The sequence below is a fragment of the Magallana gigas genome, chromosome 3 (genome assembly GCF_963853765.1).
Source record: "Magallana gigas chromosome 3, xbMagGiga1.1, whole genome shotgun sequence".
In the NCBI taxonomy this organism is placed as follows: Eukaryota; Metazoa; Mollusca; class Bivalvia; order Ostreida; family Ostreidae; genus Magallana; species Magallana gigas.
The window spans coordinates 41,312,219-41,425,862 of NC_088855.1; the positions used below are offsets into that span (position 1 = coordinate 41,312,219).

General features: G+C 34.3%; 10 protein-coding genes across 17 annotated transcripts; 7 read left to right on the forward strand and 3 right to left on the reverse strand.

The window, feature by feature from the left end:
• The first annotated feature begins 16,697 nt into the window (after positions 1–16,697).
• On the forward strand, positions 16,698–20,438 carry LOC117691956 (uncharacterized protein K02A2.6). Its single transcript, XM_034478895.2, has one exon. The coding sequence runs from the start codon at positions 16,698–16,700 to the stop codon at positions 20,436–20,438; it is 3,741 nt and encodes a 1,246-aa protein (XP_034334786.2).
• A 3,713-nt stretch (positions 20,439–24,151) lies between these two features.
• On the forward strand, positions 24,152–29,828 carry LOC136273383 (uncharacterized). 4 transcript variants are annotated; one of them, XR_010711582.1, is made up of 8 exons: positions 24,152–24,461; positions 24,729–24,836; positions 25,460–25,487; positions 26,948–27,001; positions 28,030–28,096; positions 28,287–28,334; positions 29,040–29,084; positions 29,327–29,828. XR_010711582.1 is itself a non-coding variant. In XM_066077798.1 (8 exons), exons 1-8 carry the CDS (start codon positions 24,215–24,217, stop codon positions 29,794–29,796), a joined length of 1,137 nt encoding a protein of 378 aa, XP_065933870.1. In that variant the 5' UTR covers positions 24,156–24,214; the 3' UTR covers positions 29,797–29,828. The 4 variants fall into 4 exon arrangements, 3 of the variants coding, with proteins under 3 accessions (XP_065933872.1, XP_065933871.1, XP_065933870.1); XM_066077798.1 differs by having other exon boundaries at positions 24,156–24,461; positions 28,030–28,166; XM_066077800.1 differs by lacking the exon at positions 29,040–29,084.
• Positions 29,829–35,073: 5,245 nt separating this feature from the next.
• LOC117680777 (uncharacterized) lies at positions 35,074–38,830 on the forward strand. Its single transcript, XM_034443404.2, has 4 exons — positions 35,074–35,215; positions 35,418–35,465; positions 36,163–36,278; positions 38,609–38,830. Exons 1-4 carry the CDS (start codon positions 35,161–35,163, stop codon positions 38,723–38,725), a joined length of 336 nt encoding a protein of 111 aa, XP_034299295.2. The 5' UTR covers positions 35,074–35,160; the 3' UTR covers positions 38,726–38,830.
• Positions 38,831–39,612: 782 nt separating this feature from the next.
• On the forward strand, positions 39,613–42,347 carry LOC105338110 (uncharacterized). The gene is made up of 3 exons (XM_011443101.4): positions 39,613–39,720; positions 40,065–40,274; positions 40,429–42,347. The coding sequence occupies exons 2-3, from the start codon at positions 40,070–40,072 to the stop codon at positions 42,297–42,299; spliced, it is 2,076 nt and encodes a 691-aa protein (XP_011441403.2). The 5' UTR covers positions 39,613–39,720; positions 40,065–40,069; the 3' UTR covers positions 42,300–42,347.
• Positions 42,348–45,399: 3,052 nt separating this feature from the next.
• On the forward strand, positions 45,400–48,049 carry LOC105338111 (uncharacterized). The gene is made up of 3 exons (XM_011443102.4): positions 45,400–45,551; positions 45,802–45,999; positions 46,144–48,049. Exons 2-3 carry the CDS (start codon positions 45,810–45,812, stop codon positions 48,003–48,005), a joined length of 2,052 nt encoding a protein of 683 aa, XP_011441404.2. The 5' UTR covers positions 45,400–45,551; positions 45,802–45,809; the 3' UTR covers positions 48,006–48,049.
• Positions 48,050–50,483: 2,434 nt separating this feature from the next.
• On the forward strand, positions 50,484–53,674 carry LOC105338113 (hypothetical protein). Its single transcript, XM_011443103.4, has 3 exons — positions 50,484–50,934; positions 51,413–51,568; positions 53,210–53,674. The coding sequence occupies exons 1-3, from the start codon at positions 50,712–50,714 to the stop codon at positions 53,404–53,406; spliced, it is 576 nt and encodes a 191-aa protein (XP_011441405.1). The 5' UTR covers positions 50,484–50,711; the 3' UTR covers positions 53,407–53,674.
• Positions 53,675–68,455: 14,781 nt separating this feature from the next.
• LOC105338114 (coactosin-like protein) lies at positions 68,456–71,468 on the forward strand. Its single transcript, XM_034443411.2, has 4 exons — positions 68,456–68,642; positions 70,210–70,292; positions 70,863–71,020; positions 71,119–71,468. The coding sequence occupies exons 1-4, from the start codon at positions 68,569–68,571 to the stop codon at positions 71,224–71,226; spliced, it is 423 nt and encodes a 140-aa protein (XP_034299302.1). The 5' UTR covers positions 68,456–68,568; the 3' UTR covers positions 71,227–71,468.
• LOC105344542 (uncharacterized) lies at positions 71,135–77,979 on the reverse strand. 2 transcript variants are annotated; one of them, XM_034443406.2, is made up of 5 exons: positions 77,755–77,979; positions 74,425–75,696; positions 73,874–73,961; positions 73,269–73,484; positions 71,135–73,068 (listed from the first exon to the last, which is right to left on the reverse strand). In XM_034443406.2, the coding sequence occupies exons 2-5, from the start codon at positions 75,292–75,294 to the stop codon at positions 72,761–72,763; spliced, it is 1,482 nt and encodes a 493-aa protein (XP_034299297.2). In that variant the 5' UTR covers positions 75,295–75,696; positions 77,755–77,979; the 3' UTR covers positions 71,135–72,760. The 2 variants fall into 2 exon arrangements, with proteins under 2 accessions (XP_034299297.2, XP_065935882.1); XM_066079810.1 differs by lacking the exon at positions 77,755–77,979 and having other exon boundaries at positions 74,425–75,973.
• Positions 77,980–79,055: 1,076 nt separating this feature from the next.
• Positions 79,056–86,912, reverse strand: LOC105338115 (synaptotagmin-1). Of its 2 annotated transcripts, XM_034443408.2 has the most exons (7): positions 86,721–86,912; positions 86,348–86,415; positions 82,676–82,900; positions 82,047–82,195; positions 81,321–81,803; positions 79,959–80,076; positions 79,056–79,833 (listed from the first exon to the last, which is right to left on the reverse strand). In XM_034443408.2, the coding sequence occupies exons 3-7, from the start codon at positions 82,833–82,835 to the stop codon at positions 79,520–79,522; spliced, it is 1,224 nt and encodes a 407-aa protein (XP_034299299.2). In that variant the 5' UTR covers positions 82,836–82,900; positions 86,348–86,415; positions 86,721–86,912; the 3' UTR covers positions 79,056–79,519. The 2 variants fall into 2 exon arrangements, with proteins under 2 accessions (XP_034299299.2, XP_034299298.2); XM_034443407.2 differs by lacking the exon at positions 86,348–86,415 and having other exon boundaries at positions 86,721–86,911.
• An 8,278-nt stretch (positions 86,913–95,190) lies between these two features.
• Positions 95,191–106,682, reverse strand: LOC105338116 (uncharacterized). 3 transcript variants are annotated; one of them, XM_011443108.4, is made up of 4 exons: positions 106,523–106,682; positions 100,237–101,239; positions 97,902–98,091; positions 95,191–97,309 (listed from the first exon to the last, which is right to left on the reverse strand). In XM_011443108.4, the coding sequence occupies exons 2-4, from the start codon at positions 100,987–100,989 to the stop codon at positions 95,406–95,408; spliced, it is 2,847 nt and encodes a 948-aa protein (XP_011441410.3). In that variant the 5' UTR covers positions 100,990–101,239; positions 106,523–106,682; the 3' UTR covers positions 95,191–95,405. The 3 variants fall into 3 exon arrangements, with proteins under 3 accessions (XP_011441410.3, XP_011441411.3, XP_011441412.3); XM_011443109.4 differs by lacking the exon at positions 106,523–106,682 and adding an exon at positions 106,238–106,492; XM_011443110.4 differs by lacking the exon at positions 106,523–106,682 and adding an exon at positions 105,969–106,079.
• Between the last annotated feature and the right edge of the window lie 6,962 nt (positions 106,683–113,644).

The following is a 113,644-nucleotide window of genomic DNA, read 5'->3' on the forward strand; positions in this document are numbered from 1 at the left end:
GGCTTTTGTGTTTTTTGAGCAGCGCCATGTCATCCTGGGGAGGATAGAGGACCACACAAATTTGGTTTTTGGGATAATGTTTTACATTGAGACGGAATGTCATGTACCATGGGCAACAGCCGGTTAAGACGAGTTTTGCCACCACTATTGACTCCACAATGAATGACAACAATGTGAGGAGGACTTTGCAATTTAAGGCCTTGTAGGTACTTGAGTTTAGGGACAAGGTCCAAAAGTTTCATGCCACTGTACCCCTGCTACCATATGTTGGCATTTGGAATGGATAGGTTGGTTCATCTTATTCTTTGTGAGGCTGTTACTGTAGCTTGTTTGATAATGGAAGATCCCAAAATCCACACATTCAGTGGATCTGCAACCACTTGGATTAAATTGGTTTAGGAATGCTTAAATTTTGTTAAAAAATAACAGATACAAATAGCCAATTAAAATGAAGATCTAGATCTGAAGGGCGGGAACATGATAATTGATCGCCAACAGGCGGTGGTAAATTGAGTGAAGGGGAATGCTGAATATGCATTTCCTAATGTGAGACCTATAGGCTTGTGAATGCCACCGCCCAGAGGCTTGAATGGCTTGTTCTGATAGGCCCTGCTGTGCCAGCATGGTAGCTGGGGCGCCCCTATCCTGAATGAATGAGATTTGTAATACTTGCTGTTGATTCCCAAAACTTGAAGGGCTTTTGCCAGAACTGATGAGAACCGATAGCGGGTTAGTGGTACGCCGGAGTAGTGGGAAAACATGGGGCCTGTAACGTTTGGCCGGACTTGTAAATATTTGTTAATTATTTTGACCAAATAAAAGTGGGTGTCAGTGGCATTGATGCGCAAGAGGGTTCCTGTGCCTAGTCAATCGGTCTTGGAGTATTTAATAAGCAGATTGATAATAGAATGTTGAAGTGAAATATGCTGAACCTGGATAATTTTATCAGGCGAGTTACCCTTAGATAATCATAATTCCCCCTACTCTTAATAGTGCATAATATGCTAAGGTAAACGCAACAGAAAACAGTGAAGTTTCATATGTATCCCGGCATACCACAGGGAACTAATGAAGGATTTGATTCAAAATGTCTAGTGTCATGGGCATGCAAACATCCCAGTTGTTATTTTGCCTTTTCATGCCTTCTAATACTTTACCAAAAAGGAAATGTGTTGTTGTGTCACCATTCCCTAATAAATTACATTTAAATGCAATTGCAGATGTATAGTCCCTAGCAGTGGTTTGTATGCAGCCTTATATGGACAAGTGAGCTATGAACATTTGATGGTGATGGCCAAAGGATGGATGACTGTTGATTAAATCTAAACTGGTCGAAAGCTTGCAAACCCACAGCGTAAGCTTTGATAGTGTTACTGGCTAGTGATGGTATGAGAAGGCAGTTCATTTCATCTTCAAGAGCACGTTGTTGAAGGAGATTGGTAAGGGCTGGGGTACCTGGTCTGCTGCTGCTTCGAGTTTCCTGAATCTGTCCCAATGTTGACGAGATATTGCATCTGCTATTAAATATCATTCGATTGCCAGTAATATGCTGGGCTTTGAACTGAATGTTGTTTTTATAGTGACAAGCATGAGGGGCCTAATGAGAAACATTACTCTATCAGATGAGGATGATTGTTTGTTAATGATGTGTAGAAGAGCTATGTTGTCTAGATGTAAGATTATTTTTAGACGGGGTCACATGACCCCGTCTATTAGTTTACTGTCAGCCTTAGTCTCAAACAGGAAGGCACGCGTAGAACACATGAATTGAGTCTACGCGTAAGAAAATAGTGCAGAAACTTTTCATGCATTTCAGTAAATATATACTATAAAAACACGCATTAAATCGTATTAAGTCCTCTATGTATAAATTAAATTCTATAAAGAAAATAAACAAGTTGCTTTATGAATCAAAATATTCTTGCTCGGGTTCAATAGTTGTAGCGATTTGTGGAATGAGTTACGTAATTGAATGCACAACGCCGCCGACGATTCAGTTGGTGGACCAGCTCATTAATCAATAGAAAGGACTGAAGGTTGAATCGAAAGTAAAGTTCTCAAACGCAATGTGACATTTTTTAAAAGTTGTTATTTCTATTTTAACAATCTATCACCTGAAAAATAGCTAACTTCCTGCGCAAGTCGAGGTTAAAATCTGGACGGGTTATACACAGATGTCTTACATATTAAATGTTTCATTGGCTTCGAGTCTACTTGCGGTATGACTGCTGTTCATCTCTAAAGGAACATAGAAAATAAAAACAAGTCTAGATTTGCCTTCTCGTTCATTGACTCTTTAGTTAATTAAACTGAATTTAAATTTTGAACAACGCATTGTAAGAAGAATCTATAAAGATTATACATTTTGTGTGACCAATAGATCAAATAATATATACAATCTTATCGATTGAAGAACCAAGTTAAGAAAGGAGTCTTCTCGTTATCAAACATACTTCTTATAATAAGAAATTCATGAAATTTTGACACAGTCAAACAGATCATATATTACCAAATGATTCGATCAGTTAAATCAAGTTTGACCTTTTTGTTTTCGCATAAAGGTCAGGTCAAGGTCACTATCCTTTTTATTGAACGTAAAGGATGATAAAAATAAGAGTAACTCTTTGTAGTCCTGTTGACATTAAATTTGTTTAAGATTTAAAGATTCTGTTCTTCAATGAAATGATAGAATACATGTATCAAAACGTCTATCAGCTTGTACAACTAAATTGGAATAAATATTTATACTAAAATTGATATTGCTTAGTCCGCATTTCCTCGAATTTTCTTAAATTTTGGAGAAATTTTGATTATTTTTTTATGGTTCTAATAAGAAAATATTTCTGATTTTTATGTATAATGAAGACTTTATATAAAGATATAAATTGACAGAAAAGCAAATATATTGACCATTTGATAAGAGAGTAAAACTGATTTTAGTGATTTTTTTTCACAAAAATCAATGGGCCCATTAAAAATGTAATTTGATAGGCAAATCATATTTTAAAAACATATTCTGAAACCCAAGTATCATATCATTAGTTCACATTAGTAAAAAAATCAAACATTATTGTTATTGTTTTTAAAATGCTAAAACAGACTCATTAATCTGCAGAAATTCTAAATTGCGAAACATGTGATATTTTCTTACGCCAATATTACGCCAAAAATATAGTCCTTGTTAGATTCTAAACAATGATTACTTTTTCTATGCCAAGTTGTATGATAACAAAAAAAAGAAAAAGAAAATATAGTACTATTTTAATTTCATTTCATCTTGTTTTAATTAACAATTAATCAAATTTTTGTTTGACAAGTCGAAAATCAGAAGACGCATTCCTTAAATGTTAATGTTCATGTTGTCCGGCTTAGCTGGAATATATAATCTTTTTTTAATGTTATGAGACATAAGTTTACACTTTTTTCTATACTTTATAACGGACAAAACCAGTCATATTCATGATTAAAAAGAATTCTTCATCAATATCTTAATGTCTCTCATCAGAAACTCAGCTGATCTTTCTCCCATCGGTAAATATCTCGCACTGATATTAAATCTATGAGTTCAGAGATAATGCATGGTTGTTATGTTTTAAATTTTTAATTTACCGCCTGGTAGTACATGTAAATAAATAATACTTATCTCAATTTTAAGATGATTAAAAACTACAAGTTTTTATCGTAGTTTTAAAATCTGATTTACAAATCCTTTATTGTAGCTCTTCGAAAAATTTGAAACTAAATCGCTTTCAAAATTTCGTTCATTTTTTCCAAGACAAGCATGAAAATGTGCGCTTAATAGACGAGATGTATTGAAAGGACACAGATTCCTGAAATGACAATGTCCTACAACATTTGTTAATTTTGCTGTTAAAAGCGTTAATTTTGCATATATTAGACAATTTAAAATCAAATGATTCTGAATTAATAGCTAAAACTAACAATTTACAATTATCATACAATAATGATTGCTCTATCAATTGTCAGTAAACATATTACCGCCATGTGAATATTTTTCCTTGACATGAAACCAACTCTCCTTCCTTAGCACTAAGTAACTGATATGGACTTTTTCCTTATTTTTTTTTCTAACCAGTTCTTTAACTTACTTATCTCTGTACATTTATCAGTTAATGTCTTTATTATTCTGTTGATTTATTTTTAACGACATATACATATATATAACAGTCAATCAGGAAAGGTCTACCTCAAAATATGACGTGATTCATTCACTTTTGGTCTCCATTTTCTAGTTTTATCGATTTTAAAAGCAGTTGACTGAATTCGGAGTATGATTTTTCATGAAAGGAACGGTTGTATCGTAATTCGTGTTGATGATGCACGAGTTTACACAAATAGTAGTAATTGGCGAACAAATTTATTTTTACTTATTAATTTCATATGAATCGCTGCAAGAAAATCGTGACAGATAAGTCGGTCTATAAAATCAAAATTGCTACCGTGACGAACTTTTTTTTATTGTTATTAATAGTACTTGGAATAATCTTATTGTAAAAAGAAATATTTCTAACGTCAGGTACAATGTACCTGTGTTTGTTATTGGTATACAAATGTTAACTTTGTTCGGTAATTCAGCAGTTTGAGAGTTTTCGGAGTTTTCATAAACCTTGTATAACAGATACCGTCCTACTTGTGGATTTTCCCTTGGATCACAAAATTAAATAAATCTAATGATTTAAATTATCTACCAAAATATAGTTGTTTTGATTTTCCCGCTTAGTTGTAGTTTTTAAAATTTTTCCTTTGGGTCTTATTTTACATAAAATATCGTTGTGTCAATTTTCTACAATTATGAAAAACAGTCCCGACCCGGAATTAGTAGAATTTAGACAAAGTATCAGGCAATTGCAAAAAGCCGAATTTTAACATACTAGATTGAAACAACTAATTCAAACCATATTTTTGGGAACATATTCGAGGAAAACGTGGACAATTTCAAGACCCCGTCTTTCAGTACTCTTCATTCGGCAATACATCATAACTACCTAGATTATTAGCAAGAATTGGAGCGTTACTTTTTACTCTATATGGAATTGTACATAAAAGCTAAGTAATGACAGTCATGTAGTCTCAAACTTGAGAGAGAGAGGTCTGTAAAATAGTTTGGGTCCGTAATAATCCTTCAAAAAAAATTACAAGCATTAATAGTAAGTATATCATAACTATTTTGACCGAAAAAAGGGAGGAGCAAAGCCGGGAAATTAAAGTTTCTAAATTATATTAGTTGTGTAAATTTTATTAACCAAAATAAAATACCATATCCTACAAATATCGTCCGTTTTCTAGACTTGAGACTATTTGCATATATTTACATTAACATTTAACATAACATTTGACAAAGAGAATGTGAAAATTTGGAACCTACTTAAAAATTTGGTACCACCCTTTCCTCTAAATTTTAGATATAAAAAATACTATGCTCTGCTTTCTCTGATTTAGAATAAGAGGGCAAAAGTGGGCTTTTTAATCTAATATTCTTAATAGCAACTAAACAAATCTATTTAATTTTTTAACAAGAAAGTCTTTATAATACAATAGCAAAATTAAGAAGTAGTTTTTTACAGGCCAATGCTAACCGGGGGTACACGGAAGGCCTTATAACTTCAAATTCATAATAAAAATATGCTTTTTTAAAGCTCTGTATTATTTTCATACTCTTCAAAATTGCTTAAGTTTTTCTGAAAGGTAAGCTTCTAGTTTAAACTTAAGAAGTCTAAATTTGATTTTTAAGTGATGTTATCATTATATAAGTGGAAATGATTAAAAATAAATGACGTCGTACTGACGACGTCAAATACAAAAATATGGCAATTTTCGGTAAATTTATTAAAAATAAATATAAAATAGCAAAAAATCTAGCGAGAACACATAACAAATTTTTCACATTTTGTTTTAAATGAAGTCAACTTTGATAAATATGTATTTATCAAAGACAAGAAATGAACACCAAATGGCGTTTTTGGTCATGGCTTATTAATTGAAATTAGACATGCATTTTAACAACCGACCTGTCACCCTATTGGTGAGCAGGTACATTGTATATAGCTGTAAAATAAATCAATCAATAATCTCATCATCAATCAATTGTTCAATAAATAGATATGAATCAAGCACATCAGCAGTATGATTGTTCAATCAATCCATAAATAATCAATCAATCAAATTGTTTGATCAATCAATATAAATCAATAACATTAGCATTAGGATTATCGAATCAATCAATCCATAATCAATCAATATGAATCATCATTGTTAATATTGATGAACTGAGCAAAAAAAAAATTAATGGATCAAATAGTTCATAAAGAGCGCTTTGCTTAAAGCGGATTAATGGCTAGATTAGACAGACCCTGGGAGCAGTTGACCACCTATATTCCCAAGCTTTGAGCAGGCCTTGGGAAAGGTTGCCTACATCAAAGACCCTAGAAACTCTGTAGCAAATTCCGCCACACAAACAGCTTAGCTTAGCTAGGGTGTTTGTCCGCCATTTTACAGGGCGGACCTTAAATTATACGACACCGGGCAGAGGGATGGGGCAAGTTAAAGGGTAAGCCCTGACCAGAAATTGGGAATGGAGGGATACACGTGCAACTGGGAGCATTGCCTAGATATAGGTTTATATAATCAGAAAAACAATAAACGTTAGATCGACGTGCATTGAATGTGGAAAACAGAATTTATTTGTTGAGATATTAACTCATTGTTACCTAAATATGTTTAAAAATTGAATAATAGATAATTTAAAAAGTTGTCAAACTTTTATATCCATGAAGCCATAGAGGTTAAATGGATGCGTTATTAAGAAGACAATGTATAGCAAGTCAGCTGGATGACTATTGAATGTAAATGATTGGGTAATTTGTACAAGTTGGCCCAATCTCATACCAATTGTTATTCAGTCTATTCAAGCTCAAACTTAAGGCATAAACACCCTTTGTATTGTATAAAACACATGTTTAAGATAAGGGTCGATTGTATATATGCATAAACCCTGACGTGTAAATGCATCTATGGTAGGATTGGAGCTAGCAATGGTTAGTGCACCCATAATCTGGAATAAAGATTGATTCTTCGCTTTAGGTGGCTAACTACACCTTAAAATATTTTCTAAGATAAGCAAAATTAACATGATTATTATAGATATTATGATGGAAGAAGTATATAAGCAAAATAGGTTAAATAATGTGCAATTTGGATAAGCAAATTTATTTTCGAAAAATTGATTCCGTAGACAATAACAAAAATTCCAAGCAGATTCGAACTCATTATATGGAGTTCACAAGCCAAATACTTAAACCACTACACAACCAATCGGGTTTATATAATAATTTATATCGCCATGTTGCAACATAGTGTCTTGAAATGTATAAGTCTAGGTGAGTGATGTACCTTAACGTGTTGTCCCCAAACAAGTTGTATCATGGAATATTATTGAAATTGTATGCTACAATCAAGAAAACGCAAGCATGTAAAGCGTTCGAATACACTGATTTCAATATTGGTATGCAGTCACTATGCTAGAGTGCAATATCATAATTACTATCATTCAAAGTATTTGTATTAATGTGAATACTGCATGAATAAGTAAAGGACTACAACATCATATTGTCATGTCATTTGGACAATTGTTAAAGCAAAAACAGTTTATTTTAAATTCAATATGGATATTCTTGCTTTCGTCCATAGTATATGGATTTCTTGGATTATGGCAGCTCTATTCAATACCTTTCAAACGATAGAAACACGTGCCTTCAGCCCAACATAGTATTAAACATATAGTCGTTTCAATAGATTGACCACTTGAGAGGAATAAAGAAATTGGAGGATCATTTGGTAATGCAAGTTTTTACTGAATTGGGGACGTTTATGGGTCTTGTAAGGTATCTTATGAAACAGTTCCTATGTAGGAAAAATTCTCTCTGGCACAAATTCCGCCAAAGATTGGGGAAATTTGGCCGATCTGCGACTAGGCAAGGCAAATATCTCAAAAGTCAAGGAAAAAGTGATGGCAGATACAAGATTCGTGATACTGCAAAAACTGTTGACATAGCGATTCGCGAGTGCATTTTCTTTTAAATGCTATTTTTAGTACGAACCATTTTTGCCATATAGATACCGCATATATTGACAGATAACAAAAAATGGGTACGCGTACAAACCGCTCAGCAATTGCTATAGTATTTCCAAAATTGAATTAAGGACAATTTGCAAATATAAATGCGAAATAGGGTTCACTATTTTGATCTAGTAAGGAAATACACGCATGGCTTACTAAACACGGTAGAAGGCTTGTAATTGCCAAAAAGAACCAAATAAGCACAAAAATGTTCTTAGCCTTGCAAATTCCGGTGACGAAAGGCAAAACTGTAAAAGATTAATATAACGGATATGGTATACAATAAATATAAAATTAAAAATTATCAGCATAAACGACGGCCTGTGTCAGAAATTAGGCTTTACTTTATCTACTTTATGATGATGCTCCATAACATACAATTCAGGCACCCCCCCCCCCCCCCCTCACTTTTTCTCGCAGCAACTAATTTTTTTTAATTTACATATAAAAAATTGAATTATCAAGGAGTTGGCCCCCCACTTTTTTGGGGAGTATTTAAAAAATTTGTATTAAATCAGGAAATAAGGAGTGAAATTGAAGTTATAGATATACTCCCCCCCCCCCTCCCCCCCACGGATTAGGATTTTGAAGATTTTGAAAAAATCAAAATCCCCCCTCCCCCTTTTTTTATTTGCTTGTCAAGATGTTTTGGAAGAGTGTGCACCCCCCCCCCCCACTTTCAAAATCGATGCTATGTGCCTCCATTTGAGCTTGTGAAGCAGTTTTTGAAGTCGAAGAAGGTTACCGTCTCACTACACTCTCCAGATCTATACCATGACACTTTTCAGAAATGGATTCAGAGATTGAAATTATTTATCTCAGAAAATTAAAACAAACACCAACTGAAGGTTTGATATAATATCTTATTAAGATAAAGTGGCGATATTGTGGGTACAGCTGTAATTATTAAGTACAAATCAAATATCAAGTCAAATTACATCTCAAAATGGGCCATATAATGAGCATACCCAAAAACATATTTGCTGACACAATATTACAGCTACTCATACAAAAATATTCCCCTATCTCTAGTGTATACGCTTCTCAAGTATGGGGAAATGGAGTCATTATCAAAAACTGAGAACAAGAGCATATATGAGGGTGGGGGTTGGTGGGTAAAAATCATGGATCACTATTATAGCTTAAAATGCCTTTACTTCTCTCAATACTCATCATTAAAAAATTTGATATAAACAAAATTTGCCGTGTAATTACAAACTGGTTTTCTAACGTACTCCTGAACTTAAAGACCAAAGATCAAGTTCATTGAAAATTGGGACGAATTTAATAATTCAAATTCTATTATTTAAAGTTAACATGTCTTGGACATTCACAGCTTTTTATTCTTAGTACCCAAAATGTGCAAATTATTAACTAGTGATCTACTAGAATCATACTTCCATGCAAAAAAAATTATTTAGATCACCTTTAGAGGTACAATTTGATATTGTGCGATCTTTTCTCAGTAGTGGAAGAAATAAATTCAAAGAGTTTTTCAAAGTATCTTTTCTCTTAGACAAAGATGATGATGATGAAGAAGATTTGTCGTTCAATTCCTTAATCCTCGTGTCAATCTTAACCAGATCCAAGCTTTCTCTCTACAAAATGAGAAACAAAAAGCTTAGATAAACAATAACTTGGAAAGCAACTAGTGGCCATCTCAAAATTTAATTATCGGTAATAAAAATATTTTTAGAAAGAACTTATATTACTGCCTTATCTCATCTGGAATCCAGCTCTAAACTCTTGACTACATACTTTTGAACAAGAGGCCACCTAACAGGTTGATCAATGGTAAGACACAGGTGCATAGACTAACTCTTTGTTCCTTAAAAAAAGAGTACAGGATGTATGGGAGCACAGGGGCATAAACATATGCATTAACCACCACTGACAAATCCTGAGAAAATAAAACTACAACAGATGAATATGAGGTAGGATATGGGGTAAAATGTGATAGTGCTGTACCTCCTGAAGATTTCATCACATTAGAATCAATAGCCATGAGGTCCACTGTATAAGGTCCAAATTATCTTTTTAACATACTGCAATGAACCAATATTCAAACCTGCATCATTGTAACTAAGACTAAGTTTTTTTTTTGTTTTTTTGTTTGTTTGTTTTTTTTTTTTTCACACATTTATTCAATCATATATATGTAACAAAACAGAAGGTAGTGGGCCTGCGCAGAGGCTTAGTACAACATACATTTTGAAATTTTTTTGTATTACAATTTTGCACGAAAAAAAGGAGGAAAATATTCATTTACAAGTAAATTTCCGCACATGAAATGTTTCATGCTAAGTATGTCATTAATACAGCAAAGATAGAAGGAAAAAAAATAACCAGGTTGTTACATGAAAAATATATAGATATCAAACATATATTTAGATTTGTACATAAGTAATTAGCAGGTTTATGTAACAGTATATTTCTCTGTTAGATGCGTAGGGGGGATAACAGTATTAGTGTCCAGAAAATCCCCCTACCAGTTTTATAATCTAAAGGTCTGGTCACCTTTAGAGTTATATTTTTCACAATGGCATTCATTTACAAGTAAATTTTCAACTATAAGCATAATATTTCGATTTGTACATAGATATAGCTAATACATGTAACAGCAAAGTATTTTTCTGGTAGATATGTGTAGGGGAAATCAGTATAAGTGTCCAGAGACTCCCCCTACCAGTTTAATAATCTAAAGGCCAGGTCACCTTTAGACAAACATAATTTGAAATATAATTACAATTTTTCATTCAATCTATTAAGAATATCAAAATTAAACATAATGCTTTTTGCTGATTTCACTGTCATATAAAACTGTGTCAGTGCACTTTTCAAAAAACATAATAAACCATTATATGTTACAATGTCGTTCAAAACTCTACATTTCATTTTATATTTGTACATTTTATAAGCTACAAAAGATACAACATTATTAAAGATAAACGCGTTTTTGTTGCAATATGCTGGAAAACCAATAACAATAACTTTCCATGTAACATTTATATTTAAGATATCAGATACTTTCTTCCAAATGGGGTTAGATATACAACAATCAAAAATTAGATGTTTAATGTCTTCTTCTACATTACAGTTCAGACAGTTTTTGTCAAAATTTTCTTTCCATTTACTTACACATTTATTACAAGATAAAATATTGTGTATTAATTTGTAATTAAATTCTGATACATTTTTATCAAAAATCTTTTTCACTTTTTCTTGGTAGATATTACCCCACATTTGACGGTCATCAATACAAAAAAGTTTGGACCAAAAATTTTCCATTCTAGGCTCTTTTGAGTTTTTTTGTAATAAGATGTGGTAAAACAAATTAGATTTTTTTCCTTCGACATGTTCGAAATATCCATGAAAATTGAAAAACAACTTTGTACTTCTATTATGTGTTATATTCTGTAAGTTAATTTTAGCGGCATATTTCTTAAGGGCACTTTTTAGAGTTATATATTCACATAGGTAATTGTTTGTAGATATCAGACTCTCTTTGATTTCGTTTATTGGTTTGAATCCATTTGAATTGAATAAATCATTCACGTACTTAAAACCGCTTTTAATCCAATTTGGAAAAAAGACTGTTTTTCCTTTATACGTTATATTTCTATTGAACCATATATTCTGAAACTGGATATTCTCTCGATCAGTGTTTTTACATTCATTAAAAGCGCATATTACTTCCTTATAAAAATGTGGGAGGTATTTGATATTTAGGTCTTGTGCGTTTGTAATATTAGTGTTTAATAGATAATAAATATCTAAATTATATCTTTCTATACAAGCGTTCAAGAGTTGATTTAGATCATTGTTAGAATGAATAAGTTTTGAAACCCATGATGCTTTTAAAGCTTTGACCTTAGTTTCAAAATCGGTGATACCAATCCCTCCATCTGATATATGTCTTATTAGAGTTTTACGCTTTATTCTTTCTCTTTTCCCCCATAGAAACGAGAAAATAATTTTGTTTACTTGTTTAAATATAGTTTGATCAGGGTTTTCAAGTATTGTTGCGACATAAAGAAGCTTAGAATTATTAAAGAATTAATTATCTGACATTTTCCGAAGAGAGTTAGCTTTCTTGTTCGCCATGAGTCCAATATTTTTTCGAACTCTCTCAGCTTACATAGCCAGTTTTTTTCATTACACTCTATTTTATTATGTCCTATGTAAATACCTAGACATTTTACTGTATTTATGTTTATTTTGATATTTTTTATGGTTGTATCCTCCTTAAGAATGTTTCTAAGTTCTCCCAATACTATACATTCAGTTTTTGATAGATTTAATTTTGTTCCTGAAACATTTCCAAAATTTTCTATGATTTGGATTGCTTTTTCTAGAGAGGTTATGTCTCTTAAAGGAAAGGTGCTATCATCGGCATGTTGAATACATTTTATTTCTTTTTCCATATTTTCTAACCTAAAGCCTCGAATTGAATTTGAGCTATTAATTTTTTCATTTAGAATTTCCATTACAAATAAAAATAGTATTGCTGATACGGGACATCCTTGTCGTATTCCTCTGTGCATTTTACATTTTTTAGAAATCCAACCATTATTTTTGATATAGAAATTTGGATTGGTATACAAAATTTTTATCCATTTAATAAAGTTATTCCCAAAATTGAATTTTTCTAGTGATTTTATTAAAAAGTTCCATTCAACTGAATCGAACGCTTTTTGGAAGTCAGCAAATAAGAAAATTCCTTCTTTATTTGTATTTTCGCAATACTCGAAAATATCCAGAATAAGCCTAGCATTATTGCCAATATATCTTCCTTTTATATAACCCGATTGATTTTTACTTATTAACCTATCGATTAATTTTTGTAATCTTCTGGCAAATATAAAAGCAATTATTTTATAGTCACAATAAGTGAGACTTATTGGTCTGTAATTTTCTAACTTATCTAATTCCCCTTTTTTATGTATAAGTGAAAGAACTGAACATTTTTGTGTAGAAGTTAATTCTTCTTCGATATAAATTTGGGATATAGCTTCATATAGAAAATTCCGGATATTTTTCCAAAACATCTTATAAAATTCAACAGGCAAACCGTCTATTCCAGGTGACTTATTGTTTTTCATTCCATTTACAGCTTCTGCGCATTCTTGTAATGTTGGGAAATTTTCACAGTATTTTTTATCATTTTCTGACAACACAGCGGATGTACTAATTTGGGCAAGATATGATTCAATTTCATTTAGCGGTATATCTTTTGAGGAATAAAGATTTTCATAGAACTTACATAGTTCATTTAAAATATCGTTAGTCTTTACAAAGGTCGATCCTGCATTGCTAACTTTATTTATAACATTTTTTGATTGATGCTTATTTTCAAGTCTTAAGAAGTAGGATGAATTTTTTTCTCCCTCGTCAATCCATTTGGCCCTTGACCTTATTTGTGCTCCTTTTGATTTAATTTCATATAATGCGTCTAATTCATTTTCTAATTCTTTTTTCCGTATCATATTAATATTTAAATGATGTTGATGTTCTATTTGCTCTGATTCACTCTCGATAAATTGTATTTTCCGTTTCATATTTTTGCTTTTTTCTTTACAATAACTAATACTTAAATTTTTAACTTTAAGTTTGATCAATTCCCATTTAGTTTTTGGATTCATCTCTAGCTTAATATCATCTGGTAAATTCAATAAAAAATCGTTGATAATTTTACAATACTGTATATCAAAAAGGACAGACGTATTTAGCTTCCAATATCCCTTCACCCTGCTATTGGAGGAAATTTCGCATTTAAAAATTAAAGCAATGTGGTCGCTCATTCTTACATTTAAGACGGACGGCGGCCTACGTAAGTATATATTTTCCGGTTTATAGCAAAAAAGGTGCGTTAAAAAACATAGTCTATTCTGTTTTTTGCGGTGTCGCTACCATCACACCAAGTGAAACCATTTTTTTCTGGTTTAATTTTTGCCCAAAGATCGACAAAATCGAAATGTTTTTGTAAATTTTTAAAACTATTTAAACTCTTATCTTTATCTTTTAACAGAGAACAGTTGAAATCTCCTACAAGAATTACATTTTCATTATTAATAGAATACTTTGAAATCCATTTTGAAACCTTTTAAACAAAAATCAACCCGATCGTTCTCAGAATTAGGTGCATAAATATTGACAAGTGTAATAATTTTACTATCATGTTCTATATTCAATAGTATAATTCTGCCATCTGCAGATTTATGCTGGTTTAGTAATGTAAAGTGAAATTTGCTACTTATCAGAATTGAGACACCTTTACTGTGTGAAGAAGTAGAAAAACTATGAAAAGATGTACCTTTCCAGCCTGAATTAAAAATATATTCTTTTTCAGATATAAAATGTGTCTCTTGTAAAAATACGACATCACAATTAATATCATTAACCCAATTGTATAAAATTACTCTTTTTTATAATCTATTTTATAATAATAATAATATAGACTAAGTTAGGGTAAATGTGCCTCATTCAAATCTAACGGTATATATTGCAATTGCAAATCACAATTACAAGAGGTCGCCAACTGAAATATCTGTTTTGTTATGTTATTTAAAGATCCATCCAGCCCTTCTTGGTTGTTCCAAACGCTCAGAACAGATATACATGTATTATCTACAGTCAAGTCAACCTTTGAATTTCAAAGTACTTCTTCTATTGATTTAGAAACATGAAGGACTACCTCAGCTTCCTTCAGATAAATAGGTTTACTGTCGATTGTATTCCAAAAATCTCCAATTTAAAAAATTTTTCACCTGAAAACATACTACTGTCCCATACTTGTAGCCAAAAGCATCTGTTGAAATATTTACTTGCTTGTTACTTTCTGACCTCCATTTTGTGTAACCCTTCTAGGAGTCTAAGAAACGCCAATACCCCAACTCTCCCCGCAATTTACACCTGTGGCAGTACTTTTTGAATTTTTAACTCAACATGATCAATTGCATTATGACCTTCCCTGCAGTACAACTTGGCTCCTGGTATTGCAAGACCCATCGAAATACACTTGCCTGCAAAGTTCGAATAAAAACCTGCTTTTCTGCCATAAGTTACTCTCTTAACTCTCTAATCTTAAACTTTTGATTGTTCATAGTACCTGCGGTACCAGCCATGACATATGGCCGTCCTCATCGACGAGGCATCAGTTTTAAAATCACTCTAAAATCAACCCTCAAGTATTAATAATTCACTGCCAGACCCACTTGCCATATATTCACCCTTATCGACTATGCTCTCATTGGCAACAGACAGCTCTACTGTCTAAAATAAGAAAATATAGCCTTGCCGCTTCTCAGTACGTCTTCCTTTTTTGTACAGCTTTGAGAAAGTTGACGTCATCATTTTAGCTGTAACATATTATACATGTACTTGGGACATAGTGGTATATAGCTCAAATTCAAAGGTCATAGTTCAAACAACATACACGTTCAAAGTTAGGGTTTAATCCACAACAGTTCAACATGTAGAAAGGATAGACCCTGGGAAGTGCAAAGGTCAAAGTATGGAAATGTATACAAAAAAAATGCTGCTTTTATGCCAGTTTGCTTCATCGGTGTAAAAGATTGCTGGACAACTCGCTCCAAAGACAGCTCGCACCAAGACAACTCGCCACCAGTTCAAGAAAATTCATCCTCAAATTAAGACAACTCGCCCTTAGTCAAAACAACTCTCCCAAATAAAAATTTTTTTTTATACGTATTTAATATACAAATATTGTTACTATTCGCTGATCTTTGAAAATCAGAAGTCAAGTATTCAATTTCTAAATTTTATTATTAAATACATCGTAAACAAAACATGTTTTAAAATAAACATTATTGATATATACACTAACGAAACTATTGCCAATAAAAGTTCTCTGAAGCACTATCACTACTGAAATATATCACATTCACACATGGTCTTCGATCTTTTTCGGCAAGTTCTTTTTCTCACTGTCTGTTGTAAATCTGCCCACATTCCTTTAGAAGTTTGTCCACGCTGGAAGTTCCATCGCTCTAGCTGAGTTGGTTGATGCGGCACTGAAGTAGTCCTGTAGTCTTTCGTTGGTACAGTCATTTCATGCATATCTTTAACAATTCTTTGCTATGCTATGATATGCAATTTCAATGATATGTGTAGTGTTTGCGAATTTACCTCGGGATCGAGATTGCCATAATTGGGTTGTTGAACTTTCTAGATAAACATGTGTATTTGAATTCCCACGTGTTCTGGTGATTTATTCCTGTAATTACCAAGATATTACAGTGGCGACGAGGTGGAGCATTTTCGACTTATTTCGGATCAAGAGGACACTTGAATCATAAGCGAAATGACGAATATCGGAAAGCTTGGTGATTTTCAGGAGGGAAAGGAATCTTTCGTAAATTATGCGGAGAGGATGGAACAGTTTTTCGTCGCGAACGAGGTAAAAGATGAAAAAAAAGTGGCGGTGCTTTTATCAGTGATTGGACCCGCAACCTATGGAATTCTTTAGAACTTGTTACAGCCACAACTGCCGAAAAACACTTCGTTTGAGAACATTGTTGGTGCTTTGAAAAACTACTATATGCCTAAACCGTTAGTCATCTCTGAAAGATTTAAATTTAATAAAAGAAACCAGAAGGAAGGGGAAACGGTGAATGAGTACGTATGTGAACTGAATAAACTTTCGGCAGACTGTGAATTTGGTGACTTTCTTAAGGAGGCTCTGAGGGATCGGTTGGTTTGCGGACTCAAATCAGAGGCCATACAGAAGAAGTTGTTGTCCGAAGCGAAGTTAGATTTCGATGGAGCAGTCAGAATAGCCACAGCAATGGAAATTGCCGATAAGGATACTCAATCATTCGCAGGAAATACAGAGTCGGTTCACTTCATGAATTCGAAACCTGGACAGAGAGGAAAACCGACATCAGCAGGACCTAAGAAGCCAGGATATCGCGGTGGAGAGAAGCACTATTTGGATGCTGGTAAACACAGAAACTCTATTAAATGCTACAAATGTGGGAAACCTGGACACATAGCTAAACATTGTAAAGTCCAGGGAAAAGTTTATTTGAAACAAGATAAGACTACCCATTATGTACAGGACAGTGATGAGGAGGAGGATCTGTCAATTTATTCCGTACACAGCACAAGCGAGGTCGACAAAGACAAGAGCTACTCAATTGGACTAAGTATCAATGGGTCAATAGTGCAATTTCAGTTAGATACAGGAAGTGCTCGTACAATCATGAATGAACACACTTATCAGAAAATGCTTACCGGCTGTAAGCTAAAGAAATCGACAATCGTGCTAAGATCGTACACGAAGGAGATCATTCCCATTCTTGGTGAATGTAGTGTGACTGTTGTATATGGAGAGCAGCATCTGACCAATATGTCTGTGCTAGTCATAAAAGGGAGTCAGCCGTGCTTGCTGGGAAGAGACTGGTTATCAAAAATTCAGATTGACTGGAAGGAAATTTTCATGGTGACGAAGGACAGAATTGAACACTTGACAAAGGAGTATGCTGATCTGTTTGAGGAGAACCAAAATCCAATCAAGCATTTCAAAGCAAGCATAAAACTGAAGGAGGAATGTTCACCAATATTTTGCAAGGCAAGACCTGTGCCTTATGCTTTAATAGACAAAGTTGAAGGAGAGCTCAAGAAACTACAGGAGAAAGGAGTTATCTATCCAGTCAAACACAGTGAATGGGCTGCCCCCATTGTCGTTGTGCCAAAGGCGGACAAGTCCGTGCGTTTATGTGGAGATTACAAAGTGACTGTCAACCGAGTGATCAGTGAAGAGCAGTACCCTCTACCAAACACTGATGACATGTTTGCGTCCCTTGCAGGAGGTCAGAAGTTCACAAAACTGGACTTAAGACAGGCATACTCACAGGTGGAGCTGGAGAGTGACTCAGAGGAGTACCTTACAATAAACACGCATCATGGACTATTTCGCTACCGAAGACTTGCGTATGGAGTAAGCTCCGCTAGCGCCATATTTCAGGCAATCATGGACAAGATCCTGTCAGGACTACCACAAGTAGTGTGTCGAATTGATGACATTTTGATCACAGCCCCTGATGATGAAACCCATTTTAAGACTGTTAAGGAGGTATTTCATCGCTTGCGCCAGTACAACATGACACTGCGGCAGGACAAGTGCATCTTCATGGCGGATCAGGTCGTGTACATGGGATTCATGGTGGACAAACACGGGATACATCCCACAGATGAGAAGATTGCTGCAATTCGTGATGCTCCTAGACCAACAAATGTGAAAGAACTAAAGGCTTACCTGGGTTTGCTGAATTACTATGGTTCATTTCTGCAGAATCTGAGTACTGCATTGCATCCGTTACATCACCTGTTGAAAAAGGGAGAGCAGTGGAGGTGGACAGATGAATGTGAAAGCAGCTTTGAAGCAAGCAAGCAGATGATTACAAAGGGCAAGTTACTGGTATTCTACGACATGAAAAAACCCCTGCGGTTAGCTTGCGACTCATCAGCATATGGAGTGGGAGCTGTAGTCTCGCATTTGATGGAGGATGGCTCAGAGAGGCCGATCGCCTTTGCTTCTCGTACTTTAAGTTCCAGCGAGAGTAACTATGCTCAAGTGGAGAAAGAAGCATTGTCATTGATCTTTGGTGTGAAGAAATTCCACAAGTATCTGTACGGCAGAACTTTTACCCTCGTCACAGACCACAAACCATTGGTAACTATCTTTGGACCCAAAAATGGTATACCTACCTTAGCCGCAGCCAGGATGCAGAGATGGGCACTAATTCTCTCAGGATATCAATATCAGATTGTATATCGTCCATCTCAGGAACATGGAAATTGTGATTCACTATCCAGATTGCCAGTAGAGGGGAATCTCGGTACAGAAGAATATGAGGATGTCTACTGCACAGGGCTGGACAACACAGAGCTACCCATATGTAACACAGACATTGCTCGTGCAACAAAGGTGGATCCTCTTTTAGCCCGGGTATTTGAACTTACCTTGAACGGCTGGCCAAGTCAGGTTAACGATCCAGAACTTCAACCTTTCTTTGAGCGCAGGAGCAGTTTGAGTATAGAACAAGGGATTATCCTTTGGGGAATCCGAGTGGTAATTCCTATGGCACTGCGTAAACGAATCATGGAGGAGCTTCATGAAGAGCACCTTGGTATGTGCAGGATGAAGGCTCTTGCACGAGGATATGTATGGTGGCCAAACTTGGACAGAAACATTGAGGAGACAGTGCAGGCATGTCCGTCATGTATGTCCGTCAGGAACAGTCCCCAGTCTGCCTCATTACACCCATGGATTTGGGCAACCAGACCATTTCAACGCATCCATATTGATTATGCAGAGTATAAGGGACAATCTCTACTTATTGTCAATGACAGTTATTCAAAGTGGTTGGAAGTCATTCCAGTGAGATCAACCACCAGTGCTAACACGATTGACAAACTTCGGATGCTGTTTGCGTCAACCGGATTACCAGAGGAGATAGTGAGTGACAATGGACCACAGTTCACGTCCCATGAATTTCGTGACTTTACACGTCAAAATGGTATAAAACATACCCTCGTTCCACCGTACCACCCGCAGTCCAATGGATTTGCTGAGCGAGGAGTACAGATAGTGAAGAAGGCCCTGAAAAGCAAAGATGTTGAGGGACGACAACAATCGCTAGAGCATCGATTAGCGAACTTCCTATTAAAGTATAGAGTTACTCCCCACACAACTACTGGTGTGTCACCCTCTGAGCTATTTCTGAAGAGGCAACTTAGAACGCGTCTCACACTGGTGAAGCCTGACATCGGGAAGAGTGTTGAGAAAAGTCAGCAGCGGATGAAAGACTTTCATGATCGAGGCAAGGTGAAGGTCAGACAGTTTGAAGAAGGAGACCAAGTGCAAGTGAAGACTACAATTCAGCCTGGGAAATGGAAGTGGCTACCTGGAACAGTAAACAAAGTTTGTGGTCCACTTACTTACCTAGTCCAAGTCGGAAATCGCAAAAGATTTTGTCACCTTGACCACTTGCTAGCGTGCAATGCTAAACATCCACAAGCGTTGCCGCCCCTGAGCGACTTTTCCTTGAAGGAGCTGACAAGACCTACAGTGGATCTACCAGAGGAAGTGGATCTCCCGAATGCAGAACCTTCCAAGGAAGCAGGAAGTTCCCCACCATCTAGTCAAACGTCGAAGACACCGTCTACCACCAGTCGAGTGATGTCATTCAGGGCGGCGAACCAGTCAATGAGCATACCCTCACCACGGCCCGTGCGTGAACGCAAACCCGTCCGTAGGCTCATTGAGGAAATCTGACTTACTTTGTGACATTTGGACGTTTCTTATGTTGAAAGTTTTGTTTGTTAATCTTCGTGTTAAAGGTTAAATCAAATCTGTTATTTTGGTGTACTTGGATCATTTGTTTAAATTCAAGAAAGAATTTAAGATTTTAAAAGGGAGGAGTGTAGTGTTTGCGAATTTACCTCGGGATCGAGATTGCCATAATTGGGTTGTTGAACTTTCTAGATAAACATGTGTATTTGAATTCCCACGTGTTCTGGTGATTTATTCCTGTAATTACCAAGATATTACAATATGCTATGAGATTGCAATGCAATGCTATGATATTTGTATGCTATGCTATGAGAAATTGTAATGAAGGACTTAATGATATGTTGGTGAGCTCTCGTACTCTGTAGCTGGTGATCGTCCTCTTTAGTGCGTCGCATGCGAACATTTGGGGTGAGGTGTCTTCGGTTGTACTGGGGGCGACATGTCTTGGGGACGAGTTGTCCCTATTCCATGTAAAAGCATAACAACCGTACCATTTGCACACGACAACTCGGAAAGTTCAACATGTGTCAGTATGCTACATCAGCATGAAAAGCATCACAGATATACTTTCTAAGAACGTTGATACCCAAAACAACAGCTGAAATAGAAAAAAATTACTAGCCGAAAATTCCATTCTAAAGGGCAGGGTTGGATGGGTTAATTTTTAACTATGATATTTCATGAAATAAACACCTAAATTCAATCAACTGTATACACGAGTTGCTATTTTAAAAAGAAGCTATTCAAGGGGAAAAACTATAATTGTTAGGTTAACTGCGTAGGTAGAAAAAAATATTAACATGCAATAAATTGAGAATAACGCTGCACTCTCATCGATAAAAACCTCCAATTAGTATTTCAAACCACGGTAAATACTTTAAAGGAATGTGATGTTCATTTCAGTATTTCAAAGTCGAATGCTTTTGAGATACATGTATCATACAATGCACATTACATATCGAACAACCATGGTAACGCACTAATGAAATACATGTACATGCATATCGGGTGCATGTTCAATTATATCTTTAACACACGTCAGGATTAAACTTCAGTTAACTAAAAGGTAACTGAAAGTTCTAGAATGTTGACTGAATGGCACACCTTCACCGTTAAGGCGCCTTTTAGTTATCTTTCTGTAATTTTTCTGTTACTGAATGGAATACTGTGTCCTATGTTTCGCTTTTTGTCTTTTAGCTCTCTGACACTCATTTTATTCCATTATTAACAAGTGATTGTGTTATTATTTTTCTTAATGATCTCGTTCTTTAAATTAAATTTTATGGTTGAAGAAGTGATGTTTTGCTTTTTTGATACTTTGTTTATTCTTATATCACAATTAGCAAATATTATCCTCCCATTTAATGTACCGAATATTACTGCTAAAACAATTTACCCCGACTTCATCTAATGCTGATTTTAACACTTTCTATCATGTTATATAAATCTAAATTACGTTGTTTTATCAGAAAGATATTTTGATATAGTATAGTTCGCAATAGCCTACAGTACCGATCAGACCCAACCTAACACCAGAGTAAACCCCAACTAAACCCCGGGTTTACTTTCCGGATTTACTTTGGGTTTACTTTTTGAAAATTTGGGTCCACTCGGGGTTTACTTTTGGGTTTACTCGAGAATTGCTTTTGGAGTCAACTATACGCACACAAGTGTGAAGCAGACCTGTATTTTATCTTATCATCCTATTGCCTGTAATTCCTGCCCCTTGTATATTCCGAATACACATGTAGCGTCTGCTTTCAGGGTATTCTTCTGATCGGGGTTTACTCTCTGTGTCCACTCTGGGTTTACTCTGGGTCCACTCTAGTAAACCCAGAGTTAACCCAGAAAGTAAACCCAGGGTTTAGTTTGGGTTTACTTTCTGTTAGGTTGGGTCTGATCGGTACTGTACATGGAGTTTCATGTTTTTAGAATATGAATCCTTTCATTGATAAAACAAGTTTCTACATTATTATTTTTTTCAGATTTATTTACCACTACATCAAATACATGTGTATTTTCAAAACGATTAAATATCTTGCCATATTAAAAGTGCTTATCATATATATATATAAATTGTACGTTGCCAAATGACGGTTGTATTAATTATAGACATGTATGAATAATATACATTGCAGAATTTAATTTCGATCATTTTAGAGATATTATTATGGAAATAAGATGTACAAAGTCTGTTTAATAAATAAACCTCATATAACAGTATAACGCGTGATATTGCTCCTTAATTGCCATCGCTGTTTTTAGATATCACTATATTTCACAGGACGAATCTGCTAAATAAATAAAATAAGCTGAACAGTTTTACATATCTTGATGGTTAATATTCAAAAAAGTTATCTTGAAAGAAATATCTCTTAATTCCTTGTTAGATCCCGGAAGTAGAGTAAGAAAACAGAATGAAAGAGATAACTCATAGGAGGTGCATTGGTGGGTCTTGCAGTTTTCCAGAGAGTAACAAAGATTTTATACTGAAATAAACGTTTTTGAAAAATAAAAAATAAATTCTAAAATTAAGCAATTATTGTTGAAATTGGCCTGTTTTAAAATAGAAAGTAAAAAATAAAAACATAGCATAAATGACCACCTATCACATAATTTTAGCTAAATTCTTTGTTATTATAGTCCGGTATATTTTATTTCTAACGAATTAACGATTTAAAAATGGTGTTCCTAAAACTTGTATTAAAAAGGTGAGTTTCAACGGAACAATTTAATTTGTTGCTATTTCGTACAAAAGGCAAAGAAAACTGTATTAATTAAACTCATTGTAAACAGATAGGTACATAATCATTTGTGACGACAATAGACATTTCAGTAAGGTCCCTGTAATGCGTGTACTAGCAATATAAGTATATACTGCGATACCTGCCACAGATGATGTTTTTCAATTTTTTTGTTTGTTTTGATAGAGAAATTTAATATAAATTAGTAAGAGCCATACTTTACTGTCAAATCGCTCAATAGTAAGCTAAATTTGCATGCTTATTCAGTAAGTATCCTCAGTAAGTTGGGAAGATAAAAAAAAAAGGTTTTGAACTGAATAAATATTTAAAGAATAAAGAAAAAAAACAGTTAAAAAGTTTATTCAGATATTGCATATTGTCAAACCATTAAATTAGAAAATGGGAAATCACACACCTACTAACAGGGACCGGGGCACGGATGTTGTATCCGAATGTAATTAAAACGCAAAAATAAACCTCCAAAAAATTATGACTAAGGCAGAAAAAATAAAATTAAGATAACAACAAGGTACCAAAAAAAATAAAACTGTATTTATCGTTAACAATTTTGACCAAATTAAACACAAATTACGTTTTACAGACGGGTCAATTTTCTCCAAAAGTAATGAACGATTTTAGGTGGAAGCAAATCTAAGAATTTGAAAACTTAGAAATCTTATAATTCTTTCTGTCTGTCTGTCTGTCTCTCTCTGTGTCTGTCTGTCTGTCTGCATGTCTGTCTGTCTGTCTGTCTGTCTCTCTCTCTCTCTCTCTCAAATTTGTTGATGTTAGTTGATAACTAAGTAACACAAAGTTGACAATGATGCAATATATGTCTTATTCTTGTTGCGCTCGCCACAGCGGTAGCACCGTAAAACACATTCCTGTATTGTTCGGTGCAATAACGAAAGAAAAATCAATAATCGGCATTGAACAACAGTTATTCGTATGAATAATGTCTGAAACCTACTTTCGGTTTAGGACATTGGGATTTTCTTCAATCATGCATTTAAAATGAAGTTGGGCAATGACAGTCGCTGTGTACCGTTCTTGTTTTTCGTTATGTCCTTCGGATGCTGTTATGTTGGCGGTAACGTATTTGAAGAAGTACAGTCATGTCCAGTAAATGCAGAGGAATGGGAAAACCGAGGTCAAAAGAAGAATTGCCAGGAACCAATACCTTATTATATATGTGCCGCCATTGAGAACCGGCCAGGAAGGTTCGGAGAAATATGTACCCAGGCTGGACTATCGGAACCAGGTACAATCAATCAAATATTATGAGACTTGTAAAATGATATAGACGACATATAAAACATTTGTTGTAAAAATATCACTGTTTACGTAAATGTTTTTTCTTAAAAGGAAACATTAATATTTATATTTTTATCTTCATACTAGACAACATTCAAATTCATCGGCACGGCCATATTGCCTTTAGGTGTAGCACTATCATTATATCTTCTAAGATTTGTTGCTTATAAATGCCATACGTATAAAATAGTTTCATCCTTTTATATTTCTTTAGGATATTGTGTAATTTTGGATGAAACAACACACAATTTAAATTACATAATATGTAACGCATCATCTGGGTGTCCGCAGTCTCACTACCTTTCTAAAGAATCGTACAAATGTAAGTTTAAAAAATAATCATTTCTGATGTACAATTTGTATTGTAATTGCTATTTAATAATTTTTTTAAACTTTTGAGTGATAACAAAAGTCGTACACCATAAAGTCAAGATCTAGTACATGAAAGAAGCCTAAAGGTTTATAAAATATAGGATATAAATTCTTTGACTGATGCTTCATAACAATGGCTATGTTTGATAGGGTGTACTGGGTCTTAAAATTGTTGGTAAAAATAATGAAAAAAAAAAATAAATCTAGAATGCCTACAGTCTCTCAAATAAAGAAAAACTGGCATTAAGCAAGTCTCCCCCTTTAAAATGATAAATGATGTCAAATCGAAAATAGGTATCGATGTTACTTTTCTTATTATTTAATATAGAATGTCCAGAAACTGATTTTCTACATAATTCCTTTAATGTCGTGAAGTACGGGAAAAATATTTAACTTTTACATGTATCAACTGTGACCTCATAAACTTCCAGCATCATAAAGACATCCTGGAATCATTTACTAGATCTTGACCCTAAGTTTTTCTCTAATCATGATCGGTTGCTAAAATTTACAACTAACTAAATTTACCTAACATTTGATAAGTAACTTAAATATTATTCACTTTTATTGTAGACCCAGTATGCTATAATACATCATACAGGTAAGAATTCTGAATATAAATTAATATTTCTGGAATTTAGCAAGAATCACTATCTGTATTAATTTTTACTAAAAGAAATTAACAAATTTGCAATTGTCGATATATCCTAAAGGTCTAGCTAGATTACCAAAGTTATTCTCAATCATGTTTCTATCTCCGAAGATATACATGTGGTCTGGTAAAAATGATCAACAACTTAACCTTTTGATTTTGTAGCAACACATTTTCAGTGTTTCAGAACGGCAAAAAAAAATGTGGTGCATTAAGTGTTGGCTTCTTAAGGGAAAATTTCTTCAGGATACAATTTTTGAAATCTTTACATAAGATATGTTGTAGTTTTCAACCAAACTAATTACATCAACCTTGAATTTATTATGTCCAGACACCAAGTCATTTGTCTATGCCTGTGGAAGAGATCTATGACTTAATCAAAAAATAATGCAATTACTAGACTTCGTCACAATATAGATTTTACTACATGTACATTGGTTCGACTTTTGGGTAGCGTTTAAGTATTGCGATTTTCTCGTCGATGTTCTTGACAACTTTGTAATAAATAAAGAAGGTGAGCAAGAATGTACAGTTGTGTACAAGTAAGAGACATGACTTTCGAAAATTGAAAAAAGGAAAAAAAAATTTTTTTTTCATAAAATGAAAGTATACGGATGAACCAGAAACTCAGATTTAAGAAAGGATAAACAGATCAACATACCGATATAAGGCAAGTTAAAATTCGCAAGAGGGCATTAGAGTTCCACTCGTGAGACGAAAATTAGACCAATTGAATAATTGATATACTCATAGCTAAATTACTTCTCCAATTCTAGATAAATTCAGCCTTAAAACTGCAAAAATATTCCTGAGGAAGGTGAACTGCATTAACCATACACTCTAAAATATTTTTAAAAAGTACATTGTCATCTCTGGATCATCATTACATCTTTTTTTAAAAGGGACATTTTTTTAACGTTGAAATATGTCATATTTTCAAAGTTTAATTTTGGGGAGAGAAAACCCAGAAACAACAAACTCGTTTAAAAACAGCTGTAGATAAGTAGGATTTTTCATCAATTGCGTCATGTTGCAATATTTATATTCATAATTATTATGATAGTATATATATAGTGCCTGTTTAGGAGGGTAACTGTTGGAATTGACACCCCTCGAACACCATTGTCAACCGACGCGAAGCGGAGGTTAACAATGGTTTTCGAGGGGTGTCAATTTCAACAGTTACCCTCCCAAACAGGCACTATTTATTCTATTATACTGAATGTCTTATTTTTAAAGAAAATTTTACTGCTTTTACATAGAAAAGAAGTGAATTCTACGGCAAACCGTACGCGCATATTTTGTATTTTCGTTTTATACTTAATCGATATTCACATTCCTTGTAATTATTTGTACATTCATTAAACTTTTGCCACAGGGGAAATGTAAAAATTTTTTGATCAATTTAGAGAAACAACTACATCAATTTCGCTAACTGGAACTGAACAAGATGAACAAATTACGTAAGTATCAACGATAAAGTTAGACATGTGGTTTCGATCATTTATTCTTAAACATTTGTTAAATCAAATGTTTCTTAATCAAGCACACTGGACTAAGTAAACATTGAATCAATTTTCGGTGAAATTAAACTGATAATAGAACAAAAGTATTTAAAAAGATAACATAAAACACTGCTTTTACCATCGCAAAATTAATTTTCTTTCAGCAATTAATACAATTTAGCAACTTATAATCTGTCAAATGTTCTTTTTATTCATATTATTTTGTTTAGGCTCAGTTAAAATGATATATTGAAATTTTCAAAAGGGTTTATTCAGATTTAAAAAAAAAAAACTTTTCTTCCGGTTTAATTTTTTTTTAAAAACTGATTATCTTTTTATTTACGGAATTTATCCATGTGTTTAAAAAGGTTAAGTTTTCAAATAAAAACACATCAATCTACAAGTCTCCCTTATTTTTATTATAATTTAGATCATGCAATGCATACACGATTTTAACAAATCTATAGAATATATATCTCACTCTAATTGGTTGTTTTAGATATTTCATTAGTGTTCTTCTAAAATCTATAGACAGTACATACGTCAAATATATTACAACTAGTGTTCATCATTAAGTTTTAGCACATTAAAAAGAAAGAAAAAAATGTCTTCAATTTGCAGCAGATTTTTTCTTCTCCTTTCTCTCTATTATTCTGAGAGAAAAAACAACAAAAATTCTTTAACGGTAAGATAAAGCTAATTTTGGTTGATGAAACCATATTTCAAAATATGCGTCAGTTGTTGAAATAACATTCCTCCATCAGTCAAAAAGATATTAAATTGGTTTACTTGTGTTTGGGAATCAACAAAAACCCAGACAACCAAATAAAGGTCAACATTTGAATTCTTTACCGATAATCTTGTCTTGGTATCGAATTAAGTCTACTAATCAACTGAATGTATTTTAATCAATCTAGTTGTACAGAAGACTGTAAATCATGCTATGATAAATAATACTGGGTTCTTGTGAATATGTTTCTTTCCAGGACAAGAACTCTCGAAAAGACCAAACAAAAAGGATCTGTTCATGCACTCGCTATCTCTACGTTCATGGTATTCCTTTGTGTTTTATTTGTATTTCTTATGCCTTTGATGAAAAAAAGAATATCTAAACGAAAAAAAGGTAAGTAATAGAATAACATATGTAGCTTATAATAACTTTCTGTAATATTTTTTATTATTATTCTTTGATTTTAATGCTGAATGGTTAAATAATAAAAAGTACGAGTTTCTGTGTTTGAAGACTTAGAAAACAATGAAGCAGACGAGCCGCCACTACTAGTTAACACAGGTAGACAGTAGGCTTTTACAATACACAAACTCATAGGGACCTAAAGCGACATGGTCTCGATTTTCGACAAAAAATATTTTTCCGATATTAATTTATACAATGCTTCAGTAATGCATTTTTAAAGGCAACCAAAATTTGAGTGTCATTTGTTGAGTTATAACGAGTTATGTATAGAGCTTACAAGTTTTTGCTATGTAAACAATGCTTTTATTTATATTTTGAATGTTAAAGAAAAACTTCTAATCGTAAACCTAATTAATATGTTTAACTGCCTGCCTAACATATTCATTTTAAGTCTACAATTGGAATCTTTTTTATCATTTTAAGCAAAAATGAACAGTTCCTTACTTAAAATAATTGAAATTGTGACTGTTAATTTAAAACTTGACAAATGATAGCAGGTCTACAAAAGGATTTGTTTTTATTACTCCTTTCCATTTGGCTACAGAGTATTAAAGATTCGTTTCAAAATTTTGGGTTGGTTTTTACCAAAAATATATCTTTTTATTGTGGTAAAAACCTTATTTAATTTGCTATTATAAACTATCGAAAATATCTAACAATGCTTGCTAACATAATACATTAATGCATGTGTTATTATTTAAAATCTACATTGAACTTTTAACGTAAATTTTCATCAACTCCCTCGTAAAGGAATACTTATGTCACCTATAATTTACAATTCTTCTAAACTTTATTTTGAAGACTTGAAAAAAAATACCAAGGGATCGACTCATCAAGCGAAACAAGGTATGATAAAATCTAGCTAGATACATATATTAATGCTTGTAAAAATGCTTTAATCACATAAAAACTGTATAAAAATTTTACGATTCAAAGAAAAACATAATTCACATGGATTTTCTAATATGAATTATTAAACTTTTAGAATGATATTACAAATGATAGATCTGTTTAAAAAATTACGAATACTTTCAGCTTACCAATTCACGTTTTATTAAAGTATATAAAACATTTTTATTTTCTTTCAGACAATAAATTAGAGGCACTATATACACAAAAATTATCAACGTTAGGAAGATATATGAAATTTCAACTTGTAAAACTAAGTAGAGTTAAGAACCTTCGATTTTATATGGTCACGCACTCCGAATCGTTAAAGCTCCATGTTAAGGAAAACTTCGAAAGAATGATGAATTCAAGTTCAGTAGACTGGACCAAGTTTGATTTGGATACTGTATACACACTTCTGTCAAACTTTTGTGGCATAACACGTCCGGGTGCGGGCTGGGGCTACGAACCAACAGATGAAGACCTTTCTGTAGGGGCAGACATTGAAAGAATTAGAATCTTGGTGAACGAGTATTTGGATAGTAAAACGTTCAAAGTGGAAGAGGCTGACCAGATTATCGAAAGATGGAATTGGCTAAAAAAGGAAGTTGATTCACGTGATATTATCGATTTTGATCACGAGACAAAAATAAACTGCAAGTACTTTTGAAATTTTTAAAAATATCAATGTTCAAAAGAAAAACAAGCTGAAACATGAATAAAAATTAGAATGATCAAAATCATATCATAAATAATGTAATATCAATTTATTCAACAAATTTTTTATTGTAAAGTGAATAATCTTAAGATAAAATTTGCTTTATTGACTATCTGATAAAACATGCAGTTACGCTTTATAACATAAAGTTTACCTACCAATTTGTTGCATAAGTATTACAAACTATAGCTAGAGCAAATGTATCAAAGAATGGGTGTCATCGGCCCCTGTACGATGCACAGAAAAGTAAATTAAATTTATAAATAATTGTTTACAGATACAAAGCTAAATCCGAACAATGTCGTGAAGAATGGAACCGTTGTCACACGTGCCATTGCAAATATTCTAGAAAAACTTAAATCAAGGAAAATTGTAACATGTTGCGGAGCCATTGGTTGCGGAAAAACGACTGCATTGGAGTATATTGCTAGAAAGTACAGGGACGACGGATGGACGATACAATGGATCGAGGAATTAATGGACGAATCTCTTTTTAACAATGTTATCGAGAGCAACACGGACAAAAATTTTATCTGTTGTGACAATTTGTTTGGATCGTTCGGGTGTCAAGTGTTTTCTGATAAAATGCTTGATGCCTTTCACTATTTTATGCACTCAATCCATAAAAGTGAAAAAAATACCAAAGTGTTGCTCGGTATCCATGAGCACGTGATTGAAGAAATTTCCTCAAAACAGTCTCTTGTTTCGCAAGATTATAATACTTTTGTAGAAATGGATAGCCTTTCACAGTCGGAAGCAATTATAATTTATATATTGCAGCAAGAGGAATCTAATATCAAACAGGAAAATATTCCATTTGAAGATTTTTTGGAGTTAAATAGGAATAGATCTGCTAACGTAGGAGCACCTTTCCAGACTTTGATGATTTCAGCGGCCCCTGATGTCTTTGGCACAAGAGCATTTTGCAATCAACCGTTTCAGCTTCTGACAGAGCATTTTTCCGAACTTTTATATGACAATGAGGAAATGTTTTTTTCACTTTTGTATGTTATGTGTGTTGTGGTTTTCGATAAGAGAGAGGGTGAACTTAAAAGAGGCATAGTTAATGAAATTTATCCCCGTTTAGACAAAAACACCGTGGAATATTACCTACCAGAATTAGGCCCATACATACAGGATGATGGTAAGACCGTGGAAATAAAACATGAAGTGATCTCGATTGCCTTGTTTCATACATTCATGATGCAATCAAAAAAACCTTGGTCTATCTTTGCAGCGTGTAATATCCGAAGAATTTTGGGACTCATACGACCTGATGACCAACGCAATAAACTTCATCATTTTGCTGTTCCTTTGTCCAGAGAAACGCTTCATGAGGCAAAAGCTATAATAAAGACTAAAATTGTTCATAATGAAGTAGATATCAGAGGGCATCCTTTATTGGAGCATTTCTCTTAACACAAAACTCTCATCTTTCAACGAATCAAATAATTGGTATTGACTTTATAATCCAAACATTCAATCATTTTTCAACGAAGTCAAATATTAGAAATGCTTTATTTCAATAACTAAGTATGTCAAAAATAAATCAATTTAAATGTTATGATGAGATCCTATGATGTTCTATGATGAGAACAAACGTAATCAATAAAACATTAAAATATATTGAGACAGTTGACATCATGTAAACATTAAATACAATGTGTATGGAAACAAAGTAGCCCATTGATATTATTAAGGGAGTGTGATTAATATATTGATTTTAGAAAATAAATGGTTTGAGGAAAAATTTGGGTTTTTTTTCACTAGGATTGAACACACGCCGGCTTACAAGCTGTATATTATTACGAAGCTGTATTTTATTACGAAGCTGTATTTTATTACGAAGATGTTTATACTTAATATGATCGAGTTCTTGAAAACATTGTTCTTATGTTCGATTCGAGAACTCCAACATAAATGAATTATTTAAACCCGTAAAATTTAAATATTTGCTTATAAACACAAGTAGAATTGACATCACGTGGTGGGAAGAAAAGCATTGATCAAATATAAATACATTTACTTAGCATGATGTTAAATACATGTAAATCAAATCAAATAGATAACTGTGTTACCGTAAGCTTCATGTATGTTATATTTTCTGTGAATTGCGTATCTGCTAGCATTCTTCAGGTCACAAATTTAGGCATTGTTTCTAGACCAAATTGAATTATCATTTTGATCATTCTTTTGATTTAACATAAAGCAATTTAAAAATTAGTCAAGGTTTCATTAAGCAAGTTATCTAATTGTAATATTTTTAATACCAAATGTCACGAGTGGTGGTTAGTTTTATATTTATTGACATATGTATGTACATGTATAGAGTACAACCAAAGGAAAATTCTCAAATTTACATAGTAAGGAACAGTAAGGAAATGAGAGGACCTAAAAATTCTTCACATTTATTCAAATATTCCTCACATCTAAAAAAAACGTATTCAGGGGTTTTTTGTCCTCAGCTTTTTAGCGCAGTTGATGTTACATCATTTGTTCATTATGGAAAGCGCATTTAACATTTTACGCTCTCGATAGCAACGTCGGTTTTTGTTTGTAGAATGGTCTACCAACCTCGTCTACTCTCTTTTTAACATCTGCCGATCTTTTGTTTATTTTATAGTTAATTCATCGTTGAACTTTTTATTATTCTCTTACTATTTAAAAAAACGAAGATTCATCAGCTTCAGGGTATGTATCTGGTATCTTCATTCAATCCATTCAATTTCAACGTAGCTGGTAACGACAAAATGGTGTAAACTCCTGAATTGTTGAATGCAACACTCATCTGTATGTTTTCAATGAATGCCTAGTAATATAACCTAAAGAACAAGTTTCCTACATACTTATATGTAAACAACTAGTATTATAATTTCGGAAAAAATACTTCATATAGATTGGTTTTCTTTAAGTTTTACATTGAAGGATGTAGACAATGAAGTGGCATCTAAAGAGAAGAACTCGTCGGCAAATTAAGGAAATAGTGATCAGAAATGATTAAGAAAAATAATTATTTTATGTTTCAAAGTAATAGCTAAATAGACGTAGATGATATTTTTGATGAAATCTTAGCTAAGCTTTTTCTCAGCTTCAGTGTCAAGTTTGCATTTAGTCACAATAAATGAGTCTTATAAAGGGTACTAGATTTAAGATGTTCACCCACAGGTTGATTGAGTTAAATGAACAGAATTTCAAAAAAGAGATAAGAAAGTTACTGCCACCCTTTCTCTCCTAAACATTTTTCCATTAGACTTTATAGGAAAAAATAATGAAAGAGAGTGTCGCTTCCCTGGGTTGGATGGCACATGCATCCACACCACACCCTTCTCCTGATATTGGATTAATATAATAATTTTTGCTTGAAATACTTTGTGCGCAGAAATGTATATGAAATGTATATTGGGTATTATCCGCTTTTCCGACACCTTCGTCACAGTTAAAGATTTTTTTTCAAACTAAAATGTGATCCAAATAAACATAAAGTCCAATAAATGTGCAAGATTCAGACTTTTTCACATTCCCCTTAAAGAAAATGCTGGTGTACTGTGCCAGTTGTATTCCTGGTCTTCACGTGTTCTATGCAAATTCTTTTTATTCTTAACACATTGATGGACAGCATGATACTTTTTAGAACTTTTAAAACCTTAAGCTTAAGATGTAGATCAGTTCCATTTACTAAACGATATGTGAAGTGGAAGCTAAGGTCTTGACGATTACAAAGGTTTAAATTATTCTGGTTCAAATTCAGGATTTTTTGGACTTATTTTTCGCTGATTTATTAACTCTAACCAGGGACGTATATACGTCCCTGCTCTAACAGAAGAAAATAAATCCTGATAAGCATGGTTATGTTTGGTACAATATCTATAATATCTATAAAAAGAATGCAAGTTTTCGCCCGATTTACCGCACAAAAATTCAGGTCGAGCACTTCTATTTAGTACATGTAGTATAGATATTTTGAGACACATATCTACTGTAAATGAACTGTTTGTGTATGTGCCCAGTATATCCTAAACCACCTTCCGTAAGCAGTGCTGCATTAACAGTATGACAGTTTTATAGAATTAGTCTTGCATACTGTTGTTATAAATTTACAGGATCACCACCAAAAAATAAATCTTATTCTTTTCAGACACGTAGCATCGCCCCACCCACCCCCACCCCCCCCCCCCCCCCCCGCGTTTCTTTCCCCCGATATTATTTACATATTTTACACATTTGCGTGGATTTTTACAAGGTAAAGAATCAAAGAATCGAGTAAATGAATTCTTAAACAATGAGACAAAGACCCTGTAGAGAAAACAAAATACATGTATTTTATCTTTTAGTCTTGCAGTCTCTTTTATCTTTATTTTCAGAATTCTAGAACTCATTTTGGTAGACCAAATAAGGTGAAAGTCTACAAAAGAAAAAGTTACAATCTCTGTAAAAATAGTTATGGATTGAATTTTGCTTGTGATGCCTTCCTTGGATAATTTATTTAATACCAGAACGTTTACAAAAGATAACACAAGAAATATATAATGAAAAATGTAAAAACCTTTGAAGTCGAGTTACCTTTCTTCGCCGATCAAACTTTACTTGTAAATCAGTAAAAACTCGAATACGAGAAATAGCAATGTGATTTGCACTTGTTTGCAATTCTCGGTCATTTATGTGATACTGATAATCATTTGAACAATGAATTTCAATATTGTTAAGCAAATGACGCATGTTCTCTCTCAGGAACAAACATTGTAAATTGCAAACTGTTTTATTGCTTTATGATAAATATATAAAGGCTTTCCTTTTTGTATTATCATTATAACAGTAACATGTATTCTAAAGCTTTCAAATTTATAAAAATTTCTAAATCTGATACTATAGTACCTATAGCACACTAGTATTACGCATCTATCATCTATTCTAAGATACAAACGTTTAAAATAGACAAATCTTTTGTAGTGTAATTTCGGTTTTGGAGAATCATATTTTGAAGCAAAATTTTCAACAATCTATATCTATATTCGATTTCTGTAGGACCTTCGAGAATCTTTCGTTCGCTGTTTGATGCTGCCATAAATTCGTCTCTGCAAAAGATAACGAAAACTTGTAAACGAAATCTGTAAACAAAGGAGTTGTAATTTCTTCACGATGATTTCCCTTCTGTCACATTTGAAGCGAAACAACCCGGATATCTGACAAAAGTCAATACAAGAAAATTTACCAATCCCGTATATTTTAGAGTAAAATTTACTAATCCTGTAAATTTAAAGACGTGTGTCCTCGCTAGTAGGTCGTCGTTAATCGAGGAGGTCCGCCATCTTAGTAAAAATGAAAATCGTTATTATTGTTGTGTTGCTAACTTGTGTAGTGATCTCTATAAAGAGTAAGTATTATTAAAGATGTTCATAAATCTAAAACTTTTCAAATTTTATTTTTTTTTAAATGAACTTTTATTTCAATTTAAATTATCAAGCAAAATATATTTATCTAAAATAACAGTATTAAGCTTTTGGGGAAACTAAAGCTTAATATTTTAATATTAAAGTGTTAGTGTAATATTGATTTAAAGTGTTTAATTGCTTCAGGTTCCCCTATACAAACCACTCAGAATAATGATTCGTCAAGCCATGAAGGTAAGCGTTGTATTTTAGAACAAAATTACGCGATTTCCTAAAATAAACAATGGCAAATTACATAACCTTTCAAAAGGAACAAACTATTCATGTATACTAGCTAGTAAACAGCCCTATCTTTTAAAAGATTTTGAAGCATTACTCATAAAACGTGAGTGAAACCAACAAAATATAGAAAAAAAATATGGTCAATTTATGAAACCTGTACATGTATGTGAATAATTTTCATTTTTATCATCTTTTTTTTATTAACTTATTATTTATTTATTTATTTTGGTATTTTTAAACATTGTGTTTTGGGAGGAGTGAGTTTGTACTTTTATTTTGTTTTGCTGTTGCTTTGTCCATTTAAAAAAAACACCCAAAAACCCGTTAATTAGCGGTTGATGTCCCGACTATACTTCTGATTGTATCATACAGTTGTTGACAGGTGTCAGTTTGCGAGCCGGTCCGACAGATCAACTGTTGCTCGAGACACAGTCAACAACTGTTTTGTTATACCCCTCCCTAATCAAGAACACGTTTTCTCGGAATGTGACGTCACTAGTCAACAGTCTTTTTTAACAGTCGATTCTAACACATGTAACAGTTTCAGTCCAACAGTCAAAATGCTGGACTTTTTTTCGTATAGAAATATAATGGGGTATAACAATACTCTCTCTTGAATATTAAACTACTCTCTGTTCAATAATTGCAGTGCCGTCCATGCTGAAGACCTGTACCAGCACCCACCACTGTCACTGTGTACAGGGCGTGCCCATGTGTCACGACGGACACTGCCACTGTCTGTTCGCCGTACAACTCGGACATGACGTGAGTCAATTAGTTTTTACCAGCTTGAGAGCCAAAGTTTTTTATATGCACAGCAACTAATATGCGCATTTTGTTAACTTCAATTTTTCCGTAACTGATTTCTTAAAAAGAAAATTCACTTTTTACCTGCCTCCAAAATTAGTGTGAAACACACTTATGAAATCTTGGAAACAACGTTAATGTCCTCTTACCTTCAGCCCAATTTTCAAAATTATCATTATCATAAAGATTCTTCAGTCGTAATGCAATCGTTCTTGATATGAATTTGAATAAAAAGAAACTATTCTAATGTATAAAGAAGCTCAGCAAAAGTTATCCATATTAGTTGTATTAACGGAGAATAAGTAAAATGTTGCAAAATTTGCTAAAATTTCGCTACTTTCAGTTTGAATCCTCGCATATTAATCTTGTTTAGTCTATGCACTATATATATAGATAAATCAATGTAATAATTAATGTCATTAGCTGTAAGATTAAATACGGTTTTTTTTTTATCTTTGATAGAAACAAATAGTTCCTGGCTTGAAAGAGTTATCGAATATTGTCAATTATAACAAACCACACATGACAATTTTTTTTAAAACTGAATACAAATTCATTCTATCTCATTTGGGGTTTGTGAATGTGTATAACGTTAGCGTTGGTGAAGGCTTGAGGCAAGTGAAGTAACAACATATTGGTAAAACGTGTAAAAACTTCTATAATTAGGGCATGTAAAAATATTCTTACAGATTGAGCTAGATCTCTGGTGAAACAGTTTACTATATTTTATTTCTATTCTCAACTGATTTATAGTACTTTATATAGAAATACCAGTTTATTTAATTACGTTCTTAAGGGGGGAGGGGCGTGGAAGGGCCTGAAGGCCTGAAGAGGGACTGAAAGATAAATAAATTTTACTTGTTCGGATAAATAAGATGAATAGGAATTATGATTTGTTCGGACGAATAAGTTATTATCACAGAGAGAGAGAGAGAGAGAGAGAGAGAGAGAGAGAGAGAGAGAGTCATAGTCTCACATCTGCGCGAATCCAGAAAGGGGGGGGGGGGGTCTGAGAGATCATTTTACTTGCAAGTGGGGGGGGGGGGCGCACGGCGAAGCTCAATCAAGGCAACGCTGGCTTTTTCTTTAGTTACTACTAAAAGGTATTAAAAAAGAAGAAATGTGTGTTATGCTTGAACCAATACTATATATATTCCCACCCTTTACCGACATGCGAAATTGTGATACTAGTATATTTTGAGAATTGCGCTTCTGGCAGCAAAATATGCCAGATACTAATATCAGTGACTTTTTGTGTATATAGCAATTTATCATTCGAAGGAAAAACGACATTCCAGGAAAAGAGTGTCTTGGTCACAATCCCCCCCCCTCCCCCTTTATTCATCTGCATCATTCCCAGATCAGATTGTCTAAATTACTCGTCAAAAATGCTGTTTTCATGAAAATAACTTTTTCGTCCGGACAAATAACAAACTCTAATTCGTCCGAATTAATCTTAATTCTTTCGAGCAAATATAATTTATTCGTCCGAACAGCTCACTCGTCCAAACAAATCTTAATTATTACGAATGTCTTAATTCGTCGGAACAAATAACTAATTGGTTTGAACATATACAATGGGTTCGAACACAAGTTCTTGCAACTTACTAGGTTCTCACCCTAAAACAAGTTATTTGCAATTGTCATAAAACATGGTATATACGTACATATATATTGAGAAAAAAATGGAAAAGAACAAAATAGTATACTTATATAAATCTGCGAGAATTGATTATAAAGTTCTGCACAGCTGTGAAAATTCTAACATTAGTTTTACAATCTAGGTTGTCATTACCCCATAGTAAAGAATGCGAATCTATGATACCTAAATTTTGTATTTGGAATAGTTCATTAAATAAGGTATTCCTTGCATTAGAAAATAGTTTGCAAACAAATAAGAAATGATATACATTTTCCTTCTTTCCACATGTGCAATTTGGAGAATCAACAGTATTTCTTCTGTGTAAATCATAATTTAGTAAACAATTGTGTCTTAATTTTGTATGAATGATGTTAGCACTCTTTTACCATGAAGAAAATATTTAGGAACTTTTGAATCACTGCTATTATTAGAGATGCTTTTTTGAAATTGGCGGATGGACGTTGATTTTTTTTATATCCGAATTTAGTGAATTCCATTTGCCTATAGCATCTGGAAATAACTAATTCGTCCCAAAAATAAGGTTTATTTATTTTTCATCCGGAACTTCCACACCGCCGTGCGTTCTAAACCTTTTCTTATTTATTTATTTATTGGTTTTATTTATTTGTTTTTTTTTTATTTAAAGGGAAATTCAGACAATCAGCAGTCGACAGAAATCCCTCAAGAAACCATCACCAAAGAACCATATAACCAGACCATTGTAAAGGAACCAGATAACGGGTCGGAAGCAGGGATCATCTAAAAGGATAGGGAGTATTGAAGAAAACCTGTACAATGAACTCTTAAGAGATTTCCCCCTTCTCTATTTGTGAAATGAACTTGGTTACAATAAAGAACTTAAAAATATTGTTTGTTTTGAATCCTTTTTTGAATAACACTTACTCAAATGTAAGTGAAAAGAGAAATGATCATAGTTTGTTTTTTAGATAACGTTGTACCGTGCTCTTTCTATAAACAATGCGACATTATACAAGAATGAATACACATACCTGATTTTATGTGCATTTAATTTGAACTTATGTCAACATTTCTCGATAAAGAGTAGTTTTTTTTATTCATAACTTTACATAAAATTTAAATCTATACGATTTTATTTTTCATTTGGTAATATCATCTTATCATTCAACTCTGATTGTATTCTTAATTATTTTTAAAATTAAGAATGCGTATACTCCAATAATGGAAAACTAGCACTTGATTTTAAAAGATCTAAAGATTACTCACTATTGACGCTGAACAAATAGATTTCCACGAATTGCCATAGGTGTTACAAATATATGTCCCAAAAATTCGAATTTGTAAGTAATTTAAAAAACAAAACAGAGAATAAGCGACAAAAATCATAAATGAACATACGGTACCACTTTTGAGTACAGGCTTTTCTCGGATTTCAAATACATGTAGTCAGTTATAACAATGCACGGTTTCTCTTTGAATTAAAATTAACGTAAGACCAATGCAGTATATACATGTACTATACATAATATTATTACATTGTACATATCTAAACCGAAAACTGCTAACAGTGCAATACACCTAGGAGGCCAAAACACAATTGTTAACCTCTAGCCCGTGTCACTTTTAATCAAGGCAGATGTTTTGATATCGGCCGTTGTCTTTGGAGGACTTTTCTAGCAGATACATATGGCGGTCCTGGCTATATATACAGTCCGACCCGCCGATATGTATGAGCAGTTCGATAGATTCTTACCCTATCGAAGGCTACTTCAAACTCTGGTAAGAATAGTTTTGTTAAAGTCATTGTAATAAGTACTTAAAACGCAATTTAGAAATCACCTTTTTTTTTTACTTTTTAAAGTTTCAACATTACTACCTTAATGTTTTCGTTCTGGTAACGATAAGAGAATTGGTTTTTCCTGTGTCGGGTTGGCTCCAAATGTCAATAGATTTATATTTTTTAACATAATAAGTTTAAACATTACTTGACTGTATTCGTCTGTAGTAAGGAGGAGAGAATATGTTTGGGGTTTTTAGTGTCTTGTTTGCTCTAGAAAGTATTCAGACTTATATAGTTTACTTATATGTTAGGTATAAACATAACTTGAATGTATTTGTTGTAGTGAGGATGAGGGAATTGGTCTTTCTTTGCCTGGTCGGCTCTATCTTGGCCGCACACCACCATCACACAACTATACCCACCACCACCCTGGACCCAAACAGCGATGAGGCCAGGATGCTGAGGCTGGAAGGTGGAATTGAGAACCTGGCGAGACAGCTAATGATGCAACAACTGTTCGTAGAGGAACGAATCAGAAGCGATGGAGATTCTGGTATTGAATCATTAAAGAATAAATATATATATCATTTTTCGACCACTCGTCTTGCATTTTCACTTTTTGAAGTCAGAATAAAACAATTCACTGCAAATATTTCAATACATTTTCTATTTCATTTATTGGTTAACTTTATTTTATCTGCCCATAGGTATCAAACAGGTTCGATTGAATCATAAAGGCACCAGGACCTTTTTCTCGGACACACACAGCATGGGGTCCATCAACTCTATTCACGACCACTCTAACTACATCAACACAATTGGTATGGGAGAAGTGATTCCCGTCCTCAACGGCATCGAATTCAGAACCCGCCACAATGACTACAAGCTCCGCATGCCGCACCCGAACTCCACCACTTATCATGCCACTGTGGACATCCCTTTCCCCGAGGTTCCTCCATCAGTGAAAAGCCAACCTACCTTGGAAAAGCAGATTGAGGAGATGAAAAACTACTTCAAGGCGTGGAAATTTCAGAACCCATCTTTCCGCGATTATCGGCCATATTTCAAACCCGTTCTTTGCTATATGGAGGGGGCTTGGACCACAAACACGAAAACTCTAGACGAGCCATTCTCTAGTGACCGTCACTTCATTGATGCTGCAAGTTGGTTTGATTTACAGGAAAAAATTAGGTTTACCTCGTACACAGGAGGAAAACACAATCTGGAAAACTTTTCCTTCCTTCCGACCACAATTATCAATATGAGAAACGGAACCCCCGAGTATGCCCAGTGGAACTATAGAATTCTGTGCCATCCCATTAAAGGAGACCTACCTCTGAAAGCATTTGAGCCTGTTGACGATTTAGCCTCAAGACTGGCGCACAAATATAACCTTACCAAATTTTCCATGACACGATCTGCAAGATTCCATCTCGCAAGCGAATACCGGCACGCACATTTCTTGCCAGAAAAGGGATATGGTGTGTTCCAAGACAGAGTGTACACACACAGTATTATGGATACCATCATGAATCAAATTCCCGGAAAAGACAACTACCCGGCTAAGATATTCGATAAATCCTTAGGCTTAGAGATGCTTGACCCCTTTAGTTCCTCAGTAAACCCCCTAAACACCGGATACTACCACAGAAGGTACAAGTATGACGATAAAGGAGCGATGGGAACCAAAACAAACAACAGAGGGTTCGCCGACAAAAACCTGTGGGTGGCACAAACCACAAGCAACCACATTGCGCCTATCCACATGAACGACTGTCACAAGGTCAACAGGACTTACACTGAGTGTAAAGAAATCGAAGCTAGATACACGTATGCTATCCCACTTGAGATCATCTACATGACACCACTGAACTCCTGGAATCCCTACAATCTCCCATATTGGGACAGGAAACACGGTAGGTACACGCCAACTAAAGACCACAGAAACGGAGCCTTCAATGCAACTAATGCATACAATGGAACCAACTACGCCAACTATTACTGGACACCTACTGCCTTCTTTAGCGGAAAAGAACTGAATCACGATGCCGCAGATACCGTCAAAAACTCGGTCGGTGTCTTGGACAGTCACGGAAACGTCAGGAGAGTCAGCGCTTCCGGAATCAGAATTTTCCTTCCAAACATTCCTGGAGTCGGCGTCCTTCGTCAGAGATGGTCCGTTACACCAGTACATCGTGATGGTTCTAGTGTACAGAAAGAACTGGACGCCATGAAAGAGATGATCAACCATATTGGCGCGTTCTCCAACTTGTTCCAAGAGCCCCCTGCGGTGAGCGGATCAGCTGTACAACAAGCTCCAGACGCACACTTCAGAACAAGTCTAGCTACCAAGGATCCCCCAGGAAGACATTACCACGAGCTTTTCATCGAGGACTCTGACTACAAACTGGCACTAAGTGGACAGACCGTCACCGCAGAAACCACCATGGAGAGCTCGCACACACACATGGTCGAGGTGGCTTACGATTCTCACACGCATCAGTGGGTAATCAAGAAGTGTGACGATATGGCCCACTGCTGGGACGGCCACTCTGAAATCCTGACCAAAATCCAGTGATAAACTGTTAACTATGATCATTTTCACAATAAAATATATCTAATTTAATATTTGTGTTAGCTGATATTAATGCTTGCTACATATGTACTACAAGCGACAAAATTTTCTTACATAGTATAACATGAATGACGCTTTCTTGAAGTTGATGGTGTGCTTATACGTAATGGGGTGTATCCGTTTAACTTAAGTACACAAAACTAGCAGAAACTTTCGGATAGTTGCAAAAATACGTTAGACAAATAATAACCAATTCCCAGTTATAAACCGTAATAACCAACAAATTGTTTGCGATAAAATGTTGTGAATTTAACTGTGAAAATAAAGTGTATACATTTATTTAGAAAAATCGTCTATTCTTTTAACTTTAACTTTTAACTAAAATTACATTATACTGAGATGTTTCAGCTAGTCACAATGAATTTAAATTCTTAGCTTTATGTTCACTGTTGTTGATACTAGAATGAAAGTTTAGAAGAAAAAAAACCAGCTTCTACGGTGTTTTTGAAAGAAAATACAGAATGTAGATATATGTTTAATAATACAATAAACTTTTAATTTACTCACCTGTCAAACATTTTTTAAATAATTAGCTTTCACAATTTAGCAGTAGAAATGAGGTTAGGAAGAGGTGGGGGTACGAAATTTTGCGACATCATTGATCGAGTGTGAATGAATTAAAAAAAAAATTCATTACACAGATTAAGGAGAAGGAAAATCCCTTAAGCCAATAACTAGCCAATTACTAGTATAAAAAGAATATTTATATAAAATTACATAAAAACGCGATGGCTTCTTGTTTGTGAAATAAAAAAAGGGTAACAAGGCAACTACTATCATGATGATTTTTCATATTTTTACTTTTACCGGTGTTTTTGTCTGTGATAACATTACAAGCCAAATTTGTAACATGAAGTCCAGAGGATCATTACGACATGTACATATGAGTATTGTTGGGTGCGATCGGGATTTGAATAGCTAAATGAAAGGAAAATAATGTAAAATTTCAATAAAATGAATGTATAATTTATTAAGGACGTTTGATGAAATTATACTAATATAAGTAATTGGGAATCAATCTTTGAATATAACATTTTGTACGAGGTGATCAAATGATACGGTTGAACATGATCAAATCTATCCTGCAGCCCTTCGGGCTAACACATGTATATGATTCCTTATTCCTTAGATATTTCTATTTATGCCTTCAATTAAATACATGCGGTCATATGCGGCTATAATTGAGGTGTTTGGTTACAACAAATTAAATTATACAAAAATAATCTCAAGCAAATAGATAAGAAACAAAGAAACAAATATTTGATTATTCCACGAGACAGAAAGAGTTTCAAAAGTCGACGGATCATTTCTGTACTTTTTTGTTTTGATCCTAGTTTTTCTACTCCCCAGTTCGAAAACAAAAGATGTAAGCGCAGTTAATTTACACTTACATGTATATACTAGTAGATACATGTACAGCATATGTTCTGTCCATGGTCTATTAAGGAAACTTTCTGTCAAATCCGCAGGTTCCACGCGTTGTTATCGATCTAAATATGATATGAAATTATTAATAACAAAATTATTTATTAATATGTTAATCCAGTTTCACAAAATTCATTCGTTAGAATACAAGGACATTTAAAATTTAAATGAAAGCTAAGACGAGGTACATATACAGTGTTTTTCATGCTATTTGCCTTTGGAAGGGACAAAGCGAATATAATCCAATGCGTGAGAAACTATCAAAAAGCTATTCTATTCTTCACTGAAATCGAAATATCACATTTGTGTTGCTGTAGGGATCGACATCTTTGTGGCGGAAATAACAAATTTCACAAACACATGTAATAGGATTGGTATCAATACAAAATTTCAATGGATTGAGTTACATTTTTTCAAAAAGTTGATACATGCTTTTGTACAAAAATTTGGCCGATGTGCACGTAATTTCAAATGATTCAGCTATTTCAGGGTACATTCAAAATTAAAAATAATTTACAATTTATTTTTTTTCAAAATGATGGGGCAGGTTATTGTAATTACATGTAATATCAATGCAGCAATATCAAAATGCAATACTCACATTTTGATTCAGCAGATCTGCCAAGATGTATAAATCATTATTTTAAAATCAAAACAGAAGTACCCGTATTTCTGCAAATTAAATTAATCATTCTACATTGTACATGTACAAATCTGAGTCTTCACATAAAACTTAGCCGATTAAAAATAAACTAGACTTAATATTTGATTGGATTAAGAAAGCGTCTTTTAGTTTAAAATAATCTTTTGTTTCATATATATACACACACACTGTTCATGTATATTAATTTTGAGAAAAATATTCAAATTGATAGTAACTATAATTGCAAAAACATGAGTATATGATTGAAAATGAACATTCTGTCTGCGACTGGAGCATTCATATTGACGTTGTGGTATGAATAAACGTTATAGATGCTGAGCAATGTTTTGACGATATGTACATGAATGAATTGTAATAAATAATTTTGAAAATATATACATTATCCATATTCAAAAGTAGTAAAATTTTTAATAGCACGATTTTTTAATGTTTGTGTGGTTTCCATTTAATTTGGGGAGAGAGAGAGAGAGAGAGAAAGAGAGAGAGAGAGAGAGAGAGAGTTAGAGAGAGAGAGAGAGAGAGAGAGAGAGAGAGAGAGAGAGAGAGAGAGAGAGAGAGAGAGAGAGAGAGAGAGAGAGAGAGAGGCGTCATACTCATTGACAACACCCTAATACATTGGCATACAGGTGTAAATTAAAATATTTTATATTATAACTAAATCAAACCCATCCTTCCTTTGATATCTGAGAATGACACAAAAAAGTAAAAAGGCTTGCATCTCTACGTTCTTATTAAAATGTCGTCGTATAAATTAATTTGAGTGTCTTTCGTTCTTCAATTAAGGATGTCATAATACTTGGAATTACATCTTTGTATTCATCTCATTTATCTAAAAGCTACCATAAGTACTTTTACATGTACTATTATGCACTCCTTTTTTTTATTCGTTAGTGTACCTGTACTTATAATGTGTATTGCACTTTTCCAGCACTTTAGGTGCCGGAGCCCATGACGATTTCTTTGTTTTATCTTGGCAGGTGCCCGGTATCTGCTGCATATGGTCGATGTTTAGGGGGTCTCAGATAGGGGACCTCGGTATAAAGACTGATGGAAGATAGGAGTCCTGCAGCAGTACGGTGGATTCCTTCTATCGTAGGCTACGTAAGGTAGGATACCAAGCTCTTCATGTTTCCATTATTTGAGTTTAAGCTTATTCTCTTATAATGAAGTTTAATTAGTATTAGATAGAGAGTTCTTCGTCACATTCATATCTAATTTAATTCGTTTTCAAATTAATCAAGACTTAAGTTAAAGTAATCAACATCATATTTAAAATTGTGGTTCTAAGCTTCATCATAATTTTTTACACGATCTTCAAATCAACACTTTGTCTTACTGTAAAGGCTTCACTTGCAGTCTCGAAAATGAAGTACGCACTTCTGTGGATAAGTTCCCTTGCTCTGGCGTACTGTGCTACGCATGCGCCAAGTACAACGATGGATCCCACGGAGATGCGAATGAAATATCTAGAAAACAGTGTCGAAACCTTGGCCCGCCAGACGATGCTGCAACAACTCTTTGTAGATGAAAGAACTCGTTCCGACGGAGATTCGGGTAAGAGAGCATACGAAATTTAAATGTATTCAAATTGATTTGGTAACGGACAAAGCCTGTGTAAACCCTCTTTAACAAGTACAGTTTTACATTATACCCATCCCAATAGAAGCCCATGATTACATCTTCCTTTGGGTTTTGCAGGTATCAAACAGGTACGACTAACTCACAAAGGAACACGGTCGTTCCTTTCTGATACAGCTGGACAAGATGCTGTTAACGGCATACACGATCACAGTAACTATAAGTCCCTCGTTGGAATGGGTGAGGTGGAGGCTGTCATGAACGGGGTAGAGTTCCGCACTAGACATAATGATTTCGAGTTGAGAATGCCAAGCAAAGCAAATCAGAACTACCACGCAACAGAGAAAATTCCTTTCCCAGCAGTCCCTCCGTCAGTTTTGAGTAAACATACAGTTGCAGAGCAGATTACAGAAATGCAGAACTACTTCAAGGCCTGGAAATACCAGGACCATCGTCTAAAGGACTACAGGCCGTACTTCAAAGCTGTACTGTGCTACATGGAGGCAGCGTGGACGAAGGATACCAAAACAGCCAAGGACGAGTTCCCTAATGACCGACATACCATGGTATCCGAAGACTGGTCCGACATTGAACAAAAGAATCGATTTTATGCCTATGCTGGTGGTAGAGATCTGTCTGAGAATTTGGTGTTCCTTCCGAGAACTATAATGAATGTTAAGAATGGAACTGTGGAGTACTCTCAGTGGAACTACAGAATCCTTTGCCATCCTCTTAATAAAGATGTCCCTTTGAAAGTCTTTGAACCAATAGATGATTTGGCTACCAGACTTTCCAAGAAATACGACATAAGACAGATTGCCAAAACCAAAGCCGCCAGGTTTAACCTAGCAACCTACGAGCGCCATGGGCACTACGATCCTGATCTCGGGTACGGATGGATTAACGACGTGGCATACAGCTCGTCTCTTCTTGATGATTACATGATGCAAATCCCAGGTAAAAACAACTACCCTGGCAACCTGATCGAGGATACGTTTGGGATGAAAATGTTCCACCCGACCATCAGAGGCAAGGTGCTGAACACCGGGTATTACCATCGACGATATAAATACGACAGGGCAGGAGCTATGGGTACCACTACAGCCAATAGAGGATACACTGATGCACATATGTGGGCGGCTCAGACCAACAGTGACCATATCTCAAACATAGAGATCACCGATTGTCAGAAAGTAAATAACAAGAGGGTTTGTAAACAGTACCATCCCAAGTACTCTTATGCCATTCCGCTAGAGATTATTTACATGACGCCACTATTGTCCTGGAATCCATATAACCTTAATTTCCACGGAGATGCAAGAGGTGATGCCTATGTGACGGCAGGGGGTCGTCATGGCGGATTTAATGCGTCCACCGCTTTTACCGGAATCAGCGAAAAGAACTTCTACATGACTCCAAAGGAATTCTTCGGAGAGATTGGGCATCCTGTTTACAAGGAAGCTGAAGAGAGCGCTGTCGGTGTTTTGGATCATCACCATAATGTTCAAAAGGTCTTGCCATCCGGAACACGCGTATTTCTACCAAGTATTCCTGGTGTGGGTCGCTTGCGCACAAGATATCCAATTGCACCGTTGTTCAGAGAGGGATCCAGTGTTTATAAAGAACTGGATGCATTGAAAGAACTCGTCAACTTTATCGACTCCCATTCGAATCTCTTGCAGGATCCTCCATCACTAGTTGGCAAGGTCCCCCAACTTCAACCCGATGCACACTTCCGAACGACGCTAGCCACCAAAGATCCACCTGGCAGACATTATCACGAACTCTTCATCGAACACGCTGACTACGAGCGCGCGTTGCGCCACGAGAAAATCACAGTGGAGACGACACAGGAGAGTTCCCACACTCACATGGTGGAGATTACATACGACTCCCACAGCCACCATTGGGTCATCACTCAGTGTGACGGGGAACAGCACTGCTGGGACGGACACTCCAACATGTTGACCAAAATTGACTAGATTTTATCAGAATAAAATATCAAATAAATGTGGTGTTACAACAATGCTTCTTTAAAGGGCGGGTGGTGAAAAAATATTATTTGAAATTAAATAAATCTTGTTATTTATTTAGTTAGAATAATTGCAATCAGTCAAAATTAGTATAAGGACACGCATTATAATGAAGAATATTTTCTTTAAATGAACATGCTTGACGATTGGACGATTGCTTTATTACTTTGAGCCAGACCTTACAGGTATAAATGAGCTGCACGTACCAGAAACTTGTAAGTGTTGTACAATGTTCCTAGAAATGTCAACGAATGATAAACAACATGCATATGTACACACGTAAATCGCGGCCAAAAACAATGAAACTAGTTTAGACAGCAACTTAAGTTTTACGAAAAGGGCTTATACCATGGGGTTAAAAAATTAACACATGGTATAAACAACATCATTTATTATTAACACCGCTGTTACGCTAATTAATTTCTAGGTGCGCTGAGTTCTATAAGAATAATAAGCCCAGGCTCTTTGAAGCATTGTTTTCTTTGCCATTGAAACAAACCCACACAAATAGATTTAGCTAATTGCAGATGAAGTTTACTGTCAGAAAATTAGCATGTATAGTCGGTATATATCAACAGTTCTGTTTTAACTTTAAGCTCGGATAAACCGGTACAAATGTATTTCTTTTTTAAAAATTTAAAACATTTATTTACGCAATGCAGTTCAAGACGCAACGAACTTAGCACGAGGACATAAACTTCCCAAGATCACATCATAAATATCTAATAGCAGAGATCTATATCGCACTATACCTACATTGTATAGACCCCCATTGATCATGCGTAATAGGGATTTTGTGATTCATTTAAGGATGTCTCACGCTCTCTTAAAGAGGTTGATGAATGAAAATGCATAAAAGCAGGTTTGAAATATCGGTTGACAAAATCTCCAAAGCATATACTCATCTGGGTATCAAACTACAATCTTTATTTCATTTGATTTAAAATATGTAAGAGGAAACAGTCGGTTTGAATTGACAATAGCTAGTGCTTTAGGTTGCTGATTCGTGAAATCTGCACATCTCTCTGTTTTCAGCAAAACAAAATGTAAGAATCACATTTGCCTAGTCATTCTCCATTCAAAAGTTTGCCGCATTTTTTTTTTCTTTCTTTTTTGCTTAGTGTGCAGTTTTATGGGATATATTGTTCAAGGTTAATCAATAAATCGCGTTTACAAACAGCTATGGGCCAGAGCGGAGTGGTGATGTGGGGAGAGGAAAATAAATAAAAAGATAAGAAGTAAGAAAAATGACTTCTTCTAACGGAACAACAAGTTTACCTGCTTCAAGACTGATTTCTACAATTGTTCAAAGTTTGAACGAGCATGGCTCTTTTTATCAATCGATTCAATGTTCAAATTAAGAAAAATATAGGTTTGAATACCTTTTAAGTTTAAAAGTTGCTGGAGTGAAGAGTAAGTAGGACTTATACGTATCTATGCGCCGTGCGTTGAAAAGGAAAACTTCTCAATTGAAGAGGATTTAATTAACGTTGCTTTGGGTAAAAGTTTGGCTTTCGATGATGGCCTGGCCTCTGGCTGATTGATTTACAAGGACTGGGGAATATGATGTATTTGTAAACATCAAACTTCACATTCTGACAGGAAAAATTGCATGCATATAATTCTAATCAAAATAAATTCATTCTCAAATTTTATTAACAGCAAAAAAAAGATAGAACAATGAAAGAGTGTTAAATCTTTATTCAATCTTATCGACAATCCTATCGAATTTTTGTAGTAATATCATATGAAATCTAACATTACTTCTTTGTACTCCGTTTTACGTTTTAATGATTGATTATTAACGCATATTTTTTATTATTTGAAAAAAGGGATTATGTTTCTTAACAAAGAATGAACTATTTCAAGAGATGGTTTGTAATTCACGAGCAGTCACGAATATGATTTTGTGGGGGAAGTCCCTTTTACTATACAACAATAACTAAACTGTGGTAAAAATAAAGGATTCTGAAATTAAACCAAAGCACGATTGCAAACAATGATCAGCTTTATAATCTGTAAATTGATATCAGCTTTATCATTCTGATTCTATCTTAAGGCCGATTAAGTAATCGAAATGAATATATACGATACTTTTATGAACCTTTCATTGTTTTCATATTCAGCGTAAGAATTTAATTTCAGTTTATTAAGTGCACCTTTTTATATTAATTCATGAATTACTTTTTTAAGTTTCACACACACATTTTCAATGTATTAACAAGAACCAATTATACGCTCTTTGAGCTTAACAATCATCCTTTCGTAGCACCGCGGATCTAGACATTATAACACTAATTTTCGTTAAAACAGTGAGATCCGCCTATGATTTTTTTTATTGGCAAGTTGCAGTATTTACGAAATACACATTTACACGTCGATTAAGTACAAGTATATATATAAACAAGAGCTGGGGATCTCCTCGTCGCATTGATTAACGTTGAACAGGTGAGGCACGGCGAGTTGAATCGCTCGCTTGACCTGGATTGACACAACACGCAGGTGAATCGCAACGGAAGCCATTTTTAGCCGAGGAACAAGCAAGCGTGCGGAGTGATAGTATGCATTCGCGGTGAAGCGTTTATTGGGAGATGGTGTAGCTTTTTTTCCTATACGTTTTTACTTGGATTTGACAGTCAGTGTAATCGGACAGGCATGTTTCCACAAGGAGTCAATATAGCGCTAGGACTTAGCTATATGCTATGTACACTACTACAGATTGTAGGGTTTGGGACCCCCGCTTGGGTAGTTAGTGATTACAATGGGGAGATTTTCGATTCATGTGGACTGTTATTCTGTGTGTCATGTCGAAATGGCAGTGGATGCGAGACAAAAACATACCTGCAAACTTACCAAGAATACAATACCGCGGACGGAGGTATGTGGAGTTATAAATAGATCTATGATATGATATGTTGAGGGGGGGGGGGGATAAGTTATTGTTGTTGTATGTGTCTGAACTTTTATTAACAACAGAATTTATTACTTGTAAAAATAAAAAAATAAATATATATGGTATACATGTAGATACATTAATCTTGTCAGTTACTTACAAATAAACCATGTAAAACAAATTTATATTCAAAATTGTATCCTAGTTGATATTTGCGATATGCATCGCTATATTTGCCCCCTTTCACAACGCATCTTAAAAACTTTTAATTGTAAGGAAGGTTATTTTTAAAAAAAAAAGAAATCTAGATTTTTTAAATTTTCAATTAATTTCGTTCGTACGTGTTTGATACAAAAAAGTGGGATATCATTTAAAAAAGGAATTTTTTTTTTTGAAAGCGGAAATTTATATATTTATCTTTTTCAACGAATTGTACAATGTCTTTTTTTTCCTCGTCCTGTAGAATTAGTGTTCGCTGACCAGGTCCGGGAAACTTTGATTGCCTCGTTATCTGTGGCCACTGCTATCATCGCCTCCATTCTACTGCTGGTCAACCTCTGTGTCAAACACCAGCGGCCAGTTCTCTCCCTTGTGGCCGTCCTTCTCACCTTTATTTCAGGTGAATATGATTTAACAATTTTTTTGTTTGTGTGAATGAAATTCATTTTCACTTTTTTTTTCTTAAAGTCTCTCTTTTAATTATACTAATTTATACAAGTTGTATATTGATTTGATTGCGTTTAAAAAGTTAAAGTCAAACTTACCAAATGTTTAGAGCTAGAAAAAAAATTAATGTAGTGTTATATAGTTCAATTATTAACTATGACGTTTGATATTTGATAAGGATTTAATACTAGGATTTTTCATAAATTCTCCTGCAAATTGAATGAAACTGATAAAAGACCACGGTCTGTGGTTTCGACGAAACGTAATCGGCAGTCAAATATTAATAAATATCAATCAAAACCTTCTCTTAGTTTAATCTATTACCATATCACCTAGAGATCTAAGGGACTGAAATGAAATATTAATGACTTTGGCAGGGATAACAGACATTTTTGGCAATTGCTTTGATTAGAGATAGAAGAAATCTCGCAAGCTGTGTGTGACATGTTTGTAAAGGGGTTCTGATTAATCCACGTGTAATTTGATGTATTTTAATTAAATTGGTCTGTGAAGACGAACTGTTTTCGTCGACTTTCACGTGGATTGTGGTCTGAAAAACGTCTAATTAAGAAAATCTTATATTTCATACAAAGACCGTATTATGGCGGTTTAAATCGTCAGAATCAAAAATGTTAATTTCAAACCTCATCTTACATTATATACATGTATACCTGATGTACATGCGTGTAAACTAGTTCATCATCAAAGCAGTATATATAAATCACACACGACGGCCAATTTGGATTAAGTTCACTCTAGTAAACAGTTACTCTGTACACGACACGAGATTAGTCATATGCGATTTATCAACATATTTTTCTGTATGTAAATTTTAATGAAAGCGTATAAAATGCTCTCCGTTCCAAAGCGCATTTTATTTTTTATTTTCTTTACAGTTTTAATTTCACCAAAAATGAAAAATAACCTGTAAGTTAAGGCGAACTTGTTTTCCCCGTTTTCAACAGGAAGAGTACACAAAATTCCACTCGTAAATAATCTATGATGACGTGAGTAGGGATTTAGCTGAACAAGCCTTAACTTAAAGCGATCTCTCATTTCTTCCGAAATTTGATATATGGACACAGGAAGCAATAAAAGACGGATTGTACCCACGTTTTTACCTTTTCTTGGTCGGGGGCTAGATATGAATCATATAGTTATATGGATGGATGGCATAATTTTTAAACGACGTTTCATTATTATTTATCTTAAAATCGATTCTTTTTAACAGCTTATCATAATTATTTCTTAAAACCGATTAAAGGTTCATACAACGTAAGAAAAACTCCCAGCCAATTGATGAAACGAAGGAAGTACTGTGATAAAGCCTTGTATGATATCTTTACACCACGCTCCCCTCCCAATCACCGTCAGTTCACCGCCGCTAGATTTTATCAAAACTTCAACGACTTAGTCACGTATTCTTAATGAATGTCTACGTGCAAAATATCAGTGAAATATGTTTTCAAAAAAGCGAAAAATTATCGTATGAAGAACCTCGCATAACCTTTTCGCCTCTAGATAGCTAAGTCGCATACCGCGCTGCCGTCTGAGTTGTGACGATGGTATTTCATTGTGTTCTGTTTGATTTCAGCATCCCTGATCTGGACGATCATTTCCTCGACCCTGATCCCCATTCTGAAGGAAGATACTAAGACTTACCGGTTCCCCTACGCCTTGTTCCTCTCCGCCCTTGGATCGTTCGGTGCCGTGTTTCTTGCCATCATTTACTTAGTTAGAGTGATCAAAGTCATGAGCGCCCTCTCGCCTTCCTACCAACCACTGAAATGAACACTTCAGACCCGTCCTTTTCGCTAAAATAAGAATGCAGCGAAAATTATCTGCCGAACTTCATGGAATCAGATAGCCTATATAAAGGGTTGATGGGGATTGAAAGGCAAAGAAACACAACGCACGGATTTTTTTTCTTTTCATTGCTATATAAATCCATTTGTTAACGCTTTTATAAATGTTTTATCCCCGTTATAGCGTTTAATGTTATAACTATGTTCTAAAAATCATATTAACTTGTACATATATTGTTTTTGTTTTATTATATTTGTTCAAAAACATGTATATAAAAATTACTGCAATCATATTTATATAAAACTGCCTGTGTGTGTATCAGCTGACATTAGCTTTCATCGTTTTATATTGTTGTTTGGCGAGTTTAAAGGCGATTAGCATAATGTATGTATGCTTTGAAATAGATCTTGTATATATCAACAGCTTTTTGTGACCGTGCCTAGCAAGATATTGCATAGGTGTTGTTTGTTCTGTGTAGATGTTAAATAACATATACAGGGTGATCTGATGTACAAAACGGCAAACGTAAAGAGGTAAATATTCTGCCACCCCCCCCCCTCTTTTTTATATGTAATATACCTGTGATATATTATCCCGTTTTCTTAAATTACGAATGTCATTTGTTCTTCTGTTTCTTCAAAAGACTTGTTGATAATTTTTCCGACGTTTATTACTGCGAAATAAATCTATTTTGTCATCGCTGTGTCTATATTTGTCCTTGGTCTTGTATATTTTATCGCCAAACAGGAGAGAGACAGAAAAAGCGCCAAAAGCGGTCTTGTAAAGTGGCGGCGTAACTGTTTGCCGATTAGAGTATTCTTAGCATTGTTCTGTCCATGGTTAACAACTCCAATGCCTGTCCATCAGGAGTGTACCTATACATTGGTCCAAGGACAGCCGGAAAAGCCCATCACCGTCACAACGGCTTGGAAAAAAGCTAGCGTGTCCGATGTGGAAATACCAGTATATATAATATTTTTGTTAAAAGAAAAAAATTAAATCAACTACATTTTCAATTGTTATTTATTCAACCAGTTGATTGCTTGCAAATTTTACATAACATAGAGAAATAATTTAAGCAATAAATTTTGATTGATCGTCTCTGCAACACTCTATTCGAAAAGGTAATCATTTTCTGTTTAATTGTTATTGAGCACACATATTTACTTGAACTTTACAAAGCCCGATCCGTAGCATATAATTACTACGTTAAAGTAAGATTCTTTTGGGAAAAGAAGAATTTTCATTGGAAGTTGTAAATCTTTTTAAAAAATTAATTTGAATTTATATGATGAAATATAACCATGTTCCCCTCTGTGTTGTACAGAACTGTAAGAATTACATTCACACTGTACTGGGTGTACTAGACTTGTCATCCATTGCCCTGTACAGTCAGAGGTCCCCGGTTTACACGACTCCTTGACGTTCACTTCCTTGGTAACCGTGGACTGACCCCCTCACTTACTCATGACAGAAAGGCACGCCGACAGGGGGACGGTCCCAAAATAGACTGCACTTTCAGCAAGAATAGAACATAAATTATTGCATCACCAAAAGCTTTTGTCACTTTTAACGTTAAATTATTATGTCATATTTTGACACTTGTTTTAATAAGAAATATGATTACAGACATGAAGGAGTTCCCTGTCTCTATCGGTACTCCATCCAAGCTTGAATTGATACAGTATTTCTGATCGATGTCATGATACTCTGTTGACATCAATTTTTGGGCATAAATGTACACAGTACATGTAAATAGGATCCTCATTTAATGCCCACCAAACATGTTACAGTGTTGGTTATTTCTTTTATTTTTACGTTGTTTTACAAAAAATTGTATTTAGGAATTTCAGATATTATTCAACAAAAAGATATATTCAAAGAGGATGAATTGAAAACCAGATAGCAACTCAATTACATGTACCTATCAATGAAATATCTTTATGACCTCGGCCTTCGGCAGCGATTAAAAAGTTATGGTTTAATGCGTAGCTATATCATAAAGCAACCTTTGCAATAATTTTTTCACCATTTTTCACAAAGATAAAAAAGCACTGACGTTGTTAGTTCTTTTGATTAATATTTGATGAAACAATCCTTCGTTGAGCTTCCTGTGCCGTGCTTTCACGAGATGAAAGATGACTGATCTTTAGTTCCGATAGGCCTACTCGTCAGAACCGATGAATTGCTTCCTCTCTGCTCTGTCACCTGTTCTTTCATGTCTATCATTCATGCACTATATGAATGGATGTATTTATTATAAAGCTTTTGTACAAAATTTCACCGGCTGTCTAGGCGATGTCTCCTTTCTGATCAATGAAGTCTACAGTTGTATTTTGTATTACATCAGCAAAAATTAAAAAAAAAAAAGATATAGAAAAATAAAAGGTATTTGGATTTTTTAAAAATGATAATGACTATCTCTGAAATTGTAAGGTAGATTTGATGGGTAATTTGATGATGATGGGTAATTTGATGATGATGATGATGATGATGATGATGATGATGATGATGATGATGATGATGATTTGATGATGATGGGTAATTTGATGACCATCCAGCCTCCTTAACATTCATCTGTTTTTTAATACTCATTTTAAATATTTTCATTGTATATCTACATTTGGCTAGTGGTACTAAAATATTTTCGAGTGTTAAATACATCATCACAATCGTCTTAATCAATTCAGTAAAGAAAATGACAGCTTTAGGGAACATTAAACAATTTACAAATAAATGAGAAAACTGCTGATACATGGATACCATTCTCAGGAGCATACGGTGCAAGTAAGTTAACCTCACAACGGAACGATAACCTAGTGCCTCAACAACCAACACCCGCCGCTTCTAGAATTTTGGAATAAAGAACATTGTTTCACGAAGTTTTGAGAAATTTTTCTGAAGAATCTTAACTGAGTCAAAAGGCGAGATATATCTCCTCAGTACAAGAACAGGTTAACAAAATGTTTTCATTAAATTTTTGGCAGACTTGAAGATGGATGCTCCTGAACCTCCTCCGCATAGAACTATTTCTAAAATGAAAGAAAGAAGAAGAAACCAATTAGGAGGGGAACCTAAGAAAACCATGAAAATTTTCTGTTATTATATGTGTAGCAATAGTTAAAGAGTAAGATCGACAGAAGTTGAAAACAATATACATGCATAATCATAAACAATTTTTACTATATTCTGTCCCAAGTTATTGCTTCCATCACTTTTTTGATGATTTTTAATAAAAATACACATGCCTGTGAAAGAAATGCAGTTGAAATCGATAAAAGGGAATATATCCAAAATAATTTCAACGAACAATTATCATTTTTCACTCATAAAAGCTCACAGGAACAAAAACAAATTTGTTACGGAGATTTATAATGGGAAATGTTTACATCTTTTCTCCATTCGGAAATACTCGGGATACCTCGCGTGATTTTATAGCTGATGCAATGCAAAGTTCCCGTTGACTTTCTATTTTTGGCTGTGTATTGAAACCTAAAGTGGTAGAGGGGGCGTTTCAAAACAGATAATCTAGACATTTTCATATTAGTGGATGAACGTAGTTTGAGCACAAAGGTACTTATGATTATCGGAATATCAAGCAAAAAGTGATGGAAGCAAAAACTCGGGACAGAGTATAGCTAAACTCAATCTGAAAATTTTTTATCTAATATATCAAGCATGCTGATCTTTTCTTTAATTATCAAACCCTGAACAAATTCAGTACAATGTGCTACAACAAAACACTATCTGGGTTTAAAATTTACAGTTAGTCCATGTCTAAATTAAAAACGGACAAACTATTTTATTTCAGGGAAGAGACCTGTGAAACCGTTGTCCGAGAATGGGACTGCAACGAGATGTTACCATCAAAGTTTGTTTCATTAAACCAATATCTATGAAATTATTGATTGATTGCTTCATCTATACTGCTATATTTTGATCCTTTCATTTTTCATTCATTTATTTCAATCTCAACACCATTGCACAATGGAACACAGAGATTATAATGATACAATATGTGGTATTTCTTACTAGTTAACAATGCATGCGTAAGCGAGAGTGAGTGAGAGAGAGAGAGAGAGAGAAAACATATACAACTCTGACTCGTGACGTTAATACCCTATCCCGTTTCTTGTGAAGAGCTGATTCGACGCCTTTTGTTAGACACGCTCCGATGTCTGTTTGGTGTTGGTCTGTCACGCCTGGGTGGGTCACTGTACTCTTCCTCAGTTTCCGGGTAGTATTGTATTGTTTATTACCAAGAACCATACGATTCATAGGTTTAACATATATACATAAGTGAACAAACATATGAAAACAATTTTTAAAAACAAAAACAAAAAAGAAAGACCATCACAATCTTGTATTAGACTGCGTGTGCACATAGCAGTCTGCAAAATTTACATGACAGAAGTAAACAGGATAATGAAGAGTATATTATCAAAACAAAAACTAATTATAATTTTATCGTAATTTTGAGCATTTATATAAGTATTTTCCCAAATTGCACAACTCTTTGATATTCTTTGTTGAAAGTAATTGAATAAGTTTAAAAACAGAAGGCTTTTCATAATAATATTTTTTTACATACAACTTTCTTATTTCCTTATAAAATGGACAGATTAAAATAAAATGAAACTCATCTTCAATCTGTGATAGTGAACATAGTTTACAAACTCTCTCATTTCTATGGATATTATAAAATCTGCCACGCTCAATCTCGAGTTGATGGGAGGATAAACGGTATTTACTTATAAATTGAACATATACAGTTGGTATTGGTTTTGTTAAATATTCTTGTACTTCAAAATTATAACATAAGTGCTTATACATTGTACATTTGGGAGAATTTTCAAAGTAGCCATGTCCTTCTTGTATAAACATGTCGGTCAACCTCTGCTTCACTTCATGTAGGAATACATGTTCATTAAATTGTTCTTTACAGTTCCATATATATCCAAAACCTAAATTGTTAATCAATTGTTTTATGTATGAGAGCCACCAATTAGAGGCTAACTGTGTTTCACATTCATTTACCATATCTTGGTATATATTGCTTAAAATACAATTATCACTATTCTTTAACTTTATCCAATATTTCAACATTCTATAATTTCTATCCAACTGCAGTGGTTTACGACCTAATTCAAAATACACCATCATTGATGTAACACTTTTCTTAACACACAATAACTTCTTACAAAAATCTAAATGTATACTTTCTAATTCACTTGCTGGGTGCTGTCCCCATAATTCACAACCATAATGTACTATGCTACCAATATATGTATCAAACAGTGACAATTTTGTATTAACATTCAATTGTAATGGCTTCATTTTGGACAATAAACAATACATCGCTTTTCTACTTTGTGATGCTAAAACGCTTTGCGTTTTATGAAAACTGCCATTAAAATTCAAAGTTATACCAAGATAATTGAAGTTTTCAACAATATCAATACATTCATTGTTATAATTCCAACAATGATTATTTTTTAACCTTCCACCTTTTCTAAATACAACAATTTTTGTTTTATCTACATTAACTTTTAACTTCCACTTGGATGTATATTGCTGTAAACAATCCAGCATATTTTGTAAACCTTGCTCTGTCTCTGAAAAAAGTACAGTGTCGTCTGCATACATAATTAAGAATAAAGCAATATCTCTAATTTCAACAGGTAGAAACATCTCCTTTATGAATTCAATTTCAAAATCATTTACGTACAAGGAAAATAAGAAAGGAGACAGAGACTCACCCTGCATCAAACCCTCGAGACAATCAAAAAACTCGGATATATGATTTTGATATTTTACACATGACTTTATGTTACTATACATAGACTTTATAATATTTAACATACGACAATCAACACCACTTCTTGCTAATTTAAAAAACATTAGATTTCTATCAATTTTGTCAAAAGCCTTTTGATAATCTACAAAACAGCAAAATAATTTTTTCCTCTTTGCAATACTTCGACTAATCAACCAATGTAAAATAAAAATTGCATCTGTTGTACTATGTCCAGCTCTAAAGCCAAATTGAGCATCAGTGATTACATTATATGCCTTGGACCAATTACATAATCTGTCGTTCAATAGAGATGTAAATATTTTAGATAAACAGCTTACAAGTGTGATACCTCTGTAGTTATTACAGTCCACAGAGTCTCCTTTTTTATAAATAGGAGTTATAATACTTTCCGACCATATTTGGGGAAAGATACCGGAAGAAAAAACAATATTAAATAAGTCAACTAAGTATGTAGTAAGATAGTCACCAAACGCAATAAAATATTCATTCAAAAGATTGTCCATTCCTGGAGACTTGTCCTTTTTCAAACGTTTTATGACGCGAGTTACCTCCTCTGTTGTTATTGGACCGTTAAGTTCGGGGTACGAAGAAGTGTCCGTTTCAGCGAATGTTTCCTGATCGGAGTAGGTGTTGTTTTCCGAGGAGGACAGCTCTTTAAAATGATCATGAAAATTTATAATAGTAGGGTTGACCATTAATGTAGAGAATATCTCTAACTAGGTTCACATGATCTCCTTTCTGTCTATGTTCTTTCATGATGGGATAGAGGCTTTTCCTTGCTTGTTCTATTTCTTCTGGGAATTGTCGATTTATTTGGAATCATGGTTTTCCTTTCAGTTTTTGGCGCTTTTGAGCACTTGATCCCAATTGCAACTTCTCGGACCTTTCCGGCAGGCTCGGAAATACACCTCGAATGTATTACCTACATGTAGGCGTCCATGACAACCCCCCTTTTTATAAAACTTGTTATAAATACAACACATTTTACGATTTGTTGAGATGTAAGCTAGACTTCATAAAAAGTAAATGACATACCCAAAAATATAACACAGAAGCGACTTATAAGGCTGTATAGCCGATACTTACTTTAATTGGAAGCGACTCCATTTTGTATAAAATTCTAACATCCGGTAATGTTAATACATTCGAGGCGTTTTTCCGAGCCTGCGCATGCAGGCCCGAGAAGTTGCGACTGCACATGATCCAAATCGCTCTGATATATTAATTTCGCAACGATTGGTCGAGCTCTTTTCTCGTTTTTCTTTCCGAATCTATGCACCCTGGTAAAGAAGATGGGTGGATAAGGCGCGTAAAATGCCCATACGCGGTCGGACAGGCTACTTAAAAATTAAAGTATCAATAAATGTGATGGGTTTTTTTTTAAATCATTCAAAACAATATATATTTCACGAATCATTGATTTTTAACCTGTAGGTATGTTCAATACTTGGAATATGTTGACTCAAACAGGCGTATACGAATCAAAACCTGCAAATACTGTCATTTTTTAGAACTTCAAGGCATTTTCTTTTATAGAGTGGGTCTTTGCTCCATATTTTTCTCATAATCTATTTAAGGTCTATAGGAAAACAAATCGATTTCAATCAACAAAAACGTGGAGAGATGGCCCACTATACATTAAAAATATCATTATGGCCTTATTTATACATAATATTTAAATAGCCCACTTTGTTGTGTCTGGAATGGCTCAGTGGTTAGAGTACCTGGCATAAGCTAACCTTATATATCTAGGGATTTTATGTTACATGTTCGATACCACCAAAATTTCCGACAATGTTTTTTTTCTTATTTTTTGTTAAATATATTAAAAACTGACTATAGTTAGAAATTTTGCGTTTGCAAAGTTGTATTATAATATATTTGAATAGATTTAATTGGGAAAAACAAATTCAAAATTGTATTTCACTACTAAACCGAATGCGCATTTGCGCCATCTTATTCCCCCATCTTCTTCAACTTGGTGATCAATATCAAGGTTTCTGGCCATGAAGTCACGGAGAACTTCTTCGGTGTTTTCATGATCATTCTCATAGATACCTGAGAAAATCAGGTTGTATTTCATAGATCTACACCTTAAATAAGTGATCTGGTCTGCGAGCTCTTCATTTTCCTCCATTAGCTTTTAATTTAAGTCTCTCTAAGGGATGTGCATCGCTCAGATTTGGATTCAATATCACCGAGTTTATTTCTGAAATCTTGAGTTTTTTCTTCCATGTCCGCCACCTGCTCTTTTACGCCATCAAACACATTACTCATGCCATTTAAATACTCACTGAATTCTCCACATGTTTTATTGACCGCGCATTTACTCTGTTTGTGATGCTTACCATTTGTTCGCATAATTTGTCGACTTTTTGTAGCGCATTATCAATTGTTTTATTTTTGGCATCCATTGTAGCACTCATTTCCTTGAGACGTTAATTGATAGTTTTCCCCATATTTTTCATCAGTACAAACAACTTTCAGGCACGTAGCATCGGGGGGGGGGGGCACTTTTTCTCGCAACGTCTAATTTTTTAAAATTTACATATAAAAAATTGATCCTGGAGTTGCCCCCCACCCCCCACTTTTTTTGGGAGTATGTAAAAAATTGATATAAAAATACTACCCCCCCCCCCCCTCTCACGGATTAGAGTTTTGAAGATTTTGGGGGAAATTCCTAATTTTTTTTTTTTGGCTTGTCAAGATATTTTTTGGATGAGTCTGGCCCACCCACTTTCAAAAACGATGCTACGTGCCTGACTTTTCCATGTTTATTTCACTTTCTATTTCTTGTTCTTCTTCGCCCCCATATAACAGTATAAAACAGTTCTACTTTCGCCTAGTAAACTCACAGTTTGTGTTTCAGATGACGTTTTGTACACTATCGTATAATTCGTTAGTGTTTATGTTTGTTTACGTTTATCACTTGCTTAGACTAAAAATAGCTTCACCTGAAGACACACCTGTAGAACCGGTTTATCCGAGCCTTTCGAACACTCACAATTTTGATATGTTTATATTTTGCTTTAATTGTATTAACTTTAAAAACAACTGCTAAACAACTGTTTTACTATCGATTCTACACTTTAGAATACCTTTTTTCCTTTGCTCTTCAATCCAAATTTAACATTTAAGGCGTTTTTTCTCTCTTGTTTTGCTGACCATCTCTTCACTTTCACGTATGCGTCTCTCAATCGCATGTTCCTTAACTCTTTTGATTCGATAATTATACAAGTATTTGAAACTTTATTGAGAAACAGTCAAAACTATTGTCCTGAGAAGACCAGGGTAACTTTTTTTCTATACCAAAAGGTTACTGCTGTGATATATATACGGGAAGACAACTTAACACATAGAGACATTACTATGTAGGTTTACTTAATGAACTGCAACAAAACACTATAATGTGACAGTATATAAATAGTGCCTGTTTGGGAGGGTAACAGTTGAAATTGACACCCCGAGAAAACCATTGTCAACCGACGCGAATGGAGGTTGACAATGGTTTTCGAGTGGTGTCAATTTCAACTGTTATCCTCCCAAACAGGCACTATTTATCTTATTATACTGAATGTCTTAATTTTATAGATGTTTTTACTGCTTTTATATAGAAATGACGTTAATTCCACGGCGAACCGTGCGCGCATAATTTACGCGCAAGTAACAATTCGTTGTGTTACCCGTTGCTAATTGTGTTGCTAACGCTGAGGGTAATAGAACGGATTATCAACAGCGTCTAAACCAATCAGATTTCAGTATTTAACATGAAAGTATAATAGGAAATATTTGTGAACGTTTTGTAAATCAACATATCCACTAATACCTGGATACGTGTACTACAGTTAAACATAAAGAGAAATTACCTTTAACGTACTTCTTTTGCAACTTTAAGTTAACACGAAGAGATATAATAGAGAAAAGCTGAATTTTTTTTTTTGACATTAGATTTTTCGCTTTACCATTCAAAAAATTATCTTCCAATTTCCTGCTATGATTAGGAAGTCTATAAAAGCCGGTCGGCATTTGAAATATTGATAATAATCAGAATAAAAAAGCAATCTTTCGACGATAAAAAAAAACCCATATTTACAATTCTCTTTTATTTATAAGTGCTAGTTACCAGTTTGAAGGAATGTCATGGTTTCTCTGGGAGATTGGTGTGAATAATCTCGCTGTGAAAAATGAAATGATGTATGTATGATTAATCATCATTGTTATAAACAAAACAGTCATAAGAATGATTTGAATTCAAGACATTTAAAGCTTTAACTTTCGGAATTTTTATTTTGTCGCATATACGTGATCATTTTTTTTAAACTTGGCCGTAAAATGTGAAAAGGGTTAAAGGTCATTGTTAAATAGATTAGAAATAAATTTCCTTACAGTGAAACTATGACAAATCAAATTGTTCCCTAAAGGAAAGACAAAAATAACATGATTTTGTGTCAGCAATATAAGAGAGATACTCAAAATGCTAGTAGCTTCTCTCACAAAGAAATCGACTTACCGAAATTTATAAAGTAATTTTGATAAGTTGAAAATGAAATTTTACAATATATAAATTTCAGCTTATATCAATGTATAAGGCAGCCCGCTGATAATCAACAGCTTTGGAGAGAAAAAAAACTCTGTCATATAAATATACTAGTAGTTGACCACATTAATGTACAAAATTTTTACACGGAATGCTATGATATATTCTAATAATACTGTAGATATTGAAATTCAACTTGGCATACAAATATCTAGCAATGTAGAGGTTGATGAATGTAGAAAATAAGCCACTGAATTACAGTCTTGACCCAATATTAGTTAACCCGGAGACATAATATGCCAATCTGTCCATAATTGCATGAGAGCTTCCACTGGTCAATGATTTGCACTCCCATTTCTACACTTTATAACTTGATGCATATATGATTTTGAAAGACAATTTATAAGTAGTAATTGTACATCAATTGAAACAAAAATCATTAATACATGTATGTTATAATAATGTATGCAAATGATACTGTACTTATAGCGAAGTCAGCCAAAAGCTTACAATATGTATTAAATGCACACCATAAATACAGAGAAGATTGAAAATTCCACTATCAATGTACAATAAATACTTGAAAATTCCACTATCAATGTACAATAAAAACTTGAAAATTTAAATATCAATATACAATGAAAACCCAAAAATTACAGTTTTAAGAAACGGAAAATGTTTTAATGATGGAGAAAAATGGGAATACAAAGGTAACAATATCAAAGTTGTGAACCAGTTTAATTGATCTTTTATCTACGCAGAAACACTGTGTAACACAAAGTAACAAACCACCGTCCCGTGTATATGGTAAAAATGAATGAGTTATTAAAAGTATGCTATGTTATGGTGCTGAGATATGGGGTTTTCTTAAAAGTTTTGAGGTAGAAAAAGTACACATTAATGCTTGTAATCTAATACATATACTTGATGCACGAAAAAAATCTTGTAATAGTGCAGTGTATTGTGAATTAGGTATAATTCTTTTAGAAATATTCAGGAAACAAAAAAATTATTGAATATTGGTGAAAATAAAAAAAAGAAAGAAAGAATCTATTATTTTAGATACAACATACAGTAGAATATACGATGCATTTATTAATAATTAGATTATATATTAAATATAATTATATACATGTATGATATATATGGATCGGAAAACTGCAAACTATATTATACTTGGTTGATTATTTTTGTTTGCAATCGCACTTAAGAAAACCAATACATGCTCAATAAAGAAAGTGATTACATATTTTAGACTGTCTTCACATGATTTAAAGATGACAATTTACCAAGACGTAATAGGATATGTAGTTTAGTTTATGTAGTCGTTAATAGATTGAAGATGAGTATCATTTAGTATTAATACGTACATTTTTTTAATTTAAGATGTAAGTTTATTAAATTATACTACTTCCGTAGATCAAGCGTATTAAAATTAATTCAACTGTTTTTTAGTGCAAACGAGAAAGAAATAACCAATTTATGGAAATATCTGTATTTTACAATTTAAATAAACTTAGATTCCAATATTTAAAGACTACTACTTAATATGTGTAGTTATTATGTCAATATGAAAAGAATATATATCTACTAGAATTAGTATAGTTACTATCTTTTGTCATTCTATGATGTATGTACTTATCATGTTTAGTTATAATTTATATGTAAACCTGTGAGACGGTTGTCCTACGGAAATAATGAACGCTAACAGAATACATTATGCATTAATTACGCAATGCAATGACGCTGAAATAACAGATTGACAAACTGGTGAGGACATTTTAAGAAAGTTTTGGAGGGGTAAGAGTGAAAATTCTTCTCTTTTTTTCCCTAGACGATGATTTAGAAATCTTATATCAAGTAAGAGTTATCGAACTTTGGGTAGTATAAACCTTGAATTATTAAAATGTAAACTGTATTGATTCCCTGTAGACAAATAGCTTTGTATATTAAGACACTGGAAAATACTCAAATTTAAAAGCTTAAATATACGGGTTTTTTCTTTTCTAATTCATACAAAGTTCATAGCTAAACAAATCATATTTAAGTATTTAGGGTAGATCTAATGTGTAATTAGTTGACCACCCAACCTCTAAAATGTTCAGCGCGTATCAATAATCTCACGACGAACGATGACTTGGGACTATTTCATAAAAATTAATACACGATTTAAAAATATATATTTTTTATTGTTCAAATTTTGCGGTTTTCTTTTCGTGCAGGAAAAAAAATTAAAGAGAAATAATTTAATCAAATCGGATTACCTTTCTTCATTCATTCATAATATGATCAATTGACTGATCTTTATTTGACTGAAACTTTTGTCAAATCATTAAAGATAAGCCACATTAGATACTTCAATGGGCTATAGTATGAACTTGAGTACATGTAAAAAGCACTAATCTGAGTTAGGACACGCTTTTTGTGCACTGCAGTTTCAGGTAAGCTACATCAAAATTTTATTAAAAAGATCGTTAATGTATCATTTCTGAAACATGATTTCGTTGTTTAAAGAAGTACATGTATATATGCTCTAAATTATTTTATAATAATAATAATATGGCGCTTTATCTTTAATAAAACTCTAAAGCGCTTTACAGAGTAAGTCAAAATTACATAACAAAACAGGACTAGTTTACAATATACCGCTAAAACAAACCACATTAAATGATTAAAATTAGGTAAGATCAGAGCTCCAACTCTAAAAATGTAGAAAACGTGACCGCAATCACTACATTTACGAGTAGCATGTATTTTTATGAGAAAGCGGAAGATCTTTTATTTTTGGAGCCCTGCAAGTAACACGCTGAAGAGATTAATATTTGGTGTGGATAAATGCATGGTAACAGTATCTAATATATCATGTTACGACACGATTTATCAATCATTTATTTATTCACACTATAAAATCTCAAACTCTACTGTAGAGTGTTTTTGGTTTTTTGTCGTTTTTTTTTTTTTTTTTGCAGCCAAAACAGAATTTCCACTTTCTCATCGTATAAAATGGTGAGGGGTAAAAATCCTTCTTTATACAAAGAAATCATGTTTAAGAAATGATACTCTAACGATCCAAAAAATAAAATGCTGCTGAAGCATTCCACCTTGAAGTGTAGGAATTTTCTACGGTACATCAACTTGTTGACAGTTGGCTGGACAGGATATTTCTTTGAGATTCTCTTGAAAGCCTAGGTTGTTGTTAAATCATCATTCAATTCATTGAATTGGGTACGTTAAATCCGGAAAAAGTTGGCTTTTATTTATTAAAACCGACTCTTTTTCCTCGTTTTAGATTCTTCTTCAACGGAATTATATAAATGGGATTTCCATAAATTCCTTTCTTTGTATAAAAAGTATAGATATAACGTTAATGCAAAAATAACAATTGCTCCAATGGGAAATTCGTAATAAATATGTATCTAAGGTATACTCTTTTACATATATTAAGACATTTTTACCATATTATGTCGTATAGAAATAGCACTGAACATAATTATGCAACATTGATACTATTTCTAATTATATGTAGATCTATTTTTAAATAAACTATAGAGTGTTTTTAGAATACTTAGGCAGCTCCCTCCCTATGTTATCTAACGTCATTGTTTTAATTAATTATTTTTTTTTTTTACTTTTCTAATGTTCATTTATATTCTCAGCAAAATTTTAAAGCATCTACTTTGAAGAGGTAATAATGGATACAAACACACCCTTTAATTTCATATAGTGTGGCTAAGTGGCTAATCCTTTTCGAGTCATAGTCAGACCGTGTAAAATATAAACCTTGAGTCACATCCTGAAGTCCTGCTTTTGACCTAATCCCTTCGTCCTTACATGCAAGTATATCTGTCAACCATCTTAAGTTGACTTAATTATACGTATGTGGAGAATTAAAAAGGAAGAATTGTATGTGAACGTATTAATCACTGAATATAATCAATTTTAATTGATAATAAACATACACATGTAATTTTTTCCCCATGATACACTAATAGAGATATGAATGGAATGTCCATTTATATGGAACAGAACGCACAAATATGACCATGCTTTTTAACTGTCTCTCCGATATATATGTACTTTATATGGCAAAGTCAAGAATATCAGGAAGGACATGAGGAACTAGCGAGGCAACTGGCAGAAGAGAATATAAAACAAACGCTGCAGATTCAATTTACAATCTGATTCAAATTTCAATCAATTTTATGATAAGGAAATATAAGAATGATAAATAAACATTCATTCTAACCTACCTTCCTTCTTCTGATTTAAACAGAACGATACATTATTGCTTACCGACCAGCTGAACAATTTACCTGTGGCCATTGCAGATCTTATCTCCAATGGAGAGAAATTAGGGTTAATTGCATACATTTAAGTGGTATATTGATGTAAAGTCTTTCGTTGCTGAAAAAAGTTATCGTTATTTCCCACAGGGTATTTTAGACAGGGGAAGCAGGAAAGGGGGTGGGGGGTAGTTATTATACAACACACTAACGTTAATGTGTCACTTTATGTGGGGTACCGTGATAATTATGTTTATATTGTCCTTCAGATCAACTTTGAATTGGTCAGACGACACCCCCAACAAATTGGGGGGTCATTAAGTGGAGTAATAAAAGCTTACGCGTAAGGGAAAACAGACAGTGACGACACAAATACACGTCCTTAACCATTGCGCATATACACAATGTGTGACAAGTGCGAGCGGAAGTAGGGTCCCCTCTCAGCTTAAATTCTTGTTCCTGAGTTACATGTAGATCGCATTCCACTCGCATCTAGAGAAAATCTCAACATGGTTGTCGTGAATAAAGAAGATATTCATCCCGTGTATGAAGAAGTACGAGACGACAACAATGATACCAACTGGTGAGTGTTTTTTGTTGCTATCCTTAGCAATAAAGTTATTTTCTGTCGCATAACCTTAGGGCGTGGTAAATCACGTATATGTCAAAAAATTGAGTAAATTCTAATATATATAATTTAACTGAGGTTTGACTTTTCTATGCTCTTGGAGTATTAATTTTTTTTTCCTTTTTGGTTTCAAACGACGGATTAATATCAGCAGTTAGCATTGCTTGTTGGTAATTAGTGGTTCAGAGTAAAAATAATTGTTCAAGAAATTTGTATCAGGTTTGCTTTTAACAACTTAAACCACCTAAACCATCGTATCTAAAGAATGAATACAAAAAATGAAGCTTATCATGGAAAACTTTGCGGAAGGATTTTTTTCCCGAAAGATATAACGCTGAAAATACTATAACCCTTAGTCAGCAAAACATATACTAAAAATTCAGTGAAGAATAGTTCCAGATTTAAATGAAGGTACGATAATGAATAAAGAAAATGGATCTAATTTGGTTGATCCGTAGATTTTATTTAGTTTGCACAAACATTTAAACGATTTCATCTGTTCGCGGAAATTCAAATATTACCTTTTAAGGTCATCTTTGGTGTTAAGAAAAGAAAGTTATGATAACTTTTTTTGAATCTTGCAATTCACAAAAAGTCATGATTTAGTAAAAAAAAAAAAGTATATGTAGTATATTGATGTATTGGTGTATTTGAAACAAGTAAATGAGAAAACAGTCTGTGGTAAATATCTCCTTATATAGACATTGCTGAACTTGCTTCCTGTACAATACACACTCAGGCAAACACTTGTCCGTTATACACCGGAGAATTGTCACACTTGACTTATCACAATGTTTAGGATGCCACGAGAGCGCGACAGGAAATACTCCCTCTTATTACGGTCAGCCGGGGAGTTTATTCGCTTCATCCGCAATAACTTCAGGGACATAAGCGGACTTTAAAGATTAAGGGTACTGTAACGTTACGTAAACTGTAGGATTAACATCACAAAGATCACAGTGATTCTAGCTGTATCATATTGTTTTAATATCATTTCCGCATTTTAAATACTATGATAATTGTGCTTTGGAGTGGAAGGGGGGGGGGGGGGTCTTCGTTTATATGTGCACATAACTTGATTACTGTGACATTTTGCAAGGAAATATGTAGACAGCTGTGCATAAAAAATCGATATGGGTGTCTCTCACGGAAAAAAGTACTTGAGACATAAATCTAAACCACATTTGAAATACTATTTCATGAAATATAAGCAACGTGGTAAAAAAAAAACCACACAACAGCCAGAAAAGGGGAACAATGTTTCGTCAGTCCTTCCAGCTTTTTTTTATGCTGAATGTGTAGAACGTGAAACAATATACATTTATTGCATACTTTTATTTATTTTTATTGGTAGCGTAACAATATTAAAAATTGGCATTGAAGAATGAATTTTTGTTCTGCATAATCAAAACAGTTAATTTGATCAAAGTATTATCCTACAGGTAAGTATTTGACATAGATCTATAGAAATGAAAAGGAAAACTGTCCTAAAACTAATCCGGAACGACTGAATTTATTGCAGGCTTGTCCTGAAGTATACGGATACGGAAATCACACTCGACTCACAGGGCACAGATTATGAAGAATTCAAATCCAAGTTTCAAGGTAAATCAATTGTTCCTGTCGTTTTACTTTGGTTGTTACACACACAAATGCTTTCTGAATTTCAGATATTCCTGCTTTAGCAATGGTTTGTAAGATTTAGAACTGTTTTTGGTTTATATTCTGCGATAACTTTCTTTATGGATGTATGTATTATGCCAAATATAGCCTTCCCAATTACATTTGCTATGTCTATGTCTTTATAAATATCGATTAGTATATATGAAGGTAGTTCCAGGACATTAGATTTTCAACCAAATTTAAACTGACACAGTCATGCATTTGTGTATGATCAGTTTTCAGGCAACCCTTGCATGTGTTTGTATCTTTTTTTAAAATTACACAATCATGAAAGGTTACGTTCTATATATTCAAATCAATTGGGGTTTTTTAATAACTTACATGTATATACACTTTACTAAGCACAGAGGGAAATAATTCACTCTACATTGAGTAAAGAGGGATTGAAATAATACATAATGGCGCTTTTATGCGCTTGGAGACGAAGTTTTATTGTCTTCGACGCAATGTTTCTATGTCTACATGTTATGATTTCTTTCCCCTTTTTTACAGACGATGAGCGCGCCTTTGGCTACGTTAGGCTAATAACGGGAGATGAAATGAGCAAACGTTCGAAATTCGCTTTAATCACTTGGATAGGCAAAAACGTGAAACCATTGCAAAAAGCTAGGGTATCAACCGACAAGGCATTCGTGAAAGATGTCTTAAGAGTAAGTTGGAATTTCTTTAAACTTCGTTTTAAAAGGTTGAATATGGAGGTGAGATCGATTAGGAGTATTTCCTCATTATCTTATTTTTTACGTCACAGGTTTTTGCGATCGAGGTTTCCGTCGATGACGTCTCAGATATTACTGAAAACAAAGTCCGTGAAGCTGTCATCAAAGCAGGTGGAGCGAACTACGGAACCGGAAACTAAGCGCCCCCTAGTGTCTAACAAATTTATTTAAATGAAAGTTCCGCTTTGTCAAGTTACAAAACAACGCAACTCAAAGAAGGCTTTTTTTACTTGACAACAGAATGGATGTATAGATTATATAGTTATATATACTTCTAATATGTATAAATGTGTTTTATCAAAAAGATTCACAATGCATACAACAAGAAATTGTAAGGACAATCTTTCTGTTTTTAACTAAAATATAATATTTTATATATGTACCTTCTTTGTTGTGTATTTTTTAAAAACACAGACAATAAACGAATGTTGAACTTCAACTTCCAAAATCAAAACGCTATTTTAGATAGAATTAAACCACTTAAACACACATAAAGTATAGTAAAAGTTTAACATAATGTGTGTGATATTCTTTTCCTGACGCATTAAGCCGGAGATAAATTGATTTTGAACTATAACTTCCTCATTCGAATTAATGAGCACTTCTTGGAAAAGTGCATTCTCATAAAAATATGCGGATGCACGAGTACTCTGTACCTACCTAAAATAGTGTTCCATCTCAAATAAAACATATTTTCTGACATGACCCAGTCAGTTTGTACTTTATTGTTACTGATTTTTAAACTTAAACATAACTAAGGTTAGTTTACAATATATCGGGAATCAAATACATTTAATTAGCTAAACGCAATACAATGACATAAACTTTACTCAACATTATCTTTAAGGGACCTGGACACGATTTGACAAAAAAATTTCAAATTTTATTTTTTCATTTTCAATGTTTATACTGAAAAATATAGAAGTTTTTAATGCTACATGTATGTTAAAATTTGAAAGTCAAATATCAAGTTATAAGCAAGATTCAGAGTTCACAATTCTTTGTTTTGTAAACAAAGCTCGAATATTGCTATTTTTTACATATGTGTTGTATTGCTGTAAGTTTCAATCAAATGTATCTTTCTTTTGTTGATACTAGAATTTATGAAGATATTGAGTTAGTTTACATTGTTTTTTTACATGTCATTCTGTCTAAGAAATGGTACTAATTTTCGACATTACATTTTTTGTAAACAACTACTCGAGCTTTGTTTACATAACATTACGTCTGTATGTCGCTTGTAACTTAACTTTAACATTCAATATTTTGGTCAATCGTTTAAAATTCACCAGTAAACCATTTTATACATAAAAAATAAAACTAAAACTCTTGATCTTTAATTGTGTCCAAGTCCCTTTAAGAAATTGATTTAAGATGTTTTACCTTCATGTAATTGATGTACATGTATGTCTCATCTGATATAAAAATAATGTAGCTATCTTTACGGGTCCTATTCAGAGAATCAAACCAAAGTGCTTATTAAAAACCTGTTCATCGTATATGCTCTTAAAAGTACATATTATATAAAAGCAGTAATCAACAGTAAATCATGAGTATATCTGAATAAACAACTCAATAAAAAACCACCTAGATGTTTATATATAGAAATAAAATATGCAATACCATTCAATTAAACACATTGGGAAAACTTTTTAAAATACCAACGGACTGAAACTAGTTTGGTTTTATCAGTTTTGCTGCAGATTTCAAAAGATTAATATACAACGGCAAGTCAAACAGAACGATCCCACCGAACACACACGTCATACAGACTACGCCTACTGTCCCTCCCACAGCCCGGGCGGACGGGCGGGGGTCCGGGGCGCTGATCTTGCCCCGTTTTATAGAAGATAAAGTAGTTTTGTCCACTTGCAGTTCATTTTTCCTCTCGTAGATTTCATCAAGGAGCTTCTTTGTGATGTTTTGTGGACCAGCCTTCGTGCAGCCACACATACACCCAGTCACACCTACGCCAGTCGCACCTGAAAATAAAAAAAATAAAAATTAGGTAAATTTATGCCAATCAATGTATTTGTCCGATCCCGAGCAATGTTCGATAACTCTAAGATTATCCGGAATTTTTTAATTCGTACTATAAATCTGTCTTTTATATTATAAACAAATTCAATTCAACTTTGATGGATCTATAGTGGTAGCATATGTTGTTGATGTGGTTGATTACTAGTTAATGATGTGGTTGCTTTGCTAGTTGATGTCGTGGTTGCTTTGCTAGTTGATGTCGTGGTTGCTTCGCTAGTTGATGTCATGGTTGCTTCGCTAGTTGATGTCGTGGTTGCTTCGCTAGTTGATGTTGTGGTTGCTTCGCTAGTTGGTGTTGTGGTTGCTTCGCTAGTTGATGTTGTGGTTGAGATGGTATTTAAGGTTGAGTTGTTTGCAGCTGTTAACGGAAAGGCGAAAGTGTGCATTGCAATACATACAATCAATACGTATGTTGCACGTGGCAATTGCATATTTTGTTTGAAAAGAACTCAAATTCATACAAATAAAAATAATTTAGAGAATACTTTAATATTGCTCCTCCATGCTATCCGATATAGTATAAAGTATTGATTCAAAACAAAGACTACTTACTTAATATTAGCAATGACCAAATGCTGTTCTGAAGCGAATGCTTACACAGTGTTAGGGGGCCAAAATGGACATTACGTGTTGTAAAATTTTTGATAAGGAAAGAACCAAAAACGAGTTTATTTAAATGACGTGGTTAGAATACTTTCAAAACTTTATTTTGTGAGGTACAAATTTGAAACAAGATAACGAACTCACTATTATTTTTTGTCGCCGGAGCATTGCAAACGTAGGCTGTGTCCTCGATACAACTTTCGTTGCTGGATAAAGCTATGCTGGCACATGTCTGCAGTTAATATGAACACAAGTAATCATATAACTAATGATGTTTTACTGGTATATTGAACCTATGTAAACAAAACCAGGGCACGAGCCTTGTTTACATGGCGAAGAATTGTGAACCATGTATCTTGTATCGTGTGATTTTTTATACTAGTGGCAAAGCTGCCTTACTAATGTATCTTAAAAGGTATAAGGTACAATTTATTTCCAACAAATTTTGAATTCGCATAATATGCCTATTAAGTCAAATTTAAAAAAGGGCCAAAAACAAAACTTTTTAAGAGCTGGCAACCCATGTGATGTACATATACTAGAATATCTGAAGAGCCTCTGCGGAGGTTTTGTCTCGAACTTGAATGTATGGTGTAAATAGATATATCTTTTTTTAAATTATGTATAAAGTACATGTATACTAGGTTCGAAGAAAACATTCTACATTTTAACCTTTTTGAAATGTTCCAACTTACTGGGGCAATAAAATTCATATCGTTTCCAACAATTTCCTCCTTCCCAGACTCAAAAATCAATCTACCATTAAAAACACCGCATGTGTTTTCGATCAAAAAGCAGCCCAGGGGACTGTGGAAAAAGGGCGACAGAAGGAAGCATAGCTCGGAACCGTTGTTATAGCTGAAACATTCAGAGAAGTACTGCCCAATTTCCAATGGAAGGCCATCAACTAGGAAATCATTGGTGCAGTTACTTCTTACAATTAAATTATATCGGACCATTCCATTGAAATCGACACACAGAGTGGTTTTTGATATTGCCTGTTCGCGAGGAGTTTCGTATCTGCAGGTAGAGACATCACTTCCGGTGGACACAACAAGGGGGTGATTGGAATCAATGGTAATTAATAAGTTCATCTGTACAGTATCTATTATAGTGTCCCCCGCCTCAAGCTCGATGTTTTCACAAACACCATTAATATTTATCATTATTAAGGAGTGGTCTTGTGACGCAGTGATAATAATTTCGCTCTCTTCCATACTGTAGAAATAAAAATGTCTGCCTAGGCGGCCTATGTCGACGACGTGTTCAGTGTGATGGAAAACGTCGGGTGGATTTTGCGATTGCAAAGCGGCTGATGAACTGTCGTAATCACAACCGGAAAACACGGAGACCGGATGACTGGCCGTGATCATCGTCCCGGTCAGGTCCCGGAAACTCACCAGCTGGAGAACGCCGTATTGGTCTAGATCCACCCGAATAGTCTGTCCGCCATAGTAAACTTGGGAGTTAAATATCAGTATGCGGTGTTGTGTGGTTTCCAGCAAGGACGACCTCAACATCTGTGTTATTATTGCCTGACACGACCTGCACTTGTTTATACACATACGTCTGGTTTCCACAAGGTGTTATTACGTAGTACTGATTTCCGAGCTCTTCATAAGGAAAAACTAGATTGAAATCCGTCATCAATGGTGCTGCGTTAACCATTCGAACTTTTAAGGGAATCGTTGAAAAAAGTTCGAATCCTTTTTGAGTTCGCTGAGAGGATTTATTCATTCCATATTCGATCGGTACATCTATATATTCTGATCCTTTTGGTCCGATGGTCCATTGGTCTCCGCTGATTGAGGTTTTAAGACTGTGGTCCGCATTTACCGTAGCTGATTCTGTTGTATTATGGTTGTAAAGTAAAATGCGAAACTTTTCATCCGTCAAAGAGTTGTACCGGACGCTAGCTAAGATAAAGCGAGTTCCCACATTTGCAATATCTTTCTGTATCATGGAGTCTGAAAAAAAGATTATTTGAAATAAGGACAGCTTATTTTTCACAAAAATTCTGTGGGAATAAATATTGCACCAATTTTTTTTGCTGTGTTTTAGTATTGGTTAGTTTTTATTTATTCAACATTATAATTGGCTGGGTCACTTGGTGCCATGCGAAGCGAACCTTTTGAAGCAACTAGACAATATGTACTCTTAGTTTAAATTATGTTTTAGCCCATCCAATTTATTTCGAGGTATTATTATGTTCTGTATATTTGTTGATGATTGTTAATAAATGACCGTTACACACACTGATTTGTTGCGTGACTATTTTATACGTTTATTAGCAAATATTTACATAAACCAAGTATTATTCCCTCTATTTCTTAAGGAAACTTATAATTCACAGCTCTATAGAAACAGCCAGACTGAAATCTTCACGTTCCGTTTATCGATTGGTAAAAATCTACAGCGGCTGCAACTGACAAGAAACTGACCGGACTGAAATTGACACACCCTTTAAATTGATTGGTCGAAACCTACAGCGACCTAAGAAAAATCACGGACTGCACGAAATAAACATGATGATGTTAGACTTGGCTGTTTCTTTAACCTAACGTACTTATGTACATTTATAGTAATTTAGTGAATTTAACTTACTTTTTTTAATCGAATTATTAATTATACTCTGTCCCGGCTTCCACCACTTTTTGCTTGATATTTCGATAATCATAGATACCTTTGTGCTCAAACTACTTTCATCCACTTATATGAAAAATGTCCAGATTATCTGTTTTGAAACGCCCCCTATACCGCTTCAGGTTTCAATACACAGCCAAAAATAGAAAATCTATGGGGATTTTGCATTGTATCAGCCATTAATAAGCCCGGATGATAACGTTGAAAAATTGCACTAGGTTTCCCGCGTACTTCCGGATGGAGAAATGATGTATTTAAAACATTTCCCATTTTAAATCTACGTAAGAAAATTTGTTTTCATTCCTGTGAACTTCGATGACTGAAAAATGATAATTGTGTAATGAAGATATTTTGGATATATTCCCTTTTATCGATTTCAACCGTCTTTCTTTCACAGGTATGTGTATTTTTATTAAAAATTATCAAAACGTGATAGAAGCAATTACTTAAGACAGACTATAGTTAAAAGCAAGATGTTAATATAAAAAATAAAATGCTTTTTTTGATGATTCATATCGGTTATGAAGGTAGCAATCATTGCAGAAAAAATTACACAACCCGCTAACGCGGGTTATATATTATTTCTGCAAGGTCGCTACCTTCATATCCAAGATGAATCTTCAAAGAAAGCATTTTATTGTTTGAAAAACAAGCTGCAAATAGCCAGAATTTGGTTTTTTCTATTTATTGATAAAAATGTGGGGATATAAAAAAAATTAGTACCACATTGAATTTTTCAGGCAATTGACTTCTAATATATTCTTATATTGCCCCAGACAAACTCTTAAACGCGACTTGCGAAAATGAAGAATGTTAAATTCGCATCGAGATGGAGAGTCGCCATTTTTAGGTATAAACAAATTGCACCACTTCACTTTACGTGACTGGTGATGATTTTTAAAATAATAGATTTACATCTACTAAGCATGATTCCCTTTGTTTCTAACGGAAGCTTAAATAGTTCAAAGCTCTTTAGAAACTGACAGAACTGAAATCCACACGCTCCTTTTATTGAGTTGTCAAACCTACAGTGACCTATGAAAAATCACGGACTTCAAATTCTCAAAGGTGACGATTTGGCTGTTTCTTTTAGCTAACGTATTGATATACATTAACAGCAATTTAGTTAATTTAACTTACTTTTAACAATCAATGTATTAATTTGTTGAAATAAAGTAAAAGAAAGATGTAGAATAAACAGTAAATTGCTTTCTTTGATGGTTCAATCAGTTACTGAAGGTAGCAAGCATTGCAGAAAAAAATTTACATATCAAGTTAATGCGGGTTATGTAATTTTTCGGCAATGTCGCCACCTTCATATCCCACATGAATCACCAAAGAAATCATTTTATTGTTTAAACAAAATGGTTAGTTAAACTTACCGATTAGGTCTAAAATAATCAGAATCGAAATGATTAACTTGGAATTGTGCATTGTGTCACGACTGGTGATCTCTCGTTTAATAGTAATTCAAAGAACTGAACGAGCGTTTTTATTATTAACAGTTTCGATGCTACCAAAATATTTTCACAGCATTGTGAAGTAATTCATTAGCTTATTATCCAACAGTTCTGGCCGGAGATTCGATGCATTCATTTTGCAATAAACGATTTTAGATTGAATAGGAAAAATAGAATACATGTACGCTTGTTGGAATTCATCAAATTAAATTGTATGACTCTATTTAAATACGTACAAATAGTTTATTTTCCAGTGATGGTATTTTCCAGAATGTTGAGGCCCAAGGTCCAATTCTGTCCTCATATTGAACTCAACACGCTTTACCTTTTTTGTTCGCGAAAAGGATAAATAAAAATATACACAGAACATTGACAGTTTTACTAAATCAATTTTGTTCCGAATCCTGTAGAGATGTTTCAGCTTGGTACATAAATTATATTAGTCATTGATTACCAGTGGCCACCGGGCAAATTAGATACAAATCGGTTCTGCATTGACCCAAACCCTATCTAATCAGAATTTGAACTGTTTTAACAAGGCCTTGGACTTTCAGTGGGACATTACTATCAATGTTTGCGTCAAAACAAGTTAAAAATGACACTGGTTTCGAGTGAAATATACACCAACTGCGTAGTCTTAGCTCAAAAGCAAGACAAATCATGTTGATTTCAAGAGCAATGGCTGAGTGGCCTACTATGAAATAGACAGGCCTGCGTCACATTGCTGTTTGACACCAACTACCAAAAGTCCAAGCTCTTGTTAAAATGGTTCTAGGATGATGGGCGTGACTGAGAAATGTATTCTGTCCGATATTTTCATTTCTTTCATTCTTTTATGTCGGTTTGTCGAAGGACCCGCCATTAAAATAAAATTTCCAGTTATAATACATAGAAGTTTGTTTTCCTTCTTGATAATTCCGGACACAAAGTTGGTGAAACACTCTCGGACAGTTCTCCGGCTCTCGATCCCGATCGGTGTTCTAGTCTGACTTATCAATGTAAAGAGACAAAGAGTGATGGATCAGGGTTTACAAACACTGGCATAGAACAAATATCATATCAACGATAAAAATTGACTTTACTAAAAGAACCAAAGTTGAAAACGACGAAACCTTATTCCGTCTGCAATATGATGTCACAGTAACAATATCTTAATCTGTTTATGCAATTAACAAGAAGTAAACGACAAGATTATTATATACTAAATAAAAAGCCACTAAATATGAAAGATAACGATTTTTATTGATTTGGCAATGAAATATGAAAGTATGAAAAAGGTTCTCACAAATGGAGAAACTTGAATGGATCACCTGGCTGAAATGTGTGTGGATGACTCACCGATGTACAACGTATATTCGATATTTTTCCCCCATTGGTATAATGCAAAACTAACACTGTAACTTCAACAATTCCGAAATTGTTGATGTTAAAACCCCACACTATAACCTTACATAGAGACCTTAGGAATAACAACAAGAGATGAAGTACTATATCACAAATCCTTGAATCCATGTCGAACTTTAGTAGGTAATTTGTCACAAATTCGTGTATCCAAAATCTGATATTTTTGAATCCGTTAGTACGATTTTGTCACCAATCCTTTAATAGTGCGTAGAACTATTGATACATGTAATTAGTATTTTGGACGGACCATGCAGAAGGACCATGCATGACGGTATGTCAGACTTCACTGCTCTGTAAGTTTGTGCACCATTAGAACTTGGTTCCTAGGGGACCTAATCATTTCCGCCCAATGTTCCTGTGCTTGACCTCCAAATGGTAATCCAATATAGATCCTTCCCAACAGTTTGTGTTCAGATTTTTCAGTGTTTGACGAACAAATTGCACTTATGGCAACATACACGTTAGCTAGTTCACTCTGTGGAACGTCGAATGCAAAAGTCTCATCAAATTCTGGATTAGCTTCCTCTGATTTTGTTCCTGTTTTAGTTTTCTTCAGAGGTTTCCCGTCATGCATTAGCACAACTTTGATATGGGTATCTAAAATATATGATAGAAGTTTTTATTGAACATTACTACCTTTAAAAGAGCAGCGATTATAAATGCAATTCAGACAGCAAATAGTAGATCAAGAAACATGCGGCAAAAAGAACTGTATTACTTGCCTAAAATATTTTGCAATCTGTTCTGCGTTTTGTAGATTTTCATTTTGACAACATTGATATAAAGTTTTTCTGCCGTGGGGAGATAATTCAATCCAATAGTTACCTCCCCTGCTTCCTCCTACAAAATGAGTTAAAACATGATATTAGTTTTGCATTCATGTACAACAACATTTTTTGATTGATGTGTAGTTGCCCAGGCTTCTGACCACATGAATATGAAAGATATGAGTTTTGCATACATGTACACTAACGACATCGATTTTGATTTGTATAGGTACATGTGTAAATGGCTTCGTCTCTGATCAGTGGTACAACAGTCTTCTCACAGAGTCTTTTCATAATGTTAAAAAGTTATTGTTACAAACGTCAGATAGCCTTCGTAATCAATTACATGTACATGTACGTCACCACGAGCAATGTAATAAACGTCGTCTTGAGAATAGTTATTAAACAGCATTAAAATTGTAGTTTGAGGTACAAAATGATTATGTTTTAATGATTTACTGTCTGTTTGTCCTGCACTGACGTTGTTGAAAAAAAAATTAATCAGTATTTGACATATTTTACGAGAAAATGTGATTACAGTTTTAACGTTTGCACTAAAATAGCACCAAGAACCGAGTCTGGGTTATATCCGGGACATTGTTTTACACCTACAGCTGTCGCGCTGCAAACGAGACTTTGTTTGTTCTATCGACCATTGTGGTACAAAAATCACAGTCGTGCGTCGCCTTTTCGTACTTCTAGTATTGTGTTATTAAAGGGCTTTTATAAACTATACATCATTTACAATTGCGTACATCGCACGTAACTAAACATCATTTTAAACACCATAGGTATATGGTGTACTAAATATGTCTTCGCTTCATTTTATTTAAGAATATGCCATAAAAGTAAGTTGGACAAAACTAAAAAAGAAAAATAATTTAAATGCTTTTTGTATTTTATACCTATAAAAACTTATGGTTCAAAAGTGTACATTTTAACACGTGCAGCACTGATCGGTTTCAATTTTTTTAGCTTACAGTACATGTAAGATATTAATGAGAATAACAACTAGATGTAACAGTCCATTGGGGGATGTCAAAAAAGTAGAAATGTAACTTACTGTTAGTAAAATATCAATTTTACAATCAATGAGTACCAATAACGAGCTACATTGCGGTTATGATATTACATTTGATTTGTTTTGCAGAAAGAGAAACACTCTCGATACCAACACAAATTTCAAAAGCATGCAGCATATTTAAATCGGTTTAAGAAAAAAAAACGGTGTGCACCACTGTGACTTTAAATATTAAGTTTTTAATATGTCGGTTAAATGTATATTCTTAACTTTTGGAAAGGTAAGAATGAACGCACCTCGATTGGTTCCTTTAACTTCTCCTGAAGCACCTTTTCTTCGAAATCTTCCAGACGAAGTCTTTTAAGTTTAACACGACACTCTCCTAGCACCACCTTCCTTGAATATTTGTCCAAATCACAGAGTTCAAGTTTAATGCTGACGTGCTTTACGCTGGCTGGAGCTATGGCTGACCGGAATGTCTCGTTGAACAACAGAACGTCTTTGAATTTCTGGATTCGTGTCTTGAACTCTGTTTCGATACTGTCAACAGCACCGGAGAACATTTGACGCTGAGATTTATACAGTCTGATGCGTACATACGGGGATATGATGGAAGAAGCGTCGTCGACTTTTAAGTCGGTAATTTCCAAGATCTTTATGACTAAATTGCCGTCAAATTTGTCGTATTTAAGAGAAAAATGCAGGGTGCCATCGGGAAGAGACGAGGTCGAGGTCCCGGAGCCAATAGAGCCATTTGCCACGTGGTTGGGAGACACGATCTGTGGATGCAAGTCACTGAGTTATCATAAGGAATGGAAGACATTTATCAAAACATGTATGAATTTAACATCGTTCAATAGAATAAAGATTTAAACATCAAACTTTGTTAGTCTGACTGTTTGATTTATTGTTTTACAATATCAAAATTCTTGTAAGCTAGTTCATGTATCATACATATTGTGTTACGCCAATTTGATTTAAACATGCAATGTTTATTGCATCTAAAAACGAGATTAACTTACTCGTCTACGGTCAAGGGCACTCTTTGCGCTTGCGTCGGATAGTTCGGAAGACTCCTCTTCTTTTAGAGAACCCAGACGAGACCGAACAGTGTGTCTAGGTTCCATCATCATCATATCAGTTGATCCATATTTCATCAATGGTTTATTGTCTGAAATGTTTTCAAAAGAAGTGTTAAGGCACTTTGCTTAGATACAGAAGAAAACCGCATAATGTAAACAACCTATGAAATATTCGCGATATTGGTAGGCAACCTCACCTCGCGAATGTTTATCGCCAGGGATTTGAGTTCTTTTCTGTTTGAAATAATTTCAATTGTTACTTGATTCTACTTATTGGTGTACCTTTAAAGTTCTCATCTGATCGTTCCATAAAAATGATGAGTATATATATAATTCTTGCTTTGAGGTTATTTTTTAACATTCTCACATCACATATATTTGATATAACTTCATCATAAACAAAGAAAGGATTTTTATAGACAATGCCTATTATGATGTCCGTTTATGTGAGTCATAATAGAATAGCATTTCAATTAAATAAAAAAATTTTAAAAAGTGTCACTTTGTCACCATTAGAAATATATAAAATTTAAAGTTCTATCCAGCCTTGATATATTTAAGCCACTAACCATGTGGGGTCTTGTCCCGGAATGGACAGTACTGGAAGAGGCAGCAATAGGGAGAGAGGACACACATGAGGGTAACAATGACCAGGACCATCACCAGCGCCACCCCGGCCAGGATCAGCAGCTTGTCCCACACATCCAGGCTGATCAACTCCTCCGCCATCTTGTCAATTCAAGGGTTCGAGCCGGTGTAGTCTTGATTCTTGCATGGTGGCATGTCGGCAGTATCTGTAAATGTTAAACATATCGATATAACCCAATGAAATTTAATAATGATAATAACACTGTAAAAGGACATGTAAAAATTATAGAATTGTAAATCAATCCTATTTATTTCCTGCGTATATCACATCTGCTTTGATTAATTCATATATATATATATAATTCACAGAAATCGACGTACGTCTTGGCGACATTTACTCGTGTTACAATTTAGCAGAGTAATGAAAGATCGCCCACATTAAGGCTGACGAACTAAAACGCAGGTATAATGAACAACTCATCTGTACGTAAGCCGTGTTTGATTAAACACTGGAAATGAAGAGACAAAAAAAAGATAAGAACTCTCCACATTGATTAGCTAATCTTTTCGTATGCAATGAAAATACGACGGAATTTCTCCTATTAGTGCATGCACACTAAAACGAAGAAACAGAAAAAAAATTCTAAGAAAACATTAAACAATAGATTTACGTGTACCCGAAACTTTTATGATATATGTGTATGCATCTGGAGCTTTTCTCTTTCCCTCTCTTTCTCTCCCCCTCTTCTCTCTTCCTCCCACCTCTTCTCTCTCTCTCTTTCTCTCCCCTCTCTTCTCTTTCTCTCTCTCTTCTCTCTTTTTCTCTCCCCCTCTTTTCTCTCCCTCTCTCTCTTTTATTTATGACCTTTGCATTACAGTTATAAAAGACCAAGTTTGTTCGCACCAACGAGCAGCTTAATATAGCTATTAGCTACATATGATTGACCTGAATAATACTTGGTACAGGACTGTTTGACCCACTGATACGTAGGTAAATGTTTGATCAATATACGGGGAATGTCTTCAGGCTCCGTTGGTTTCTATACCATGGTCGGATCATACTCAAATAGGCATCATAATTAATTCTTACCTTTGTGTATTTATTTCATTTAAATTATAGTTTACTCTTTCGAATTTGCTTTAACATTAACTAACTTACAAGAGCATAGATTAGTTTCCAGCTCAAACTTGAATACAATTATATGAAAATCAATCATAGCATCGCACTTTGTGAATGCATTTAAAACATCGGTATGAAGATAATGACATCATGATCTGCATGATCTGAAAATGTTCGCACCATTAAGCCAATTTGGAATAAACGTCCACATTCATTGTGCAATAAACATAATCTGTGGATAATTTTCATTCTGATATCCTAAAATGTCACTGAATGACAATTTTGGAATATTAGGAAATAATTTTCTCAGCTAGCATAAAATAATTGTATGAAAATAATTACTGGTTCATTTTTTTTGTGGGTCATTTGTTCTAACATGTGTCACCCACACCAGGACGTGGTCCAAAACGGCCGTAACAGTTGTAAAACTTATTCGTGTGTGGATTAAAATTGGAATGATAGATTTACAGCTATAAACGATCTGGAAAATAGTGTTGAACATATAGATTAAAGTTTGCACCAGGGGCACTTTCATATTAATGAATAGATGTCTCGAACATATGTCGCCCGTTGCTCTAGATGACCAAGTCCTATATTCATAAGAGGACTGGGCGCTGTGACAAACCCAGTGGAAAGCAGTGATTTTCTTTAAGAAGTTATGTTTTAACAGATTTTGACCATAAACCTTTTTTTAAAACTGCAATGATGTTTCTACAATGTAACAGATGTGTTAATAGCAGTATTTAAGCTCTTGCAATCCAGTTATTAATGTTGCAGCTTTGCACATTTCGAAAATTTCTTATTGACAATGATAACACCTACATGTATCATACTTAAAAAAAATTCATCTTACTCTTTCAGATCGTTTTGCTTCCTATTTATTTTTATAACCATCATTTAAAAAAAAAACAACAACATCAAAACCTCATATTTTGCAAAGGATTTTTTCTACAAACTCAAATAAATAAACAAATTGTTTCCCTTCACATACAAAAAATACCGAAACATTTCTGCTTATTAAATGATTTAATAAATAAACCTTGATTTTATATCTTCAGTTTTTTGTTCTCTTTTGATTCCAATGGGTCATGGTATAAATAAATAAAAATCTGTAATGTTTTGTACAAATTAATGCTTTCATTTCGATTTAATTTATTGTCTTTTCTTTTCTTCATATCTTAATCCTTCATTTTTTTTCCATGTAATCATAACATATATTCAACTCCAACCCATGTAGTCCTGTTTCTGTCCTTAAGGATTTATGGTGTAAAATATTCTTTATTAAATTTTACCCCAACCACTATTCTTGCCGCTAGATAGGCTAATGATATGACTTAACTTGAAAACTCTGTATTCTAGTTTCGATAAATTGCTTTTTAAATGTTGAATCAATGTATATTTTTGAATAAGTTTTTAGTTTTAAAAAAACTAAGTTTTTTTTTGCTTGCTGTAATATCAGTTTTACAAGTTACACCTATTGCCTCAAATTTCTTCATATAGAATAATATCTATGTAAAAAAATTGATAACCTTACCCTCAATTCAAATTACACGTACTGCTTCCATTTTTTTTTCATATAAAATAATCCTATGTAAAATTGATACCCCTACCCTGTTTTGAAATTGTGGTGAACCCCAAACGGTATCATAAGAATAAATCAGAAATCTTCTCATACTAGCCTCCCTTCGTTTAGATCAATTTTGCCCTTTTAACTAATATTTTTTGGAGGCATTTGCTTTCACAAAGCATCGTTTTATCGCTTTAAAAGTTTGGGTGTAAAGAGGTTGAGGGAGGGGGCTGACCTATCCCAAATCATCTTTGTAGTCTCAGAAAAGAAAGAGAGAGAAAAAATAAGATTTATTCGCCTACTAAACCTTAGATTTTTTAATCTGAGAATAAAATAGGGGTATAAATAAGTATAAATATTCTCGATTTTATACTTCTTCTTTTTTAATATCAGAAGTAACTTAAAGATTGATTGCAAAGAGTGGAGAGGGGCAGGCATGTCTCTTTTATGTTCGTATATTAATATATTAACAGTTTTGCAAAGCCTTGCTTTTCAAATCACAAATATTCCTCATAATCTTACATATATACATAAACAATTTTATACATTAATATCTGATACTGTTTACAGATTTCGATGTGTGCAACAGTGTAAAAGTCCCGGATATTGATCCCCGAACGGTTGGTGACCGGTGTGTGAAATGCACAGCTACTATACAGAATGTTATTAACTGAGTAAAGATATACAAGATATAAACGATCTCAAGATGTAAAGGCATTTTATAGAAAGGTGGATATTTATCCTAAATCAAAACAAAAGCCCCTGTAAAGGTTCAGCAAACACTGAAAAAATATAAGGTGGAGTGAAAGCCCAATTAAGATATTTGATATATTTTGCACGCAATCACTTGCATTTTTCCCCGTAAATACAAGATTTTACACAGTTTCAGCCATCTATATATGACATACAAGCTAATAGGGATGTATATACACAAGCTATAATAGAAACGTTTAAACATTTACATACCTAAACAAATCCCATGACCACATCGATGATACATTTACAGTTTATTCCACGTTGAGAATGTTTGAACACTTTAACGATTAAGAAATAGCCATTAATCAGAGCATAACAAAAATAACAGTCTACGTTTAAAGATCCTTCCCTGCTTTTTGTCCCACACCTTTCTTACAAGTACATATCTACCCTTCCTTCAATGAACTGAAACACCACTGTGACAGTGCTTACCTGTGTTAAAGAGTTGTTCAGTGAACGGGGGGGGGGGGGGGGGGGGGGGTAGGTGGCTAAGTACGGGTACCACGCAAAGTCTGACTGTTTCTTATCTCGAATTCATTTAAAAGTATATATAAATGCTCCAACAACTCTTATTGCAACTTACCTCCAATAATCATTCCATCCTTCTGAATGGCAATCGTTTCCGGGATCCGTCTTTTACACGTCAACGAACCACCTTAAAGTTTCTTTTGAACTTGATCTATGAAAACATTTCCCATTGGCTGCACGGTAGGCAATGCTCTGTGTATGTAGACGGAGAGAGATCCGGGAATGCTGGAGTCGTTATCTGGGGGCCTCTGTCGTGAGTCATTGGTAACAGCTGGTCTCTTTCCACAGCTACACTGTCATACAAATACACTGAAGTAGATAAAGAGGTATATATCGGTGTCAGGATAAATAATATCTCAATCAACTAAAAACAAATAACATGTAAATTATGATTGTAAAGTTTATTTGATGAAAAGAAGACGAAAATATAAAGAGTTATTGCCATTGGTAAATATTCTTGGCCGATGATATCAAAGACTGAATTGTTTGTAATATATATACTTAACCTAGTAAATGCAAATCTCTAGCAATATATGTTTTAGGCAGTGTAATAACTATTAATTGCGTTTATATTAATGTGCACATATGACTGCCTTTAATTGCACAACTTGCACATCTTGTAACTAAAACTGAATCGTTATTGTCTATGTGATGAACATTTCTTTATTAATTTGATATGATTTTTACTTTTGTTCATTGATATCCATTCACCATTAAATTGACAAGCTGGTATTGCATTAAATTCCGCTGCTTATAAAATTTGTTAAGACAAAGTACATTCAAAGCAATCATATACTAGTATAAGGAAAATATTTCCGTAAATCAATGTAAGAGTTTCTAACAGTCTGGGCAAGTTCTGTTCTGATAAAAAACGACTTTTATCTCAGGTGTGATTTTTCTCTATCTCATCAACATGTTACAATTATGAACAATTAACTCTAATCGTCGCGCTCTGAATCCATGATACCGTTCATAATTAAAATTAACAAAAATCAAAGTACTGTATGGACTGATATGCTTAAAGCAAAATGCTTATAACATCCTACCAAAAATTCACAAAAATAAAGTTGAATGTCTGAGTTGTCTTTTCACATATATTTTATGATTTATTTTATTCTATACTTCGTCCCAAGTTATTGCTTCCATCACTTTTTGATTCTTTTTAATAAAAATACACATTACTGGGAAAGAAATGCAGTTGAAATCGATGAATGAGGAAATATCCAAGGTATCATCATTGACACATTATCATTTTTTTTCATAAAAGATCACAGGAAGGTAAACAATTTCTTACGGAGATTTATAATTGGAAAAGTTTACACCAATTCACCATTCGGAACTAACTCAGAATACTTCGCACAATTTTTCAACGTTATCATCCTGGCTATTTCATGACTCATACAATGCGAAATCCCCATAGACTTTCTATTTTGGGTTGTGTATTGAAGCCTGAAGAGGTAGAGGGGCCGTTTCAAACAGATAATCTGGACATTCATATTAATGGATGAACGTAGTTTGAGCACAAAGGTAATAATGATTATCAATTTATCAAGAGAAAAGAGGTGGAGGCAAAAACAAGGAACAGAGTATAGCTGACTCTGAGGGAAATTTTATCCAAGTGATTTAGTAGTTTATTTGATGACACATACACCGCCTCCTCATGTGCGTTCGTGGATATGTGGTCGTTGGCTCTATTTGTCTGATTTTCATTTGTTAAATCATGAAAGACACAGTGGTAGAGCATTAACATTTATGATACATACATTAGAGTTTTTTTGGGAGTACTCCACTTCCATGTCAACCGAGTTTTATCAAGTCAATACCCGCCTCTGTGAAGAATACCGTACATTTACGTGGACAACTGCATGTACCATGTAGTTTATTACTTCGAGGAATATGTCTCATTATGGCATCGGCACTCAACCCCCGTTTGTTTTTCTTCAAAATCAAGTTTGTGGTGGGAGTTCTTGTGATTATGAATATTTGTTTTTAAAGTGTTAACAAAACTAAGGGTTGTTTTTGATTCACAAAGTAGTTCAAGATCTGTGTAACTTCTCTTTCCGAAGTTATCCACCTATACCTGTTTCCTATTCAGTGTCGCCCTTTCCTGTAGAACTTTTTTTTTAAAGAATGGCGGATGGATATATGACTGTCCTCGCGAAAACAATAAGCATTTGATTTGTATTTCATCAAGCTGTAAACAGCAAGAAACAAGAAATGCTATATATTTGAAATAGTATGCACAGTATCCAGCTATCTTTTAGCTTGGCACTCTTATCAATGCCTGTCGCATTGCTCGCCTGTCGGTTCTGATCGTCATTGGATGGTCTCCAACATTCACTAGATGTTTCGACCTTGGACCACGACATCCCCCAGTTGGTGGGTCAGCAGTGATGTCCAATTTACTACTCAATAGATCCCGACTTCAAGCACAAATCATCGCTACTGTACCCTATAAATTGAATCAAATCCAACTAATAATCGAGGGAGTATTTTTATATTTTATATTTGCCGCTTTAAAAATCAAGAAATGAAATAGGCTACACTATATCACATTGTAATTAAGTAAGTAAGTTTGTAATTGTTTACGTAAGTGTCACGTGCCAAATATATTACAAGTAAAATTTCATATAGATACAATACATAAAATATTAGCACCCTGCCTTAAAAGACAAATGACACTAAAAAGTTATGCCCCTTGGATTAAAAGTATACGTATACATAAAGCAATATTATAAAATATCTGCATGTTTCCTTCTTTTGTAAATTAAAACAGGTATTTTGGCTAAAATATGTTGTACATTTGAGTTATTCATTTAAAAGTATAACTTATCATTTTCAATAGATTTAAAAATTTCAAAGTTTACCTCAATGTTTTTGGACTGTGCAAAAGTAATCATATTGATGAGATTAAACTTGACTCACTTATTTTTGAAACACAATGCCTAATTACAGTGTAAGGAAGTAAATAGCGAAATTGAAATTCAAAAAGCTCAATGTTTGAAGGAAAGGATGAGACAATTATATGTAGAAAACCTTTAATTTGATTCCCTTGCAAATTATAGGGGGCGATTTTTGATGTTTAGATGATTCATTCTTTTTCTAAAACCTTCACTTATCAGCCAACAGTATAATCCCGGATGAATTTTAATCTCGTGTATCTCTCTCAAAATTGTGTTGTTACATTGTAAGCTTTCAAATTAAAATGGACATTAGCATGTTTGATTTTGCGAATGTGGTGTCAGTATGGATTTAGTAGAGTAAGACAATGTGATTTAATCCATTAGAGTTATCGCGCTTTACTTGCAAGAAAAATTATCTTGTTTGTTAACAACATGCTTAATACCGTTCATGAAAGTATGAACCATCTTCACAATGCTATAACAATTTGAGCAGAGAGAGAGAGAGAGAGAGAGAGAGAGAGAGAGAGAGAGAGAGAGAGAGCGCTGATGTTATATGTTTTCGCGATGATCTAACTTTCGCTTTTTTGTGATCTGTTATATATCGCAAATAATTGAATATGCAGAAATTATATCCTGTATCATTTTCTATAAGTTACTTTTTAAATTGTAAAAAATGACTGACGCAAATTAAAAATGTGATATATTTTCCCCATTTTCGCAACTTTTGTGACACGGGAAAAAACCGGATATATGGTACACTTTTGGCTATTCGTCGATGTAATGAATCTTGAAGTGTGCCATACAATCGGTAAAGGGGTGAAGGTTAACGAATTTTTTTCGTTTATTAATAGTGATCTCACTGTACCTCATAGTGTAAGACGAACAAAGAGACTTGCAATTTTAATAGTACAACGTGTAAATTTACCTTTTTCACTTGATCCCTCACAGAAAGTGATAGCACCCCTCCTCTTTAAACTCGGTGAAAAAAGACTGTTTGTTTCATATCCCTCATTAGTATGTGCAGCTAGGGATCATGTGGGTCTGTCAATCAGCAAAGAAATTAAAATGGTGTGGAACTTGCTCAACCATAAATTATCGTGCACCTATAAGCGTGATTGTGAGAGAGGGGACAATCGTATTAAAAACAATAGAAAAGAAATGGGTAAACATGTATTACATTTATCCGATCATTTAAAACAATAGGGAGGAAGGGACACCACCAAAGTATCAATGTGTTTGGAGTCAACTTCAAATAATACACGTGGCTGCTGTCCCAAAGGACAAGTACTCTTCGCAAAGCTCTCTCGCAAATCTTGAACGTTTGCGGTACCAGATCTAGAGACTAGGGCCATTTCGAGCCTCGATTTCCAAATTGAGATAAAAGTGATAGAACTAAATTTGTATTAAAAAATGAAAAAAAAATACATCATTTGTCATTTCTTTGGATTATGCATAATATATCATAAATCTGAGTCTAATTGAAAATTGCATGGTTTTGGCAAATATCCTTTATCTATTTTCTCAAATCATGTCCACTCGCGGGTTATAGTGTCTATATAGTGTAATGCTAAATGGCATCCTAATTAAGAAGTTACAGTATGTGTAGAGGCTTAAAATGCTCTTCCTTTGTATTAAACTCTTATAAGACTATTGTCCCCCTGTTCTGTTCTCTTAATCTATCAACTTATCGCTTAAAATATCAAATATCATTTAAAATATAACTGTAATATAACTGTAGAAATGACAAAATTAACAACCTGCGCACAACTACAGGTAGCAGACTACAGGTGACAGCCAGATTAATATTTAGCACCTGCGTCTCCTATGGGTCCATCATGAGGATACTTTCTGCGTCAGTACCTGTCTGTTACCTCAATTAACTTTACCTGTGACAAACACGGCGCTCCTTCTGAAGCCAACAGGGGCTGATCTATAGCCTACTTTAGAAAACTAACACGTGCATATGTACCTGTATGTGTTTTCAAGGCAAGATATTTCATATTTCTATAGCAAAATATGTATCTGATGTTACAATTGGGTAGTCCTATATTTAAATAAGTGAAAAACGGTGGTCTCATTATGGGTTCGGTCGTATTTTGATTAAGAATTGAATTTTGTGAATCTTTTGGTTATCGCACATTTTAAAAATCCTATATTAATATGATATTATTATTTTCAGTGCAAACTATTTTTGAAAATGTTTTAGTACGGACAATTAAGTATGAAAACTTAAACATTTTGCATTTATATCAATCTTTTTCCCTTTTCAAGTGTTATATAAGTTCATATAATATTTTCTAAGATACTTAAAATACTTATGTCAAAGAGTGAGTAAACAACACATGCGACAACTTATTGCTTTATAAACAGAAAATTATTTTGAAAACATGAAAAACATTTCCACTGAAGCTGAGATATACATGTTTAACGTTTTGCAGTAAAAAGATTTCCAGAACTGCAATTCCACGGGAAATTAAAATTAACGGACCAACCCGAATTTCCCGTGGAGCGACAGTTCTACCGCTAATAAATCGTGAGTGCAAAAATATAGTTAATGTAGGAGTTAAACTTTGCTTAATTAAACAGGACATTAACATTTACATTAATTAACTTATTTTCTCTTGCAATTATGACAGTTATAATTTAATTGTTAATAATTTCGACTAATGAAAAGTCTTCCAGCAATTCTAAGTGACAGACAAATGACGTTTACCAACCCCTGCATGTCATCTGAGGGGGTAGATTCTGCGTTAATTACCTGTTTGTTATCTTCATCAATTTCCGCACGGTCGCGCCAAATACCAATCCCACAGTGGAAAAAAAACTATCTCCAAATAGGTCCATATCTGATAAGAATACTCAATTTTGGGTTTCATTATTTGGCATCGCGTTTCATGAAGTGTCATTTTTAATGTAAGATAAATGAGTCATTCGGAATATTACCGATATCTTTTAAAAACCAAGATCTTAGTCTGTATATGGGGGTTCATTCTTTATTGCTGAGGACTCTTCCAACTCTATTCAGTACCAAAAGTGTCCATATTTTTTTAGTTTTCTGACAGGAGAGTTATACCTCTTTGTTATATCAAATCCGTTAATAAACATTTTACAAGACATTAAATTATTGTTGTGATCACTTTTCTTGTAATTGAAATTCTTTTAATGAACTTTAGTTCTGCAGGTGACCCAAAGTTCATCGCCCGAAGTACATTTTGGAAAATGAATATATAATCAACATTTGTTGGAACTTTTTTTTATATATACGAATTAAATAAAAGGAAAAGAAAATGTCTAATAAGAGGAAATTTCAAATGAACTTCAGCCAGTGTTGATATTTAGTTGTTCAAAAGAGCTGTACTTTTAATTGCAACATTTACAATGCTTGCTATCTAAGTTTTGTACATAATACTAATCTTTTACCAGAGTATTACATTAACCTATAAAGCCTTATGAATACCTATTAAATAATATCAATATTTCACTAATCTTTATAAAAAGTAAATTAAAGTACTCAAAATTAATACATTAACAACTAAAAAATACAGAAAAGTTGTCGAAAGTCTATGATTTTCGTTGTTTTCAATGTCGCCAAAAACTGATCAGTCTCAAAATTTTGAAATAAGGCATTTTTAAGAATATGAATGTAATTTCTCATATTAAATAAAATAAAATAAAACATCTTTAGAATTTTAAGAAATGTTATATTGATCGATTATGGTTTATTTGCCTTTTTGTGAAACGGTCTGTTGATCACACACAGGTAATGCAAGAGGCAGTTCAATATTACGTTTAGTTTAGTTTTGTTCACGCACTCGTTTAACTTCCTGCCCCCCCCCCCCCCCCCCCCCCCGAAATGCAGGAGAACACATTCATTAGATGTTAATGGACACCTCTGTCAATCATAAAAGCTTTTACAAAAAGTAATATAAATAGTTCATTTCATATGAATAAAAATGTAGTGATAAACACGAGACCCATCCCCAACATCGCTCATCTGAAAAAAAAGTACTCTCTTTTTCGAAATTTGTGGATAAGAAACACATCTTACGTTTTATAAAACTTGCAAAAAATCTCATATATTCCAAGATTTGACGATACGTAATACGATACCGGTATATAAAAAGAAGATAATTGAAACCTATTTTTGGAGCAGCATATCTTAAGTTCTAAAATGCATTAACTGACCAACGTTATTATCTTAAGCCTCAATGTATCAAAGGTAACGAAATTGAAAAATGAAAAATGAGATGAAGTGATAAGTATCGTACTAGGTTACTGTGACCAACTTTTAAATACTGTATGCATGTTTATGTTTGCCTCATGTTATTTTCTCGACTACAATTGCAAAGAGGATAACGCTGTCTCTGTACAATGTGTATTCAATGTTTTGAATTCGCCAAGTCTTTAGGGGGATATGGGGTGAATATTTCCTTGCATACAGTAAAGACATAAGCAGGCAAGATACACCAACTAACAAAGTTTGATGATCATAGACTTTGTCATATCATAACTAAAAATCTTATTATTAATAATTATAGATTAAATATTATACATGTACATGTAAATACATGTAATTATAATATACTGTTTTATTTTCGTCCCTTTCGCCTTCGTTGTAAGCGGGCGAATTTCAAATTGGGGAATTCTATGGTATTAAATTATCTCTCTTTAAACAAACCAATGTCTGGGCAAATTCAAGACGCGGGACGAAAACGTTTGAAAACGAAGAAAGGCGAAAATAAACTCTGTATACAGTATTAAAAGAAGGTGTGTTACCTAGATATAAGGATATGAAGACATGATGGTGCTATCTCAGATTGAAGCATTGTAGTTCTCTATATCTATGTTGAACTTTGAACACCTCCTACGGCCCAAGTATAGTCGGGGTAACAGTTTGACCAAATTAAGATCTACATAATCTAATGCTGCTTGCATAGTCATATCACAAATTGAAGCATTTTGTTCTTAACATTTTTAAATATTTTCACAATATATTTCTCTGTTGAACTTTTTACTCCTTCTGGGTCTCGGAGTGATGGTTTTAACAATTTTATTTTAGAATCTTCTATAGAAGCTTTGATGTAAAAATTGGCATTTCTGGTGCCGTGATTCTTGAGAAGAAGATTTAAATACACTCGTCCTATACTTATACTGTCTCGTTATTATCTGCCCTTTGAAATTGTTTTTGGAGATTTATTTTTATATATTTTAGCATCTCCTTCTCATAATAATGCTTTGTGCCAAATTTGGTGAAATTTAAACTTATGGTTATACAAAAGACGACAAAAACGTGAAAAGGTTACAGACGGACGGACTACGTACAAAACGTGATCAGAAGAACTTACTTAATCTTTCGGGTCAGGTGAACTAAATTGTATTGTTCACCGTCTTCCAAGGTCGAAGATAACTTGAATTCGTTTGTAATGTTTCTAACAATTCTTTCAACACTCCTTGCGATGTATATTTGGGTCTTTGTGACCACTTATAAACTCAATAAGAGTATTCTCCCTTTAAGGCAAAAAAATTGTTGCAAATGTAAATATGTTCATATAAAAGTCTTGTCAATCTATATACTCAGTAAGACAAAATATGTGTGTAAATAAATGCATAAAAAAGGGAAAAAACGAGACAAAATCATTTTAATGAACATGAACAATAAACATGATTATACAAGCACTGATGATTGTCGAGTGTAATTTTACCCTTTTAAGCAGAAGCGGACGGTCGAGGCATTAGCCATTAATGGTGACTAAACTGAGACAGCTATTTGTACCAAAAGGCGCGGTGTTATAAAATAGTGCATAGTCCTATATAATGAAAATTGTATGAAAACTTTCTTAGAAGTACACCGCCTCTATGTCTTGGTACGGTCGCCCGTCGTCCTGGACTTGCCGCTCGTTAGAGAAATCTGATTCAAATGAGAGATCCACCGAGGCTGAATTTTTCGCGCTGTTTGGCCACGGGGAAGGGCCAGAGATAGGCCTGCTATTCCCATTCTCTGAAAAGTCTGTATAGTTTTCTGAACAATCTTTTGATTTAGTGATCGGTAAGGAGTCTTGGTATTCACAGAATGGATCAGTAAGGCTTGCTGGCGATATCCTGGAGACAATGGCCTGTGTTTTAAACTCGTTGCCGTCCTCACTATGGTGAGTATCGAAGAAATCCCCCATGTCGGTACATTCTGAGACAGATTCCACATAAGCACCGTTAAAACTGCACAGGCTCTCCCTGCTGTTGTAGCTTGCATTTAAAGCTTCTTCAAAGCCCCGATCTGTATTCTCGTCAAATCTCGGAGATGGCGTTACATCCGTACTTTCTGATGAGGTAGTTAGTTGATTATTAAAGAACGCATACTCCACAGATTTCTCCCTATCTAAAAAGCTGGGTCTTTCCTCGGGAAGTTCTAGATTTATCCACGGGGATTTGAAATTTGGTGTGTGTGTCTTAGTTTTATTAAGATTCGATAAATATGAATAAGGTTTGGAAGAGAGTAGTTCGCTCGTAGTAAACCCATCGAGTTCAGTGTCAGATAATCTAAAGGTCGGGTTTGTGGCTGCATTTGACTGTTTGTTAACGTTAAAGCTCTCAAAATTATCATCTGTGTAGTTTGCCATGCACCCAGAATCATTCTCATCTGAAAGCTGTTCCTTGTCTTTTTGGCGATGAAAAGCTAGATCGTTTTGCCTCGAAGACATACTGTGTCTATGCTTATCAGGAGATATGTGCCCTCTTTCAATGTAAGTAACTGAAGGAATTTCAATTGGTTTACTAGGGCTCTGAATGTCTTCAGATCGCATTGAACTGCATTCAAGTACATTGTCAATATCGCTTTCACAATACTGACCCGCCACCCCTTCACTCTCACTTCGCTCACTCGATTGTCTAGGAACCATTCGTTCCTTTCCTGGTTGGATTTCATAAATATACGGAATAGTTATATTAGAAGATCTAAAAATAGTTCCACTTGCCGATCTGGAATGGCCAACGAAGTAGACATTACCACTTGACGACCGCGAGTGTGTCCGATAGAGACTTGAGGAGCTTCCAGAATTACTACGCAATCCCATCTTTGGTGGTTTCTTTCTTGGAATACTACCAAATGAACTAGAGAGGACGCCGATTGCATTTCCATTTCCATGATGATGCATTCTGGGGAGAGAGTTGGAATTATATCTGTTGAGATGTATCCGTCCGTCAGTCACTGTTTGGGGATTACCGGCAGAATTCGCGTGTTCGATGCTAGAACTTCGAGGTAAACTATCGGTGTTGAGACAGTCTGGGTGGTAATCGCTAGACACGTAATACATAGAGTGCACGCTTCCGGATTCCGTTTCTGACATCGCTCGCACCATCACAACTCCGGCGTTGGGACCCGTATTTAATCGCTTCGGCGAGCTATCGTTTAGAGTCTCGTTAATGAATATAGATGGGAGATGCTTTTTCTTCATCTGATCGCTTCGCGAACCCGACGAACCAGACCGTTGGAATTGCCTCGGACTTCGCGAGTCCAAGGATCCGCCGTTTCTGTACATATCCCCTCGGTTTGTTTGCTCAATGTTGACTTTGATTTTGTTTTGAATGTTGAAATTTTGTGGAGATCCTTCTCCTCTTTGGAATTTGGTCGAGTTTACTCTTGTACTTCCTGAGGATGACAAGTTGTTCGGGAGGTGAACAGGTCGTGGTAATGTGTGGACATCTTTGATTTTTCTTGTAAACGATTGAAGAGTACATGAGTCCGGATCTGAGGTGAAAATAAATGAAAAAATTGACAAATCATGCAGGTACATATTTATTTAATCATTAACCCATTTTAATAGCTAGTAGATGGTATATATGCGGCATTTATCCTTTTCCAGGGTTGTGCAAACCTGATCATTAATTAGGTTGTAACCCTAAGTTAATCTTTTGAAAATTATCTTTGGTCAGCTGTGGCAAAATCGATGAAAGTATTGAATGGATATAAGAACAGCTGGTCACATTGGTTAACAAATGAATTCGTTCCAAAAGAGTGAGTAAATAGTACGATCAGATGAGAGCCTTCATATATTAATTTATCTTTTTTTTCTTTACCCGATCAATAAACTTCCGTAATATTCTTTGTATTACCGATTGACTTTTTTGCTGTAAGGAATAATTAGTCAAACATGTTGAGTAATTGGATGAGGATGGAATTGAAAATGAATCTGGACTCTTGGTGTAAAACATTGATACATATATCGACAAATAACCTTGAGATTAAGGATTTTTTAACAAAGCAAAACGGCATGACGATTTCCTGTTGGTATAGAAAGAGTAACTGATATCTATTGTATAAGACAACAAATGAAGCTCACTTTCTTCGTTGTCATGGTTTCGACGTAAAATATGCACTTTGAAGATGTAACTAATCGCGTGCTTGTATCGTCTGCTTCCAAACCAGAGGAAGTAGGGTAAAACTAGAGCCTCCATCAGAGGTAACCACGTGACCAGCTCCTCCGACAAGGATCTGTCCGTCCCAATACTCATGTATAGAAACTCAATAACCTACAATGAAAAATAACTCAAATCATGTATAGAAACTCTATAACCTACAAAGGAAGATTGCTCAAATCATGTATAGAAACTCCATAACCTACAAAGGAAGATTGCTCAAATCATGTATAGAAACTCTATAACATACAAAGGTAGATTGCTCAAATAATGTATAGAAACTCTATAACCTACATAGTTAGAATATTTAAATCATGTATAGAAACTCAATAACATACAAAGGAAGATTGCTCAATTCATGTATAGAAACTCAATAACATACAAAGAAAGATTGCTCAAATCATGTATCGAAACTTTATAACCTACAAAAGGAAGATTGCTCAAATCATGTATAGAAACTCTATAACATACAAAGGAAGATTGCTCAAATCATGTATCGAAACTCTATAAAGTACAAAGGAAGAATGCTCAAATCATGTATTGAAACTTTATAACCTACAATGAAAAATTACTCAAATCATGTATAGAAACTCCATAACCTACAAAGGAAGATTGCTCAATTCATGTATAGAAACTCTATAACCTACATAGGAAGATTGCTCAAATCATGTATAGAAACTCTATAACATACAAAGGAAGATTGCTCAAATCATGTATAGAAACTCTTTAAAATACAAAGGAAGATTGCTCAAACATGTATAGAAACTCTAAAACATACAAAGGAAGATTGCTCAAATCATGAATAGAAACTCTATAACATACACAGAAAGATTGCATGAATAGAAACTCTGTAACATACAAAGGAAGATTGTATGAATAGAAACTCTATAACCTACAGAGGAAGATTGCTCAAATCATGTATAGAAACTCCATAACCTATAAAGGTAGATTGCTTAAATCATGTATAAAAACTCCATAACCTACATAGGAAGATTGCTCAAATCATGTATAGAAACTCTATAACATACACAGAAAGATTGCATGAATAGAAACTCTGTTACATACAAAGGAAGATTGCATGAATAGAAACTCAATAACATACAAAGGAAGATTGCTCAAATCATGTATAGAAACTCTATAACCTACAAAAGGAAGATTGCTTAACTTGAAATATTTTGGCAAAGTTGGAAGATTACTGAATTGGGCAGGTATAAGCAAGGAAGATTTTTGTTTCATGACATTTTGTATTATATTATCAATTTAAAGTGTCAACACAGTATTCTTGATAATTTGTGACACATACTTTTAATCGACACAGTAGAGTCTGCAAGAAATATATAATCAAAGTATTGAACAGCACCCACGCAATATGAAATCAACGCATCGTGATCATTAACAAAGTGTCAGTCGATTCGCTGTCACACCCGCGTGTCATCAGTCGTGTTACCCTGTCCTGTCATTAATCACAACGATTGCTATACATTGTACGTGTTTAGATGCATAACTAGTCTTCTAGACAAGGGTGTAAACATTTTGTTGATGGCTTGGTCCTTTAGAGCAGATGGTTTTGCTAGTTTGCTTTAATCCTAACACACGTTGATTTGGACCAGATCCTCTCTTGATTAATACAATTATGCTATCTAAAATTATATTAGGGATCCTTTTAGACCTGATACAGTTAGCGGGGAATTTTATGGAGACGAAACTTAATACTTTGGTAAAATTGTCCCCCTCTGCGAATTTGAACACCAAGAAGAGAGTCATATTATATCCCTCGAGGGGCGGGTTTGGGAGTACAGTACAATGGTTCATGGATAGAATCGTTATCTTCTATAGCATTAACAGAGATGTCTGCAGAAACCTGCTTTATTCAATAAGACATCGATAACAATGATTGCTTGAGAATGACATACGGTACAAATCGGATGCATTAAGAGCCTGGAAAGTAGAAAGATGGCCGGAGGGTGGATTCAGACAGAAATAAATGAGAATGGAACCTCCATTTTAGATTCATCGTAAGTGATGGGTCTCCACTGCTCTGCTTTAGTTGGCCTGACGCATTGGTTATATCTTAGCAATGAATTATTAACTCATCTTATTTAGCTTTAGTATTTTAATGCTATAAAATAATTATATTCCTTCTTCTGGACATCCATCTATGTACATCCTTTATCTCAATAGAAACAGATGGCCAAAATCATTATTTTGTCAGAGAGAGAGAGAGAGAGAGAGAGAGAGAGAGAGAGAGAGTATACTCACCACGTAGGGTAGATGGTTGGCAACAACACTGAAACATGTTACTATGGTCACCAGACGACAGAGGTCGGCAGCAAAGTTCAGTTGTCCGTACCGCTCGTGGACTGTGTAGTTTTCAGAGAGGCCATCATTCTTTCTCGGCAAGTAAAACCTCCCTGCACCATATTTGATAAAAGCAATTTTCTTTGCATAGTGAATGAGGGCAAGGGAATCAAATGAACACACCAGGGAAATGCAGATCATTGTTAAGACATACACAATCATGAATATAACGAAGCCCAGTCCGAGGTCTGAGAGGAGAAAAAGACAGTCTTTGTTGCTCTTAAACCTGTCTGGGACCGCCCCGATGATCGGTAAGAGTCCTATGATTGTACATACACCCCAGAATACGGGGGTCATTATTTTCACAAGTGTAGTCGTACTTATTTTGATTCGTCTTGATGAGGTTCGGAGTATTTTTGACCAATGGAATGACAACATCGCAAGACTTGAGACATGAACCAAACGTAAAGTCAGAGCAGACCACACAAAAAAGTGACATAGGTTCTCGTTCCATTCTGAATGAGTTATGTCCAGTAACGCTGGAACGAGAGGGACCACCAAGGCATTTAGCACCATGCAGACGAGAATTGAGATGAAAACAACATCTGTACCGTGGAATTGACGACGATAGTGACACACGAAAACAACAGTGAGTAAGTCTGTCAGTAAGGCCAAAGGTGCGAGGACGAGCCATGGCAAGGGACCTGCAATCATATTCCAGACCAGGGTCTGATGTGCCCTCTCACGCAATAATGGGCTTCAAGATCGATCCCAGAGCCACAAACCTCTGCTGGAATTAAAGAGTAGGCTAATTGCTGAATAAGTTCCCTCGGAGAGCCTGCAGTGTTGGAACGGGGATCAAAACAATCGAGCATGCTGGCATTTGTTGAGAAGAACCGGGTGTTGTCACGCTAAATCGCTTCATCGTTGAAGGCGAGGGCCTGTGCCAAAGGGCCGTCTTTTCCTGAAAGTAAATAATTATTGAATCTTAATTACACGAATGAACACTACGCAAAATCGGTGTTATTGATTGATCGGTGATGAGATGAGAATTCCTTGTAAAACTTGATGAAGGATAAGCCTATTACACGGGGGTTTCTTGTACAAAAAAGTCACCTTTTCCCCCTGTTAACATTGACGGAAATATAAAATTAAACCAAGGCATTACTTTCTATAATCTATATTTCAATTAAGTGTTAGTGGAGTGTCGTTATTTTTACCTTGCTTCAGGGCAGAAAGAAATGTTGTTAAGATATTATCATATAAAAGGTCTACAGTTCATTTTTTTTCGAGAATTCACAACCTACATGCATAACATATATTTGAAACCACTATTTAAAAATAAATGGTTCACTTCATGCATTAAGACCAAGAAGAAATCACGCAGTGAAGTTAGGACCATATTATGATTCGTTACGAGTTAAATCTTCATTACTAGACTGTGTGTTGAAAATCTTCTTTTACAATGTAATTGATCTTAGTAAATGGTGTTACAACCTACATATAACTATGTGGAAGATCATTTTTATGAAAACAACTTTCTTTATTTGAAAAAAAAAACCAGTTAAAGATGTATTACACAGTCTTCGTATTGATAACTAGTGAAAGACCAAATAAGTTTTCGATTTCTCAGAAAAGTCAATTCTGGATTCATTTTATCGATATTGTTCCACATTCCTAGATATCAAAGTCATTGTTGAGCAGAACAATTTCGATATCGCGGAGAAACGTGTATTGGTTCCATTTGGCTGTTTAATAGGGCGTGTCGAATTGTGGCCCAACAAATCGATGTTTGATGTGTGTAAACGTTATGGATGGACCAGTGACATTGTGCTGAAGTCATGATCAATGATAATCAACATCTTGTTTGTGCTGCACCCTTGTATATCTTGTCAATATCCAATAACACATTCAGGGGAGTCGCGGCTAAGCTAACATAGCATAAGAAATCTTTCAAGTATGGAATGTTGGAAACTACTTTCATTATCATCAGCAACTAGTTTTTATTGTTTAATCTCATTCTCTCGTGACATTTTTGACATGTTTTATGACGAAAATTACATCGTCAAATTAACTTTCAATGAATATAAAGAATATGTTGAATTAGTAAAACATCCCCTATCAAAATAGTCATTAGCTCATTTATGGTTCAATTCAGTATTGAGGAACTATTGTGCAAATATGGAATAAATATTTGACGTCTGAAAGAGTCCCTTAATAAAAAATCCTTTTTCAGTTGCAATTTGGTATTCCAAGACATTATTCTTTCCCTCTCCTTCGCTAACAAAGCAGCGGTTGATAATTTCATTAGCATTTTGATTTATTTCGTTGTGCGGATGGTCATTAATTTTCTCGCCCTTTCAATGACGCGCCGATGCCTCTCCAATCAAGGATTTCTTTGGTGTCTGTATACATATTGACACATCCTTATTACGGTGATAAATCGGCTTTATCCTGGAAAAGACTGTCCTTTCTCTCTCTCTATTTGGTATGCTGTGGAAAGCCCGAGTGGTCTGTAATGACCAGCGCATGTTCATTCGGAAACGCGTTTCCACCTGAGATGACTGAAATGGGAACGCAAGGGGATTGTAACAGGAACCCCGGACCCGGTAGCAAGCGGTGTGTGAATGGTGTATGATTGATACGTGCATGTGGGTGATACCTCTCATATTTCAAATATTTATGATAGATTGTCGGAAAAAAAGTATTTTCGATATTAGTAATATGAATGTATTTTTTTTAAAGTTTCGTTTTAGATGTAAGTATGGGATTTCTTTATTTAAAAAATCTACTTTTTTAAACACAAATAGTTTAAACTCAACAATGAAATCAAGCTAAGCATGAAATACACGGTTTAGTCACTATTTCCACAGAGCATATAATATTTCATGTGTATGCGGTGGTTTTTCCGAGCGTATGGTGTAAAAGTATACAGAATGAAATCGACCTTACAAGGAAAACATGAAGAATTGATCAGATCTATATCTTCCTGTATGGCGTCCTATTCCAATTTCATGTTCAGAACCGAGGAGCGTCAGTTTGATTACTTCGTTATTCATCGTGTACATATAACAGTGCAATGCGATAGATGGACAATCAAAAATTCATATGATTTCAAGGTTAATTGCCTAGGTACATTAGGTAACTCATTTGCTATATTTCACTATCGTCATGAAACTAATGACATGAACGAAATTGCGCGCTGACAATGAATGGTCAGTGCCATTTTATCTGTAAAGATCTAGCGACTTCAAAGTTTTATTAATAATACAAGGGTAACAAATGTATTTTTCATCAGCTGGGTTCATGCAACATGTATATTCGTGTATCTGCTCAATGTATTGGAAATTATGATAAAAACAAAATTCTGCGACCAATCTATTACGATGTTTGGTGCTGGGTTTTTGCATATGAGCTCCCTATCTTAATCAGCGTGTTAAAAAATTGCACTCTTACACTATAAATACAACAAGTCTTGTATTATTTTCTTTTGTCAAAAGAGAATAGTCTTGTAGCAACTTCCGCCATTTTTATATGTTTTACCTTGGCGGGAAGTGGTCAAAATTAGCTTTATTCATATTAAAAGTATTTAAGACACCATAAATGTTCGCATATGAATGTAAACTGTTGATAAAAATAAGGATATTTGAAGCAAGCGCAATTTGAAACTTTAGTTTCAGGTCGCGGTCATCGACGATGGGCCTCGGTCAACGATTGGCGGCGGTCAGCAGCATGCGATGACTGCGAGTTACGGGCCTTGTTGATTTTATAGTACAAGGATGAAATATTTTTATACATTAATTTTAATGGGGAGCGCTTAAGGTTTGTTGTAAAACGTCTTTCACTAACACTTGGACGAACCCGTTACTAAAATTAACCGCATACTAGTAACGTTTGAGGGGCACTACATAGGGGAAAATATAAAGAAATGCCGAACTCGATTCTTGCAGCATTTTAGTTCACGATGTGGAAATTACATATAATCTTCTAAACAAATCCACATTTCTTTATTCAAGTTTAAACAGTTATTTTTTAACAGGGAACCAGATTGAAGCGAATGACTAAGAGTGGAGTCTACTATCATTATGATTATAAAGGATATGTTTCGCCTTTCTCGTTATACGTCAATCCATGTATTGATTGGTTCGGAAAACGGAACATAAACAGGCAATATATCCTGGTTCAAATTTGATGGTCATGAGTTAGAAGCTAATAACACTGTCAAAGTAGTGTTATTATGTTTGAGGGGAATGGATAATTCGCCATACAGTTTATAAACATATTGATCGGTCTCAAATAAAACAATGTTGTAATCTTTAACAAAATGGAGAATCTTGGCATTGGCATTCATACATTGGATGACAACCTTCTCTTTTTCAAGAATCATGCGATGGGGTGGCTGAGAAAATTACGCGCATAAATAATTCAGATTTCATTAAGAGAGAGAGAGAGAGAGAGAGAGAGAGAGAGAGAGAGAGAGAGAGAGAGAGAGAGAGAGAGAGTTGATTTTTTGTTTAAATTTTGTAATACACGGAAAAGGATAGTATTTAACTCAATATTACACCCACTGGTGATCTAAATATATTTTCTAAATTCGTTTTAGATGTGTATGAACTATACTTTAACAGATGCCGGGTTCGCATTGTTGTCTGTGGGCCTATATAACATGAACCCAGTCACATGTTTTATAGAGCGACTTACATCCCAATACACCTCTCTCTGTGGCATTAACGCCCTCTGATAAACAATTTGGTGATGTTCAACAAACAAGAGAATCTATTAACAAGTGTTTTATTCGCATTAGGGTATAGCAATGACAAACTTGGCATTTGATATTAATATGTATAGCCTTGAGGATAACATAGATTTTAACCCGCTGACGTGTCGATTCACTTGAACAGTAGTACACATTTCATGGCTGTCTTATAACAATACATTTTTATGATTGATAAGGTATCGATAAAGTATGACGTTCATTGCAGAAGATCCAAAGTAAAAAAAAAAAAAGATTACTCAGAGGAGAATTTTTTACTTACGAATTTTAGTAAATAAATCTGAATTTTATATACTCTACAAATTGTATGACTTAGGCAGGGTGGGGATTCAAGCCCGATCTTCTTCCTGTATTACTATTGGTCAAACTTTTAGTCCATTATATAGATCACACTGACTACCACCACCTCTCTCTCCCTCGATATTTGACAAATGTATTTTTCTTCAAGGCCAAGAGAATTAAAGAATTTAAACATATTGCAGGAAAGCATGCGTATGTGTTGTTAATATCTTGAAATATATGGGTTGAACTGCGATTCAAGCCAGGCCAATGAACTACCTTATAATTACGATAAAAGGCTCGACGTAAATTGTCGAAATATATATCCATAGGTACACTATATTAAACGAAATATGAGGACGACAATGTTTTATTAATATAAATTATAGATCGAGCAATCCACGATGTTGATTGGCTTTGTACGTACGTAGATCAGTTATAATATTACAGGACAGAACAATTCATTAAGTTGATTGCCTGTCTTATTGGCCAGGTGATAAGCTCGGAGTGGCGGACCAGCATCAATAATTTAATCTCAATCGATGTATGAAGATTATCCCAGAATAACGCTACTACATCCCACTTGTTTATCGTTACTCATTACCTACAGTCAGGGCTAAAGACAAATAAAATGCTTTACCTGAGAAATCAGGTGTACATCGGGTAAATCTACTTGGGGTTGCCGTGGAGATATTATTCAGGATTTTCACAGCGAATAATAGACAAATAATATTGACAGGAAATAAATACAAGCAGATGTTGTTTGCTGTCTAATGTTCATAATACAGCTTGATGTTTTGAGAAAAAACCCTGGTAAATTCAATACATACGGAAACATGCTATGAGAGAGAGAGAGAGAGAGAGAGAGAGAGAGAGAGAGAGAGAGAGAGAGAGAGAGAGAGAGATTACCTGCATATTTTCATAATAATAATTATTCTCCTTCATTTAATAAACCCCTACACTTGAACCATTTCTTTGTTCATAACGTGACATTGTCTGGGGATGGACAGGTGCGTTCTAATCTCTAACACATAGTACAACAAACAATCGCTCGTTCAGTTTGATCGTCACAATACTCGCTTTTATACGATTAAAATCAAAGTTATCCAAGCATTTCGACATCGTTGCTTTAGGAACAGGTCATTTCTCCTATATTTATGCGTGTGGACGAGCACAGTGCCTAATTAAGCTTACCTGTACGGTAACTCATGGTCCTCGCCATTGCGGAGGGTGGTGTTCTCGATCTACACAGATGCGCATGTCATTTTTTCCACCGAAATCGATTTCTACATCAAACACTGTAACATGTGTTTAACAATAAGAACGAAATGGCGTTTTCTTCTATGAAATAACTAATAAATTTGAAAAAAAATGATAAAATAAATTCTCAGAATCTAAACGACTCCACGTTGTCAATTTTTTTTATTGATCTTACGTTACAGTTGATCAGGTGTGGGAACCCGAAACGCAATCCATCAACAGGATTTAAGGGTTAATATAAATATTCATTAAATGCTAACCTGAATTAAATTGTGGATTTCTGAGCCCATTGTAGCTTAAGAACATTGTGCCTCTACAAGACTTCACTAAAATTACGTTAAATGTCGAGTCATTACCTGTGTTTTCTTTCGCTGTGATTGAGAACTTTTAAATGTAATACCCAAGCCGGAAAATTTGAATGGTCCGTTTTTTCCTTTATTCTCTGGCATGCATTTGTTTGATTATTTCTTTGTTCAGAGGGAGATAAAAGTTGAATTTTGGCAATTAAAATATTATAATGAAATCGGATCCGAGATTGTAGGACACATGAGTTCGATGAGTGAAATCAGGGTTTTTGAAATGAAATTAAGCTCGGAAAATCATTTCCCTACACAGGAAAGATTATGAAGTGGTATTTATTGAATTCCAAACGACTACGCTATTTTTCCGCTATTTCCCGTTTAGTCCTTTAAAAGGGCGTGGTCATGATTTTGGTCAAATTTTATTTTTCTAATTTTAGTGTTTATAGTGATTTAGAAATGCATTTTTAACGATATCCCATTTGAGTATCAGTCGTAAAGCTATACGCAAGATGCAGATTCTTTGTCGTGTAAAACAAGGCTCGTGCCCTGTATTTGCAATTAATATAACTGTAAAAGTTCTTTTTCACACCGATTTCTCTCTGTTTTATTTCTTATAAATAAATAAATAAATAGTTCCTAGCGTTAATCACATTCATTTTGTGTCTAAGTCTGGAATTTTTTACTTCAACATTCAAAAAGATAACGAAGCTTTGTTTTACATAACAAAGAAATGTGAGCTCTGTATCTCGCTTATGACACGAAGACTGACACTCAAAATTAACCATTAGAAATGCCTTAGTGAAGCATTGTAAACATTAAATCGGAAAAATATTTTTTGACCAAAACTGTGACCCTTTAAAGGGACATGGTCACTATCTGAGCCGAAAATTTCAATTTCATTTTAAAAGTTTATAATCCTTCGTTAGGATATTTGTAGTGCTATTTAATTCCCACCAATATTCTTGTAAAAGTTTTGTTTCAAACATATTTCTTTTTTATTTGCTTGTTAGTTTTGAAAGCAAATAAACAGTACTTAGATCTATAGTAATTGTCAAGTTTGATTTTGTTTTTAATCTGATACTGTGATTTTGATTCAGAACTCAAAATGTAAACAAAAACATTGCCAAAGCTTTGTTTACTTAAAAAAAAATACGCGAGTTCTGTAACTAGGTTATAACTCAAAGACTGACATTTAAATTTTTGTTTGACCATTAGAAATACATTAAAAAAGCATTGTTAACAACAACAATAGCAACAAAAAAAGGGAAAAAAAATAATTTGAAAATCAGCCCAGAGCGCATAACTATGCCCCCTTAAAATCAATATGAATTTAAATTCAACCTCACAGTAGCATTTTATAGTCTTTATTGGATACAAAAAGACTGTGTGAAAAAAATGTCACAGTAGGTCTCAAGAAAACAATTCTGTGTAGACAATCGAATTTATATAAAAGCGTTTGGATCAGTATGCTTGCCAAAAAGTCTTCAAAGGTCATCCAGATAACAGATATTGCAATCATTGATCTACTCTTGTCCTTGGGCTATTGCAACTCCTTCATCAGATCTAACTTGGGGAGAGTGTTTGTGAAAACATTCATATGTAAGATTTCAATATGAAAAACTACAGGGGACATCTCCAACCCCTAAAATAACAAATTAAAAGTTCGGAGATTGATCATTAATACAATCCAAGCGCGGATCTGGGGGGGGGGGGGGTCATGGGGACCCAGACTCCCCCCCCCCCTTGCAAAATTAAAATTACTTAAATTTACATTATAAAACTACCAAAACTATGCCTCAGACCCCCATGTCAAAGTCAAATACTAGTAATCGTCGGAACCGCGCATGCAATATACCATTTCTTACATGTTGAGTTTTACAGTTACTGTTCCTAAATATTAGTAAATCTTCCTTAAAACATAAAGTCACGTAGATATTGAAACACCTGTTAAATGAAACATTGGTTAGAGCAAGGGGTTAACGTTTTCTGTCTATAGTAAACGCATATCATATTTTCGATATGCATGCGATTATTTAGGTAAAAACTCACTTTCCTTCCTTGTAATCTTTTAAAATTACTAAATGACTTAATGATTAGTCATGTATGATGTACGTGGATTTTTTCTTCCTTGAATTTTTTTTTATTTGCTCACGATCATTTTATTTCATTTTATTTTATTTTTTTGTACAGCTGGAAAGATTTTTGATTTATAAGACAAATGATGACTATTTTCCGTAGGGGTTACCAAAACATGTATTTTCCCCAACGAGCACCTACATTTGTAGACAGCTATTCATGTAGATTTTTGAATTTTAAATGCTATTACATTGTTTTCAGGCAAGAAAATATGAGACAATACTAATTATGTATAAGAAGGTTTCGATACTCAAACTTATATCAAAAGGGAATTAACTCCTCCGTAGTGTTATTTTAGTTTTAAAAAACTAAGGATCCATGTGATATTTAAAAAGGAAATAAGAAAAATTGACAGATTCGTAATCTTAAGTGATATAAGCCAATTTAATCGCTATATGTGTACATACCGTGTATCGGCACAAAGCAAAAATCAAAGTACGAAGAACTGACGGGAGTTGATTTTATCGATGGTTATTTATTTTAAAATCAATGATATGTTATTTTCCATGACAAGTACAGGTAGTTTCTAATCTGTATTTGAATTACGCACATAATATGAATTTTCGGACTTTTTCGGCACAAGAATGTTGATAAAACCCCATATGAATCTTGTTAAGTAATATTTAAAGATATAATAAATTCAATCAAACTATGTATCAGTGATAGAAATATTTCTGGAAAATTTATGGATCCAAGCAATATTGAACTCTTGTCTCGTTCAACCAAACGCTCGGCTATCGCCGTTAATCTCCGACAAGCAAGAAAGACTCTCTGCTTCTCGGATATTTATGGAGACAGCCGAGCGTCGAGTTAAACAAGACTATATTGAACTCTGCATGGCGTAAGAATACATACAACTACAAAAAGTATCTAAATTGTTCGTACCATTTAAAATCTGACTATTTTCAAGGTATATTTTAATATGTTTCCTTGAAAAACAATGCTTAAGCATACATTATTTCGGATTTATTAATTATTCTCAAGAACTAATTCTTGTCAGCCGCGGTGATTTGTGCTTTGGTCCAAACACTGTTTCACTTTCGGTTTGTCAGAGTAACTGCATAGGAGAGTTGATTAAAATCAACTCCCAAAAACGAATCATGATGCACTGGACCACGGTTTAACACTGAAAAGCCCATATGTCGTAATCAATATTGTTAAATCATCATTTGAAAATAATGTTCAAAGCATGCTATTAAACAGAGAGGAGTAACTCTCCTTTTGTGCATGTATACTAGCGGAAAAAAGAAACTGTGCATTATAAAATTTAGTATAATTTTTCTATATCTATTGTTTGTATTTATAAAATTTAAACAATCGATATTATTATACTTTCATGTTAAATACTGAAATCTGATTGATTTAGACGCAATTGGTAATCCGTTCTATTACCCTCAGCGTTAGCAACGCACTTGGCAACGGTAACAAAACGAATTGTTACATGCACGTATATTATGCGCGTACGATTCGCCGTTGAATTCACTTCATTTTTATATAAAAGCAGTAAAATTTTCTTTAAAATTAAGACATTCAGTATAATAAAATAAGTAGTGCGTGTTTGGGATGGTAACTGTTGAAATTGACACCCCTCGAAAACCATTGTCAACCTCTGCTTCGCGTCGGTTGACAATGGTTGTCTCGGGTTGTCAATTTCAACAGTTACCCTCCCAAACAGGCACTATTTATATAATGGTAATGTTTTTGACAATATCGGATGGTAACCGTCCGGGTGCACGGACATTTTCATGGTTAGTGAGCACCTGGGCTGCGTCCAAGATCGTAGCTGCTAGCCTAGCCGTTAGGTCGTAGATATCTAGGTCTATTGAACGGACCGCTAGGTTAGCCGCTAGGTTTCAGATTTGAAGTTGGAAATATTCAACTAAAGACTTATTACATTGACATAATTTGTTAATTTCAAGCGGAAATATATATATGTTAAGATTCATTATAACTTAAAGGGTGAATAAAATATCACTATATAAATAGATTTCGTGTTTGTTACAAAGTGTTCACTAAGGTGGCCATCTTGAATTAGATGCTTAGCATAAAATATTTAGGCTACGAATATCTACCTAGTGGCTAGGCTAGCTTACCGTTCAACAACGTAGCCGCTACGTAGCCCTACCTGGCCGCTACGATCTTGAACGCAGCCCTGTTGTTTATCGAAGAATTTGTACGCACGATTTTTACGGACCAATACTGTTTGGAATAAGAACTGTAAAGGATTTGTTTAAAAAATTTTTGTTAAGGTTTCCACTTTAGTTTCCACAAAATTTACCCCATGTCATGCCACGACTCAACGAAAACCAACGTAATCGTGCTGTTGGGACGCTGCAAGCTGGAATGGCACAAAATACTGTAGCAAGACACTTTGGAGTCCATCGGAACACCATCCAGTCATTATGGAGACGTTTTCAACAATCTGGCAACACTCAGGATCGACCGCGCTCTGGGCGACCTCGTGCGACGTCACGTCAACAGGACAACCACATTAGACTTGTGCATCTGAGAAAGTTTCCGGACAGCAAGTTTGACTGCCCGTAGCATTCCAGGGCTTCGACCAATTAGTCCAAGAACTGTGCGTAATCGTCTGCGCGAGCAAAACAACAGACCAAGACGTCCAGCGGTGCGCCCAGTACTGCTTCAACGTCATCGTATCGCCAGACTAGCGTGGTGCACACGACATCTGCGATTCAGAATACAGGACTGGGCCAATGTCCTGTTCACTGATGAATCCAGATTTCATTTGGATAGCAGTGACGGCCGCTGTCAAGCATGCCTGAACGTAAATGGTGGTCACACGCGTTATTAATTTTGTTAATTCAAATTCAAATGACGGTGACTTTCGAGTGTGCTGAAATTGACGTTATTCGACGTTGACATTAATGTGTTATGAGATGTTGTTACGAATGCATGTGTTAACAGTATTACAAAAAATAAAATTTGTTCATTGCAATTTTTAAATGTTTTTTTATATATTAAATAATGCACAGTTTCTTTTTTCCGCTAGTATATATGTTAAATGTTCAAACTTAGGACCTTATGTTGCCTATACTTATATCAGAACCCGAAGCCATTTGTTCTACAACTTAGCATCACCGTCTTTTTTGCTACTCACTGATTTACTAAAACAAGTATGCATCCTCCCTTTTTTTTAGTCAATATCTATTTTCTATTACATTCTTTTCAGAATCACAGCTGTTGCCAATTCAAGTCATGCAAATTCGTGGAGCACCTTATTTTAAATGTCGCCTTACGAACGAATCTTGCTCCAAAATTTGTCCGTCTCCCTGAATTATATGCTTTCTATCATTCGAATGCTTGACCAAACACTGAACATTATATAATAACAATGTATGCAACATGTGTCAATTTATTTTTTTTTTTGGGGGGGGGGGCAAAACTGAAAATGGAGCAAAAATCGCCTGCATTTATAACTCTCACAGATGTCAAATGTTTTTGATAAACAAATGATAACTAAATTGAATTCAATAACACGTTCCGTATTTTTATAATATTCAATGTATTTCCTACATCAGCTATCTCAGCAAAGATTAACTAAGTTTTAAAATTCTCTCAAAGTTGTTTTAAGTTTCGACAATATCACATTGTCTAAACTGTGCTTACAGGTAAACTTATCATTGTATCAATTATTAAGACATTACCTTATTTTGCAATTGATTTATGTGTTGGAGCTAGAGTTCTAAAACATCAAACTGTGTAGAATATTCTTATCAATCTATAGAGTTTTCCTGTAAAAAAAACAAAAAACTGCCAATTATTCAAGGAATATGCATTTTCTTAAGGAAAATCAAGAATTGTTCACCAAACAACAAAAGCAATTGTCCAGTGTTTTAAGTAATAATTTTACAACTATTTGATGCAATTTGAATGTCTCAGTTTGATTGTAGGGATTAGAAGTTTCGAATGATGAGAATATTGTTGAGTCGTAAAAGGAATTTTGTTTAAAACATAATGAAAGTGATAAAATCCACTCATAATGAAATTCGGAATGACGAACAAGGTACATTTCTATACATTAATAACAGTATAATGTGTTAGAGTGTCCATCTACATTGTATATAACTGCATGACAAGATAACAAACAAGAGGCCTAAAGGCCTTGACGCTTACCTGAGTACCATAGACCGACAGCAAAAGGTTACACGAGTTGCTCAAGTGACATTAAATACTAGTATACAACAATGCAACACCACCTATTCCCAAATAAAAATCCAGAAACTCTGAACCATGGGCAGTGAATTTCATTCATGAAATAGTAGTAGACGTTTGGTTATTCAAGTCTCTCTCAGTTTTGATATCTCGTTGAGACAATGTCTTTTTAGCTCACCGAGACGAAGTCAGGGGGAGCTTATGCTATACCCTCGGCGTCGGCTCGGTGTCGGCGTCGGCGTCGGCGTCCGGACCTGGTTAAAGTATTTGTTGCAGGTCCTGTATCTAAGCTATTACTTGTCCTATCTTCACCAAACTTGCATGGATGATGCATCTGGACCTACTTATGGACTTGAAAGACTTGGATGCTGAATCTGAGTCCTAAATTTCAGGTGCTGGAGGAGGTTAAAGTTGTTGGAGCAGGTTAAAGTTTTTGTTGCAGGTA

Coding starts and splice junctions, on each gene's coding strand:
- LOC117691956 (XM_034478895.2), top strand. CDS start 16,698: ATGCCTAAACCGTTAGTCATCTCTGAAAGATTTAAATTTAATAAAAGA.
- LOC136273383 (XM_066077798.1), top strand. CDS start 24,215: ATGAAGTTGGGCAATGACAGTCGCTGTGTACCGTTCTTGTTTTTCGTT. Junction 25,488..26,947: donor TGCTATAATACATCATACAG/GTAAGAATTCTG, acceptor TGATCAATTTAG/AGAAACAACTACATCAATTT. Junction 28,167..28,286: donor AATATCTAAACGAAAAAAAG/GTAAGTAATAGA, acceptor CTGTGTTTGAAG/ACTTAGAAAACAATGAAGCA.
- LOC117680777 (XM_034443404.2), top strand. CDS start 35,161: ATGAAAATCGTTATTATTGTTGTGTTGCTAACTTGTGTAGTGATCTCT. Junction 35,216..35,417: donor TGTAGTGATCTCTATAAAGA/GTAAGTATTATT, acceptor TAATTGCTTCAG/GTTCCCCTATACAAACCACT. Junction 36,279..38,608: donor CCGTACAACTCGGACATGAC/GTGAGTCAATTA, acceptor TTTTATTTAAAG/GGAAATTCAGACAATCAGCA.
- LOC105338110 (XM_011443101.4), top strand. CDS start 40,070: ATGAGGGAATTGGTCTTTCTTTGCCTGGTCGGCTCTATCTTGGCCGCA. Junction 40,275..40,428: donor CAGAAGCGATGGAGATTCTG/GTATTGAATCAT, acceptor ATCTGCCCATAG/GTATCAAACAGGTTCGATTG.
- LOC105338111 (XM_011443102.4), top strand. CDS start 45,810: ATGAAGTACGCACTTCTGTGGATAAGTTCCCTTGCTCTGGCGTACTGT. Junction 46,000..46,143: donor TCGTTCCGACGGAGATTCGG/GTAAGAGAGCAT, acceptor TGGGTTTTGCAG/GTATCAAACAGGTACGACTA.
- LOC105338113 (XM_011443103.4), top strand. CDS start 50,712: ATGTTTCCACAAGGAGTCAATATAGCGCTAGGACTTAGCTATATGCTA. Junction 50,935..51,412: donor ATACAATACCGCGGACGGAG/GTATGTGGAGTT, acceptor CTCGTCCTGTAG/AATTAGTGTTCGCTGACCAG. Junction 51,569..53,209: donor CCTTCTCACCTTTATTTCAG/GTGAATATGATT, acceptor GTTTGATTTCAG/CATCCCTGATCTGGACGATC.
- LOC105338114 (XM_034443411.2), top strand. CDS start 68,569: ATGGTTGTCGTGAATAAAGAAGATATTCATCCCGTGTATGAAGAAGTA. Junction 68,643..70,209: donor GACAACAATGATACCAACTG/GTGAGTGTTTTT, acceptor AATTTATTGCAG/GCTTGTCCTGAAGTATACGG. Junction 70,293..70,862: donor ATTCAAATCCAAGTTTCAAG/GTAAATCAATTG, acceptor CCTTTTTTACAG/ACGATGAGCGCGCCTTTGGC.
- LOC105344542 (XM_034443406.2), bottom strand. CDS start 75,294: ATGTGTATAAACAAGTGCAGGTCGTGTCAGGCAATAATAACACAGATG. Junction 73,962..74,424: donor ATATGAATTTTATTGCCCCA/GTAAGTTGGAAC, acceptor TATTAACTGCAG/ACATGTGCCAGCATAGCTTT. Junction 73,069..73,268: donor AGCAACCACATCATTAACTA/GTAATCAACCAC, acceptor TTTTATTTTCAG/GTGCGACTGGCGTAGGTGTG.
- LOC105338115 (XM_034443408.2), bottom strand. CDS start 82,835: ATGGCGGAGGAGTTGATCAGCCTGGATGTGTGGGACAAGCTGCTGATC. Junction 80,077..81,320: donor AGTTAAAGGAACCAATCGAG/GTGCGTTCATTC, acceptor CTCATTTTGTAG/GAGGAAGCAGGGGAGGTAAC. Junction 79,834..79,958: donor CAGATTGCAAAATATTTTAG/GCAAGTAATACA, acceptor CATATATTTTAG/ATACCCATATCAAAGTTGTG.
- LOC105338116 (XM_011443108.4), bottom strand. CDS start 100,989: ATGATTGCAGGTCCCTTGCCATGGCTCGTCCTCGCACCTTTGGCCTTA. Junction 98,092..100,236: donor CCAACCATCTACCCTACGTG/GTGAGTATACTC, acceptor TTTTCATTGTAG/GTTATTGAGTTTCTATACAT. Junction 97,310..97,901: donor AAACCATGACAACGAAGAAA/GTGAGCTTCATT, acceptor TTTTCACCTCAG/ATCCGGACTCATGTACTCTT.